Here is a 144,179-nt window from a genome sequence, read left to right on the forward strand (position 1 = left end):
TTGACTCCATATTTCCCTCCTACAGCCTACTACACACATACATTCACACACACTGGTTTTCATTCCTCCTTCCTCCATGTAAGCACACACACACACACACACACACACACACACACACACACAAGAATGTACTACAGACGGGCAATAATTCTCAAAGCCAAGAATCTATGTCGCTTTCTTCTAGTGTGGGAAAAGCCATAAACTGTCCTGGGGACCTCTGTGGACATTCTCTCCCTTCCTGGCTAGATTCCTGCAGCCTGAGCTAAAAGCTAAAAGGAGGCATTTTCCTTCTTCCTACTTTATCTAGAGTAATTTCTTGATGAAGCTGTGTTGGGTCCTCCCCTGAGGCCTCTGAATTTTATCTACTTGCATTTTTCTCCGAGTGACTGCATAGTTTATGAGTCCTAGCATGAACATGAACACGTGGGTTCCTGTCGAAAACAACAGGGAAGGTTTTTCTCCTGCTGGGGTTCCCTCTTCGGCGTATGAAGGTATTGTTTGTTTTATCTTGGGAGCATTGGGGAACTCCAAATGGAAACCCTCATAGGTGTCTGGGCCCTCACCCAGCAATATGGGGACACAGTCTGAACCTCACACTGTCCCGCACCTACTCCCATGCCCCCAGGAGAGGCAGACGATAGAGCAGAGAGGGAGGCAGCGCACCCACACGATAGTGGTAACAGGATTGAGAACACAGTGGGTCAAGGTTGCAACTCTTGTGTCCAGCCTCTCTTCCCACCAGACTCACTACATAACATAAACTCCAGAATGGCAACCACAGCACATTAGACCTCAATATGAAGCCCATTTCAAAGCCCAGGGGATGGGGGAGGCTTGCACAGCTAAAACTGGTGGCCCTGTGTAATATTAGTTTTGTTTCCCTCTACTGCAGAATTTATTTGAGCATAAAAATCAGAACATTTGAATGACTCAGCTGGCAAAGGTACTTGCTGTTAGCTATGAGAATCTGGACTTGATCCCCTGGACTCACATGGTGGAAGGAACCAACTCCTACAAGCTGTCCTCTGACCTGCACACATTGTCATTGCCTGCACATGTGCATACATGCATAATACAAACACAATGAATAAATGCTTAAGAATACATGGGTTTTCTCAAAAACATGTATAGGTTTAGCGAAACAGATGGACATGCGTAAGAACAGTTTGCTGTGCGTAACTAGATCTTGTGTTGTTAGGCTCCTTGTTCAGATGAAGGACTACTGGGGCAAAGGTAGAAACATCCTCGGGACTCTTGATGGATGCTAACAGATTGCTTTCTCAACGACATGACTTCCATAGCCACTAGGAAATCCCAACAAGACACATAGAGCACAGCTCTGTAATTCCTGCTGCTCCTCACAGCTTATTGCTATACCCATAGATCAGAGCATTGCTCAGCCCACATCAGAGAAGTTCCTTCTTGCAGTAGAGGATGGAGATCCACAACAGGACAACGTAACAGGCAGAGAGTGGGACTATCACACCTCTTTCCCCGGGCGCAGGGATCTATGCCAAAGAAGAGGCGGAAAGATTAGAGCCAGGGATGCTGGACAACTCCCGGGAAGCAGCATCTTCCAAACACGGGCTGGTGCACACGTGAGCTCCCAGAGACTGTGACAGCCGGGACAGGACCTGCACTAATCCAATCCAGACAAAATCTCAGCCCGGAGAAAGGCAGGTGGGCACACGCTCCCACCCCTTGTCCCACCCCTAATCAAGAAGCTATTTGCAATTGGTAACTGCTGGAAAATAACTGCAATGGGTATAGCGGTCACACTTCAGGGCGAACCCTCACACTCAGAATTAATGGCCAACAAACAGAGTCCATGGGATTTTGTTAACGTTGTGTGCTTTTCTGGTGTTTGTTTGGTTGGCTTTGTTTGTTTACTTGTCTTTTTGAGAGAGAGAAAGAAGTGAAGTTGGAAGAGTATCTGGAAAAAATTCAGGAGAGGGGAAATAGTGTTATCAAAATGTATTATATAAAATGTTTTAAAAAATAAAGAGGGAAAGTTTTCCGTATTTTATCTGAAAATAAGCATCTAAAATGAAAAATTATTTTACTTTAGGCTAAAATATTACTTTATATACTTTTTGTATGTCTGAAATACTTTGCAGCTTATAAAGAATTTCTAAAATGTTAGGTATGTTGTTTAATAGTGTCATGCATGGGGCAGTTTTTTAAAATGTGACCTTTGGAGTTGATCTTAATGGAAAGGTCCATATTCACAAAGAAAAAAGAGAGAATGATAGTTTTCAACTTGGCAAATATAGATTTAAAGTATGCAGCATATTATATGTTCACAAATATGAAATAGTGCAAAATTAATAACACCTATATTAAATTTTTTAATTGAATGCAATTTACTTCCTTTTTCTTTTAGCGGTCACTTTAAATTTTTTATTTTTTCTTCTTTTTTGACGGGGTCTCTTACTTTGAACTCCTTGTGTAACCAAGGATGACCTTGTACTGACCCTCAGGCTCCACCTCCTGAGTTCTGACATTATGGGCAAATATCACCAGCCCCAGTTTATGCAGTGCTGGGAATATAACCCAGGGCTTTGCCCATGCTAGACAAATACTCTACCAACTGAGCCGCGACCCTAGTCCCAAGACTGACTTTAATATGACCCATCATACCCTCCTGCCAGGTGTGTCATATCCTTGAACTTATTAGCACATGAGACAGCATTCTGAAGAGAACACCATTAGCACATGCTGTACAATCAGCAATTAATGAATAGAATCTCATGAAACTCAGAATTTTCTGCACAGCAAAAGACACCATCATTCTGACAAAGCAGCAGCCTACAGAATGGGAAAAGATTTTTAGCAGCTACACATCTGATAGGGGGCTATTATCTAATACATTTACAGAACTCAAGAAACTGGGTTTCAAATAATCCAATTTAAAAAATGAGGTACAGATATAAAGAGAATTCTCAATAGAGAAATCTCAAACGGCAGAGAAACCCGTAAAGAAATGCTCAGCATTCTTAGCCATCAGGGAGAGGCGAATGAAAACTACTTTGAGATCCCATCTTATACCTGTCAGAATGGTTGAGATCAGTAACGCAAGTGACACCTCATGTTGGTGTGGATATGGAGTAAGGGGAATGCTCTTCCATTGCTGCTGGGAGTGGAAACTTGTCCAGCCGCTTTGGAAACCTAACTACGTTTTCATTCAGAGGTGGTTACCAATCAGAGACAGCTTCTGAGTTAGGGGTGGGGGCATGTGTCCACTTCTCTTCTCTGCTCTAGGGCTGGATCTGGTGAGGTCCTGTGCATGCTGCCCCGGTCTGTGTGAGTTCCCTGGGAACTGGTCCTGTTGTGCTTAGAAGCTTGCCTCCTTGGTGTTCTCCATCCCTCTGTACGTTCAGTCTTAATCAGATTCGATCTCTTTGCAGTTAAAGCCAGCAAAGGCAGAGAGGCATGGCTGCTCTCGATACTGCAAATTAGTGTCAGTCAAGGACCCAGTAGTATCTTCATACCACTGTCTCCAAGGCTCCAAGAACAATGAGCAGGATGGGGTGGGAAGAATGGAAGAGCCTGCAGATACAAAGAAGAGCTGCGAGATGCTATCCTTTGGCATGGCGTAACCAGGGCAATCATGGTGTCATGACAACGGTGACTGCCAGCAGCCCCTGCACAAGACTGGTCCTGTTGATAGCCAACAAGGAGTTGATCAAGGAGCAGCCCAGTGGCCCCTACTCCTTCCTACTAAAATGCAAACCATTGATGGAGTCCGTGGGAGGGGCAGATGTTCGCAGAAGCCACGGATGAACTCATCGAGTTCTAACAAACAGTAGCGCATGGGCACACACAAGCCCTGGCGAAGCACAGAGCGTCACAAAGCAAAGCAGAGAAGTGAATGTGGGAGGAGTTCTTGTGGAAGGGAGTCGTGGGGGTGAAGAAAATAGGAAAGGATGACGGTCATGATAATCCGAATGAGGGTCTGTGTGTGCACGCATCTGTCCGAGAACATTTCCCTTTAAAAGAAAAGCTTCCTAGAGTGTTGATGAAACCGGGTAGACAGTGAGATTCTGTTTTGTGATGCGAGCTGGAAACGGTTGGCAGGCAGAAGAGAACCAAACTAAATCTGTGAGTTTAGTCTTGCTTCTTTCCCCTTCTGCTCTACAAGTGTTATCAGGCAGCTTTCAAAATGGACAAAGTGGCATGGGCTACACTCTCACATTCAAGTAGCTGACTGCCTCTGCACCCTCTGGTTGTCTTGAAGGTCATCCCACCCTTGGGACACACCTTGCTGGAACTGTTCTATGGACACAAGCTTTGCTGACATCAGTCTAACTTCCTTGTGAGCTCATCCCTTTGTGGGATAATAGTGGCGTCAGTCCTCAGCCTCTGAACTTGCAAATCTTCTATAAAACATCGTGATAGTGTTGATGGATATTGCTTAATGTGTCTGTAGGAAATTCAGGAGGAAATCTGTAAAAGTTCATGCAATCATTCTCAAGAAAGTGCAGGTGCTGACAGATATTTTGTGTGTGGATGTACTACAGGAACCTCATTCTACTGAACTTAAAATTTTATTTTTGTAATTAAGAAAAAAGACACTAGTGTTGATGTCTATAGACTCTTAGGTTAAAATATTCACAAGGAATATTAAATTGTCATGTGAAGTTGGAAGGCATAGGGGACGATGCCATCAATGACGTGATGAATCTGCACACTCAGAAGGAGATGTTGGCTCCTTGTCCCTCTCTCCCTCCAACCACAGCTTTGCTCTCCTCTGAAAAGACTTCATTCCCAGGCAGAATGAAGAAGCCAATGACATCACAACACTGCAAATTCTCCTGGTGCTCAAAAGGTCAGGAATAGACAGTTGCTCCACCAACATTCACATTGTTCTTCATTACCCCAAAGAGCCCCAGGGCCCCTCTAATACCTGTGGACCATCTCTCTATCCAGAAAGTGGGACACTTTGCTTATCCACTAATAGCAGGGGGAGCATGATCCTTTCATCTGTCCCATCTAATATAGACGCAAGGAGAAAGTAGACGGTCCCTAAAGTGATATCAGATAGCCCAGGCTAGCCTTGAACTTGAAGCTTGAATCATCTTGCCTCAGCCTTGAGACTCATCATTTATTTAAAAAAATATTTTAATCTATGCATTTATATTTTACATGTATGATTATCTGTCTGCACGCAGGCACATACATCACATATGTATCTGGTGCCCTCAGAGACCAGAAAAGGGCATCTGATACCTTAAAACAGCAGTTGTAGATGGTTGTGAGCCTCCATAGGGGGCTAGGAACTGAATCTGGGTCCTCTGCAAGAGCAGCAAGTACTCTCAACAGTGGCTCCAACCCTCCAGTCCCAGAAGACCATGTGGTCCTGCACACATGGCACTGAAGATCACTGGAAACCTACGGTTTGCCACTGAAGTTTTTCCTAATGGGAACTTCAGAGACTGAGTACAATACAGCACAGGGTGGACGTTCTTACAGAGGCATCACTAAACGTCAGTGCACACTGGAAATGTTTGGAGGGCTTGCTAAAGGACACATTGCCGGCCTAGTAAGTTTGCACAGGGCACTAAAGATGCATGTTTCTTGCAAGTTTCTCGGACAATGCTGATGTTGTAGGGATCATAATTTGAGAACTAATATCAAAGGGATTCATGACAGCTCATTAGATAATATCACTAAAGTGACTACTAGGAATTTGAGTCTCAATTCAGTACCTTTATTTCATGATGGAGTCTATTCCATTTGTACGTTGTAGCCAGTGGTATTCCCAAGTATAAGCTACCTGAAGTCTATCAATATATCCTGATTAGTTATCAAGGATTTGTTGTTCAAAGAGACTTAACCAATGGCCACGAGGAGAACAGTGAGCTTCAGTGTCAAAGACGTGTTCTCTAACCGAGGCAGAAGTCAGCAGCAAGTGACTCATCCTGACCTGGCCTCACTGTCCTCCCATCTTCTGCAAAACAGTGCAATTCACAGCCAAGTCAAGTGCGCCCCTATTAGAAAGAAGCCAGCAAAGCAGACAGAAAAGACATCAACTTTAAACTCACTCTGCTTTCATCTCCCAAACAACATGTTCTTTTTCTCTGGTTCTTTTGGTGTTTCTAACGGAAGTGAAATTCTTCTCTGGCGTCCAAGAAAGATTTATGACTGAAACAGAACAGATTTTACCTGGCAGTGAGCGCAGACGGGACTTGTTCTCTCATACGAGGCCCAATTGCTCTTTATTTTGCAGATACTAATATTAGGCCCGGTTAATTATCACACATTCCTTTTATTAGGTGAGGAGCTACATTCTTGAAACCACTCTCAGGAAAATAATCCTTTCCTTCCAGACCACCCTGAGCTGTAGACTTGGGGTTTCGGCAGTGGTAACATTGCTGGGCCATGTGGCAGATGTTTGGGCAGCCTGAAGACATCTGCTGAGCCGTAGACTTGGGGTTTCGGCAGTGGTAACATGGTTGAGCCATGTGGCAGACTTTTGGACAGCCGAAAGACATCTGCTCTTCAGCCTCAAGCCCTTGGAAGTGGTTGGGGAACTTCCTCTTGTTTTGTTCAGTTGGCCCAAGGTCATTCCCACTACAAACACCATGAAAGTGTTGGTACCACCAGAGTACCAGTCTTCATTGCTTCTCTCCCTCTGCACAGAGCCACCTGGGAGGGCAAAGCTGACAAAATAGGATGCATTCAATAAATTTTACTGGAAGGCACTGATTCAGGCAAGTTAAAGCCAGCTGAGTTTTGTACAAAATACTAAATTGTTATAATACACTAAATTTCATTCAAAATGTATCTCATTTTAATAGATATTCTATAGGTTGATTGCTAGCAAATTAATAACTAATTTGCCATAGAAACATTGTGGTCATATTGTGAGCCTGTTCCCCAATGCCTTTTTAACTCCCACTGTGCCTGGAAGATAGTACTACACCAAGAACAACAGGAAACCTCTCAGTTTTTCTACTTTGCTTTTAGAACAAAGTCACCCAAGTTACAGATCCGAACTTCAGAGTGTAGTGGCTCAGGCCTCTGTTCATTGATTCTCATCCAGCCATGGTGGGCGTTTGGCAGGACTCCCAACAAAAAGAAAGGGGGGGGGAGAGGGTACCAGAGGTAGCATGGAGACTCCAGGGGAGACGGCAAGTGAGGGAATGGCAGAAAGCCAGGTCTCCGGTGACTGTGGGAAATAGTGTCAGGTGCTCACACATTCCATGATGGTTCCAGTCCCTGCTGGGTGACAATGGTGGACAAGGACGAGGTGAGGAGACAGGAGGAAGCACAGGAGGTCTGCCTTCAGAAGCAGTGGTGCTGGTGGCGATGAGCAAAGCCTCTGGCTTGGTCCCGATCCACCAAAAGAAAAAAGAACAACTTGAGACTCTTAAAATAGCAAGTGGGAAAAGGGCAATTGGGGTTCTAGCCCTCCTAGGAGCTCAGGCCCATGTGCTCCCTTGGAAGTGAATTCTTCATTAGGAAATTCCCTCTGCTTCTATTATGGATTCAGAAAGGGAAAGAGGAAAACGAAGAGAAGAGAGGAAAGGAGGGAAGGAAAGGGGAGAGAAGAGGGAAGGGGAGGAGAGGAGAGGAGAGGAGAGGAGAGGAGAGGAGAGGTGAGGAGAGGAGAGGAGAGAAGAGGAGAAGGGAGGAGGAGAGGAAGAGAGGAAAAGAGGAGACAGGAGAAGGGGAGAGAAGGGGAAAGGAGGAAAGGAGAGAAAAGGAGAGGAAAGGAAAGGAGAGAAGGGGACAGGGGAGGAGGGAGAGGTGAGGGGAAGGGAGGGAAAAGAGACAGAAAGTTTCCCACATCATGATCACAGTAAAACAGAAAGACAAATAATATATGGCCAACAAATCCCTACAGGATCAGTTTCACCAAAGAAACTGAGCCAATCTGTACATCAGTCTGAGACCTAAAAGATGGCACCATGTTTGAAAACCACCCGAGTCTAGTGCCTGATACTCTGCCAACCCTAGACTCTAACTAAACCACAACTAGCAACTGTTTAATCAGCTCCTACTTTATGCCGTGCCCAAACTTAGGTGTGTAATATTGGTGCAACCTACAGATCGTGAACAGTGTAGATCAGAAAGAAAACTCCTTCCCCTGCATGGAGCCTCTGGGAGCTCACTTTCCTCTTACTCATCGAACCTAGCTAAGATGTGCTTCAGCTGATCAGGCCTCAGAAGGAGCTCCTGAGTGCTGAACTCTTGGAATCCCCCTCTCATCCTCACCCCCAAACCAGGCAGAGAGCTCTCCTGCTCTAGAACGCCATGCCAGTCTCAGCCTCAGGCTGAGAACAGGACTGAGATGCCTGTCCCTAACTGACTTCTGACCTCCAAAGAGAAGAAGAAAAGGAAGATGAGAGAGAGGAGGGAGAGAGAGGGGGAGGGATTCTAATTCAAATTGCTTCCCTCCCTCCTTCCATTCGTCCTTCCCTCCCCTCCCTTCCTCCCTCGCTTTCATCTCTTTCTTTTCTTTCCCCTTTTTTCTTCATTTTCATTCTTTCGTCCTTTGCTTTCCTTTCTCCTCGGTTTTCCTTCCTTCCCTCCTTCAAAAATGTCTGAAAATCATGTGCATTCTCTCAAGCAGCTCAGAGAGGGACACTATACGCAGCAATCCCAGCATGCAGAGGGTCGCATACTCTCAGCTTGCAGACACTGGAAGTCTGGCATTCCCGGCATACTACTTGGGAAGGAATCCTTACAGACAGTGGTGGATGGCTCCGGCTCCGACTCCGGCCTCTTAAGCTCCGTTTACATTTCATAGTTTTTACTGAATTTTCTTCAACTGCATCTCCAAACATACTTCTCTGGTCCATAAACTGTTTCGGTGAAACTTGGATCACATTTGATTTGATTCCTGTAACTGCGAGAATCTGAGACAGCCATTCATTTCGAAGCAAGCCTCTCTATTTGAAAACCTTCCTATGCCAAGTCTCTGTCAGGGTCCTCAATCACAGCACCCTGGTGCCCTCTGCTAATCATGGTGGCCTGCATCTTCCAAAAATAGCAACTGCTGAGACCCTGCTTGCGGCTTCTTGGTTTCATTACTCCTTAATAAACCCTTGTTCATTGAACAAGCCAACATGAATCTCCTACAGCTGAATCTGAGATGAAGGCTAGTATCACTGGAGAGTCCCAGCCTTCCCTGACTATTCTTTTTAATAATGCTTTCCTCATTTTTTAATATTATTTGGGAAGTTATAATCACACCATTTCTACCTTCCCTTTTCTCCCTCTAAACCCTTCCATGTCCCTTCCCCCTCCCCATCGTGATCTTGCACATTTGTGGTCTCTTTATGTTGTTACATTTGTGTGTATGCATGCACGCGTGTGCGTGCGTTCGTGCGTGCGTGCGTGTGTGTGTGTGTATGTGTGTGTGTGTGTGTGTGTGTGTGTGTGGTCCTAAATATGTAAATACAACCTGCTTAGTTTGTATAATGGTACTTTTATGTGTGTTTTCAGGGCTAACCATTTGGTATTGGATAACCGATTGGTGTGCTCTCCCCTAGAGAAGATTATGTCTCCTGTTCTCAGCATTTCTTAGTTGCCTGTAGCTCTTCATGTAGACCTGAGGCCTCTCGAGCTTCCCCGATCCATGCAAGCCTGCTTTTGGCAACAACTTTGTTCAGCCCGTGTTTAGGCAGCCATGTTGGTGGGACTTCCTGGGTGTAGCTTCTAAGAGATACAATGTCACAGCTAACCCAAAGTTCTTCTGGTGCTTACTAGACTTAGCAATAACATCGTGTGTGTGTGTGTGTGTGTGTGTGTGTGTGTGTGTGTGTGTGTGTAGCTGTACGCACATACAGTGCGTGTAAAGATCAAAGTACACCCTCAAATGTTGGTCCTGCTTCCGCTGCTTTGTACCCCCATCTTGCCATTGCTAGAATTATTTGTGCAGGCCGCTGTACCCAGGCTTTTGTGGGGGTTGTAAAACCAAATTTAGGTTGTATGCTTGCAAGCCAACTGCTTTACAAACCCCCAACCTTGACGTTTACTTGGTGCTGAGTGAGTGTGGAATTTCATGAAGGGAGCATCAAGGCTATGTTCGAATGCTCTTGTCTTGTAGTATTATGCCATCTGCTAACGATTTTGAGCCCGGCCACTCTCAGAATCCTGAGGAATTGCTCACAGGCCCACTGCTTCCTAGAGTTCCACTTCAGAAATGATGGAGATGTAACCAGGATGCAGTTGCACCTGTGGGAACACCTAACACAGGGTGTTGCCCCAGGAGGAAAGGAAATGGCTACTTTGTCTCCTTCAGAGTAAGGAGGCATACAAAAGCCCTGGGAGCTACCTTCAAGATGCAGTCTTTCTCTTAGGCATGGAGCCAAGGTGAAGAACATTCTGTGAATCATTACTCCTTGTCAGCTTGGCCAAAGCACGGCTGTGGGCTAGAGGACTGTTTTCTGTTTTTTTGGTTTGTATCTGGGTGGGCACAGGCTCCGCAAATCTCATGACACTAGCAACCAGTTTGCGATCCTGGGTGGTTTCTCTGGAGCAGAAACTCTCTAACCTGTCCGTACAAACTTCCAGCAAAGTCTGTTTCTTCTCAAACTTAATCAGTCGGCCTTTGTAACCAGCCTCTCAGTTGGTTGAAAAAGAATTCTCTATATCTCTCTTCAGAACTCATAAGGTGGCTGCGGTGAGCAGATTTTTCATGAGCGCCTTGGGCCAAATTGTAATCGTTCGTCAGTGAGCGAGTGCGGGTGAATTCCTCTGAGCTCTCCCCTCCTGCCCTGGACTCAGGAGTCCAACAGTGACATTAGTGCCTCCTGCTTCTCTTCCGGAAGATAACATCTTCAAACAGTAACCTTGTTTAACTTAAACAAGCCTTCTGCCCTCAGCAAAGGGAAAAGTTCAGTAGGAAATCCGCATTTGCTGTTGGGCCGGGCAGATAGGGACTACGGATGACTCTAATTCTCAAGGCTGCTTACAAAGCCAGAGCCAAGTTTTCACAGAGGTGGAGTAATCGCTAACAACTCCATTCCCTTGGGTCAGTAACGAGTGTTGGTGTTTTGTTTCCTGTGACGACTTGGAAAATATGAACAGCTTTCGCTCCTCTCTAACAGAGCCCTCCAGCAAGCTGGACTAGTGGGGACTACCTTGATTCAAAAAAAAAAAAAACTTGAAACCAAATCATTCTACAACACTTTTCAGGTATTTGTCTGGCTAATCCACATCAAAAAATGCTCATATATAAAATAAGATAAACATATATAATATAAACGATATAGGTATAATATATATTGCATACATCACCCAAGCACGAGTATTTGCCTGAACCAACTCACCCTTACTATATGCTATTAATTTTGGTTTATTTATCCCATTCCATCCTATTAAATCATAGTCCTGTCCTATAAAGGCATCAGTGTTGAGTTAGGGGTGTGTGGTTCGGTGGTTGAAAGCCTGTCTGACATGTGCCAGGCCCTGAATTCAGCCAGAACAACCACAACAAAAGCCACAGCTTGTGACTCACAGAATTCATGTTCTTATCCATGACCTAACATACAAAAAACACTCTGGAGGGGGAAAAGGGTATATGTATCACAGATCCTACAAATCACCCACTTCTGGGAAATCAAATACAACTAAGGATGTCATTTTTGTCAAAAAAAAAATTCTCATTAAGTAAACTCTATTTATGAGGTAAAAATTTATGAGTGCCTGCATGGTGCATTATGTTGCGTCTGGCATGTCGTATATTCCTCCCAGGGCAGACAGGAGAAGAGAGTGGATGCAGGAAGGGGGATGAACTCGGGAAAGCTCTCAGGAAAGGGTGGTCAATGCCTCCATGTCTGAGGCTTTGGTCCCATTCCCATATGGAAGTGGGGCACGTCCAGGCTGAAGGTTTCCTCGGCCCACCCAGGGATCCTAGCTGTCCCTTTCCATTCCTTGTGGCCAAGGCAGGAACAGAAATTGCTCTGGACAAGTGAAAAAGGCTAAGTCAGAACCTTTGGGCGGCCAGTGTGGATGAGGCCCCACCTCCTTCCCTCTGTGACCCTACTCCACATGCTGGAATGTTCTTCACATTTCTCTTCTGCTTTCCCTCTACTTGAGCGCCCCCCCCCCCCCCGCCCCGGGACTATAGAAGAGGAGAGCCCTTACCAGGACTCCCATCAGAATTCTCACATAGATCTTTCCGGTTGTTTCTGAAATAGACAGCCTCTCTCCAGCCAGAAACAAACATCACAGAGGAAAGCAGCTGAGGGCCGTGACCATGAGCTGTGCAGACAATAGTCTGGAGTAAGAGATTAAAACCCTGAGAGAGAAGGACCACCCAGAGAGACGCTGGTGAGACTGGGGATGGAGTGGAGAAACCCTAGGCAGGGCTGTTGTGTCTTTTGTCCCACTTATCCCTAAACCTCAGTGGATTCCCTTCCCTTCCCTCGGACTAGTTGTTCTTGCATTCAGAGAGCCAGTAAATTCCCTTTTTGCCTTTTGCTTAATTCCAGCTGGGTTTCTGTAAATTGGAAAAAAAAAAACCAAAAAACTCATGACTAATACAACCCTTAATTGTTCCTAAACCAGATAGTCATGTCCTATAAATTTACATGTTTTGTTTTATAACTCAAAGGTGGGGTCTTACATTTGCTGCTGGGGAATAGGTCTTGTTTATCCTGACTCCTGGTTCTAGAGTGCCTGGTCACCGATTTGCACACACCGTTGTCAGTCGTGGGGAGAAAACATGACTTTAGTCAATTTTTGGAAACAGCTAGTTTCTCCATGGCAAGGAAGAGAATTGCAGTGACCAGATCTCATTCAGAAAAAAAATAGATTTTTAAATTTTAAGAAACTGACTCACATTCTTTTGAGTAAATTACCAATCCTTTGGAGAACTTCAGGCCTTCTTCTCCAGAATATGAACTGACTAAAAGAGGGACTGATTGAGACCTCAGGAAGAGCAAAAGACAGCTCCAAATCTAAGTGACATTGTCTGGTTAATCCTGGCCCATTCCCTGGGGCTATATCCCTGATGTCAACAGGGCTATAGGTGCCTCTTCTGAAAACAAGCAGGTTTCGCACTGTCAGCCACGGCTGGGCTCAAGAATCCAGCCATTAGCCTCAGCACAAACTCACTGCACGCTGTCAGGAAACCAAAACAAATCCGGCCTGAGTAACTATTCAAAATATTCTTGTAAAAGAGGAAAGAAACACGCCAATGATCAGAATGCTGGCATAGACCTCCTGCACAGTTCAGAACTTAGGCCAAGGGTTTTCTTCTATAAAGAGAAATGAACAAGGCTGAAAAGACTTGGGGATGTGGAAGGGCGGTGGGGGTCGAGTCGGGTGGTAGCTAAGATGATCAGAGCATGCTCATCCAGCAGCCAGATGATTGGGGGGGGGGCGGGGACTGACTTTTCATGCTTCTTCTGACTGAAGCAGGTCAAAGTTCAGAAACCTGGGGCTCAGAGAGAACTCTCAGGATGATGATCAAGTGTCATGCTCTAATTCATCAGAGAACACACAGGTTGGTTCATTATGGCCAAAGAGAGCTTGGAGCGTCTGTCTGTGTCCCCGTTCTCAGCGAACAGACAGCATGCACGACTCTTAACCTAAGCCATAAGGGGCAGGGTGCTCCTTACCCAAGAACTTCTTCACAGTACAGAAGAGGGGCAGGCTTGTTGTAAATCGGAGCGGCGGGCTGCGTTCCCAGCACCCGGCTAGATTGACCCAAAATAATTACACGGAAACTGTATTCATTTAAACACTGCCTGGCCCATTAGTTCTAGCCTCTTATTGGCTAACTCTCACATCTGCTTTTAACCCGTTTCTAATCATCTGGATCGCCACTTGTCTGTGGCTTACCGACATGAGTTTAACCAGCGTCCGTCTCGGAGAGGAGTTTCCTGGCGTTTGCCTGACTCTGCTTCTTTCTCCCAGCATTCCGTTCCGTCTACTCCACCTATCTAAATCCTGCCCTATCAAAAAGCCAAGGCAGTTTCTTTATTAACCAATGAAAATAACACATAGACAGATGACCCTCCTACATCACAGACTCCTAAAACAACCTTGTTTTTTGAAATCACAGGGCTCTCCAAACCTCGCTTGTGGCTCCAGGAGCTGTCCGCATCTGTGTGCCTCCCTGGGTCGCATGGGAATTCCCAGGTTGGAGAGCCTTGAGGTCACACGGATAGTAGGAATGGCACCTTGTACTCTTGATCTGCCTCCCTGGGAGTGACACGCCATGTTGGAAACTGCAGATGCATTCAGTGTCGAAACGCATCCTTGACATTTGCTAGTTACTCCCAGCTCCATGCAAAGAAACAAGTCCATCAGTTCAAGTGCAGCCGTCTGGATAGTGCTGCAGCCTTAAAATTTTATCTCAGTGGGGTCTCTAAATCTCAGTCCCATATCCTGCTCTGACTTCTTCCTCCTTTCCACTGCCCATTGGCATTTCAGTGGTAAGCTTCCCTTCCTTGGCACAGGTCTCTGTGTATCATAACTAAGTTCTCTTTTCCTTATTACCTGTAACATGAGGGGGCCGGCTTGTTTGTGTTTTTCTGTCCTGCCCTGTCCACCAGCTGTTTAGTCCCAGAAAAGAATCACACTGAGATCTCTATAAATTATAAAGCTGATTGGCCCATTAGGTCAGGCTACTTATTAGCTAACTCTCACATCTTGATTAACCCATTTTTTCTGATCTATTTTAGCCATGTGGCACAGTACCTTTTTCAGTGGGGCAGCTGACATCCTGCTGCTTTGGTGGTCTGGGCAGGAGTGGGAGGAATCAACTTCCTCTTCCCCAGAATTCTCCTGCTCTCCTTGCATCATTTCCACTTCCTATCTGGTTTTCCCGCCTATACCTCCTGCCTGGCCAATCAGCGTTTATTTAAAACATGATTGACAGAATAGAGACAATTCTCCCGCACCAGTTACCTATACTGAAACTCTGTCATTTAAATGGTATTGATAAACAGGTACTTATATCACCTCCTCCAAGGCTTCGAGAACATTTTGAAAGAGGGAACCAAAAGCATGTAAGAGCCAGATGACAGGGAGCAAGACTATGAAACACCACCTTCTGCACGGCACAGCCTCCTCATTCATAGCTCCCAGCAGCTGCAATAGGCTGCACCTGACCTGCAGAGACCTCCTCTCAATAATCAGTAATGGATTGGGGGGGGGCTCAAGCAGCTGTGCCCCTCCCTATGGGAACTATCGGCTATCGGAGCATATCCAGGGAGGGGAATCGTCTTGCACTGTGTACTCACTGAAGAGTCCACCAGACTCCAGGAAATAGTTCCACACCCTGGTCATATAGACTATCCTGGTTAAACTCAGTGGGACACACACATAGACACACAGACACACACACAAAGGCATGAACATACATAGCAAAGGGAGTTGTAGAAAGGGAGAGAGATCATAAGGGTGGAAGTAAGATAAAAAGAAGGATGGCTGGGAATAATCAGAATGTATTTTATAACTATATACAGCTTTGAAAAAATTAACATATATTTTAATTTTTTTAAATTTTGAAATCATAATAATTACATCATTCCCCCCTTTTCGTTTCCTCCTCCAGATCCCCCCATGTACCTCCACCCAGTTGTCTTTGAAACTTATGATTTGTGACATTCTTTTCTTTCATTGTTGTTATGTACATGTTTATGTAAACATATATTCTCAAATACATAAATATGACTTTCTCAGTCCATATAACATTACTTGTATGTCTGTTTTCAGGGCTAACCACTGATATTGAATAGCTGGCTGGCGGGTTCTTCCCTGGGGAAGACGATTTCTCTAGCATTCCTTTTAAGTGCCTCTAATTCTTTGCCTAGAGTTAAACGCATTCGGCTAGAACATGTTTATGCACAAAAGTCTAAAGAACAGGAAAAAAACTCTCAGAGTAAAAAAGTGCAACGCAAAAGTAAAGACAAATAAACAAAAAACAAACAAAGACTAGTCCTGAAGGACTGAGGATGAAGCTCAAAGGCGTTCATGCCAGTTTGGACTAGCGGAGGGAGGCAAGCAGGGGCTGAAAGGTTAGAGAATCAATTCTCTCACCAAACTCTATTTTTTGGTAAAAATATTGTTAAATCTATAAACACAAAAGTTTCCATTTAGAATATAAAAGTCAATCATTGCTTTTTTGCATTTCTAGTCTAATAATGCTTTCCTCTTTTCTGCTTTCCTCTAAAAACGAATGAATCCTTTGGGCTCAACAGAAGATATTCACACAGAGAAGTTCAACTACAAAATCACCTTGCTGTATTTCAGAATTTCTATCCCCTTCACATTAGTACTGAAATAAAAACTGAAGCTAACTGAGTGCCCAAATGACTTGCTAATACTCTGATTATATGTATTCAAAAATGTGAACTATTTGCTGGTATAAAGTCACTAAGGATGGAAGACAGAGTTCTAAAAGACAGCACCAGGAATATACTTTCAACCTAACAGGACCCACAGTGAAAATATCACCTGCCTGGAACTTACTTCTGTGAGAGAATTTAGTCCTTTGCCGGGGCCCCATGGACAGATCCTAAAGCAACTGCCCATGAGCCTCATCTTTTAGCATCTGTATCCTTGCATCCCCTTTCCTCCTTAGATTTTGGTGTTGCCTAAACCCAGCTTCTATGGAGCGTTGCTGTGTCTCTCCCGTAGTTAAGTTGGGAAAGACTCTGTCTCCCCAAGGACTTGCTCCCTCTCTGACTCTGAAGAAGGAAGTGGGCATGTTATAAAATCTAGATGGCAAGGACGTGAAGGTAACCTCTGGTCAACAGCAAGGATGAAGCTAAGGGCACTCAGTTTCACAGTCACTGGGAAATACTCTCTGCCAACAACGTGAGTAAGCCTGGAAGAGGATCCTCTCCCATCAAGATGAGAGTGCAGCCCAGCTGCTACACTGATTGTTGTATCCTGAATCCAGAGTCTGTGGACAAGTTTTGATCAGACTTCTACACCTCCGAAATCACGAGATACAAACATATGTTGTTTTAAGACACCGTGTTTGTGGCAATTTTTGCATAGTAATGAGTACTAATGCATATCGTAAAAGAACACACTGTCCAGACATGTGTGCTTGTTCTTATCCCTGTGACGTAGTATGCTGGATCAGGTCTCAGCCGAGCCAATTGCTCAGCTGAACTGAGATCCAGGCAAATCCCATGGAGCAGTTGCGTGTCCAGTGATGCCCTTGGCTTCTCTGCACCTAAGTTTCCTCACCTGTTAAATGAGGGGTTTGTGACTGGAAATACCAAGGAACTTGTCTGGTCAAGAGGACTTGGGTTCTCTGCTTCCAAAGAAAAATGATACCCTTGATAGCGAGAGGGAATTAGCCTGCAAGTGACAGAGGAGAAATGAACACGTACTGAAGATTCACACAAACTTCTGTCCTGGAGAGAGAGTAGAGGCCACACATGGGAACAGCCCTTAGAATCCAGTGAAACAGCCACAGGTCTCTATTTGCCTATCATCCACGTGATCAAGGGGATACCAGCACTTCCAAGCTTCTTTTGTAGACAACATTCTCAAAAAACCTTTTGTTGGAGGAGGTCTAACTCAAGTTTTGGGGTTTTGGGGTTTTTTTTTTCTAGTGAAATTTTTAAAAAGCTACCCTCAGTCCAATTCTGAGAAAATGAGCATGGAATCCCACTTCACACACACACCCCTTCCCTAATGACAGGCATGGCTTCATTATTAGACCGCTGTCCTGACTTCTGGCTGGCAGGAAGAGCAGAGCCAATGTTCTTAGAAGTAAGACGGAGCAGCACACTCCTGTGAAGTAGCTTTGTGGGTCTCCTTTTCCTGATGCTACATAAAGAAAGGCTTTCAATGGAGCTGTGGTAAGAAGGTTGTAAGATTTCAAAGTCGGTGGGAGACATAAATGACAGCATAAATTCTCAAACCATAGTGCGCTGAATGTTGGAAATAGAGACGTGTTCTTTGCAGTGTGAGAGAGAAAAAAACTCCTGCTCATTAGGGCCTTAGAATGAATCTACTCTTACAAGCCTAATCCATGAATAAACTAAGAAACAGAACTTTGCTGAAAAATTCCTCATGGATTTACAAGTTGCTATAAGTCCCTGAGGAGCAGGATTTGACCTATAAAGCCGCCTGGGGTACACAGGTCTGTACAGTGCAGAGTGAATTTGGGACCTGACATCTCTCCACAACAAAGAGTCTACTGATACCAAATCTGGCTTTCTGTCCCCTGTGTTAAATAGCACTTAGTGTGGATTTAAGAGTAACTTGATGGCTGATGGCTTAAGAAAAGGAAATTTTAAGAGACTGCTGGAAATGAAGAAACAGGAAAGGCAATCTCAAGTTCTTAAAACCCTGGGACTTACAAATCATTGAACTGAATTTCTCCTCATCTTAAATTTATAATTATTCGTAACTACTCTACAAATATCCAAATTATTAATTACTTAGAAATACAAACACAAAAGATATATATATATATATATATATATATATATATATATATGCCTTTTTTCCTCTTGTCAAATAAAAGAAAAAGTGTCAAAACGGCCAGTCAATAAAAGAGTTTAGCAAATGTGCATTTAATGTCATCTCCCATTCTCTTCTTCAGTAGGAAGCCTGGGTCAACTCTTTGTCAACTCTTGGATTTTGTGATTAACTCAATTAAACGCTGAATGCATTGTTTAGGTTCAACTTGTCAAAGCACAATAGCAAAACTTAGCTTCCTTCCACCTTTAAAAAGGTCAGGATTGGGTTCATTATCATTTTGGTCATAGCGAAAAATATTTTCCCTATCAACACTGTATTGAACTGTTATCTAAAGTGCTTTTGTTTTATGCTTTAATTACAGTGGGATATTTTTTCAAGCAGTTCTCAAATGCGAGCACATAACATTCACAGGTTCAGCTGCCTCAATGGGGTGCATAATTTAGAGAACAGCTTCCCTCCCCACGTGACCAAGAAGTGTCACAGCCCCATACTAATTTATTTTCAGAAGACAGCAAGTTTCAAGATCAGAAGCATTTGGCTGGACTTGACTGAACTATTTGCTTGTTTTAGTCAAACGTGTATGACCCACTGTGACGCCTGAGAGCTCTCTCCCAATAAAATAAAATTACCATCGATCATGTGTCTACATTCACCCTGTCCTTTCTGTGTTGATCAGAAGGTAGTGAGAAAATAGAGGAGCGTACTAAAAGTCTGATTGTTGTGGTTTAGAGCTGCACAGAGGAAAAGCACATGGAACTGACTGGAAACGCCAGACAACCAGAGGCATGTCCCACTCTCCTTCCTTAGGAATTCCACAATGCTGACAGGAACACGAAGTCGCCAAACTAAACATACCACATTTTGATTCGATGTCAAATGCAAACAAAATCAGATAAGCAAGAAAGTTATTTGAGATGAAAAGGTTTGTGGTCATTCCTTAAGGACCCTAAAAATGGCCTTTGTGTACCCCAAACTAAGCTAGCCACCCGAGCAAGTGGAGTGATGAGCACAGGGGACCGGGAAAGACTCAGCGACTGTAGCTCTAGTCCAACCTAGGGAGATGAAAACCGAGGCACATGATTCTACAGAGGACTTGGAGATGAAGTGGGCTTCCCCTCGCTGGGGATGCTAATAAGAGGCGTGTAAGGACACCTCAACAGCTTATGCAATGAAACCAGGCGGAATTCAGTGATGAATGTTAGCTGAGTGGCAGTGTTGGGAGAGAACCAAGCATGAATATTCTGCATGCTTTCTGCTCCTGAGCAGAAAAATTTTAATTTGCCAAAATGCCTTTGCAACCTGAGTACGATTTGAACCTCACACTGCCTTTCAAAGTAGAACAGGGCTGCCCACGGGTGACTAATTGGATTCCTTGCACACAGCCTTAATTCCAGGGATTATGTGGAGACATGTGAGAATGCTCTCACTACCTCCCACTCACTAAGATGCCCACCTTTGAGACAATCATAGAAGCAACAAGCAGTAAGAACATGGAAAACCCGGAGTTCCTGTGTGTTGTTTGAGAGACTGAGAAAGGTTCAGCCTCTACAGACCACAGAGTGGAGTTGTCCTGAAAATGTCTGAAGTAGAATTGCACTGTGACCCTACAGCAATCCTATTGTTGAGAATATATCCCGAGAACTAAAGCGAAAGAGTCTGAGAGCTGTGAGTGCACCTGTCTTCACAATAGCATCATTCATGGCAACCCAGAGACGGACTAGCTCAGATACCAAGCAAAAGATAGCGTGAGAAGAATTGGGGGTTTATATGTGTACATATATGTATTTGTATATATGTGAGGATTAATCACTTTGGAAAGAGTACAGTCTGTCAGTTACTGCAACATGGATTAATTTTGTGAGCATTGTGGTAGTTTAAGTCGGGCATAAAAGAACAGTGCAGCATGATTCCACTTAGGTAGATATTTAAAGGAGAGAAAATTGGCCGGGATATCTCTTGTGGGTGACTCAAGATGACATCTTGCTTCCTGCTGAGAAGCAGCCCCAGATTTCTATCACTAATGAAGGAAATACAGTGGGATTACCTTGATGCTTTTTCTAGCCACTTTTCTGTTTTGGAAAGCGTGGCTCATTTAAGCCACAGGGACACCCTCTAGAGACCACTGGTGCCCTCCAGCATTGGCAGCATCTGTTGACCTACAGATATTCATATCTCCTCATCTGGTCCAGACCCAGAAAGTTTAAAAGTAAATCTTCTGCTCTACTTGCCAATCCCAAATTATTCTAGATTCTAAAATCAATAGAATCTACTTTGCAAAAAAAAGAAGCTTCCTGTCAAGTCTTGGATGTTCCTTCTGAAATATCACTCAGTTCTTCCTTTTAGAAGGAAGGAGGTGGTCTTTTGTTGAAACAAACTATGATTTCTTTCTTCCAAGAAATCTCAAGAGTGGTAGTTTGGGTCGTGATCGTGTCAAGCCTGGGGCCAGCAAGCTGGAAGAATTGGAAGTCTCATGAAATGACAGCAAACCATTGCTAAGTCAGGAAACTGGTACACGTGCAAGGGGAAAAGAGCCCATGCTAAGTGTAAAAACAGAGTTCCTTATCCATGGCATTCATCCTCCTGAAGCAAAGAATTCCATGTTTCCCTGAGAGGGTAAAGAGGAGAAGGGCAGTTGGACCGAGGTGACTCACCGCAATGCCCTCAGAGGCTCCTCTGCGTTCACCGGAAGACCCTCGCTGACATTCGTGGCTGTGAATTATGGTCATTCCTCAAAGGTAACAAGAGAGGGTCTGTCAGCTGTGCAGTTCCTTTGCTTTGGCAGGACACTTTGGAGTCAAGAAAACATTGGCTGGAGTTCAAGGCCAAGATTTTGGACCAGCTGCCACCGTAATTTTTCAGAAATGTGATGACTTTTCCTCAAGAAATAGTTTCCTAAGGAGGCTGCAGGAATGCCCCCTAGATATACTTGGCTGCAGGAATACCCTCCCAAACATGCCTGGCTTCTGGAATGCCCCTCAAACATGCCCAGCTGCAGGAATGCCCCCCTGAACATGACTGGCTGCAGGAATGCTCCCCCAACATGCCCGGCCGCAGAAACGCCCCCCAGATATGCTAGGCTGTAGGAATACCCCCCTGAACATGCCTGGCTGCGGGAATGCCCGCCAAACACACACGGCTGCGGGAATGCCCCCGAACATGCCTGAGGGGGACTTAAAGAATGAAGCCCTTGCAGACCTCCAAGCTAAAGGGGAGAGAGCTCTAGGTCATGTGTGGCATCTGCCTCATCAAACAAAGTGATTGTTTCGAGACACAGGCATGTGCTCTTCATCTTCTAAAGGACAGATGTGCACAGCTGTGTAAAACCCTCCCTATGTTATCTGTATAGGCCTTCTCTTAAAGACAAGTTATGTGCTAAGTGTAACAAGCTAAGTTTCCTATACAGTCCAGTAAGGTGTGTATGCAAGGCTAGGGGAAGCGTGTGAACGTGTGAATGGCAAGCCAAAGTACATCCAGGGTGGAGTCTTCTCACTTTCTTAACTAATCCTGGACTTGCATGTGTATACCGAAAAGCATTTTCATACTTTATAATTTGGGGAAATCATTGAAATTTGAACGCCTGCGTCTATGGCTTGGCAAACAGCACAATCTAGGTCCTTTTTTTTAAAATGCAGTGTAACACAGTATCTAGATAAACACCAAAGCAGTGTCAGGGTTGTCGAAAGAAAGCTTTACAGTGTGCCTGAGTTGCTTAAGCAGAGAAGATAGGGTTTGAGGGGCAAGAAGATGGGTTTTAAATACAGTGTACTGAGTCAGAAATACCATCACAGAGGCACATATGGAGCACAGTGTCTGTGACTTGTAGGGAAGATCAACCATCTACAGAAGGCAGTGGGGCGACTATGAGTTAGGTGCAGACTACATGTGAATGAAGAGAGACAAGACAGCCCTGTTTTGCTCACTGAAAAGGTGTGGAAGGACCATTCGCCTACATCTCTTCAGTAATACTAACAAAAATGCCAATGTTTTGAGGACATTAGCTACACTACAAGATAACACTCTAAAAATAAAAGGTAAATCATTCCTTTGTTGTCAGTTAATTTGTTAACAATTATATTCATTTTACTAATCTGATAGAAATAAAAGTAAGTATCTTAAAATCTTTCTGCTCTTTAAGAAACATTAATAGTGGCTGGTTAAGTCACAAAAGTTTCCAACTGGAGGCTAATGCTGAAGTGTTTTGTTTTAAAAGAAATCATTACCCGTAATTTCAGGGAAGCCTGTAAAAAAAATGTCCCTGTTCAACCATGCACTTATATTCATGACATATTATAAACATAATATTTAAAATATCCAACAGTAACGTTCAAGTGGTAAGGACTAAGGCTTTACTTGGAAGGCCTACTATGCCTCAATTTTTCTGAATTTTTATTTTCCTATATTTTTATCACATTTACAACCATACTTTATATGTGGGGTATTGACTATCAGATGGGAATCATTAGATTGAGGAAGAGGTAGGAGACCTGAACGATTCAACAGTGGCATTCCAATTGTCATTTTCCAGGTAAGCTCGGGTTACTCTCCTTCTTATCCAACAAAGGCTTCTGCCAAGACAAAAGTTTGGGACTCTTAACTGAGGCCATAAAAGCATTTTGGCGTTTCAAGATATCTGTTTAGAGAATCAAAATCTCTGATGTCTTGGCAAAGCCCTACAACAAAACTCCCTTTAGAGCGATTGCAGAACGAGGACATTCCTCCTGACTTTGAAGATTCTTTTCAGAGTTGGAAGGACCTCTCATTCCTCAGCTCACTGAGCAGAAGACGGACTTTGAAGCTCTGTGGCGTAGACCTGATTTACTGCTTCCCAGTTGAAAGCCTATGAACAGATCACTCGACATCAAAGTGCACAGCATTCCTCGTCTCTGAAAGATGGATGTCGTTGGTATGCAGAGTCAAGCTGGTAACAGGAGGAGGAGGATGGACAGCAGCAGTAATGCCGATCCCCCCATGGTCAGGTGTGAGGGGAAGTTATGATTTTCAATGCTGATTCCTGTGGTGTAAATATTGATATGATGGCCATTTTAGAGATAGCAAGTTGATATTGCTGGCATGGAGTTTGGGAAGGGATTTACTGTCATTTAGTATTCCTACCATAGATATTGGGAATGGGACTCTTTCATACAGTAAGTATAATAGAAAAATGGAAATTACAAAGCAATGTGTTTTGAATTTTTGTTACCTTGGCTTTTCATAAAAGTTATTTAATATAAGTATAATTTCAATACCAACCAGCACACAAAATTCCTAAGATTATAATCATTTGTACTCATAAGGCAGTATGATCCAAACCAACAAATTCTCAAATAAATTCTGAAAAAAATAGCTTGGAAACACAACTTCCTTGGATGTGAGAAGGTTGGATGAGTAGAAATGAGAAGAAAACACAAAAAGCATCCACCCTGATATGCAGGGAATTAGAATCAGGGACTTTCTTTTTGACTTTTAAGCCAAGGAGCCGAGTTTAGAAATGTGTTCATCTGTTCTGTGGTTTGAAAAAACCTGCTAAGTAGAGATTGCTGATGTATCTTAGTGCTGTCATTCAAATGAGCTCATTCATGATCTATTCTGTTATAGAACCTGCTTGGAAGTTGTGGCTAAAATGTCAGTGTTTGGGCTGGTGAGATGATTCGGTTAATGAGGACTTGCTTTGAAAGCGCAGGGACCTAAGTTCAGATCCCTAGAACACACAAAAAGCTGAGCACGGTGGCATACGTAATCCTAGCCCAGGGACAACAGAGACAGAAGGATTCCCCGGGGCTCACTGGTCAACTATTCTCGCCAAGTCAGTGAGCTCTGGGTTCAATAAGAGACTCTGCCTCAGAAACGAAGGTGGTGGGGAGGGGCTGGTGAGATGACGCAGAGGGCAAAGACTCTTGCTGCCAAGCCCAACAACCCGATATCAGTACCCTCGCCATGGAAGGAGAGAGCTGATCTCCACGAGCCGTCCTCTAGCCTCCACACGTGTCATGGCGTGTGCGTGCAGATACACCCACACACACCCAAAATAATAAGTCATGTTTTTAAAATGTGGGGAGAGATTGAGGGAAACACATGGTGTTGACCTGTGCCTCCACACTCAGGTAAAATGTGTGATGCCCAAGTCTACACGTGTGCACATGAATGCATGCACCACTCACACAGCCACACAAGGTCAATATTTTGAAAATTAACTAAGAACTTTGCATGAAAGGGGCAATGGCCTGAGATGGTTTTACCCATTCAGGGTTTGGATTGAAGGGTTACTTGTCGATCATTTGACTATAGTCAGAATGTAAGAAATTTCTCCAAAGAGGATAAAGATAAACCATTAAGAAGGATGACACAGAAACCTGGCATAAGGGAATCTTCCAGAAATCTACAAGAATGACCCCAGCTGAGACTCCTAGCAATAGCAGATACATAGCCTAAACTGGCCATCTCCTGTGACCAGGCAAGACTTCAAGTGGAGAGATTGGGACACCAACCCAGTCAGTCACATGACCTTTAGTACAGTCTGTTCTGCCTATGGGATGTTCAGAGAAAGGCTAGCCTAGAGATTGAGAAGGTAGCCTAAAGATTGAATCAAAGATGGTCTAGCCTAAAACCCATGCAATGAGAGTGAGCCACTCCCAACACTACCTGAAATTCCATAATCCAGAGACTGGATGACCCAGAGTCCTTGGATAGAGCCAAACACAACCACACGCAACCAAACACATCAATATAATGATACCTCATGATATTCTGCTATACTCATAGGTTGGTGCTTAGTCCAGTTGTCATCAGAGAGCCTTTGTCCACCAACTGATAGAAGCAGATGTAAACCCACAGCAAAACATTGGAGTTCATGGAACCCTGCAGAAGAAGGGAAGAAAGGATTGTAGGAATCAGAGGGATCAAGGACACCAAGCAAGATAGAAAGGAAGAAAGAAAGAAAGAAAGAAAGAAAGAAAGAAAGAAAGAAAGAAAGAAAGAAAGAAAGAAAGCGCGCACAGAATCATCTAACCTGGGCTCATAAGGGCTCACAGGGACTGAACTGACAACCAGGGAGCCTGCATGGGACTGACCTAGGTCTTTGCATGTATGTTACAGTTGTGTAGCTTGGGCTTCTTGTGAGACTCCTAACAGTGGGAGCAAGGGCTATCTCTAACTCTTTTGTTGGATTGTGGGACCCTTTTTCTCAAACTGGGTTGTCTTGCCCAGCCTTAATACATGGAGAGGGGTTTAGTCTTAACTGCAACCTGATGTGCCATTTTTTATTGACATCTTTGGAAGAACTGCCCTTTTCTGAACAGAACAGAAAAGGAGGGGATGGGCTGGGGGAAGGCAACAGAAATGGGATGGGGGTTAGGAGGAGAGGAGGAAGGGGAAACTGGCCAGGAAGTTAAATGAATGAATGAATGAATAAATAAATAGATAAATGAAATAAATAAATAAATAAATAAATAAATAAATAAATAAATAAATAAATAAATAAGAAAAAGAAGATGACGAAAGTTTTGTGTGGCCCTGGAAAGACTCAGCCAATGAGGCTTTGCCTTACAGGGGTCTCCAAGCTTCTGGCATAGAAAGCAAGAAGGTGTATACAGAATGGCCGGCGTGTAAGCTCCCAAGCCCACTCTTCACTGGCCTATCCTGGCTCTCATTTCACTGTCACCTGGCCAGGATGAGTTGTCCTGTCACCCTGTGTGTCAGAGGTAGCCACAGTTCCTGCCTTTCAAGACGGAAGTGAGTACTCTGTGCAGAACTTAAGGCAGCACAGAGCAGAAGAGCTGAGTCCAGTCTGCGGGTGCCTGGTGTCCCCATCTGAAGAAGAACTGAGACCAATCTGTGTGTGCCTGGTGTCCCCAGGGAAGAAGAGATGAGTCCAATCTGCGAGTGCCTGGTGTCCCCACCTGAAGAAGAGCTGAGTCCAGTCTGCATGTGCCTGGTGTCCCCAACTGACAAATGAAACTAGAAATTGGGAAAGAGGCCTCCCTGCTCCAAGGTCACACACTAACAAGGTTCCAGTGCCCCAATTATGAACCAGTCTCAAAGCTGGGAGTCCAAGAACTTGAGGAACAGTGAGTAAGATTTACCCAATGAAAATGCGAGCCCATCTATTCACTGCACTTTGGGCACAGTGCTTCCAAGCCTTACAACATCCTCATTCCCTATTTGATTGCACAAAGAGGGAAACTGAGGATCTGAAATATGCTATGTTTGTGAGGCCACCTCCTAGTAAATAGAAGGAGGAGAGTTAGAACTCACAAGCCCATCTTGAGGGACTGGGTTCACAAAACAAAAACATTATTGGATGTGGGTGTGTGTGTTTGTGTGGTGCGTGCGTTTGAGTGTATGAGTGCGTGCACCCATGTACACAGATGCAAAGGCCAGAGAAAGATACTGATAGAATGTCTTTCTTTTTTTTTAAATCATTCTCCATCTTGGCATCATGGTTTCATTGATTTGGAAGTATATCATTTCAACCAATCTGGCTTTCCAGAGAGTTCTCAAGATCCAACTGTTTCTGTGTCCCAATGCTCCAGTCATGGCAATCACTATGGTGACTTCCCAGAGGCTGAGATAGCCCTTTTTCAGCCCAGATGAAGCTAGAGACACCAAAGGGTGGTCACTCTGCCTGGTACACTACACTAGAACCTAAGCACCATTTGGACAACAGAAATGAAGGTCTCTGTGGGTGATGGGCATATAACAGGAATCCGTGACATCAGTTGGAACACACGATGTCTCAAGGTGAGCAGGTTCAAAAAGCGTGGTTATCCTGCATGCCACCTGCTTCCTGTACCTGCAGAGACTACGTATTCATAGTCTCTATGAATGCTATCTCTGTGAGTTTCTGATGGAGGAGGGTTAACTGTCTATGTGTTACTTTCATTGGTTAATAAAGAAACTGCCTTGGCTTTTGATAGGACAGCAGCTTAGATAGGTGGAGTAAACAGAACAGAATGCCGGGAAGAAGAAGAAGGCAATGAGGCAGTCGCCATGACTCTCCTCTCTGAGACAGCCGCAGGTTAGAATCCTCCTGGTAAGCCACCACCTCGTGGTGCTATACAGATTATTAGAAATGGGTTAATCAAGATGTGAGAGTTAGCCAATAAGAGGCTGAAACTAATGGGCCAAGCAGTGTTTAAATGAATACAGTTTTCATGTAATTATTTCAGGTAAAGCTAGCCCGGCCGGCGGTGGGAAGTGGCCCACCGCTCCTTCTACAAGTTTCCTTTTGTGGGGCAGAAATTCTTGAGTCCTTTCATGAATGTCATTCAAACATTATAATTCATCATACCCATTAATTGGTCTTTTACTTCAGCTTATTCAAGAAAGCAGAAAATTTTCAGAAAACTTGTATATAAGCAATATATGTTAGTCAAATTATAGACAGGCAACTGTTTCTATAGTTGTAGAGTATATTTTTAATGAGAACATATTATTATATTTGGAATATGTGGTATTCTTGCTCAGTAGAAACATTTACAAGAACACATACACATTTATATCCAAACCCCAAATGAAGTAGATTGTTTAAATGACCAGTTTTGCACCAGAAATAAAATATATTATACAAAACAGGGCTATGTCCACAGTCATTAATTCTCACTTTCTACACAAAACAACAATAAATTAAATCACATTATATGCAGATAGTTCTACTTACATTAGATAGTAAGCTATATGTGGCTAGTGCAGCTATCTACCAGACTCATGGTAGGTTTGTATTGTTTGGTGGTCCTGTATTTAAACTAACCATGAACGACATGGCTCAAAAGACACAGGCTCCAGGATTAACCTTCTGCAATGCCTAGCTCATGACCCCCTGGTTTCAGCTATGCACAGGGAACAAAGCTCCTATTCTTAGAACCACAGCACCTCCAGCCTGTTGAGGGCACTTCCTTGCTGACTTATACACTACATCACACTGAACATTTTCAGACATACGCACCAAATCCTGAATAAGATACTTCATGTCAAAATCCACATTTTCTTCTTTCATTGCAGAAATAACTTTCTCTGCCTGATAATTGTTATATACTATGACAGTTTTGTTCTAGAAAATAAAAAATGAATCTCATAGGCTGTTATGATTCATGCTTGGTAAATAGATCCCTTTGTTCCTGTGCATATAAATTTATGTCTTTAACTATGAATCAAAGAAACGTGACATGTTTTTATTAACTCTGAGGTCTACGTGTCCAAATCCCTCTACTAAGAGCCATCTCACACCTAATACACCAAGAATTTTTGTAACATATGGATTTTCAACCTCTTAGATACAGCACTCAGTACAATCCTTTTCATTGTGTTTAAAGTGATTTAAAACATCAACACCAACATCAGCTGGTTCCGAATGCTCTAGGTTTCATATGAATTAACATTTGTGATTAATGAGAGATTTGAACAACCTCCAACCCAGCACCTTTTGAGTGACTTTCACCCCATAGGCCTGCAGGATGCATTTGAAAAGTCTGTAAGCTGAGAACCAAAGCCAGGCTCGTTAGTGTGCAGGAGAAACAGGCTTGAACTGTCCAGGGGCCAAGTTCCTGTGCGACTTCTGATTAGAAGCCGGCTACATCCTCACAGCCAGGGCTATTTTGTCTCTTTCTCTGAGTAGGTGTGGAGGTTCCCTCACCAATTCCGACCTGCAGGGGAAAGATGCTGACACATCTGTGGAGCCTTGACAGTAGGTGGGGCTCAGGGAAGAAAGACAGTAGAGACAATATCAGCAGCGACGTTCTTCCCACGGCCACCTTGGAAGAAATAAACTCCTTGTTTTTTTCACTGGGCATGCCCATCATTTCTTGTGGAGACTGGCTACTGCAGAGGGTCTAAACTGTTCATTAGTCTTCAGTTCCAAAGACCAACTGGATGGGAGACCGGTCCCTCTGGTGCCACCCACTCATTCTCGCTGTTTCTATGCTGCCCCTCAGTATCCTGGGCTTCTAGACTATTTCCTTTTATTCCACTGAATGAGAAATTCAGCTCATTGCCAGCTTCCTTCTGAAGTCCTGAACCACAGGGTGTAACTAAGCAAAACCTGTGACATGTAGGTACAGGGGCCAAATTTCTATCGCCATTTGCCTTCCTAGCTGCATCCAGCAGGGATCTGAGTCCTTTGTGTCTCAAGAAACATAGGCACTAGTATATTCCAATTTATAAACACTATTCTTTCTCTTTTATGTGTGTGTGTGTGTGTGTGTGTGTGTGTGTGTGTGTGTGTGTAAGAACTGCACAAGTAACTCAGCTTCAAGAAGGCAATGATGCCACTGGAATCGGCTTCTGAACCACTCACTGTCTGTCTCAGGTAGGCAAGGCCTCCCCTGTCACTCCCACCACCTGTCTCCATCCCTACAGCCAGTCCCAACCAGAAGAAAAGAGGTAAGCTAGGGACAGAAAGGGTGCATGTGCCTTCAGGGACAGCACAGGAAGCTGGTAAGCAGAGCGGGAAGTGACTTGGCATTCCGAGCTTTTCACTCAAGGGAGAGAGGAAACAAGGCCACCTGCTCTCCTTCCTTAGGATTCTCCCTTTCCTCCACGAGTTAGTTCTGAGGGGTAAAGAACTATTTTAAGGTCTGTGGAACTAACTATATCTGTGGTTCAGGAAAAGCCGTGCTGGTGGTTCGTAAAAACAATATAACATTGAAGGGATTCCTTGTGAAACCTCTGTTTGGGAGGAAGGCACACGACTCTTACACAGAATGCTTTACTTCTGACTCCATCTTCTCTCCCAATTCTAAGACAATAATAGCAGCCATAAAATCTGTGTTTATTTCCAACACCATAACTATATGTTTCTTTTAGCTTGTTATGAACTTATATTTGACTAGATAAGAAAAATACTAATAAGATATCCCCCTTCGACATCTTAATCATTGGATTTAGGAGCAAAGATGTATAGAATGGCTTAAGAACCCAAGTCCCGTTGAATTTATTTTATAATACTTTGCTCCTGGCGGATTACAAATGACTAAATGTCAAAGATGTGGCTTAGCAGTTAGGAATTTAAGTCCCACAATACAATCCGGAGAGTTCTTACCCCAGGGCCACCACAGAACCACATCTATATGCTGAGCAGAGGTTTACCAGCTCAGTGGTGTTTTCAAAACTTAATATCATTTGGGCAACTCATATGAAGACTTATTTTTTTTTCTGGCACAGGCTCTCACTGCGTCAACACAGCTGACCTGAAACTCATTGTGTAGATCATGCTTGCCCGAAACCACAAAGATCCACCTACTCTGCCTCCCAAGTGCCTAGCCACGTGAAGATGTTTAAGGAAGAAAAACTACATAGCAGACATGTAAATGACCTTAATCACACTAGAATTGTTTTAAAATGATGAGAAATGACACCATATTCCAGAGATGCCAAAAGTCACCCTTTTTTCAAAGGCTTACTCCCTCCTCATCTTTAACATTCCTGGGGAAATGCTATTAAACTTGGAACAATTCCTCTAGCTGAAGTAGAAATAAAAGGTATTTGCTGTAACAACACTGCCATTAAGGCACCACTATATAAATTCAAGAAAGGTCAGAAATATTTACACCAAAAAGAGTATAGCCATGTAGAGGACTTTCCCCCAACACCCCCTCTCCCATAACTAACACGCAGGTTCAAAAAAATAAACCTTAGAAAATGAATATCTCTGAAATATATGGAAAAGATTATTGAGAAAGAAAAAGAGGGAAATGAGCTCTCTGGTTCCGATAACTGAAGCAGTTGCAGTCTGTGCACTGTTTCCATGATGTGAGTTCCCAACCATCGGCCACTGCTTTCCTGAGTTCTACCTCACAAACTCTCGTCCTGCATTAGAATTTTGAAATCTACCTTTCTTGCCTACCTTTTCCACTTTTTGAATCAGCACTTTTCCTAAATACAAAGCTGCAATGGTGCCGCTCCTGTTGTTCACGGCTAATTCTTTCGTCTCGTAGTTTGTATCCCATTTCCTGAGCCATCAGAAAGAAGTGAGCCTCGCACAGAAACAGCCCGTTCACTCTGACGTGGGTCGCAACCAGCTGTGACATCGTCCTTCCTGGGGAAGCAAGCACGAGACAGCTTCCAGAACTTTGCCCCCGCTTGGCTTTCCTCTTCAGTTGACCTGAGTGAATGTGACCTCCAAGGAATTGTGCTATTTCTTCCCCCCTAAACGATGCTTGAGGAACTCAAAATGTTACCAAGAGAGGCATGATTACCAGATGGTACCCTTGCTCTCTCCTCAAACGGTAAAGTGGGAACCCCCATTTAAACCTCAGTTAGCACACAGGACTGAGTGCGAATCAGATACCCAGCAAAAGCTGGCTCAGTCCTTCCCAGGATGCACTTGGCTGTCCTACCGTGCTGTGGGTAATTTGTGGTGGCTGCAAAACTCCCTGGGGCTCAGGGAACAGAGCGGATATCAACACTCCCTCTCCAACCACGTTTCGATAAACTGCACTCCTTTTAATTTATCCTTTCTGTGCTTCGCTATCAAATTCTCGCCCCCGGTTTCTTCTGGAGTGAAAGATTGGCAAGTCTGGGTATCCTCGGCTATCCTCCACTGCCTTCCCTCTCTGGATTTTGAAATGCATCGTTTGGCCCCAATTAGAAGGGGTGCAGCCCTCCAGAATTTAAAACCATTCACAATGAAAAACGGCTTAAAAATCAATGTGTCCCTTTTAGAGTTTGCAAGCTGAACGTATTCCTAGATGTCTGTAGTCAAAGCGGCCTCAAATCGGCCATTAGCAATTAATGCTTGACCATAGCCGCGGGAAAGAGGACAGTAGAGAAAGGCCATCCCCTTGCCACCATGGGTTTGTCACACACTTTCTCCGCGCTTTTAGAGTACAAGTGAAATTTAATCTTCAAAATGAAAAAATAGACACATTTCTAATACCAAAATATAAGATTAAAATACTTAAAAATAAAATGTTAGCAGGAAGTAGGGCTTTTTTTTACATCATAAAAGAAACATTTAGACTCACTTTTCTTATATAAATCCTCCTAACTCACTAATATTCACAATTTCCAGAGTAGTTTTTTCTGAGACCCTGAAAGAGACAGGGAGGATCATCCTGGAGACACAAGGTCAGACCCGAACGTGGACACCGAATGCAGCCCTTGTCTACCACAAACCTGACCACTGGCTCCAGGGAACAGCCCTGCATTCCCAGGCTTGAGATTTTTTTTTCATTCTATTGTCCTCTTATTGGGTGTTAAATTCTTTCCAGGAATATTCTACTTGTAAAAAGTGTTTTATTCTAGCTACAAAACATTTAATTTCAGAAAAACCACATCCTTATATCCTTGTGTGAAAGGCTCCCAAAGCCATCAAGATACGGAGATGCCAGATTTTTCAAAACATAAATCTAATCCTATGCCCTTCCAGCAGTCAGAACACCTAATAGAATGGCATTATATCCTCAGATTTGTTTGCCATGAGATGAAAGGCCAGGAGGCAGATAGTGATTAATAATCATTCCTGAGTTTATAAAGGAAACGTAGAGTGAATGACTACGGCTTAAAACAAAGAATTCTCCATGAGCGTCCTTTCTGCTCCACTGATGTCTTTCCTTCCATCTATCTCTCAAGCAGACGAAAGGGGGGGATCTTCTAAGCCACCGAAAAATGAGATCTGATGGAGTCTTCGCGTAACTCTCGATGTTTCCCGATGTTCCTCTCTTCTTGCTGATTTCGCCTCTCAATGGTTATTCTGTATTTCTTCCTGTGTAAAAGCAGAATAAACGCAACAATAAAACCTCACTTGACAGCAAAATACTATGGTTCCTCTTACAAAGAATGCCTCCCAGGGACATCTGGGTTAGGTTTGATAAATTAGAAGTGACACAGTATGAAACCCTGGTCAGAGATTAAAGTAGTGTGCCCCGAGGCATCATGCATGTCCTTATTCAAGGAGGAGAATTGGCAAGCTTTCCGACATACTGTAGAACAAGCCTTCCCCTTCTTTCTTGGGACCCTGTGGGTTCAGTCTTATCTCTTCTGTCCCAGAAGCTCTGCTTGACTCCCAGGATATGTCCCCAGATAAAAATCACATTAAGTGTACTGTGACCAAGGGGACAGGGACACAATTGTTTCCACAGAGAACCACACACACCCAGACTTAAATTTCCATGTGAAAATGAAGAAATCTTAGAAGTAAGCCATGAATTCAGCCTTTGAAGATTACTAAAGAGTGGGCCACCACGACTGCAACAAACGACCAATACCTTAGGCACACGTACGTAGTACCAGTTTATGAGCCTTAAGGTTGAGCCACAGCAACAGCTAAGCACGTGACTTTTCCAAACACAGAACACATTCAGCAGCCTGAATGAGAGATCACTGCGTGCTCCCTCCAGCCCTTCGAGGTGAACATGGCCACTTATTTCTGAATTGAAGGAAGTGTGAGGATAGGTTCGTTCTTTGTCCAGATTTCCTCTTCGCGTTTAGATTTGGTAGGTAGAAGGGATTCTCATGAATGGATCTGTGGTTCAGAGATCCCAGCAACTCTCTGGCCCATGGTAGCCAGAGTACAGTAGAAATCCATAACTCAAGATGACCACCAGACCCAAGATCGCACCCAAGAATGGCTTTGATATTTTAACCACCATCCTTCTTCTCTCAAAGAAGGGTGTGGGCAAACCACAGGGAGTATGACCCAAAGACAGGAGACAAAGGTCAAACCCGCAGAGTGAGTTTTAACATCATGAATGGTCCCTACCTGAAAAAGTAGAAGGCCATTAGCAAACCAGCACCGAGTAGGGCCCCCACCACGATTCCTGTCACTGCTGATTCTTCTAGGCCACCTGCTTGAAGAAGAGACATCACTGGTCAGAGCTCATATGGGGAAATAAGTAAGAATACTTTGATTTGCGTTCATCTCCCAGTTGAAACAAATTTTCCTTTCTCTGTGAAATATATAAATATGTATATGTATATATATATATATGTGTGTGTGTGTGTGTGCATGTGTGTATAAATGTTTATATATACGAGAAATTCTGGACTTTCTTCTTTGCTTGGTATAAAGCTTAAGATAGGCTTTTCAGAAAGCACTAGACAAATGCATTGTCACGTGACAGTGAAGAGAGCAGCAGCAAAACAAGTTCTAAGTTGAGACTAGGACAAATGGCAGTCATCCTGACATTTGGGGAGATGAACGGGAGGATCGCAGGTTTGAGGCAGCCTGAACTACACAGCAAGATCTATGACAGGGAAGGAAGAGGGAGAGGAAGAAGGAGGGGGGGGAAGGAATGTTAGAAGGAATGGTGGGCAGAGAAAGCAGCACAGATTTGAGCAGGATCGGATGAGGCTGGAAGCTGGAGATTTCAGACACACCCAGGCTGTGCTTGAGCTGAAAGTCAAGGAAAGCATCCGGGACGGACAAAGGCACTGACCCAGCTCTTCTGTGTCTCGCAGGCAGATGGTGACACTCCTAAGTGCTAGAAGGTCCGGGGAACTCTACTGGGTCAGTGTTCTGTTTTTAGATGTTCTCTCACCAAAGCCAGGGTTCCATCTCCAAATGGCCTACATAGCTTTGTGAAAAAGCAAACCGTTTGGATTCCTCCATTGGGAACTCAGTTCTAGAAAAATCAGCCTCTCCTGTCCTTGCAGAGTTTAGAGTAAGCCTGCAGGTCACAGCCTCATGGGCTCCTCAGACCAAAGTTGGGTATATTTTACTTTACATGTGGGGAAAGGGAGGCTTGGTGAGTTGAAGGAACTCTCCTGGCCCAAACAGGCAAGAAGCAAAGTAAGACTTTGGATCCATGTGCGGAGGCTATGTGATCAATATACTTCTTTATTAATTCTTTCTCATAACTAGTGTATAGATATAAATTCCTCAACATTAAAAGATGGTCCTGAGACACAATGACCATTCATATAGTCACCTAAAATCACCAACTGGCCTTCAAGATTGATACCACTTGTTCTTCCTCGTCAGAAGCCCCTCACAGACAATCACTTTGAAAAATGTCCCTATCTCTGAGGAAGATACACCTGCTTCTCTTTCTGCATCCAGAAATAGGCTATAAATAATATGTTCAATGCTTATTTGCCACTTTGTAAGTTTCCAGGTATTTAAGAACATTATCTGTCCCATCTTGAAGATCTGGAGGTCAACTGTAAACTTTAAAGTCAATAATGAGATTTGGTATGGTAGATGAATAAGAGACAGTTAATAATATTATTTTTCCTCAAAGTAGAAACCTCTAATAACTAAGAGATTGTAGAAAGAGATATAAATCCAGATAGAATATACTATCATCTGGAAGAAAAGAACAAAGGGAAGAAAGATGGACACTTCTGGTAAGGGAGGAGGGGTGGCTATTTTTGAGTTGTTCCCACAGGTTTGAAGACATCAGAAAAAGACGTGGGAGCTTTCCAAACACGAGTCCTTGAGAGCAACATGTGCTGGACTCACATGACTGGAGAAGAGGAGGAAAGGTGAATTAAGTCTCTGAACTTACATGATTTGCAAGGAGAGCTATTGGCATGCTCCACAATTCTGGTTTCATCTATTCTCAGTTTCAAAGGGCCCCAAGGGTACTTGACATTGGATCGCATTTTGAACCGACCTTCTTTTCCAAAGTAATCACCAATAACCTACAGAAAGGCAAAAGTCAGACATAAAAAGGGGAAAGCCAAAGTTACCTGTTCCCTGCAAGCAGAGGCTGCTCATTTGTTTTCTGGCTGCCCAAACCCGGAAAACTATATTAATTACGGCACTCTTTGGCCAATGGCTCAAGCATATTTCTAGCTAGCTCCTAAATCTTAAATTAACCCATTGTGTATGGCCACAATGCTGTGGCTTACCAGGTAAGGTTCCAGGTGTCTGTCTCCTTCGGCAGCTACATGGTGTCTCTCTGACTCCATCTACTCTCTCTATATCCCTTCCAGCCTGGCTATATTCTGCCCTGCCATAGGCCAAAGCAGCTTTATTCATTAACCAATAAAAGCAACACATGTACAGAAGGACATTCCACTTCAGTTCCCAAAGGAGGCACAAAGCTTGTAGTCTTGCATGAACACAGCCTGATCTACACAGGCTACCTCTACACATCATCACCTGCAGGAAGTGATAGCAAGAGCTTCAAAAAAGCATGAGAACGGGAGGGGTCAGGGGCTCTCCTGCTGTGCACACAGATTATCACAGTGGCTCCTCCTGGCAGCTAAGGAATCAGGGTCACGTAGACTTGAAAATGTATGGACATGACAGAGACAGTGCCTGGTGAGGCCTGTCTACACTGGAGGCTGTACCCAACCAATGCTGTCCCTAGGTATACAGCAGCTGCTACTGCATAATGGGAAGGGTGAATTCTTTTCACTTCCCTGTGAAACAATAGTCTCCAGATTCACACCTTTACTCTGTCTCATTCCACAGGGCCCTGTCTGGCCTTTCGTCACTGAGAAATCCACACTGCCAGTCATGTGTGAGGCCCATTTTCCTTAGGGATATGTGATAGAAACCAATGTCACAGCATACCTGCTTAGGTTAAGCATGTGACAGGTACATAGCACCCCCCCACCCTTCGGTCAGATCGACAAATAATTATAATACTAAACAATATAATTTTGAGTGATAGAAAGATGGCTTCGGAGGTAAAGGCCTTTGCCAACAAGCCTTAAGACCTGAATTGGATACCCAGGACCCACATGTTGGAATGAGAAAACCAACTCCTACAAATTGCCCTCTGACCTACACACACACAATAGACAGACAGACAGACAGACAGAGAGATGTAATTTTAAAAATTGTATCTTTGAAGAACTTTTTGGTTGACGTTTTGGTCAGTACTATGTCCTATATCTCTGATGAATTCTCTTCTTGTGCTCTCCCATTATCAGACTTAACTCTGTTTCAGCTGCCACCTTACACCTCTGGATGATATAATGCAGGGTCATACTCCAGTTAAATGACTATTAGGTCAATAGTCACATGAGCTAATCTGGCAGTGCCTTCTCACACAGCTCCTAGGGGTTCTCCACTTTTTCCTGGGCACAAACTTGTGCCGTCTGGGTGGCCTGTGACATTTCTCCTCCCTCCTCACTGAGTGACGGCAGGCTCTCACAGGCTCTATCAGCTCAGGGTCAAAACCAATTCTAGGTCCTCATGAAATACGACAGTGACTGGTATGTGTCGAGCCTATCCCAAGTGCTTTGCATGCGTAGCCTCACAATGAGATGGGATGAACTATCACTCCCCACTTCTCCAGAGGAGGAAGCCATACTGCAGACAAGCTCTAGAACTGGGGCGATATAAAAATCATCCGGTGAACACAGCGAGAGGGCTCCTGCTCCCTCACGTCCCATACAAAGGCTAGGCATAGCCCACAGAGAGGAGAGGTGTCTTAGGCCAGCGCCCACCAAAGCAACAGGAGTGATGATGATCTTCAGAGTGGGAGAGCTGTGTCTGCTCCTCCGCAGCTGCAGCACTCGGGGGAGTGACCCATGCATCTTGCCTGGGCAGCACAGTAGAGCTGGCCCTGTGGTATAGGTGTGGGTAAGCCTACTGGTCTACCCTGAGTGCATGAAAGCAGGAAAACCAGTCCCGCCCCTTGCTCATTGCCACGTAGGGTGACCTAGATAGAGCAATGTCTGAGAGCCTGGTGACAAGATGGGAGGGGGAGTTGGCGGGCTGAACAAACCTGCAATCATCCAAGCCCAGAACCAGAGCTATGAGTTGACCAACCCCAACAACCACCCCATCTATGATCTGCTGGAGTACGTGAAGGGCCACATCCTGCAGATTCAAAGCTAGAGGACCTCCGGGACACAGGGCAGCAACAGGATATCCAAGAGGAGCCCCAGTGAGGTCCCAGCAATGATCGGAGCCCTCAGACCAAACCAATGGCTCTTTTCAATGAATACTGGCAAGTAAAGACATATGGACAAAGGATTTACTGTGTGACTCACTGTGTCACACTGCAGCTCCCATAACAAGATTGTTCTTCTCTCTCTTTCTCTCTCTCTCTCTTTCTCTCTCTCTCTCTCTCTCTCTCTCTCTCTCTCTCTCTCTCTCTCTCTTTCTCTCTCTCTCTCTCTCTCTCTCTCTCTCTTAAATTTTATTATGTTTCATTTTATTTTATTGGGGGGAGTACAAGGGTAGAGGGTGGATAGGAAAGGAAAGGGAGATGAATGGAATTGAGATGCATAATGTGAAAGACACAAAGGATAAAAGAAAGTTAAAATAAAGAGTGATGGTCTTGACCTTGCAAGGAAACAGGGCAATCATCATTTGCTGAAAAACTATTTTTCAGCAGAAACACTGAATATTGATTTAATACCTATTTCTTTCTCTTTATTTGTCCATTAGAGGTCATGTGTTACTTTTCTAGGTTTTATGTCATATGGTTCTAAAGCTGTCATGAGGCCAGCAAGGAAAATATTACGATTCCCATGTTATAGCTGAAGAAACTAGAGCAGAGAACCCTGCCCGGTGACTGTCACGGACTCATCTTCAGTCCAGGCAGATTTCTGTCCTGAAGTTCCATCTTTTGAAATAGTAACACCTGAAAATCCAAAACAACCACTAGGGGAAAAAAAACTCTAAACGCAGAGGCGAGCAAGTTGCACTTCCTGTGCTGATTGGTGTCTTCATTACCCAGGGCTAGGGAGTGACTCCTGACTGCTTGGAAGGTAGGGCTTCTCTACTGAGAATTCACATGGCGACGTGTCCTGCCTTCCACCTGTCCCCTCAGTGAACAGTGAGCTTTGCCTACCCGGAACGCTCATTTGTGTTTGAAGGGTGCACTGGACACAAGGACAAATGCACCCTCAGAGTCTCCACTTGCCAGAGTGACCGATGTAGAAGTGTCCTTTCCTCACCTCTTGGGTGCCAGCTTCGATGTCGGTCATGGCAACCACAGAGAAGTCCCCGTATCGGTCCCCGTTGGCATCTATGGACACCTGCCCGGCGATGCCTGCAGGAGAACAAGGACTCTGCATTAGAAACTTACGGCACCTCTGCCTGCCAAGAAAATGAATTGATGGGATTTTTTAAAACAAATTCATGCCACAGGGAATCACATCAGACTGGAAGCATTTTTGTTGGCATTTAGAAAGACATTGTAATTTCATCTGTGTCTGCATTCCTAAATTCTTAACATTTCTCCATTTAAAAAAGAAAAAGAAATGATCTTTGGGGAATACTTCTGAAAAAAAAAAAAGAACAGAAGAAAGCTAATGCTGAAGGCAGTGTGCTTACTCTAGAGTTTTGATTTTTTTATTTTCTAAAAAGTAGCTAAAAGGTAAAGATGTCTTATCACACATAGGTTTGGGGCCTCATTGGACAACTCTCATAAGGAAAATCACTCTGGCCCAGCATTCAGTAGTATGCTTCATACAGGCTGCAAGAGCGCTGGGGGTCTGGTTGCTGGGTCCCTGGGGCCAATGTCTAAAGAGCAAGTCTTCATTGCCCAATGTGTGTTCATTCATTGCTCAATGTGGGTTCATTCACTGCTTATGCAAACACTATCCAGAAGATTCCTAGGTGCTGAGTTAGCACTGCAGGGAAGGCTGAGTTAGGCTCAAGGAGGGGCCTGGAGTGAGGAGTCAGCTTTTCCTAGTAGAATCAGACAAACAGGTTGGGGCCAGAGAACTAGGTGAGTGTGCTTGACACCAAGTTGAGCATAGGTCATATAGGTTCGAACTCTGGGACCCACACAGTAGAAGGAGCAAACTGACTCCCAGAAGTTATCCTTCAACTAACACACACACACACACACACACACACACACACGCACACACGCACACACACACGCACACGCACACACGCACAAAATGAATAAATAAATGGAATTTTAAAGTGTGATTTGGGGTCGTTTTTCTTTTCTTTTTTTATTGAAGAATCAGAATACTGAATTGCCGTTTTATCTTTCCCCACCTCTGCCACCGTGGCCAAGGCATTGGTCCTCTGAATCTCAGCCTCTGCAACCAGCGTAAACAAGCATAAGATCACGTTCCTACCAGCAGCGGTAGAGCTGAAATAAAACACGTGGGGCATCGCCAACAGATGCTGAAGCAACGCCAGCTGTTTTCCTCTATCGGTCGCTACTGCTATCATTATTCCTACAGGTTGAGTAGCCCTCAGCCAAAGGATGTGGGGCCAGATGCGTTTCAGATTTCAGGTGTTTTCAAATTTCTGAATATCTGCACACGCATAATGAGACACCTTGGGGATAGGATGCAAGTCTAAGCAAAGGATTTTTTTCATCTCTATACATACTTATACACATAGCCAGAAGGTAATCTTAAAACAGTATTTTCTGTAAATTTTTTGCATGAGATAAACATCCATTATGGAGAACTTTCCATTTGTGGCGTCATTTTGACATGTAAAATGTTCCAATGTGGGGGCATTTTGAGCTCGAGATCTGGGGCTGGAGGATGCTATTATAAAGTTCTCATTATCACTACTGTGCCTGTGGTATCATAGAGAGTACTTGACCATGATCAGAACACGACTCAGCACAAGTTAAAATGCAGCTAAAAAGGAAAAAAAAAAAAGCAGGGATTATGGGATTGTAAAATCTCATACACAGGAGGAAACCTGTGATTCAAAACACAATCAAGAGTGTAAGCTACTGACCTGGTTTAATTTAAAAAGACCCTAAGGCCAAAAAGAACCAGAGAACCGTGAAGTTTCCTATGAAGTGTTTATGAACAGAGTCAGTGAGGCAGGAGGCTGGAACAGAGCAGCCAAAGCCCAGAGGACCCAGGCACTTTGACAAGCAAGGATGGGTGCTCACAGCAGCTAATCCCCAAAGGCCTCCAGAGAACAGAGGCTGATGCTAAACTGTCTGTGTTCACATCTTCGTGCACTAAGTAGCAGGACCTGTGCACCGGCCCTGTTCTGATCAGCACAAGCCATTTGTTTGCTCTGTAGGAGAATTCTGTGCTGTTCTTCCTTGGTGCTGCCATCAGACAGAGCTTCTCCCCAGACAGAGCGGCCGCCCCAGGGAAATGTCCACTGAGGAGCATCCCAAGGGAAAGTTCCATCCTCTCGTGTGGTTTGGAGAGGGCAGGCATTTGGGTTTACTGTCCTTTGGGCTGTGGTTTGAAGGCCCACTGATTTTTCCAGACTTTGGGTTACTTTGCTGGAAACAGAATGGAGTTACCATTCATCTTTGGGTTTTTTTTTTTTTGTCTTCTTAATACAGGCAGGTTACAAAGGATGCACCTATCATGAACTTGTGCATTCTTGAGAGGCTATAAAACCTCAAATTATATACATATAGTATGTATATATGTGTAAATGTGTATGTATATATACATATATGTGTATATGCATATACATATGTGTATACATATACATATTCATTCTCTAAACATTGGCTATCTGAGGTCACTTGTCAATCTGTCCAGTGGTGTTAGGGAAGTACTCTGAGTGATTTACACAGTATTGTATTTGATGCAGTGGTCCTGGGAACCCAGCACCTCATTACACCTTTAAGTGATTGCAATTCTGCCAAGAAGTGGGGTGAGAACTCTCGGGGTGGCTGCTCTGCAAAGTGAGACCTCACCTGAGAGTATCAAGCAGAAGGTGAACTTGTTAGGGTGGCAGCAGAATTTTCCGGTGTATCAGCAATGAGTCCTTCTAACCCGGTTTCTATTTGCCCAGGCCTGAGCCACACACAGTCCTGTTTACCTTGCCCCTCTAACCTCTCACACAGAGGAAACACGGCCTCTTCTTGGACCATTTATTGGAAGTCTTGAGAGTTGATCATAGGTTTCACGGCAGTAAAATCCAATTTTGTCAAATAACATCCAGGGTATTTTTTTCTCCTGACAACTTAATGGTCACTTACAGCAACCACTAAAATTAAAATTGTTTTTAATGTTAGGGAGGTTTGAGTTTTTCTTCCCTCGTCCACCTTAGAGCTCTTTGAGGGGCTGCCTTCAAATGGACTACGGCTTAGCAAATAACATGGGCTCTCTGAACCATTCAAACTCACATGGGCATCGGTCTTTACATGTTGGACACATAAGATCCTAATTTTAGACTCAACTATACAATTCTTTATACTCTTGGTACATACTGACCGCGTAGGCCTGACCCTAAAATGGAACCAGGAAGATGGCGTCTGAGAATAGTTAGCGCCTGTCTCAGCTCTAAACCAAGCTGTGTCCTAGCCATTGTGGACACCTGCCCTTCTCTCGCCAACCTCTCTCAGAGGTGCCTTTAAGCATCCCCAACTCTGGCTCCTGTCCCGCTGTCAGAAGACCAAGAACAAATGACCACACCACGCGGTGAGTAATAGCTAAGAATGGGCTGGGCCTGACCAAGGTTGTGTCCCCACACACCAGTTTCTCGGTGCATTGTGCACACATTCTGGGAAACTTGACTTTGTCCTAATATGCCCCCTGAATTACCCTGTTTGATTCCTGCCCCTCAGCTGAAGCAGGAAGAGCCAAAACAAGTTCATCCAGGGAGCTTGTTTACCCCCAAACAACTACTTGTCTAAAATGGAAGCTGTCACTCTTGTCTAGGGTAAAACATGGTGTTCACTGAAACCACCGTAGAGAAAAGAAACTTACCTGGGCTGCCATATTTACTACCCAGACAACCCTAGCTGGAGCACCACTCCTCCCTACTCTTCTTCCCTTTTAATATCTGAGGACAAGCTGAGGCCATGGAGCGTAGAGGGGACCATCCCGTACTCCTCTCTCAAAGCGAGACTCGGCTTTGTTCTTGGCATTGAGAAGTCTCACTCACGTCAACACAAGTACAGACATACTCCAGTCCGCGGATGGGCTCACAGGACAAGTTGGCACAATGAAGAACTGGAAAGTCCCTTTGCAGTTAGCTTACCCAGTCTTTTTACAGAGCAAATTGGGTACTAGAGGTCACAGGCTCCTGCTTCCCGCATCCCCAGTCTGCACTCTGTGTTAATGCTTCTCGGAAGATGCTCGCCAACATGCTACAGGTTATGTGCTACAGAACAGCCGTAAGACACACCATCTCCATGGAAACTATTTCAGCAGTTTCCAGGCCCCAGGTCTGGTCCTACTGCATCTTGAGCTTTGGGTCCTATCACACTGCTCCATATAGTCAGTTGTCAGCCACATAGACCCCCCCCCCCAGCTCCTCAGGGAGCAATCTCCTACCGCATACACCCAGAAGACAATACAATGGCTGCCTCCTCTGTGGCACAGTCTCCTAAATACAATGTCTTCTGTCACCGTCAAGTCCCAGTCAGCTGCCATGTCCAGAGGCCTTTCCCTGACTGCTCGAACACAGCAGTTCCATCCCACCACTTCCTGTCTTCCTACCCTGTTTTATTTGACACCCCCTGGAGTGGGGGAGGGGAGTTTATTGGTTCCTACGCACATCTGCACATAAGAGAACCTGATTATGGACAGCCTCTTTTGTTCTCGGCTTTATCCTCGGCTCCTTGAATGGTGCCTGGTCTATCACAGAGGCCTGGCGAATATACTGGATGGGTGAACAGAAGAGCTGGTGCCTGCTCTAGGAACCAGTCATGCCAGTATGGCATGTTGGTAAGGAAACCACCGCACTTACATACACTATTGACAAAAATGTAGATTCACAGAAATTTTTATGAGATGTTTGGCAAAGAGTCATCCCTGAAAACATACTTACAATTAACATTATACTGACTGGACAGGTTATATTTAGGAATACACATGTGTACATATATATATATATATATATATATATATATATATATATATATGCAATTAACAATTAGTGAAAAATGAGAGAGGCCACGAATGTGAAGAAGAGCAGGAAGAAGCATATATGAGGGTTTGGAGGGAAGGAAAGAAAAAGGAGAAATGGAATTATAATCCCAAAAATTTTTAAAAGAAACCATTTTGGTGGTAAATGAACCAACAAAACTTATCAAAAGAAAAAGAAGATTGATGATATTCGATGCATTGTATAAAGCACCCACATACCGAGAGACCTAAATCCCTCACCACTGGGAATGTTCTGTGAGAAATAGTCTCTGGCCTGTGACACTGTGTTGCAGAATAATAAAAACTACAACCAACTGAAGCCTCCACCAATCAAAGGTGGAATAGAAGAGGAGGATGGCGAAACCTGCAACCCAGGTACTCAGGAGGCAGAGGCAGGAGCGTCTCGTGCTTAAGTCTGGTCTGGACTGTATAAGCAAGTTTCAGGCCAGTCAGGACTACGTAGTAAGACCCTTCCTCTAAACGAATAAATGAAATTATTGAAAAGGATTAAAAGAATTAAGGAAGTTATTATACAACAGAATCACATTTAACTCTCATTTCAAAATATGTTAGATGAGTGAGTACTCATATGAAATTTTTTGGCATACAAAAAAGTGAAATATATAAATGAAACTAAAATGAAAAATGATATTTGCAATGAATCCGGCTTTCTAAAAGTTTTACATTCTTTGCTATGTATTGTGTGCTGTCAGAAAGCATCACACTCTGGAGTTATCTGGAAAATTACTGACAGTGATTGCATTGGGGAAAGGTGACGGCGGTGAGAACAAAGGTTTTATTTTTTATTTTGTACATCTTTATACTGTTTAAGCTTTCTAACCAAGAATAGTCTCATTTTTAAATGTCAGTGTCGGCTGCTGGAATGATGAGATAATATGCTTTTTGTTGACTTTTCTGTTCTCTGTTTTTGTTTTGTTTTGTTTTGTTTTAAGCAACTAATAGTCACACTCTGAAAGTCAAATAAAAGCGGAGGGCCTGGACCTGCTAAGCAGCTCTGACCACCAGATTGGATATGATGGCTCACATCTGCATTTCACTGAAACCAGCATGGTGTGGGTGTGGGAATGTACACCTGGATTAGCACACTGTTAAGCCTGCCTGCAGATCTTCCACACTGGTTGTTCTGTGGTGAATACAGCTTGTGTTTTGTGTGTGTGTGTGTGTGTGTGTGTGTGTGTGTGTGTGTTATATAAATAAGCAAGGAGCAGGATGGTTCTTAATGAAGTAGAATCTGCTCAATGGCATGTTCACATGCATTGCATTGTTTGATCTTATTTTACAAGCCAGTGAGGTGAGTTGGCTTATTCTCCATACTTTCAAACTGAAAAAATCAAGTCTATTGTTGCAGTAGATAGCAAGTACAGAAGCAATGACTCACATGGTTGCAGGGCTGCTGCCATAGAAACTGAATCCCTACCTTCAAAAGTCCTGTTCCAGGTCTGCTGGATGATTTTCCCCCCATCCTTCTTGCTGTAGCCAGCTCTGAGAACTTCGTGTAAAGCCAGAACGTAGAGGAGGATGGCATCATGGAACCCTTCAACAAACATGTTCACCTGCAAAGGAAACCCATCGAGTGAGCCTGAGAACCTGATGATTGATATTCCTCAATGGTATAAGCAAACAAAATGGTCCAACCTGGGTCTGTAGATGCGAGATCAAGGGAGGAAGTGGGCAGAATTATCAAAAGTAACTACCAAGAGTCTTATCATGTTTTCCTGGCACTAAGTAGGAAAAACACTTCCTGAGAGTTTACAGAGCAAACAAGACATTGCAGAAGTCAAAGAAACCATTCTGTTGTTCAGGTTAACTATTCCCGGAACTTTGACCCTCTTTTCATGCAATTACCCTTCTGCCCACATCTTCCATCAGCCTCAAGGCGGCATGAGTTCAACACCCCAGTGACGTCTGCTCCAGCTTCCACTGCCCATGTAATCCCTTTATATTCTGAGTGTAGGGCACACACACAGAACAGTAGTAACCGGGCAAGCTGGGGCAGAGAAGGGAAGGACTTGAGGCCAGCCTGCACCACATGGCAAGACCTTGTCTCAAAAGAGCAAAATGAAACAAAAATGTAGGTATCCATTTGTTCCTGCTCAACAAAACTGTTATCAACTGCCAACACATAACAAAGATACAAAGAATGGACACAGGGATTTCTGCCTGCCTTGGGAGGGGGCAACAGTGTTTGCTCCTATATTGGCAACAACACAGCTGTCTCTCTTTCCATCCTCTGCCAAACTCCAGGGACAGAAAGTGATTCAGTCTTGATAGGTGATGCATTTTATTTGATCTTTGGCTCAGGAAAGGTATCCTTGCTCTCCAAAACCCTAGTTTCACAAATGCACACACTGGCCACTAAACTCCAGGAAGTTGTTTCACCATGTGGAGTTTTGTTTCTTTCATCTGTACCCATGTAGGTGCTGTAGAACCTTCTTTAAGGGTAATTGCAGGAATCACATGGCAACACAGCATAAAGTGTCTAGTGCGTAGCAAGCATTCAGCAACTTGTTTTATGGGCCATATGATGCTCTTGGTACTGTCCTTGAGTCTTATTCAGATACAGTAAATAGAGCAGTTAGTGTTATAAATTGGGGGAGGATGATAAAGGGAAGCTCAAGAGTGGTGGCAAACGTTGACCTAAATTCTGAAACTGAACAGATGTTTGGAAGGGCGGAAGTCTGGAGAAAGCACTCTGGGTAGGATAACGCGGCAAAGACAGACCCTGACCACTACTGCAATAAAAACAACAGTTCTGCTCACCTGAAGCGAGAGAGACACGGCCGCATGGACAACCAGCAGAAACTTGGAAAACGTTTTGTGCCTTCGGTACAGAGTTTGTAAATTACCCAGTGTTCCAAAAATGGCATTTTCTCATTTTTTTCAAGCGTCTGAGTCGATGGCAGAAAGCCAGGGCTACAGGAAGAACTGGGGATTCCTGGGAGGATACCAGCCAGTGCTTGTGTGGCAGACAGCCTGCCCTGTCCCCCTCCAGAGGAGGAATGCCTCCACTGACCTCTGTATGGCCCGACTCAAGGGCGTATAGTGTCACAAATGGTGTCTTCCAGTTCAAAGACGCACACACAAATAGCATCACCTGTTTCAAGGGCACACTCACAGAGGGTGACAACACCCAGTTTCATTTGTCTCCATCCCAACCCTCGCTCACTGAGTCCTGTTCTGCACTATGGGTACAAGTATTTCAGATTTGCCAAAGCCGGAACCTGGGCGGCTCCAGTTCTGCCTTCTCTAGCTGTGTTCCTACCTCCTTCTGGGCCTTGGGTTCCTCATCTAGAAAATGAAGAAAATGACAGTGCCTTCCTCCTCAGGTTGCTATCGGTTTTCTCTGAACTGAGAAGTGTAAAGGACTTCACACAGCTTCTGCTACCATCACCCCTTGTCAGCTGTCATTGCTGCGACTGTTTAGAGATGGGGGGTTACAAACCCAGTGATTCTGCCTAGCTTCTAATTCTGACTAGCAACATCCAATAACCGAGCTATCTTATTGACCCACTTTATACCTGAAGGGAAGCAGAGTTCCTAGTTCACACTCTGGTGCCCCAGACAGATCTCTTACACCATCACGGTTCTAACGAAGATTAGTAGAACAGCACTGTCCAGGCTGGGCTATCCCACTAATCCTCAGGGAAAGGCGGACTATAGGACAGATTCAAGTTCACAGAGATCTTGTAGTTAGCAACTAGCTGGATCCACAGTCCACGCCTAACCCAGATACCTCACTCAGTCTCTTAGCCTTCTGAGTCCTCATTTGTGAAGACTCGCCACAGCACTGGGTCACCTCACAGAGATTTTTCTGGGGTTTAAATGAATTAGAGCATTAAAACACCAAAGAAAGTTCTGGAGACCATGAAAGCCTTGGGCAGAAGTTGGTTCTTAATTCTAGCTGTTAAACTTAAGTCTCAGAAACACTGTTTTCTTAGGCAAAGAATGCTATAGAAATAACATCTACCAGTCAAAGATAATTTTCGCCTGCCTTGAATATGCTAATTTAATTTTCCAAAGGAATACAAATTTTTCACTTAGACCATGAAGTCATCATGATTCGAGAAAGCACGCATGCTGATGAATTTTAATAAGTATACTTTAGCTGTTAAATTTAATTCTCAATACACGATCATTTTTTCCCCCCACAAGTCTATCTTCTCTTTCATAACTTTATAGAACCCATCTTGGTTTCCACTACAGTGGAAAGTCATGGAATCCTAGCTGTGACATGTGGGGGATGTAAATGACTTCAGGAAGCACCAGGGTACCCATATTTCCCAGAAGCTATTGGCAACTAATTGTTGGATTCGGGAGAAGGAGTCATTTTCTCCAATGGCATAGCCACTGTCCGGGTGCCCACGTTCCAGTAAATAATATCCTACTCATGCTCATGAAGTAACCCTAATGAAATGTAATGGCTTACAAGCTTTAAAAGATGTGGAACTAGAAAAGGAACTTACTGGGTAAAGGGGGAGTTCAGCATCCATGGGAGAGAAATAAGAGGGGGTAACAATGTAGTTGAAAGTGACCAAAATACATTAAATATATGCATGGAATTGTTGGACTGATAAACCCTGGAAAAGGGGGGGACCATTGTTTTACTCAGTCTTCCTGAATTTTGTTCTTGCATGCCATGCTCTGTAAATGCACGTTTCCTGGAGCATCCCTGCTTAAAATACAACATGAGCCCCTGGGTCTCATCCTTCTTACTCTGTGGATGTCATCTTCTTCCTCCTCCTCTTTCATCATACTTCTCTCTAAATCCTCACCCAGGGACACCATACTGATGTTAACCATTCAGAGTACTGGTCATGCTACCAAGCACCATGCCTTAACTGGCCCTTCCCCTTCCTTCCTTCTTGATGCATCCTCTCCTGTCCACAAGAGGAAGAACAATTCTCTGCCCAAGAAGGATGAACTTGGGCTGCTTTTGTCCTAACAAGTTTGGTGCCAAAACAGGTCAGACAGGCTCTAGACATAAACTCTGGCCTGAAATCTCCTACTATCTCGATTTGCAAATGAATCACAACAGTTACCTCCTTCCCTGTCAGAGTGGCCCTCTCTCCCTCTGAAGGAGGATGCTGACCCCGCTGAAGCTGTGGTACCCTGGCCTGCTGCGGAGGAGGTTTCATCACACCTACCTCATAGGCAAAACCCCAGAGACTGTCTTTTCTCAAGGAGAACATTCTCACTCTCACACATATCTTTTTTTAGTGGGAGGGAAGCCCGTTAGCACATTACAACCCCTGTAAACTGGAAGTGCAAAGTAAAGAGAAAAAAAAAAATGAGAGAGGGGGAGAACAGTATTAAGTTGTATCAGGAACACTTTTCTTTGGACCTCCAGAGAGGAGCCAGCTCACTTGGTCTGCCTCCCTGTCTCTGGACAGAACAACCATTGAACTTCCAGGCCCTGGTTGTGACACATCACACTGTGGTTACCAATCACAGGAAGTGGGACTCCCTTGCCTAAGCAACTCGTTTGGGTGTTCATCATCTGTTTTAGCTACTTAAATTCCCTGACAAAAGCAACAGGGGGGAGGAAGTTTTTATTCTGCCTCAGAGTTGGAAGGATCAGTTCATCATGGAGGCCAAGTCCTGGTAGCAGCAGCTTGAGGCTGTTAGTCACATTACAGGTCCCCAGGAAGCAGAAAGCAATGAGTGCTTGTGTTTAGCTAGCTTCTTCCTTTGGATGTAACCCAATGCCCAAGTTCGGGGAAGCTGACACTCTCATTTAGTGTGACTTCGCCCACCTCAAAGAGATAACCCTTCACGGGCATGTCCAGAGACTCGCCTAATCTAAATCATCTCTCATGGGTGTGGCCGGAAGCTTGTCTCCTCGGAGATTCCAGCTCCTCTCAAGCTGACAATCAAAACCCACCATCATGGCATCCTTTAGCCAGAAAATCCTCCCTTAGCATCACTTGCTGAGGTCTTAAATTCCTAAACGCAGCCACTCCCAGGCTAGATAATGAACAAGTTGGATTAAGAAAACATGAACGTTCACAGTCTCCACCAGACAGAATCACTGTCCCCCGCAGAGAGGCTGTACACATGGAAGTCATGACAGGGCCTCCTCTCTGCCAACGCTGCTAGCCACATTCTCTCATGGAAAAAGCCGAATGGAAATGATCAGGTTTGTCTGTTTTCAGATGAGCATAGATAGACTTGGCATTCACAGCACGACCCCCTCCATTACACTGCACAGCTTCTTCCCCGTTTCCCTCTGGGGAGGCAAATTCGTGGGCAAGTGAACTCCTGGATGCTTACGAGTAAGTAAAGCATGCCTCAAACACTATATGTATCATGAGAGAGGCCTGTAAAAACAGAGTGCCTGAGCCAGGCGGTGGTGGCACAGGCCTTTAATCTCAGCACTCAGGAGGCAGAAGCAGGCAGGTCTCTGTGAGTTTGAAACCAGCCTGGTCTATAGTGAGAGTTCCAGGACAGCCAAGGATGCTACACACAGATAAACCCTGTCTCAGAAAAAAAAAACAAAAAACAAAAAAACAAAAAACAGAGTGTCTGGACACGAAGAAAGCCTGTAAAGCTTTCAAGTAGAGACAGCTGGAAGAAGGCTCCCAAAGGGGAATGCCAACCTAGACAGTCCTGGGGTTTGGCTTGTGGCATTCGCCTGAACTCAAGCGTGCCACACGGTGGTTCTGTCTTCCTTACCACAAACCGTTGGTTCCCAATGCAAATGAGGAAAGCTGTGGGTGCTAATTTCTCTGGAAAAAGAGATGCCTTCTCACCTCTCAGTTGCTGAAGATCACATAGGGGAAAGTGGGATTTTGAAGGAGAGCAAGTAAGAGGTCAGTCATGGGCTGCTCTTTCCCCTTCATCGCCAGCAAGGACAGTATCACCTGGTCAAAAGTAAGTTCTAAGAGGGCCCTGAAAGTGGATCTTGTCCAATTCTCACATGCCACTGATGTGGCAGACATAGGGAGTGGCTTGGGAATGCTACGTGAGTAGCTCAAAGGCCAAGGATAATTCTACATTTGAGAAACACTTAACACGTCACTTCTTTATACTTTAGCTACTCTCTACATTTCAAAAATGAATTACTTAGGGCTGGGAAGACGACTCAGGGGATAAAGTGTGTGCTGTGAGATATGAGTGGTGCGAGAGAATTGTCTATATTCTGTCAATCATGTTTTAAATAAATGCTGATTGGCCAGGCAGGACGTGTAGGTGGGAAAACCAAACAGGAAGTAAAAATGATGCAAGGAGAACAGGAGAATTCTGGGAAGGAGGAAGCTGATTCCTCCCACTCCTGCCCAGATCACCCAAGCAGCAGGATGTGATCTGCCCCACTGAAAAAGGTACTGAGCCACATGGCTAACATAGATCAGAATATAAGCTACAAGAGCAAACAAGGAACATGAGCTAATGTGCCAATCAGCTTTATAACTTATAAACTTATAGCTCTGTGTGATTTTCTTTGGGGGCTAAACAGCTGTGGGAACCAGGTAGGACAGAAAACCCCAACAAGCGAGCCCTTCATGTTACAGATGAGGACTGGAGTCTGGATCTGCAGACCCCACAGGAATGCTGGGCGAGCATGGTGGCTCCCCTATGATCCTAGTGCTCAGAAACCCGAAGCAGGATCCCTGGCCAACAGGCTGCACTCGCCGTTGAGACAAGCTCTGGGTTCAATGCAGAAACTCTCCCTCCGTGAATAAAGTAGGGAGCGACTAAGGGAGACTCCTGCCATCAAGCTTGGGCCTCCATGAACATGCATAGACAAAGGCAAACACACATGTTCACCTCCCTGCAAACACGCGACACACAAATGTACTCTATGTGTTATTAATTTTCTTTCAATTTCCCTTTAAGTCATTACACTACAAGTCTACCACCCAGCAGCAGAAGAAAGTAGCATCTTCTGAGTGCCACCACACTCTGCCCCTCACTCTATTACTGGCTGATGCAATACTGTAACAATCCTGTCTTATAGAATTCACCCTTGGTCATTTGCTGACTTAGTCCATTCAAGCTTTGATCAGGAAGTTAAGCTAAACACTGCATATCTTACCTTTCATGCATTCTGAGAACTTAATGCATGTAGCTTCTTAAAGTTCAGACATCTTGCCAACAGTAAAGCTCAGGTCCCCCACCTATGTCTCTATGCAGAGCCAAAATGTTGTTGTTGCATCCAGCATGCTGGATCTCCTCCTCCCTAAACTGACGTTATGATTTCCTTGGGGTAGGATTTTCCCCTAAGCTTCCAGGACAACTGTCTCCATCCTGAGCCTAACTACACCCTCATGTCAATGCTATGGACTTGCAAGTGACTTAGATCTTGCAGCCTAGAAAGTAGCTGCCTGGAGGCAGGGGGGAGGGGAGGAGGGTTCTTCTCTCTCATCATCTCGAACAGAATGGTTTATAAAACAAATAAGTCTTTGCAAGATCATAAGGTATGTCCCCACTCATCCCTCATAATGACCGAAATGATGTAGCCTGGGAGCCACCAGAAGGGCACTGGCATTAGCAAACACTAGCAAGGAAATCTACCCAGGCTCTGCTAAAGAGAAGCCATGAATGGAACCCTAGGGTTTCACATTGGGAGCTGGTAGACAGAGACCACATGTGGCAATGACCTTTGCACGCAGTTCTGATGCTCACGTGGGGAATTACATCATTTGATATGTTCATCCTTTGAATGTACCACACACACACACACACACACACACACACGTACACGTACACACAATTTATAGATGTATCTCATCACCCATATTACTGGAAGGCTTAGCTGAAAAGAAATATCCATAGTGGCATAATTGTCACTAGCTTTCAGGTGAGTAAGTGAATGACATCTTCCCTTAGCCTTGATATCTCACCTATGTACAGGTAGCTGTCTCTAGACAGCTGGTGACCCAACCCCATATGACTGTGCAGAATCCATGTGCTCTGTGTCCTTTTCAAGGGAGGACGTTCAGATGGATGAAGGTGGGTTCAGACAACAGGTGCCATCGAGGTGGTGACAAAGACACCAGGAAAGGAAGAGAGGAGAGACCAGGGCAGAGGGAGACAGGAAGGTCAGAGAGAGATCAATGTTGAGGTGCCAGGGTCTGCTGTCCTTCAAATACCACGGAAGGCTCTTTCCAATTGCCGTAGGACTTGCAGTTTTGATGACCTCTCCCTCCTTCACCCCTTCCCGTGTAGGATTATAGCAGCTTGGCATGCTGCTTTCACTCAACCCCTCCTCCTCCATGTCCACCTCTTTGCAAACAGTGACTCTATGAACTTCTGTTATTCCTCTTAAGCGTGTCTTCTCTCTTCTCTTAGGGACGATCACAGAAGCACCTACCATCTATGATCTACTTACACTGGATCTTCCTGAGATCATCTCTGGCCAGCCAAACCCCCCTTTCTGCTGCATCTACACTAAGTGCGAATGTGTCATGTTCTGCTCATCATTCTCGTTTGCGGATTTGCAGAGCTGTGCACATGGGCACCACACAGCCACAGAGTAAAACAGCCACACCACAAGCTTGTTTCTTTTCCTAGGTCTGAGGCCCGGCATCTAATACAGAAGCTGCACTCACTTGGGTTGACATCACTGTCACCTGCCACTTCCCGCTGCTCCCACCTGTGCCTGCCTCTAGCACGCCATTTTCTTGGTCACTTGCTAATACTGCTGTTCTGTAAACTAGGGGAAGAAATCACAGTATCTGTTACAGTGGAGTTAGGCGTGAGGGTAAAGCAGGCAGTGTGCTATGCACCCATAGTCCCTGGGACTCTGGAGGCTGAAACCTAAGATTGCTGAAGTTCACAAGCTTGAGGCCAGCCTGGGCTACATAGTGAGATCCCATCTTAAAATCAAAACAGACATGGAATAAATGGTTTCGAGGTCAGAATTTGAGGGCCTCTCTTGTGATAAAAGCAATAAGTTACATTGTGTTTTAGCTGTTCAAAGGCCTTCTTTGCACGTTATTGGTTGAGATTACTGTCATGCTGGTTTCACACCTTTTGCTTAAGGGAGGGGCTTCTAGAGCAACACAGGGAGGCTTGTACTGAAAGTAGCCATCTCAATTGGTAAATGAGGGAGCTGAGTTTTTGTTAAGAGATCTTGTCCATTAAGTTTTCTACCAAAATAATAAAACTAAATAAACTATCACTGCCTTCAAAGAAAGCTCAGAATTTCATATTTTAGAAATTATGTATAAATAAAGTTAAAAAATTACTGGCATCTTTGGGGCATAGTATATATGTATATGTGTACACTGTGAGAATCGTATGAAGATAGACACAATACTTTAACAAAGTAAGTAATCTAAAATACACACACACTTACATAGCCATCTGAGTTTGACCAAGACACCTGAGCAACTCCACAGGGGTGGGGGGGAATCTTTTCAGCACATGACAGGACTTAAAAAAAAAAAAAAGAAAGAAAGAAAAACATGATGGGAAAAACTAAAACTTGACTCTCAGATCACAGCAGATAAAAAAAAACTCATTTGAGATGACTCATAGACATAAGTATGCTAGGCTTTTATCAACTCAGAAAGAAAATGGAATATCATTGTGATTTTGACAGTGGCAAATTTTTGTTAAAGCACTGAACATTGAAATATGTCTTCATGGAAAAGGTGGGACTTGGTGTTAATGTGATTGTCACACACATCTGAGGACCTGAGTTCAGATTCCCAAGAACCCATGGGACCCTGAATATGTACCTGTCCTCCCAATAGTCCTGCAGCCAGCAGGCCGAGACAGAAGAATCCTCAGGATCTATGTCGTTGGCCGGATGGCCTGGAAGACACAGCAGTGACCCAAGAAATGACCGTGCTTCAGACAAGAGGAGGACAAAGACCTACAGTGGAGGTTGTCCTCTGACCTCCACACACACACACCAGAGCACATACATACAAGGATTCACACATGAACATACCCCACACACAATGAACAGATAAATAAATAAATAAATAAATAAATAAATAAATAAATAAATGCTTAAAAATTAATACTACCAAAAAGCAAGTGGAAAACAGAGACAAAATAGCCATTAAAGAGACATCTGACTTACACCCAGAATATTTTAAAAACAGCTTTTTAAGCCAGGAACAAACAGAAACAATCTTTTTAAGCAAGCAGCCCACATGAACAGACAGGTCGCGCCTGGAAAGAGACCCCACACCTTGTCACCAGAAGAAAGAAGCCAAAACTGGTGAGGAACAGCCTTACACCCATCAGATAGTTAACGTTGAAAGGCTGGTGCTGCAGAGTGTGGATACAATGTAAAACAAACATATCTCTCCTACCCTGCTGCTAGGAATGGGAAGTGGTACTATTTTGTCCCTTTCTTACAGAGTTAAGCATGCGTCTCTGCTATTAATCCAGCAGTTTCATTCCAAGTGATTTACACAACATAAATGAAAACATAATTCACCGAAAGACTCATAGAGATGTTCATTACTGGTGCAAATAATGTCCAATTGAAAAAAAATGTCCCCTAAAAGAATAAACAAATCTATGCTATATTCATATGAGAAAATGTAACTCAGCCATTAAAAGAAGAATAAAATAGAAATACTTGTGACAGGATGAAAAACTTCACAAGCACCATATGGCACGGGGGAAGCCTACATAAAAGCATACGTGATTCCACTCATACAGTGTGTGCTATGTGAATGTAGAAACCAGCAAAATTAAATCATGAAAATAGTGGTGGGGAGAGGCAAAGAAAGGAACATGAAGGAAGTGTGTGTGTGTGTGTGTGTGTGTGTGTGTGTGTGCATATGTGTGTGTGTGCACGCGCATGCGTGGGCACACACACACATGCAAACATCCTATGTGTTCAAATAGAGTGGTAGTTGCATATGTATGTATGTATCAAAACTATATTATATGCTTATATCTGTGGATCTAGCGTCACATGAGTTTTGACAAAATAATAGCTTATATTCTAGACACAGACTAAAATATTCACAGGTGAAACACTGGCAATGCCTGAGCTTCTCAGGGGCTGAGAACGGGTTAACATCGCACATGAAAGTGCATGTCTGATCACTGTGACACATGCTAAGTGGTGAGCACACAGAATTTCATGTTAGCAGGCTCTATTTGTGGAAGAACTTTCCATTTTTTGTTTTTGTTTGTTTACTTGGGCTGTTGCTGCTGCTGCTGCTGCTGGCTGCCATTGTCATTGCTGCAATTAGAAGAAGAATGTCACTCTGTACCCAGAGCTGGCCTTGAACACACGTGTAACCTAGACTGGCTTTCAGCTATGGCAATCTTCCTTCTGCCTCAGAGTTCCTACTGCTAACACTAAAGGCACCCCTAGCCTTACAAGGTTTCTTTCCTAATCAATTCCCTAAATGGAAAAGAAAAAGGCTCAGAAACTTCTGGAAGCTTTTCTGCAGGCGAAGAGTGTGTTTAAAACATTTGAAAATCCTAACAATAAAGTCAGCACTTTTTGTTCATTTCTGTGCTTTTTCCTTATCGTTGAACTGAAACATTTTTAAAGATACCTACAGATTTCAAATATCAACTTAAAATAATAGGCCAACAGACCAGACGTCATCTGAATCCATTCTTTTGAATTATATTCAAATTCAATCCATCAATATTCATTCAAATGGATAAGTAGATCTTTGTAAAGTAGTAAAATAACTACAGAGTTCCCAATGGAGCCATATCACAGGAGCGACGTAGTAGATGAATGATATTCAGGCCCAGGTGGCAACGGGAAACTACAGGTAGAAGCCTGCCACTCAGGTAACAGGTTACAGTCAGACACAGAAATTAGGTGTCGTCCACAGAGAAGCTGTCACCTCTGCCTAGAGATGCTACACACACACACACACACACACGCACACACACACGCACGCACACACACACACACACACACACACACACACGCACTGTGTTTAGAGAGAAAAGACCCGAAGAAGAAACTTGCAAAGTAGCAACATTAGTGGAGCAAGTAATTAAAAAAAAAATCATCAAAGAAGACTTGGCACACAGATCTGGTTAGAAAACCTGCGCACAGTAGAGTTTGGGCAGCCAGGACAGAAGATAATTCCCAAACGAGAGAGCTATCTTTCCCAGTGACTCTTCTGAGGAGACCCTCCTCTAGAACTGCTATGTCATTGTACCCCAGCCATGTCTAATGCATCTCTGCCTCCAAGTTTGTGTTCCTTTTCTTTGTCTCAGTTAAAAGGCTCATGGATCCTTACTCGCCAAAAGCCACCTGCGCAGGCACCGGGCTGTCCTCAGAGGACCTAGGACAATACTTTGTCTCAAGGAGGCGTTAAGTAAGTGTTTGAGTGTGTTCACGGAGGCTCAGTCAACAAACATCTCAACTACATACTCCTGATACCACACAGGTCAAGTGGTCGGTCAGTACAAAGGTACATATGTCACTGCTGAGTATAGAAAAGGAGAAATGTCCAAAGATTAAGGTGAATGGAGTCTATACTAGTAAACAGCTCAAATTAAAATGTTAATATGATCCAGGACTTCTAAATAAATAATTCCAATCTCTTTAAGATCTTTAGGCTAGAATGGAAGTGCAGATATCTGACTTCACTCCCCATAGAGACAGCAGAGTAGAAAAGGTAATTGGTAAAGGTCTTGAATTAAAGCCAAAGTCAAATTTTTATACCAAAAAAAAAAAAAATCCCTACTTCTAAATCACAGCCATGGAGCCAACATTTTTAGATCATGATCAAATGAAACAAGCTTGCTCCGATGGGGAAGGAAGACATACAGACTAACTAATAGTAATCCTAAAGCTCAACCCAGTGTCTAATTGCAAGCTGGTTAAGAGGGTTGACTCTTCAGTAGTATGGTATTCTTTTCTTCCTGTTTAACAATTTGCTGGATCTCAGAAAAGATGTCATTGAAAATGGCCCCTATATGCTGCTTGCAGGACCCGGGGATGTCCTACTTACTTACAGCTGCTGGGCTGTTTCCTTTGGACACCCTCACTCAGTGCACTTAAAGTTATAAAATCCCTTTCCAATCATGTTTCCTAACTCCTGAGAGTAATTTATTATGATTTTATCCATTTAACAGATTAAAGTCTCTGGCACACAGGTGTCCTTATGTCATCGGTTGTGTTAATGCCATTGTCTTAATTTCATTTCTGCTGCTGTGTTAAAAAAAAAATACATGGATCTAATCTACACAGGAAGTAGAAAAAGACAAGATCTCCTGAGTAAATTGGGAGCACGGGGACCATGGGAAAAGGTAGAGAGGGGAGAGGGAGGGAGAGGAGCTGATAAAAATAAATAGCTCAATAAAATCATTTTTTTTAAAAAAAAAGAAGAAGACAAATGACTATAGGAAAAAAATACCCTAACAAAAGCAAAATAGGGAGGAGAGGACTGTTAAACTCAGAATTCCAGACTGTGGTCCATCAGTATCCAATGGTTCATGAGTATCCAATGGTCCATCAGTATCCAATGGTTCATGAGTATCAGGGATGTCACAGTGGCTGGAGCTTAAGAAAACTGGTTATGTTCCATCCACAGTCATAGGAGAGCAATAAATGCAGACACACTTGTGCTCAGCGCAACTTCCTCTCTTAGCTAGACAGTTCAGGACCTAGGGAATGGTGCTGCCCACTTTCAGGCTGGCTCTTCCCACATCAAAAGACACAGTTAAGAAAATCCCTCAGAGGCATGCCCCTAGGCCAATCCAACCTAGACAATTCCTCACTGGATTTCCCTTCTCGAGTAAGTCTACCTTGTGTCGAAATAACAATTAAAAATGGCCATCACACCCATCAACTAACTTCTCAAAGTTATTTCTTTTGTTTTTTGAGATTATAATATATTCCATCATCAAACCCTCCCGTATACCTCCTGCTCTTTTTCAATTCCAGGACTTCTGTTTTCATTAATTGTTGTTATACATGTACGAATGTATGTATGTATTTCTAAATACATAATTACAACCCAGTTGGTATGTATAATGTTACTTGTATGCATGTTTTTAGGTATGACCATTTGGTACTGAAAAGCCAATTGGTTCCCCTTAGTAGCCTATAGCTCTTTGTATAGGGTTGAGATTCCTAGATTTCCCCCAACCTCTTCCATGTTAACATGGTTCAGGGATCATTGTGGAAGAAGGGGCAGAAAGATTGTAAGAGCCAGAGACACTGGGAGTTTGCTGTGAGACTGCGTCTCCTAGGAGATACACCCATAAAGTCTCACAACCATGACGTTCTAAACAGGAGTTGAACAAGGTCAACCAACATTATTGAACCACAGCCATGGGCTCCCCCACTACATGTATCCATGCAGACATCAGCATCAATGGTTAGGCCTCATGAGCCAGCTCTTTGACCTATCGCTACAAACCCTGTGGACGCTGTCAGCTTCCAATATCAGAGTCTTCTGTTAGGCAAGTGGCCAAAGAAGCTGGGTGTGGCCTGTCAAATTCAAAGTCTGAACGTATGGCCTTCCCTTCTAGTTCCTGCCAGGTAGCTTGAGGTGCAGAGTTATTTTTGCTGTGACACTGAGTTTAAATCAAACTGTTGTGTAAGAAGGATTAAATTATAAAAATGCCACAATCCTCTTGCCACTGGGTGGCTCTATGAGTAGTTCACTCCCATAGAGGGAGAAGCCCTGACATTCAAAGAACATCACGATACCACCTCTGGATTCATTCGCCTCAGACCTTCCTTTTCCAGAGGCCCCCTTTTAAAGGCAGTCTCCTGGAGAAGATAATCTGCAACCCTGACATCTATTGTCAGGAATCCTCACCAAGTGAAGAAGGGTTACAAGACCCTGGAGTACACAAAGTCTTTAGACAAGATGGGAAATGCAGGAAAAAAAAGAAAAGAAGCTGAGCTTCATCCTCTAATATTTCTCTCCAAGTCCTTCCCACACTCAATTCTTCAGGTTGATACACTTCTTCCTACAGGTCAACTCGTCTTGGGTCTACAGAATGGGTTTGAGGTGATCAGACTTCTCTAAAAAGAATTAACATTGTATTTCAGTTGTGAGGAAGTTGTCCAGATGAGCTGGCATGCACTTCTGAAAAAAGAAACTCCTTAGCCATTCAGTCATGAACAGTTTTGCACACCACAATGCTATTTCACTTGAGCCTTTCTGTTGCAAATGGTTTTGCACACCTTGATGCTAATCCATTTCTGAATATTTGAGGGTGGTGTCACCATTGCTACAAGATGTCTCTGATGCTCAAGTTAGTTGAATCACCACCCATACTAACAACAACACAAAACAGAGATTGCCCTTCAAAGGGATGAAATAGGACTTTTGGCTTGGAAGTCCTTTTGCATAAGCCCCATGCTTCTTTACTAACCATTTTCAGAGTATGCTAGATCAATAGCTTTTTTCAGTTAGAAAGCCACCGATGTGTAATAATCACAATAAAATGAATTCTTATTTGTACTCAAAAACACTACAATCCAGATATTACAATTTCTTCAAATAGTCTATTAGTGTTATTCAATGCTATTTCAAAGCCGACCAGATAATTTAAAACAATTTTTTAAGAAAATGAAAGTGATTTTTTAAAAGTTCAATATATATTCATTTAACATCTTTGAAGGCCAACCAATATTTCTTTAGCTAGAGAGAACCCTTCACAATGCCTCCATCCTCCTGATTACATTTCCCTAATAAGACTAATCTTATTAAAATGGTGGCATGCAGACTCATCATTCTTATACTGTTAAAAAAAAAAATGAGGTTTGATTTTATTCTCCAAATAAAATTAGTAAGGCCCTCTTGTGTCTGAAAAGGCTTTTTAATTGGGACAAACTATTCCCTGACTGACTGTGGAGAAAGGGGTGAGAGCAAGGGAAGAGGGCACCCCTGCTAGGGCACCCCCTTCTATTCCGATGCAACCCTTGCAGAAAGGCTTGAGTGTGCAGAGCATTGCCAGAGTGGAGCAGATACATCTTGCATTGGCTGCGTTTTTTTTTCTCTTTCATTCGTTTGGCTGAGGACCTAACTTTTTAAATCTTCAATCTAATTAAGTGATGTGAGACAAGAGGTCAGTTTGAAATGTCTCGTCCAGATTTTTTTAACGATCTGATAAATTTTCAGCTAAGGTCACTTCCTGCACAGCTTCTGTGTAAAATCACAACTTAGGTCAAATACTACAGTGGTTAGGCCTTTCCCTCAGAGAGATTACGGTACTCTTTTTCAACATCCTGGACATCCCAATATGTCACACCTAGCCTCTTTAAATAATTATTTATTAAATTCTGCCTCTTTCAAATCCTGTGCCTACATAAGCTTCCCATTCCCTAGCCCCACATGCATTTGTGAGCACCAAAGGGAGGCTTGGGATAGGAAGCATGCCCCAGGACACCCCACCCCGCTCCACCCCACCCCAAAACACTGCCAAGCGCCAGACTCTCCTGCAGTGCTTGTTTAATTAGTCAAATTTTCAGCTTTTAAATAAGGAGAAAAAGCGAGCTATGGGTAGCCTGCTAACAATGAATGAGCAAATACCCCCGGTTATACCATCACCTCCTGGTCAGAATGTCTGGTTAGAAATAAAAATAGTATTTACCAATTCTGCCCCAAGCTGAAGACAGAGCACACTGAAAACTGTAAAGCTCAATCTGAACCCCAAAGCACTAAGGATCCATAATTGTTTTTGCTTTAAAATGGATACTACATATTCTTTTATTATTTTTTCTTTTGTTGTTTATTTGTTTGTTTGTCAGGGGACACACACAAGCCATGTTGCATGGATGGAAATCAGGACAATTTGAAAGAGTCCTTCCACACAGTGGGTTCTGGGGATTGAACTCTGGTCTCCAGAAGAAGCTGTGGCTGTACTTAATCAGAGGACTCTTGATCCAGTCTTTAAAATTAGGCTTTCATTCTACATCTGTAAGCCTTGCTGCTGTGTCTTTGCAAATTCTAACTAGACAGAGAACATGGCAATTTCTTGATACATGTGTCCAACACTGTGGTTTGCCTTTGCAGTTAATTAGTAAGGGCTGGCCAGCTTAGAGCTGAAGAAAAGCTGGTTCTGTATACTTTAAATCCAGAATAATACTTCCAAGGAGCTTTTCAGATGTACTGTTATAGACAGCAGAACACTATCATAATAAAATTCTCCTGAAGTGGTGTCTGTGGGTGTGCAAGCCTACAGTGACCTGTGCATATGGTGACTGCAATAAAAATTCTACAGCAGGGTGTGTGTGTGTGTGTGTGTGTGTGTGTGTGTGTGTGTGTTGTGCAAACCTACAATACCTGTGAGTGTAGTGACTGGGAGATGATTTTACAATGAAGAATAAACAAATTCCATACTCAGATAATGACAATGATACAGATTTTTAAACTAAGACTAGTTAGAAAGCACTTTGGGCTTTAGAGATCTGGAAATGAGAAGACCCTCTAAGGTGAATTGTACCTCCTAGAAATTATGATACTATTTTTCAATATCTTGAATATTCCACTATGTCACACCTAATCTCTGTAAACAGTTATTTATTAAACCCTGACTCTCTCAAATATTGTGCCTCGGTAACCTTCCCATTCCTCAGCCCCACATTTATCCATGAGCATCAGAGGGAGACCTGGGATAGGAAGCATGCCCCAGTACATCCCACCCCAACCCACACCCAAAACAGTGCCAAGCATCAGACTCTCTTGCAGTGTTTGTTTGGTTAGCCAAATTTTCAACTTTTAAATAAGTACATCACTCGCCTTGCAAGCATATAGACTTGGGTTTAATCCCAAGAATCCAGGTAAAAGAGCCAAGCATGACCAAGAAGCAAAGAAATCTTTAGGACTTTCTAGCTAGCCAGTCTAGTCCACTTGGCCAGTTCCAGGCCAGTGAGAAAACCTGCCTCCAAAATCCAGGTAGATGGCGCCTAAAGAATGATAGCAGGGGTTTCCTCTGACTTTGCATGCAGATGTGCATATATACTGTGCCTGCACACACACATGCACTCTCACCACACACACACACACACACACACACACACACACACACACAGTCAGATCCTCCCCCAAGCTTACACAGGGAAGAAACTGTTCCTCCCCATCCTGGCAGAAGCCAGGTGTGTCACTGATGAAGACACAGGTGTGGAAGAGTGTGCTGGAGCAGACAGAGGCTGGGGAAGGACCAAGTTGAGAATGATGCTAAAAGTTGTTCAGGCTGGGATCTTAGGTGACACTCCTTCCTGGCTCCCAGAAGGTAGTATGGCCCAATGACTTTCCAGAAGGGCTCAGCAGAGAATTCTTTTAATGAAATTGACCGACCTGAGAGAAAATATACCCAGGGTGGTAACATTTGGGATAATTCTTTGGAATAGCTAAGCTATTCCAGGGAACTACAATATACTCACAGAACTACAACACAGTCCACTGTTATACGGGTTGATAGATATTTAGAGCCCTGGGGAATGCTGAAGGAGGTACTCAGAAATAGAAGCAGAACAGCATCTAAGAAATGCTTCTGATATGAAAGATAAAAAGATAAATGTTTAATAAGATGACAACAGATAAGAACCTAAAAGAAATAGGCAATATAAGATTACTAAAACAATGAAAAGGACGGGAAGAATCCTATCTCAACAAATGTAAAACACTATCAGTTATAAGAAAGAACATCATAGCACTCAGGGAGACAGAGGCCGGTGGATCTCTGTGAGTTCTGGGGCAACCTGGTCTACAGAGTAAGCTCCAGGACAGCCAGATCTACACAGAGAAACCCTGTTTCGAAAAACCAAAAGCAAGAAAGAGTGTCATTTAATATGTTTATCTAGATTACCTAGTAAATTATGACAGACCATCAGTTACAAAATAAGCCCCATCTTTAGACAACTAAATAAATAAAACGTATGCTCTAGAATTAATGGAAGGGATACTAGGGAGATTAGCTTCGGTATACAAGAATCAAAGTCAAGGCGCTGTTTTGAATTCGAGAGTCACTCAGAAAACAAGAGAAAAGAATGAATGTTGTTGTCAGTACAACTAGGACAGGTGTTAGCCATCGATGTTTTCTCCTAGCAACCTGCCTTCTCAGCTCTCTCAAGAAACAGATGCCTGATCTCTCTATTAACTGAATGCTTCTCCACCCACACCTCCTGCTGAGTGTGAACCTACTGACTCCTGTCTCCCCCTCCCCACATAACCCCTTGTCAGCAGCAAGACGTCAAACTTGAACCCACACCCCTATACCCACCCAAGGAGTCTGGGACATTTAGTTGGAAGATCTACTGGTGTCCATATCTGTCCAAAAAGTTTGGGATCTGTGGATCTCCAGCATAGCCCATTCTGGATCCTACTCTCAGGATGCTAAGCAGTGGATCCCTCCCTGGAGTTGCCTCAATTCAGACTCTGCCCCTGAAAAAGCCCACATCAGTGGCTCCACCTTAGAGAGCATTAAAGTCCCCACCTCATGGGTTCCCCTCCTGGTTCTCTCATCTCCCCCCAGGGCCACCAAGGATGCTTTGCTCAAATTAAACCTGGATTTATTAATTCAATTTGATTGGCTTATTACATCAGCAGCAGTAGATTCCCAATAACCAGAGCTTCAATTTAACAGTTTTTCTTTGTCTTTCTTTCTTCTAATTTTTTTTTTTCTTCTTGAAGTGTATTTTACCACAGTCTTGCTTGGCCCAGAACTCACTACGTTGCCCAGGCTGACCTAGAACTTGTAGTGATCCTCCTGTTTGGTTTCTCAAGTACCAGGATCATGGACTTGCACCACCACACCCACCTAGAAAACCCTTGAAAATTAAAAATATAGCAGACATTTTAAAATCCAGTAGTTTGGACGATAAAATTTAGATAACCCCTCAGAAAAGAAAAGAAAAATGCAGAATTGGAAAATAACACTTGCTTTGACAGCTTATGTACTAGAACATGAGAGAAAATAACAGAACCAGCTAAAGATGGCTAACACTTGGTTTTATGAGGTACAGAAGGAAGGTACTAAAGGTGCAGAAGCAAGATTCTGAAATACGCACACCAAGCCCAGCATGGGCTCACACCTCTAATCCCAGCACTCAGAGAGCTAAGATGGTAAGCTAGCCACAAATTCCAAACCAGTCTAAGCTTCATAGAGAGTTCCAGCTCAGCCACGGATACAATTCCAGACTCTGTTCCCAAACAACAAAATATAAAACAACAATAGATAAACAAACAAACTCACCCCAGAACCCATCATTGTAAATTTTCAGATCACCTATCAGTACGGTTTTCTGTTTGTCTGTTCTCAAATTCACTTCCCTTCCTCCCTCTACTTCACTTTGCTCTACACCATAGAGAGATGACTCCTTGTGGCTTCATTTCACTGTCATATGACTCCAGTTACCTCAGTCAACATGGAACACAGGCAGGAGAACAGAACCAAGAGGAAGAAGAAAGCCAGGACATGTCTCCCCCACTTTCTTTGCCAGGAATAATACCTCTGTCAAAGACTGCATTTATTCCATCCTTCTAGCTTTTGTAGGCAGTCCTACCTTTGAGAACCTACTAAAAGTCTCTCTTCCTTGGTCCTTCTAGCTCTAGGGATTCTAGTGATTTTGCTATTTCTAATCTCTGACTTGCTTTACTATTCCATTTGGAAACTCAGCTCTTCTAATGCCTTAAACTCTGTTCCTTCTATTTAACTCTTGCTGAGTTGCCTGACATAGGCTCTGTTTTCGTAACTAGATCCTCACTGATACAATCAATCATTCAGAGAAAATACTAAAAGCCTCTAAGGAGAAAAGAAAATAGCATTGAAAAAATAAGAATCAGAATGGTAACAATAAGAGCTACAAAACAATGGAATTATTACATCAACGTCTTGTGCGAAGATAATCTTCAAACTATAATTTTATACCCAGCTAAACTGTCAACTGAATGATGCATCATCATCATCATCATCATTATTATTATAACACAAAACGTTTTGTGATGTGAAAAATATCAAAATTTTTTTACCATTAATGCCTTCTTTCTTCAAAACAAAAAAAAAATTTAAGAACAAAAAAGGAGATGCAATATCCAAGAAAAGGGTCACACAATGCAAGAGAGAATTGAAGAACACCTCCAAACTGATATTTTAGAAAAGAAATTATTCCAAACTGGAGCAGAAAAATAAGGTTAAAAGGGTTAATATCATTACATAAAACCTGTTACTGAAACAATAAAAATGAAATAGTGAGAACTCTATGGGAACAAATGAGAACACTATCATTAAACTCCAGAGAAGGTACTGGAAAAGTAGCAGGTACTCCTAAAACAACATATGATTATGCTGTAAGTATTTATAGGGACTTAATGAAAAAAAGCCTCTGAATAACATTTTTTTAGCTTTTCTTCAAACTTTATTTTGTGAAATCCTCTTTAACAAGAAACTGAATCATAAAACATTCGGAGTGTAGAAGGAAAAGGAAATATGAGCAGAGAAAGAGTGTGTCAAATAATTTAATCTTTTCTCCATTCCAGGAATCAAAATATAGGAAGAAAATTTTAATGTCAAGAACAACATAATCTATTTTAAAAGCACGCAGGCAACATTACAAAAACATTAACAATAATCATCTCTGTACAGTCAAAAGCACAGAAGGGAGGAACGATGGGGGAATTCATGTATGTCTGTAATTCCTATGGTATTATAAATTATCTTTAATTAAATGCAATACTTTTCATTCCTTGTATCATGTCCTATCAATTTGTAAGGCTACATGTTATTTTTATTTAAACAACAGCATCAGGGAAAGAAGGGGAAGTTCACCCAAGGAGAGAGCCTAGTGTTAAAGGGCCAGCGGATGAATAGAACTCAAAAGTGCCAAACACAATAGGAAGAATGGATTGAGGCCAGGAATGGGATTTACAGGAAGGAGAACCCAGGGATGCTGCCAGGGCCAAAGAAGTGTCTGCAACTCTGGCTCACACCATCCTAAGAAACAGTAGTGAGAGCGTCTGTCTTGGAAGGCAGCTGACTCAATAGTCCAGAATGAATGAATGAAGAGTGAATGAGGAATGAGTGACTATCTCATCTCAGAAACAAAACTAATGATTTCTCCAATAGAATACTACACAGTCCATGAACATTTTCTCCACTTTTCTCCTGGGAAAATGCTTTTTATTTCAGTGTAACCCTGCACAAACATTCTTCTTATCCATGTAAATAAACAGGACTCCGGGCAAATGGTATACTGACCAGACATAGCCACCATCTGGCCCAGTAACCTTTCACCTTTTTTCTACACTGATCCTGTAGATGAAACACTGACTCCTTGCTCCAAATGTATACCCTGTTCACTCCCAAAGTCAGATACGCAATTGCCAAAAGTTAATAAACAATAAGGCAGGAAACTGTCCGTCCCTTTAATGTGCCTGTGGAAACCTGAGAGCCTGTGATGGGGCCCCCACTATTACAGTTGTTCTTCTGAGGAAGGCTGTCCAGCCCGCTGCAAGTGCCATCACATCAGTATGTCACAGTGCTAAGGTGTATGACATTTATTGTGTACTGACACAAGGAGGTATCTCTTCTGGGAACTCCAGAGCTCAATGCTGTGGGTACTTTATTCTCACTCCTGAATTTTTAGAGGGTCAGGATTCCATCTGGGAGCACTCATTTTCCAGGATCAGGTTCACAGTTGTGCTCCCCAGAGAACTTAATAAACAGGCTCTGACGATCAAGAAGATGATGGCTTACATTTCAGGAAAAAAAAAAAAAGAGGGGGTGACTGCAGCTGAAGAGGGTACCGAATCGTAGTCACACTTCATCAAATGTGAAAGAGTAAAGAAAATTGATACGTTAAAAGTGTGTGCTTTGGATTGTGGGTGCAGAGAAAAGGAGGCAATGCTTCAGCCTGTGGACCCAGCCAGGCTCGACAGAGGGCCTGATACACTTAATCTTTGGGTCATAAGTTTGCCTCCTTATTGGGCACAGCGCTGTTAAAAGGACCAGACTGATGTAGTGGAAAAAGAAAGTCACTGGCCTGGGAGTCAGAGGACACAACTAATCTCCGCTTGGCCACCACACAGCGCATTCTAAAACCAAATACCAGCGCTCCGGAATTGGAGCCACTCCTAGGGCAGAGGCCGGGCAGCTCCATTAAAGTGCCCTTGAGTGAGAGGCACTGCACACATAGGTGACCCAAGACAAACCAATAGAAAGGCCAGGCAGGCGCTTGGCAAAACCTTGTCTGAGCAAGGCCTTGAGCTGCGAAGGCTTCTCCAATGGAACATTACTTGTTAGTCTGGGTTACTAGTGACCCCAAGGAGTCTTCAGACCCTTTGACCATCCTAACACCATCTCCTGCAGTATTAGTGAAGCTTTGTATTCCTAAGGAGGTCAATACACAGAACCGTTGCTGGTAAGCACTGCTGTTCTAATATATATAGTGGGAAAGGCTAGCACACCTCCCCGAGCCTTGGTATTGGACATTTGAATAAGAAGAGATTGGGGTTGATGTCTTCCAAGTTCAGTGATAACAAAAATGGTAAGCATAATACAGATTGAGTGTCTTTTACCTAAAATATTTAGGACCATAAGTATTTGGAGTTTCAGTTGGCTTTTTTTTTTCAGTTTTGATAAATAGATATATTTTTGCATGGTCAGCCCGTATAGAGAGGTTCTGTTGAACTTGTCCATATTTGGTTTCATAGTCTAAGTTGATGAGGACGACTGACCAGGTGTCTTCCTCAAGAGGGCACCAGATCTCATTACAAATGGTTATAAGCCAAAATATGTGGTTGCTGGGAACTGAACTTGGAAGAGCAAGCAGTGCTCTTAACACCTAAGACAAACAAACACACGTGCACACACACACACACACACACACACACACTATTTGAGAAGTGGAACCCAAGTATAATTACAAAATACAATAATTCCTACACGCCTTATACATGTGGCTTCAAGATAATTTTGTACATTATCTTGACCGCCCCTGCATTTTGATTGCAAGCCACCACAAGACGTGAGCTGTCCATTTATGATGTCATACCAGCACTCAAAGTTTCAGATTTTAAACAATTTCAGAGCTGAAAATTTTTGCATTGTGGGTGCAAAATAGCTTATACCTGTCACCTCTGTCATCTGCTTCCTGTGTGCCACACATACTGAAAGACTCCAGTGTTTTGGGGCCTATGTTTTGCATTTCAGAGCCTTGGTTCCCTGACCTGTCCTGTGGCCTCGGGCCCTAGCAGAATGGCATCAACCAATCAGCATTCAAGCCTCTCCACCCTAGAAAAGCAGCTGCCTTTGGGTTTTTCGCTCTCTCTCACTTCCTCTTTCGCTTTCTCCCTCTCTCGCCTGCTCTCCCTCTCTCTGTCCTTTTTCTCTTTTCCTTTTCCCCAATTTTCCTCAATCGAGTGCTCCAAATAAAGGCGTGATATGGGAAGGAATCTCGATTTCGTGGTCGCTTCTGCTTGCTGGACAAGGGATGCGTCCCACAGGACATGGTATGACTGTCAGGACAAACCATCCTGGGAAAGTGGCATTTGGCTTGAGATCTGAAAGGTAAGTAGAACCACTGAGGGCATGAGCCATCAGGAGCATCAAGTTAGGAATGTAAGAATGATAACAGCAGTTACCACGCACTGAATACTTACTAGATGCCTAGCGTTGTGATGGATATTACTTATATTAGTTCTTGGGTCTTTGGACAACTTTACTGGTTATTTTCTCCGTGTTCTAGTCAATAAACTAAGGCAGAGTTCATGAATATGTTCAGGATAAGAATTATTTAAAGGCAAGGCCACACCTGGGCAACTCCATGTTTTGCTTGCTTCATTTTGTTTGAGATAAGGTCTCACCATGTAACAGAGGCTGGCCTCAAATTGAAAATTCTCCTGCTTCTACCCCTAAGGGCTGATATTGCAGACAAGCACTACACCCTGGGACTCAAAGATGCATATTCAACCACTGTACCATACTGCCTTCAGTGATGGCCACCGAGACCCATTAAAGAATGACACATAGAAATGGCATAGGCTTCTACCAGGTTCACAAGTAAGAGGACAATGCGTGCTTGCAATATTATGTTAACCTAGAATACATATGGGGATCTAAGTCACATGCAGTACTAACTAGGCAACTAGCCAGGTGCTCAGCCCCCACACTCCCAGTGACAGCCCAGCCTACGCAATCCCATTTGCTGTCACACCACACATGCACCCTTCAACCACCCACCAGAGTTCGGTAGAACAGGAAGGGATGTTTGATTCAGGGGGCTCATTTCTAGGCTCCCAGTAACCTTTGAAAGGATTAGGCTTGAAAGGTTCCGCCAAGCCATTATACTTCCCCAAAGTGTGAACCAGGGAAGGAAAGACTGGAGTTACTCCAGGAGGGCAAGATTAAGATAAGAAAATTCTAGTGATGTGATTCATCACTTTTAGTCTGATTGATGCAGTCTTCAACAGAACCTAGAAGTACCTAGAGGATAAGCCTCTGAACACACTTGTAAAGGAGTCTCTCTCTAGGTTGAGTTAATTGAGGTGAAAAACACCCCAAATGTGGGCAACGCCATCCCACAGCCTGGGTTCTCCAGAACGCATAACAAAGAAAACAAATTGACCACCAGAATTTAATGATTGAGTCTTCTGTTCCCTAACTGTGGGTACCATGTGTCCAGCTGCCTCGTCATGCTCCTATAGACTCACCACGCTGCCTTGCCACACTACCTTACCATGCTCCCACAGCCTCACCATGCTCCTGCAGCCTCACCATGCTCCTGCAGCCTCACCGTGCTCCCACAGCCTCACCGTGCTCCCGCAGCCTCACGGTGCTCCCACAGCCTCACCATGCTCCTGCTGCCTCGCCATGGTCCTCCTGCCATGTTTTTTTCACTATGATGGACTGTTCCCATGAGCCAAAATAAACTTTCTTTCTTAAGTTTCTTTTGCTGGATATTTTGTGACCATGTCTTAGTCACTGTTCTATTGCTGAACATGGTGAAGAGACACCATTAACCAGTGTAAATCTTAAAAAGAAAGCATTTGATTGGGGGTTTGATTATAGTTTCAGAGGCTTAGTTCATCATCATCACAGTTGCAGGAATGATGGCAACACACACGGTACTGGAGCCATAACTCACAAAGAGTTACATCCTGATCTGCAGGCTGAGAGAGAGAGAGAGAGAGAGAGAGAGAGAGAGAGAGAGAGAGAGAATACTTTGCCTAGTGCCTAACATGAGCTTTTAAAACTATAGGCCCAACCCTAATGACACACTTTCTCCAACAAGGTCACCTCTACTTCAATAAAAGCACACCTCCCGATCCTTCTAATCCTTTCAAATGGTGCTGCTCCCCAGGGACCAAGCATTCAAATATATGAATCTATGGAGGTAATTCTTATCAAACCACCACACACAGCAATGAGAAAAGCAACTAATATATAACCTCACAATAGAATAAAGAACCTGATTGCCACAGCAGTCATAGAGCCAAGTATGGTGGACAACACCTGTAATCCCAGCACTTGCAAGGTTGAAGCAGGAATATCTGGAGCTCAAAGACATCTTTAACTACATAGTGAGTTCAAAGCTAGCTTGAGTCACATGAGATCCTGTCTCAGACATTAAAGACAAAACCAAGGAATCGGATGGAATTCAAACATGAAAATCCACACATGGGACAAAGCATAGAGCTTACCACACACAGTAGCATAAGTAAAACAAGAAATCTTGAGCATTCTGAGTGAGTTTCTCAGTATCAGAAAACTGGCTGTCATCTTGTACATAATCTCCCCAAATGTCACCATGGAGAAACCAGGCATTCTATGCAGGGATCTCTCTGTATGATATCTTACATTCCATTTATTTTTCACTGTTTTCCTTCATTTTTGTGAATTTCATACACATGCACAATGAAAAATGATCCTACCTGCATCCCGCCCACCTCTAATCTCCTCATGTCTCCAAGCATGCTTCTTCCCAACTGCATGTCTTTTTCTATAACCCACTGCATCCAGTTATGGCTGCCTACATATACATGCCCTCCAATGGATCATGGGAAACCTACTCTTGGCCACGTCCTCAATAGGAAATGACTCTCTTTCCCCTGTTTTTCTTAATTAGACTGTTAATATTTTTAAGAGGGAGCAAGCAATGGAGATGAAGACCAATTTTACAAAAACAAAGTTGTATTAGTTGGAGCTATGGAGATGACTCACTTGGTAGAGTTCTTACTGCAAAAGCTTTAGGACCTGAGTCCAACCTCCAGCACCCATATAAAAATTCAGCCACAGGTACCTCTAATCCCAGACTACAGAAGGCAGGGACAGAAAGACCCCTGGGAGCTACTGACCAGCCAGTCTAGTTGAATCAACAAGCAACAGATTCCATGATAAATGCTGTCTCGATGACATATGATGGAAAGTAAGAAAGACATCCCACATTAACCGCTGACCTCATCATACATGTATATACACAGGCACACATGCTTGAGCACACATATGCCCACACACACACATAAAAAATGAACTAACTCACCCAAATTTAGTGAAAAAATATAGAAAATCATTGTACCATTAAAATAGTCAAATCATTTTACTATTAAAAGAAATCATTGTTATTCTGTCCTTCCAATGTTGAAGTATAGCTTGTTTAAAAAAATTTAATCTCATACATTTCCATTTTTGAAAAGATCGTAACTTTGACAGGGGCTCTGGCACCACGCTAATATGAATGTGTCTCTAATAAACACAAAATTGGATCAGGGATTTTATTCAGCTTCCAATGCTGAGACAAAACTTCAAAGGCACAATCCTTTCCTCACACTGGCCAGGGCAATCCTTAATGCTTGTGCCGTTTTCCGCTTCAGCTGTCCTAAGCAAGCGAGTCATTTAAGAAAAGCAGAAAACTGCCACCAAAGGAAAATGAAAGAGAATTTCTCAGTCTAGATACCCTCTCAACCCCCAACAGTAAGAGCCTTGCTTTGTGCATCGCCGGACAAAGAGATGCCATTTGTAGCAACACAAACAGATGAAAAATCTGTTGCAGGCTCTTTTCACTATAGCTGTTCAGACAACTTCGGGCCATGTTGGGATCCTCGCCACTGCCATAGAACTTATAATTTAATATATTTTATTTTCATTCACCATACTTAATTTAATAATTCAACGAAATACAATTTTAATTACGCAGTGGACACATCAGCATAAACATTAAGAAATAGAAGGAAACAAATCAGACCCTGCTGAGAGAACACGTGATTGTCGGGGGAACACGTGACGCAGATGAGAACTAACAGGCTCACCAAACCACGAGATTGTGGGGGAAGCATGACGTAGATGAGAGCTAACGGGGCCACCAAAGCACGTGATTGTGGGCGGTGGGGGAGGAGTGGGGAGAAGCGTAGAGCAGATGACAGCTAATGGGGCCACCAAACTTGCTAGGTAAGAGATGAAGACAGAGCTGCAGCGCCCATGCTAGGCTCTATGAAGTGAGGTTCTGAATACACAGATAGCGTAGCCCATGAATGCAAATATGAGAAGCTAACGGACCTGGAGGAAAACTGAGTCTGCCTGATGCCTTCAGACCGATGAGGCGTCTCACACGGCACTAGTCTAGAGTCCTTGAGGGCCCAGGCTCCTGACTGCTTTCTTTTTGCTCTCTCCCACAACTTAATCTTAGGAGCAACTGGTACTCAAAAGCACTACATGAAAAAGCAAAGTAGAGGGATGGGTGGTGGGGCACACACACACGCACGCATACAACCCTGGGTTTGACACAGAAAAAAAAAAACAAGAAAAGAAAACTGTATCTTCAAAATTAGAGTAAATTATTATAATTATCTCAATTTCTACTTAATTATAAATTGTATTTATTTTAAAAGTTAAATACAGCATGGAGAGCCAGGACTATAATTCACAGATGCAAACCTTTTAGAAAACCCTAGAATCAGGTTTGAAAATATGAAGGATTGCTACAGTACCAACGTCTCCTTAATGAGATTTTGCTTGGACTATAATTGAAATGAGGTTTAGTTTTCTGACCAAGAGTAAGTGACAATCCGGAATATTCAAGAGGAATATTGAGAAGCCAACTGCTGTCCAATAAGTCTCATTAATGTCAGATGGCATATGATGAAATAATTGAACTTTAACAACTTCAGGGAGAAATCCAGACAAAATGACACTGTCGCTGAGTTTTCAAATCGTGAAGCTAATATGGACCATTAGGTAAAATAACACAGAGGCAAACATAAAACACCTTTATGTTTTCATTATTGGCAGGGAAGACAGAGCAGCACACACACCCTAGCCTGCTAACTCGAAAGCTTGCTATTCATCTTTTCCCAAGAAAGGAAGGGTTCGCCATTATGGCACTGTGAACAGCTCAGAAACATAGTTAAAAATGCCAAAGGCTGCCTGAACAATAGCACCCAGGGAGGGGCTTGATCCTTAGCCTAGGACTTGGCTTCTCTAAAATGAATTAGCAATAAGAGCCCTACTGGAGTGGGAAGACCTAGAACTCCCAAGTAGGAAGCAGCTTGCCACAGACGAAAAACCCCAGTGCCCTGCAAGAGACAGGAGCAGACCAAACAAGAAGAGGACACGGATTGTCAAAAGAAAGAGCCTCCAAAACCTAAAATATCTCTACCACCAAGGTTTGGACAAATTAGGCGTGCAAAACTTGGGCATGCCTTCAGCTGCCTCCTCCCAATACCCTCCTTGCTTAGTAAACGCCGGGCGTCTACAGACACCCCGTTCTGCATTACAGGTCCCCAGGAAAAGGCAGCTGTTGCAAAGGAGAAGTGTAAGTGAATGGCAGGAATGATGATGGGATGGGGGTGGGGGAGAGGAGAAGCAGCCAGGAACACACACATACACACACACACACACACACACACACGCACGAGGCAACAGTGACATTCAGACTTGAACTCGGAATTTCTGAATGGCTCAGAATGGGATACTTTGTCACCTCGGGTTTAATTAGAAGCCTGTTTTCAGGATGCTGAAGGGCGAGGCTCATAATCAAGCACTTACGTAATCCTCCTCATTGAGCCCTTGTTTCTCAACAGAACTTTTCACCTCCATGGAAAACTTCTCAAACTCAGGTTTCACGGTCCTCAGTAGGGTGACTGTCTGGAGGGATGAGTATGCCTGCTTAGCTTCAAAGTCGTGTTTGTCTCCGCGCTTCCACGAGCCATCTCCTACGGGGGAAATGAAAATATTTATAATTCCAAGCCAGTCGCCATAAAGAGACCATTCTCTCTTTTCAACGGCAATGGGTCCCTGCGTGGTACTTTTGACAGCTGAGGCAAGAGGCATTGTCATAGTTTTGCACTTAGGTCTAATGTGACAACGTCAAAATCATTAAAGGAGAAGGAGTCACTTCGGACACATGTCCCTTTGAAATGTGAGAGAGACACACAAGTTCAGTTGATGCAATTGTCTTAGAATAACCACGGAACTAGAACCACGGAACTGTAATTGTCATCGCGCCCCCGGAACTGCACTGCGGCCCTGCAGAAGCAAAGGGAAGTTCTTGTTCCTTTCCATTCATACTTCTATTCAATCCTCACACTCCACTATGGAGGTGAGTCAAGTCTATTTAGTATGATATTCGGGCCTGAAATGGCAGGTTGCAGTAAGGCATGAGGATGGACTCCGCGCAGACTAAGTTAGCATGGTTAAAAGTTGAAGGTTACTGATACTTCTTTCCTGTCTCCAGGATGAAAGTGGTTTGCATGGACTTGAGGACTTATATCTGTGTGGTATTGGCAGCAGCATCAAAATTACTCATTAAACTATGCTAAATCAGTGTGTAAAGTGTAATGAGTATTTTGAGTATAAAAAAACAAAAGATAGATGATAGATACATACATACATAAATACATAGATGGTGGATGGATAATAGATATCTTAAACACTTGTTATGCATAAACTCAACCAGCATATTATCCTTTCTATTTGACTGGTAAGGAAACTGAGGCACAGAGACACTGAGCCACCTGTTGCTTCGCAGCTCCTGCCTCACAAAGTAAATGTCAATCATCTGGGAAGGTATCATTGTCTTTTCTTGACTTCATCTTTATGGCTTGAAGACGAAGTGGACCTCTGTCTGTGATAATAAACTGTTTCAAAGGAATCTTCATTATAAACATTGGAACCCTCTGAAAACAGGATTACAGCCTGACAGAGTGCCATAAAGTTAACTGTACACCTCAAGCCCCACTCTGTAAGGATAGCTCGAACCTTACAGCTCAGTAATGAGACCGCTGGGACCTCATGGGACCTCTGGGCACATGGACAGGTATGGTACTCACTCTGCAATCCTAGAAGGTCAGTGAAGAATGAATGATTCTGGGAGCTTGAGCCATATGCATCTGAACTATGTGCACAGTACATGCACAACTCTACAATAGCCACAGAGAACACTAGAAATGTTTTCGACAGTCTAGACCAACTTTGAGAAAGAGATTTAGACCATGCAAACACCCATAGGGGTGGGGTACAGAAAAACAAAGCAGAGGAAAGAGGCAACAAACTCCAACCAGAAGCCATCTCATGTGAAGACAAGGTATTAGTGTGGTCCTAAATGTGTAAATAGGATTTTAATAGATGGAGAAGAAGGTGGAAAGGCGGATCTGGCAGAACTCACACCGCTGGGCAAAGGTGCAAACGTGTATAGCATCCAGCAGGAAGATGGATCTCAGTCTGGAAGATGAGGAAAGGCAGAAGTGGAGAATGTGTTTGTGGAAGCCATCTGTTTCATCAGAATCCTAATAATAGCAACCATTATTAATTGCTTACTATGCCCAGGGAGCTACTAAAGGTAAATAAAACAGAGCTGAGACAGTTTGTCAAAGACCAAATCTATGCTCAATGACCACAAAAATAAAATTTCAAACTACCAAACAAAATTTGACAAATGTCATCCTCCCTCTTCCTCCTCTACTTACTCCCCTTCTTTCTCTTCTGTGACCTCTCAAATCCTTAGGAGATCATAGCCTAAGAGGTGTCAGGCCTGGCTCTAGAGCCAGTGAACTGTGCTTCTGTCAAATGCTGGGAAACCCAGACGGGTTCTCAGCCCCCAAGACCCACACAGCACAGCGGTCACCAGCTGTGGGGACCCTGAAGTCCAAGAGTCCCCGTGGAAGAACCTGCTTCCTACAGACATACAAGAAGCATTTATTAAATAATTTTCTTATTTTCAGTTGTGTTTCTTTTTAATTATGGGTATGTGTACATGCACCTATGCCTGCAGAGACCAAAAGAGGGCACTGGTCTCCTCAAACTGGAGCTACAGGGGATTGTTGAACTGCCAAATATGGATGCTGGGACCCTAACTCAGATCCTCTGCAAGAGTAGTGCACACTCTTAACTGCTAAAGCTACTTCCCTACCATAACTTAGTGCCTGAATTTGATCCCCACACTAGGTTTAAGAGGGCACAAGTGGGAGTGCTTATAAGTACTGATTTTTCTAGGCAAAGAGAATTATAGCTTTTCATCAATGGATAAGAGTTCAGTTTTCTCTAGGAACTTAAGAAGGGAAATTCTTAACCTTGTGGGGCCTTACACTATGATAGAAAAGATATGTAGAACTATAACAACAATTATCACAGCAAATGAAACAGGAAGAACATGTTTCATACAGTCTAATAATGCCATCAAACAGGACCTAAAATTAATAACTTTAGAGTTTCTTTTTCTAAAACAAAGCAATAGAAATTATAATGCTGAATAAACGCAAACCAACGTAAGTAGGCATCTGTTCACAACCGTTAACTTCTTGAGTGAGCTCTTCTCCCACACCCCGAGTAAAGCAAAGGCCGATGTGGTGTGCTGTTCCATCAGTGGGGACAAATTTGATTCAGCAGACAACTAGGTGCCTCTGGAGATTTACGAGCGGAACAGAAGAACGGCAGGATGAGGACCGTGCCTTAGGAAATAGCAGCGGATTAGAGTGGGGAGACACAGCATTCGCAGCCACAGTAAACCAAGCAAGAGGGTAAGAGAGGTCATGTGTGTCAGGTCACACGCCAGAAACACAAAACTGGCCTCCAGGAGGTCAAGCTCACGAGAAGTTTCCTTTTCTTATCTCTTTTTATTTTATTTTATTGATTTTCTGGCATTTTTGATACAATAGTAACTTTTTTCAAAAATAAATATTTCTCTGCTTTTATAATCACAAAAAGAAATAGAACCCATGAGAATGAAAATGAGACAACCATACACTCATAGAACCCCAGACTCTACAGTGGTGAGGGAGAGGAGGTCAACAGAGAGGAAACTGCATCTGGAAGGATGCCAAGGGAAGAAGAGGCGCAGTGACAGGCCTTAGAAGAGAAGCTGAGTGAAGAAGAGGAGAATGGGAAGAAACGATGGTGTTCATGTCGCTGCAGATCTACACTGACTGCAGAATGCCCACGGGCTACTGCCAGGCTAAGGTTAGAAACAAGTCTGAAGCCAGAGCGAGTACCGGCTAGAAAAGGCATTGAGTGTCATTTCTACCCAGATCAGGGGTGGAGCCCAGCGGCTGTCTACCCCAAAGAAGAAGGTGTAGGAGGAAAAAGAGAGGGCTGAGCACAGCCTGTTGTTAGTGAACAGAAATAGTTAGGAAGTAGAGAGGCACTAACAGAACTAGAAAGTGAACAGTGGCCTCAAAGTCAGGAGCATAAGATTTCCAGAAAGGAGTAGTTAGAAACCATCCCGGGCTGTCCTAGAGCTACAGCATCCCACAGAGCAACCTCTGGCTGCACGTGTTACCATTTAAATCCAAATTAGCTGAAAATTCAATTTTTTCATCACATGTGCCCCATTTCAAGTGTTTAATAGTCAGCCACGTGTGGCATGTGACCAGCGACTACCCAGGCAACACAAAACAGAACATCGCGAGCCCATGAGGAGGTGCATACCTATATACCTTCTAGAAGCTGTCAAGTCTGAGGCCAATCTGGGCAGCTAAGCAACACCGTGTACCACAAAGGGGGATGGGACACAACAGGGAAGGAAAGAGGGGAAGAGAAGAAGAGCAGAGGGAGGGAAAATAGGGACAGGAGGGGAGGGAGGGGGGAAGAAGGACAGATTTTAATATTACAGAAACTCAAGCTTGCACTGAGTGAAGAAAATCCAAAACATGTATGAAAGGGAAGACAGTCTGTGTTTAGCCAGTCTGTGACATCCTGCAGCTCCCAGTACCTCCAAGGACTGAGCACATGGTAGGCCTTCAACATATGTCGCCTGACATGAAGGAATATCTGGGAACCATAATCTGCCCAAGAAACCGTGCCTGTCCTTCATCTACCCTGCCTGCCGACCGCTGTGGCTCTTCAGCTCCAGTAAGTGAAAGCAAAGCACCCATCACGCCTCGTCTTACCCAGTCTACACAGGCCCAGTGTCCCACAGTGCCAGAGGCTAGGCTCCCAGACACCCCCAGCAGTATGGCCCACAGTTCGGTATAGCCGCGTTGCCTGTAGCATTGCGCTCTCCTACTCCCACAGCAGCCCTACGGAAAACACTGAACGGTCATGTCTTCCAGATGAGGAAACCAAGGAACTAGGAGATCAGTCACAGAAACAGGAGCAAATGCAAGCCAGGCCCAGACCCCTGCCCCATCTAGGCTCGGCTCCTCAAAGCTGAGGCACTCCAAGATATAAGACTACATCTGTAGTGCACAACACATGGATTCAAAAGAAAATGGTAGCCCAGGAAAAAGAGAAGACATCCTGAGATGCTGCCAGGCAACCACTCCAGCCAAGGGATTATATGAGAATCCCTGTCTTTTTCCTCTCTGCTCCAGGTTGACTTCCACGTGCATATATCATCTTTGTGGCAAAGTGTTATAAATTCAGTCCCTCCTCTTAGGTCTGTGTTCGACTCTCTGTCCAGCCTCACCTGAATTCCTGCTGTCTGAGTTCTCAGGAAGGCGAGGTGAGTGCGGCCTCAGTTGTGGTTGAGATTGTGCAAGTAGCTTCCCACTCTACCCCTTTGGAGAGGGTGGTGAGGCGGGTAATACAACTAGAGAGAAATGCCAGTAGATGCCGAGAAAACATCTGTAAGGCAATACAACTGTCTACTCTCTAGGGTTTGTTTTTTTTTTAAAGTTCAGTTTTAAAAATCGCTTCAAACACTTTCATTAACCCATGTTGTATTCTGCACTGAACTCTTGTGGCCATAAAATTTGGGCAAGTCTGCAGATAATTCTGAGGTCTCACCAAGACTCAGAATTTAGTATTAAGAGAAGAGACATGCTGTCAACTATGTCTTCTAAAAGTACCAGCGAAAACGCATGCTGTGCCTCTAGAGGTTCTCAACATGCAGATCACAACCCCTCTGTGAGTCACATATTAGATAGACATCCTGCAAATCAGATATTTACGCTATGATTCATAAGAGTAGCAAACTTAGTTATAAAGTAGCGACGAAACAATGTTATGGTTGGAGATTTCCCTCACAGCATAAAGAACTGTATTAAAGGGTCACCGCTTAGGAAGATGGAGAACCCCTTCTCTAGAACTGGTATACAGTTTGTGTGAGGGGCTGTCTGTAAAGCCAGATGGTAGAACCTTTTGGAATTACAACTCTGATTATGGGGGTTTCAATTATCAAAGAAGACCCTCATAATGATGCTCAGGTTCAGGTGAGTCTGTTCACTGTGTTTCCATTGGTCACTCCTGCTCTGAGGAAGAAGACACTTCAGGGTCTGTGGAAGACGCAGAAAGGCACCACACAACACCCACCATCCCCCACCCCGCCTTACAGAATTTCACACCAGTTTTGATATTAGGGAGTCCAACTAGGAATACAGTTTCTGATCCGGTCTTTTTCCAAGGGTAGCCAATCCCAAACAACCAGAAGCTCAGTAGAGCTTCTGTGGTAGCCAACAAAGAGAGCAGAGTCACCTGGAAGATCTATCTGCTGTCCTTGACCTAGCTTGACTTACAGTAAGCCACGCCCCTGCAGCCCTGGCCACAATCTTCCATAATTGGAAATGGAGACAGGAAACGTATGAAGCTTGTACCAGTAATGACCTTCTTGACTCAGATCCCTAGCGTGAACCTCCCTCCTCCAGAGCTCTTTCGGGTCAAAGACACCTCTACATCTGCCCCCACTCTAGTTGAGGGACCACTCGCTTGCAGGTGTGATGCATAATGCACGCAGCCCCATAGGGTAGATCAGCTGAAAGTGGGCGACCACAGCAGCAGAAGAATCACACGAAATAAAACTAGCATCAGAGAAAAGTTCAAAACCTGTACAGTTTTTAAAGTCCCATGTGCAGTGGTCCAAGCGAACTAAGACTAACAATCAGAGTGGCAAATCTTTGTTAAATAGCTATTATGTTTCCTAAGATGGGGGTGGGGGCATTTAACATACATTCTCTCGTGTGTTGACTTGTGGCTCAGGCTGGTGTATCATTGGAACAGACTAAGGCTGCAAGGGAGGGCAGGTTAACTCACTGTTCAAAGAGCAAGTTAAGCTGTTGACTCTTCAGTCTTGGCAGAAAGACAGTATAGGGGTCAGTCTCTCAGGCTGACCGAGATCAGAACTCAAAGTCTGAGCAAATGTACGGTAAAATATAAAATAATGCAGATTTAATCAGAAACTTCGAGAATTCATTGTGATTTGTGTGAAACCATTTTGCAATTAAAGAAACAAGGGGCTGGAGAGATGGCTCAGAGGTTAAGAGCATTGCCTGCTCTTCCAAAGGTCCTGAGTTCAATTCCCAGCAACCACATGGTGGCTCACAACCATCTGTAAGGGGATCTGGTGCCCTCTTCTGGCCTGCGGGCATACACACAGACAGAATATTGTATACATAATAAATAAATAAATATAAAAAAAAAAAGAAACAAAACTGGAGGTAAAGAGATGGCTTGGCAGTTAAGAGCACTGGCTGCTCTTGCAGAGGACCTGAGCTTGACTCTCAGCACCACATGGTGGTTCACAACCTTCTTCTGCCCTCTGTGGGCACATACACACATGCCAGGCAAACACCCGCACACATAACATTAAGGACATAAATCTAAAACAAAAAAAATTTAAAGAGATAACAAAAACTTGAATCCATGGCCTAAGGTTTTAGTGTATAAAAAAATAATTTAAAGATATATGCATGAGCTCTATGGCTTTTGCAAGTTTTCTGTAAGTCTAAAAGTCACTGGTTGCTCAGCCTAAAGTAGTTAGTTTGCCCAGGCATAGTATCATATACCTTTAATGCAGCACCTGGGAGATAGGCCAGTGGATCTCTGTGGGTTCAAGGCCAGCCTGCTCTACATAGAGAGTTCCAGGATAACCAGGGATACTTAGAGAGACTCTGTCTCAAAAAAATAAGTCCCCAGAACTCACACAAAGATAGGAGAGAAACAGCTTCATAAAACTGTCTTCTGAGCTCCACATGCACACCACAGCACATGTATACACACACACCACAGCACATGTATACACACACACACACCACAGCAAGTGTACATACACACACACACCACAGCACATGTATACATACACACACACACTTAGAATAATAGATTAAAAATTAAACTACGGAAACTTTGCTTATGAACAAAAATATAAATTCTAATAATGATATATTTTGCAAAATTGATAAAGGATATACCAGTATAGAAAATTTCATCATTGTCTAAAACTATAAATTGGTAAAACCTCTGTATGAGGAAATTTGCCAATTCCTGTCAATGTTTGCATATAACAACTGAGCCAGCATTTGCACTTCTAGGAATTTATATTACATAATATATAATATATGTCTAACTGTGTGACTATAAGTATATATACATATCAGACTATTCAATGTACTGTTCTTAATAACAAGATCCTGGGAGTAGTGTTAAGAAATAGAGATTAATTAAAGATGTACTAGGTAGTTGTACCATAATATGATCATTTTATTGAAAAATTTTCTTGTGAAATAGACATACATATAATAGACAAAAATATGTATTTCCTTTTTCTTTCTTTCTAAGAAATTGCAATTTAACTTTTTATCTCAGTGGTAGAATTTTAGCTTATTTTCTTCCAGTTGTTTTTATAGATTTTCCACAGTTTCAGCAATGCTCACTTATTATAATAACAGGGGAAAGCACCACAAGCTTTATCCGGAGATGAAGGAACCCTGTAGTAGCATTTATTATTAGAACTGTGTGCATAATGCATGTAAATGTGCTTGTCTGTTTATAGCACACATTCTTACACACCACCTTAAATTCTGTTTTTCATCTTGTAAGGCGGAATAGATGTTTTCCCTTTAACCTGTTTTGACCCCTGTGTTAACTCAGTGTTGCAGTCACTGGTATTATGACATTCTGGTCTTAAGTCAATAAATGAGGACAACATCCTGCTTAATAGAAAAGAGGGACAGAAAGACTATAATGGTAGCGTGTAGCGTGAAATACTGCATTTATCCTGCAAGCACCACATGGCCAGGGCTATCCATTACAGGAAGCAGTGGTTAGTTCTGTTTCATCAACTTTCCTTTATTCCCCAGAAGTGTGTTATATTATCTGTATATACACAATGATCACTGCTTAAGTAAGCCAGGAAATCGGGGCAGGAAACCACAGTGAATGTTTAAAGGCTTGGATCCTATCTAAATAACTATACATCATCAGCAAGCTCTCGGAAGAGCTGTGTGGCCTTGAGCAGTCAGTGTATATGTTTGTAAAAAAAAAAAAAAAATCCTCAAGTGTCGACTTCCGAGACCGTCCTAACTATAGTGGGAGGAAAAGGCTTGTATTTGTGATCATAATGAGCCCCTTAAGCTTTCTTCCATTACGTGGGGGCTGGAGAGATGACTCAGTGGTTAAGAGCGCTGGCTTCTCTTCCAGAGGAGCCAGATTCAAAACCCAGCATCCACATGGCTTACAACGGTTTGTAATGCTAGTTCCCAGGGTACCCAGCGCCCTCTGTCGGCCTCTTCGGGCACTGCACACATGTGATGCACAGACATGCACGCAGGCAAAACACCAAGATGCAGATAAACACTTACTTTATTTTTAAAAAAATTAATCCTCTATTACACAGACCTTGGGAGTTTCCCTAAATCCATTATAAGGAATCCAAGATGTCTTCACCCAATATGTCAGTGGCTCATGAAATTCTACTTAAGAAAGGATTAATATGCAGTAAGCTACAAGAAGGGAGGGTTAGGAACAAAGACTTCCAAGTGCTTTTATCTCAACTTGCAGTGTTCATTATTCTATTTCCTATTGTAGCCTATAAGAAATACACACATAATATGAATAAATAATATATATTTACATATTTTATTACTAAAAGTTTTATTAAACAATAACTATGTGCTATGTGCTAACTATGGCACACCTTGGCATATTCTATCCTATAGCATATAGGATAGAATTCACATCATATAGTTCTAATCTGTTCCTGATACCTAAAATTCTATCCCAAATCACACTTAAATTATTCTGGAAATCTGTCATGACAAGAACACCTGGTGCCTACATGTATGTTCCTGTAAAGTTAGGAATGGACTATGCTGACCCACACAATTTTTTTTGACACCCTAGGTACATGGTGTCTTTTGCTCCCACTGGGTTCTTGAAAAATACGAAAAGCTTGAGAAACTATGGGGCATTGTGGAAGTACTCAGGATCATGAATTTTCAAAATCCAATATGGTTCCTAGGGTAACTGAAATCACATCTACGGTCCTCACTAAAGCTTTTGACTCTTCCTCACTCCTCTTTCTGACACTTGAGCAGAGTTGGAGGAGCTGGAAGCGGTTACCGTAGGAAGAACTGTTGAACAGCTCGATGTTGAAGAAGGCGTAGTCTCCACTCGTCATGCCGTGTCTGTGCACCGCCAACATGATACTTCGAATGGTGTCGCCACTGGCACACATGATAACCACTGGGGAGAGAAACAATGTGTGAGTCACCCAAACACAACAGGCTGACAACGGGCCAAAACAACCAGGCGACCGCAGATGCAGACTGGGTGGTTTGTAGAGTCTTGAATATCTCCTTGTAAACTACCTAATTCATGGTCGCCACTTATCCACAGGAGGTACATTCCCAGATCCCAAAGCATTCCCAAAAGTTGGATAGAAAAACATACCATTTTTTTCCCAAATATACATACTTATGATAAAACTTAACGTCTAAGTTAGACAGATGGGCAATAGCAATAATAATAAAACAGAACAATTATAACAATATACTACAACAAATGTAACTTAAAACTTAAGAACTGTTTGCCTGCAGAAATTTTCATTTAAAATTTTCAAACCATATGGCTATGGGTAGCTAAATCCCAAGATGAAACCGTGGATAAAAGGGAAAGACACAAGAATTTTAACTTAGCGAAACTTAGCAAACAACACCCCAACCAAGAGACAGGAAGCAGCATCACTTTGAGGACACAGACACAGCAGCCTCCTGATGGAACACACAGAAGGCCAGAAATATACAGACGGGCACAGTGCATCATCTGGTCAGAAGGAAGCAGTGACAGATCCAACCTAGAAGATGGTAGGATGCGTGACCCACCTACGCTCCTTAAAATACAAGTGAAAGATCTTCTATCAGGACATCAAGAGACAGGTGGTGACATTTCACTTCAAGTCTGTAGTTAGACAGCAGGATGTGTTTGCATTAAGACTCTTGTTTTCAGGACCATTACTATAGTTGTTTATATAAACACCCTTGTTCTTAAATGCTTTGAGAAAGCTGGGGAATGTGACTCGGTCTGTAGAGTCTTTGCCTAGAGTGCCCACAGTCGTGGGTTTGCTCCTCAGCTCCACACAAAAATGGGAACAGCGGTGTACACCGGTAATCTCAGCGCTGTGCGGGTCATCCTCAAAATCTGAGTCCAGACTGAGTTCAATGAGACTTTGTCTCAAAAAAAAAAGAAATGAGTTTAGTGATACAGAGCATGGTTCTGTTAAATTGTTCTCAAATGTTTCATAGCATAATCTTTGTATTGTCTTTGTAATTTTGTCCATATATCTGTTTACACAAATACATCTCAATAGTGTTCAATCCCTGACAGTCAAAGGTAGAAGAATCAAGTCTACCTTGGGCTATATAAGAGGACCTTATCTGAAAATCAAATAGATATAGATCGACAAGGGATGGATGGGTAGAAGGATGGTTTATTGATTATTAATACATGCATATGTACATACATACATCGGAAATCAGAAGAAATAGGAAAGAGAGGGGGAAAAAGTGAAATTTTAAGAGAAAAGGACAACATATCAACAATTGGTGAAATCTGAGTAAAGGCTATACAGCAGGAAGAGCTGGGCATGATGGTTTGTGCTTGTAATTCCAGTGCATGGGAGACTGAGGCAGGAGGATTGCCGTAAGTTTCAGGGCAGCCTGGGCTACATAGTGAGCTCGAGGCCTCCTGAGCTGCCTCAAAAACAGAACAAATGAAAACAGACAGGAGACAATGATGACTGCTTCTCTTTCTTAATACTACAGTAAACACCTTCTCCGGGGAAAGCAGTGGATGGGATCAGAGAGAACATTCCTCTGGCAAATCAGCCATGAGCACACACCTTCTTCTGTGTTCATTTACAAACATTATTTTGAAGGAGGCCCAACACAGAGGAACAGAGACTAAGATCCCAGCACACACACACACATTCACTTTTCACGGTCTTTCAGTTTGTAGTCACGCCGTCAAACATAAGCGACTTTACACAGCTTTAAGAGATCGTTGCCCGCAACCTAAGGGTGACACGGGCTAGAGTGGAATGGGAATTTGGCCACTGCCCAGTCAATCCGCTGGTTCTTGGCTTGCAGGCCCCCTGACCAGGAGAACTGTATTTGCCTCTTACACAGACTGTGAGGAGAACCTCAGAAGCCTGGGCACTGTAAACCGCCTTCTCGTGGTGCGTGCCAGCCCTCTGAGATATGTGTGCTCTTTGTAAAAGTAGAGGTGCTAAAAGACATAAAACAAATTGCAGGCTGTGCACAAGCAGCCTTGCCATTCTGCATGGCAGCCTGGCCTCCTGTTGATATGCCATTCACAAGGCACATTAGCTCAGGGTGTCAGGCTAGGACGGACATTTCTAACCAGAGAAAGGCTTCCTGCACAAGGTAGCAGCACCTTAGGAAACATGGTTTGGGGACAAAGCAAAATTCCTGAGCCCCATAACAGTGAGAGTAGCTGTTGCTTCTTTTGGAAATGTAATTATACATTTGGGATTTTAGAAAAATCCCAAGATGTCTCAATAAAGAAGCTCTCAAAGAAACTCCTAATTACTAACTTGAGCCCTCATTGTAGATCAAGCCCCTTCAATGGGAAAAATCACAGGCCGAGTATCTCGTAAAATAGCCAACAAGAGGCGAAGGCTGGGCACGTTTGAAGAGCATGGATTCCAAGAGTTGGTATCTTCAGGGGGGGGTCCATGAAGCTCTGATTGGCTGTCTACTGAGGATCCCTTATCAATTTGTATCAAGTATCTAGAGTACAGTGTGTCTCAGTAGCCATATGTAGACAACCAGATCCTGCTGGACCATTGGGCACCTAGCCTACAAGGTATTTCTAAACAGATAGTCAGAGCTTTGGGTGGCTTAAGTTCCATAGGTGACCAGAATGGTCACGAATACACTTGTGTCGTTATCTCCTGCATCTAGGCGTGCTAACTGGGGAACCAAATTGTAAGCAGTGGGCTGCTACAAAGGAGGAAATAAGAATCAGAGAAGCAGGGGGAGGGGGTGATTCAAGCATCCAAAGGTACTGGAGGTGGACCCGAAGCATCCTTGATAGAGCTATCCCTGCCTTAGGGTAAAACAGACTGTACCCTGAGGCCAAAAAATTAGCACCCTAAAGTCCCAGATGACCTGGTTTTCATGGTACTTATGTTTTTACATTCCTGCTTTGCCTCTTTATCCTGCCTCTCTCCCTGTTTCTATCACTGCTTCTGATTAATTTTTCCATTTGTGACTGAGCAAGTGTGTCAGAGAGCAACTGTTTAGACTTTGGTTCTTTACAATCCTGCCCATTTTGTGTCGAGCATACCGTCTACTCCCAAAAGGAAATCCTCTTGCCCAAGGTCAGGTGCAGAGCATTGTTTCTCTCAGATAATCTAAACCCACAACACACGTTGTCATCTAGTTCCAGTTTAAGTAGAAGCAAGAATTTAATACCACCAACAACGCACTCAGAATAAAGGACCCTAGCTTTTCATAGTGTTCGATCTTTTAGGGTTATCTCATTCATGCCTAAGTGAACTGTGGGTATGTTTAGCAAATTTTCCTTTATACGGTTTATCAAAGACTTGAAATGTGTCTCCTTCCTGAGATAGTTTTTCTGTTCTCACTCATATTCCATTGTTTTATACAGTAACCAAATTACACAGTTGATAAGCACAAGTGACATGCGCAGATTCAGTACAACTGTGGAGATGTATGGAAGTGTGTGTCACCCTCAGGAAAACTTACTAGCTCCCCGGACCTCCCGACAACATGTAAGATTTACAGAGAAACAGCGTCTGCCGATCCTCCTACACAAATGGACGTCAATGCAGACAGCTTTTGTGATATCAACATGCATTTCAATACATAAACATTAACTGGTTTTCTGTTTGTTTTAGACAGGGTCTCTCTGTGTGACCCTGTCCTGTCCCAGAACTCACTGTATAGAACAGGCTGGCCTGAAAACCACAGACGTCCATCTGCCTCTGCCTTCTGAGGGCTGGGATTAAAGGTGTGCCACCAAGCCTCACTTTAATACATAGATATTTATTTGAGAACAAAATATTAAACCAGAAAAAAAGGGGATAATGTTATGATGCTAGGTGTTCTTAGTAGCCGTATTTTTCACTCTACCCCCACTTTGTGACATTAGGTGTCATCCTTTCCCTTCTGGGAGCCACACTGTCCCCCCATAAATGGTTTCTCATTATTGCAGCATGTTCTTATAATCAAAGGGGTTAAGTATGCAGGAGTAGCTTCAAATGTTAATTAAGAAAGATGAACACATTCCAAGGGGCATCCCCACACACAGTAGGGGAATCTCCTTTCCCCATTCTTGGGTTTCTATCAAGACAGCTACAATGAGTTAGCATCTCCCATCCCTTGGGGGCTTTCATTTGTCCTCTCACTAGCCCCAGCAAGACGGAAAGTAGTGAATTATCTTATTGGTGAGTCTGGAAGAGCAGGAGACATGGAGGCATGTGCTGGGCTCTTTCTACTCCTCCGAGATATCTCCACTTCCACACAATACACTGTAGGCTACAGTAGACACGTGGGCAAAGAGTTGGCTGCTCCAGGAAGAGGACGATCAAGTAAGCGCCGCTCTTGACGATTTGCGGCTGTCCCTACCTACAGCTGAGGGTGGGCAGACCCTTTCAGCAGCATTTTAAATGTATGCTCTCCAACTAGTCTAAAGAGCAGTAAAATGGGTCTTTCCCACATTCCCACCTGACTCTCACACCCATGTTCCATGTAGGGCTCTCCTTAGACACAGGAGAAGGAGCTGCTGCTTGCAGGCGGAGCAGAGTACACCATGAGCTGCACACTGAGAGTGTGAGCCTAGAAAGGAAAAAGGCAATGGTACGGGCTGGAGAGCTGGCTCAGTGGGCAAGAGCATTTCTTGCTGTAAAGGATCCAGGTTTGATTCCCAGCACCCACATGAAGGCTCATCACCTCCTCGGGCACCAAGACACCAGGCACGCATGTGGTGCACAATATACATGCAGGCAAAAAAAAAAAAGCATACACATAAAATAATAGAAATAAATCTTTAAAAAATTTAAATGTGATAGTAATTTTGGAGAGCAGCAAAAAGAAATCCCCAGACAAAAGGCATCTTGGGCAAAAAAGTAGGGGACAAGATGTATAGAGAATCAGCCAGGTGGTCAAACATCAAGTTAAAAATGCACAGTAAAAATGAAGGGGATAAAATCATCAAAGAAATAGCTTAAGAAATTTTCTTAGAATTAAAAGACATGAGTTTCTGAGGAAAGGGGGCCTCCCAAGTCCCAAGGCAAAATACTGACAGCAATGTGTACGGTGATGAAATGCTAGACCACAGAGAGCAAGGAGATTCTAAGATTTTTCTGGGTGGGGAATTATAAACATTAAGTCTGGAATGTAAATCAATTCAAACAAACAGCAACTTCAGAACCCAGAAGACAATGGGGTCAGTCTATCAAATTATGAGGAGGAAGATTATGTATAGCATGGATTTTACCATCATCTATGAGGGCAAAAATGAATAAAATTTCAGGCATGAAGCATTTCAAAATGCATCTCCATCCATCCTTTGTCAGAGAGGCCTTGGAAGACGTGGTCCACTAAAAACGAGAGCATCCATCAAGAAAGGAGGGCACACAGGGACCAGGCTCAAAATGATAGGTGATGGAGCCTTGGGAAGACACTAAGTAGAGAGCTCAGAAGGATAATAGCACAGGATGCCAGGAAAATGACTAAGCTGAAAGAAGTCAGGAGCCTGGAGAATTTACAGACGATGTTAGCCGTCAGTCCATAGGAGACTAAACAAACAAAAAGGCTTTTTTTTTTTTAACATAGCCCCAAGTGGATCAACTGTGAACAACATTTAGAAGGTAATATAAATATCAGTCCTGACAACAGAGCTCAGGGAAAAATGCTGACAAGATGATATCAGAGGAAAGGACAAGGGAAACGCTTGCATGTGTAGTCAGCAGATAGTAGATGTTAGCAGAGAACTCCACCGTTCTCCACTGGCATTCCAAGAGGCAAAACCTAAAACCGAAAGAAAAAATCAAAAGTAGCTTATTATTTGGTGTCATAGCTATGAACATCCACAAGCGTCAGAAATGAGGCCTCTGGTAAGACCAAGGCAGGGAGGAAGTGACCAGAGACTTTCTCTTGATAAGACGTGTCATTTTCTGGTCTTACATAGATATGTACCTAACTTGGATAAAAATAAAAATCTAATTTCTCCCTAAGTCAGGTTTTTCTGTTTCTACATTACATAGCAAGGGATGCTGCTTACAAAAGACAGACCACACCATTATTTCTCCTGTTTGCAAAGCTGTAGCCACCCCAAGGGCTCTTGTGTTTTCTGCACTGTGGACCATCGTACTTTTCTATCCTGGTACTGTGTGCTCGGTAGCTTTATGATGGTTCTTGGCTTAAAAATTCTGCTGACAAATTATTTGGTCATTTACACCAGACTGCTAAAAATAAGTTGTTCTTGTATTCATTAACTATTTCTACCTCTGTAGCCATTATCCAGGCCCAAATAAATAACATAGCCATAACTAAAAGAATAAGACTAGTTTTCATGCAGAACCATTGTGTGTAGATTACTTCAAGTTCTGCATCTTCGAACAACATAAACAAAAGAACTATAACCTTTCATTGCTTGAAAAATTGTATTTCTCTCTGTCCTTTTTATAGTAAATGTATCATTTCATCTGATATATCGAGGTCAGAAGTCAGCTGCATAAATGAATCCAGTAATAAATAAAAAGCATCTGTCTGTTGTCTGTCTGTTTGTACGTTGGGACAGCAGGGCACATTCTATAACCCAGGTTGACCTTGAACTCACAATCCTTTTGACTCAGTTTTCTGAATGCTGGGATTACAGGCATGTACCACCACACCCATCTAAAATCTTGTGTGTGTGTGTGTGTGTTTATGCCACAGACATCTATTTCCTAAAGTGTTTTGTAGACTATTCTTAGTAGCTGGAACAGACAAATCCTGAGTGGAAAAGGCTAACAAGACTTAGCCACCTGCCTAATGTATCATCTTGTCCAGTTTCTGTTGGAATTTCTGGTGAAAAAAAAATGTCTCCTTTACACTCAAATTTTTATCTGGAATTAAACACAGAAACTTTATAAAAAGACTTAGATATTCAAAATGTACTGTCCAGTGTTCTCTGCCACCCCTCGTGTATATAGAAAATTGGTCACTATCTCGTAATAAATGCAATACATGATCAAACAGCCCCTTGGAAAATCTCATCTCCCGCTCCCTACTTCTTGAAGCTGCCTGCAGCTAGCATTGATAAACTCTCTATTGCTCTCATGCCTGAGACCTGAGATCGACTCCGTGTCATTACCTTAGCCACTAGTATAAATGAATGCTATAAGAACATTTACAATAAATCTCACTTGCCCAGGTATATCTATTTTAAGTATATTGGACTTTTTAAAGTTTTTCAATTATTGACTTAGATGGTAAACCCTAGGAGTTAATAATTATTTGGATTGGGGGAGGGTATGTTTGGTTGGTTGGTTGGTTGGTTGGTTGATTGGTTGGTTTTTTTGTTTTCCTTTCTAAAGGGCATCATGTAGCCAGAAAAAAAAATTAATTACATTACTACTGAGATGGTCACAAGTCACTTTTTAACGTTTAAGATATTCAGATATCCATAATTTGATTTTAGAGTTAAAATGTTCTTTCCAAAAAAGGAGGTGGGAAGGGCTCCCAAGGATAGAAGATGCTCTGTGGCAGAATGCTATCCGTTTCATTTTTACATTTGGGTAAATACACTCCAGACCTCAGACTATCAACTGGAAAAGCCCTGATTCTCATCCAGTTCCTGGTTTCACAGAAGAAACAAGTTCCAAATTCAGTGCCTTGCAAAGTGGAGGAGCTGGGTCCCCGAGGTGAGTGCCCCTCAGCCAGGAGTGCTTCCGAGGACGTGGCTTCCCCTTCTGGCTGAAGGCGATTGTTATCATAGAGAAAACAGTGCCTGCTACAATGAAACCACACGTTTACTGCACGGATCTGGTGTTGTTTCAAGACATTCTGGTGGCTTAGCTCGTTAAACCTTCCCAGCATCCCCCAAGATGTGGCTGTTACAGAAGCCCACTGTACTTCAAGAGCGAGCCTGGGAGTGCCTGGGATACCGTTTAACAGCCCAGGATCCTGCCAGCTAGCATGTGGCTGAGCCCCAAACTCTACTGACAGCCCTACTTAACACCTTGGCTATTGCAGTGAAGTAAAGCTTCAGATTCACAGGAAACATCCTGAGATCCTTAACTTTCTCTACAAAGAGTAGGATATTGAAAGGAGGGCAGCCTGGAAAAGAAACTATTTTTATTTATATTTTGGACAGATTTTAGAGAAAGAATCCATATGATCATAACGTTAACACCTGTAAGATGGCACACACCTGTCTAGCAAACTTTCACCTCTAAACTGGAGGGGGGGTGGGGGCGAAGAAATCTGAGTGTATTTAAAAACAATAACAGGCAGCATGCAAGCTGGAGTCCCTTTAAACCAGGACACACCAGCACCTGAGCCGGCTCTCGCTCTGGCCCTCCTGGCACCACGGTTCCAGGAGCCCAGGGCAGCTCCGGGGCCACAGGGCAGACAGACGGCTCTGCCAGGCTTCTCATCCCTCTGTGCCAAGGTCACCACCTCACTGGGCTCAACAAGGCAATGACAGGGTTTGCAAACCTGGGATCTAGCCAGGAGGGGGACACACCCCCATTCCCCCCCCCCCCCCGCCTGCCCTGGGTCGTCTCCAGGTTTTCAGTGCCAGTACCGCAAGAGGCTGCAGTGCCCTGAAGACTGAAAGTGGAAGGAAAGCAGATGTGGGTTTCTCACCTAGAAGGGACAAATCTGCCACCACGGGACAGCACTTTCTTTCCTTTTACATAACCAGTACCCTGCCGGAGCACCTAACAGTGATTCCACGCAGACAGCCTTGAGTTCTTATGGTCAAACTTGTCCTGTCCACACCGTCTACAACACCTCTTCACTCTAGGGCATGCTCACTCGAGTTCAGAGTGGCCAAGTTGGAGAGAGAGGCCGCTGTGGCGCCCTCAGGAAGCTTTTCCTGGCCACCTCACCTGTTCTGAGTCCCCAAGCTTCATGCTAAGCTGTTCCGCAACAGGCAGGCCCAGGTCCCCAGCGTCCAAACTGCGGACAAGCCTGATGCCTTGCTGGGTCGGGTCCCCCTAGGTCTTACCCGCACAGAAACCCGGAACATCGGAAGCTTTGTGGGGAGAGGGGAAATACCACGGATATTCCGAGCGCCTGCGCACCAAGAGAAAGCAGAGACGGGATTTCCCGAATGTTATGAACCTCAAACAGGACACCCCAACTCACTGCCCTATGCGGAGATCCCGGCTCCTTCAACTATCTACACAACAGAAAAGCGGGCAGCAGCGGAGGCTTTACACGCACACAGTAGCCACGATCGCAACCCCCATACTGAGCTCTCTCTCTCTCTCTTTCTCTCTCTCTCTTTCTCTCTCTCTCTCTCTAGATTAGCTATTGTTCCAAGCCCTCTGTTACTCGGGGAGAAAAGCCCGGGGAGGGGACCCGTGGGAAGGAGGCTCCGCACCGGATCCTGCGCGCGCTCGGATCAAGCCCAGCTCTGCGCTCTTTCAGAGTCTGCGAAGCCAACGCGCCCGGGGGAAGTGAGTGTCGCCGGAGGCCAGACACAGCGACGCACTTAGGTGGAAACTACAGAAGGTTGTTTATGTGAGACTAGAGGGGGCATGGAAGAGTAACACAAAGAGCCTTTAAAGGAGATCTGGTGTCTGGGGAAACAGCAGCCAGGGAAGCCAGGGGACCCCTAGGTAGTCAATAAGCTGCGCGCCACTGCTGGGAGTCGCCCTGTAAAGGGGGCGCGCAACAGCAATGGACAGAGTAACAAGTTCCTTGAACGCTTGGGACCCCGGAGCTGTCGAAGAGGGAAAGTCCTTGGTGTTTGACAACACCTGTCATACTACGGACTGCGCTAGCAGTAGGCTCAAATGTTCCCTCGGCCAGATCCACTTCCCCAGGACTCTCTAGGCACACCCCTTCCACCGCGATGGGCTACCCTCAACCCGCCCCTGGGTCAGGCAGCTCACACCTGAACAAGTCCCCGCATACACCCTCCTCGGGTCCTCGGGTTTCGGGGGAGGATGAGATCTGCAGAAAGCTGAGTTGATGGAGTTTGGGGAAAACCACCTAGAACCGCTGGGACAGAGCCAAGGACCCGGGTGGCGCTTCCTGCTCACCTCGCTCACTGCTCTGGATGTAGCGCACGATGTCGTCCAGGTCCAAGTCTTTGGTCTCGTCGAAATTGTAGGCAGATGTGTGCAAACCCTCCTCCTGGAAAACCTCGTGGACCCCCTCGAGGGTAAAGTAGCAATTCCTCTCGAGTTTGTCGTCGCTGTAGACCAGGGCAGCTCGGCTCCAGTGGTGGTGGCGGAACAGGGCGAGCATCATCTCGCCCATTTTGGCATAGGCAGGCGCCACGCGCGTGAGGTGCGAGTACTCCGTGTCCTTGTGCTGGAAGCCGGCGGCCAGCGCTCCTGCAGACAGCATTGGCAGGTCCCAGTGCGACGCCAGCCGGGCCACCGGTGCTGCCGCGTACTCGCACACCGGCCCCAGGATGAGGTCTGGCTTGGCTCCGCGCGCCGCCGCCACGCGGTCCACCAGGCTGAAGAGCGCACGATTGCCACAGTCCGAGTCTTCGTAGGCTACCTGGAAGCGAGTGCCCGGAGGCAGTAGCCTCCTCCCGGTGCCGTTGCCCTCCACGCTACGCAGAGCATACTCGATGGCCGGCTTCACCCGAGCCAGGGAGAACAAGTACGAATCGTCCCGGGGCAACAGCACAAGCACCTCGATCTTTTGAGCCGCCAGCGCCTCTCTCTGCCGGCGCCCGCTGCCTGGCCCGTTGTCCCTACCGCCACCACTCGCGCCGCCAGCCAGCCGCGCCCCGGCCAGCAGCACGCACGCCGAGAAAGTAAGCAGCAGCAGGGACTGCATCGTGTTGCCAGCAAGCCCTCGCCTTGGCTGCCCGCTCGCCCTCTGCCCCCCGCCCACCCTGCCTCTTTCCTCCCCACTCTTCTCTCTCCTCTGTCTCTACGCCCCCTTGGGCGCTCGAGAAAACAGAATACCCCCTTGAGTAAAGCGCCAAAAGAAAGAGGAAGACTCCTCTTCAGTGTCCCTAAGTTTTCAAAAAAAAAAAGGCAAAGAAAGAAAAAGATAAAAGAAAAGTTCACCGAATGTAAACCTGTGCGTCTGTAATATACATATAGACTTATTATAAATATATAGATTCTCCCTCCCTATGCACATAGACTATTTGGCTTAGAGGTGGCTTTCTATTTGGGCGTTGCTAAGGTTGCGTTTGAAGGCGTTATTTGTAAAAGAAAAAAAAAGTTAGACTTGTCCAGGTGCTTGTAATTGACGGTGCACCTCCTTCGCGTTTGATCCCATTGATTCGCGCGGGTTCCTGGATCCATAGCCGGTGTTTAAATAGCGTGGCAGCGGCGGAGCGCGTTACCACACATGGCGAGCCGAGGCCGGGCTTGTCTCTGCAGCGGGTGGGGTGGGTGGGGGTGGGGAGGGGTGGGGGTTGGGCTGGGGGAGCCTCTCATTAACATTCTTACATCAGGGCTCCTCCCCGCACCCCTGGCCTACTCGCGGTTGCCCGGTCCCTAAGCCCCACTCCTTGCCGGTGCTCAGCTTTGGCCCAAAGCCGCAGCCGCCCACGTCTACACCCGCGGGAGCCCTCGCGGCGCGGCGCGACTCTAAGGTCCCCGCCTCTCGCTGGCTCCACTCTCTCTAGCCCCCATTTAAAAAAAAAAAGTATAGATATTTGAAAGAAATGCGCGCGCACACATGCACAAACGCACACGCAGACACACACGCTGCAACAGGGGGTGGGGGTGTCTCCAAATTGGTGGCTTCGGCGCAAAATTCCATAGGTCTCACTCGCTCTCACCTCTTTTCTTGCTCCCGCCTCGTTCTGTCTGGACGCGCCCAGTCCTGTCCCGCACCTGACCTTCCAGATCCCAGGAGCAAGGTCGGAGAACAAGGAACAAGTTCCCAGTGCAAGAAGATTCATTTGCGGACCTAGAGTGCCCATCTGCCTGGGAGGTTTCCGCACCCGTCCTTCCCCCCACCCGGCGTGGCTCCCCTCCCTCCGGGCTGCTGGGCCGTGCTAGAATCACAGCGGCTGCAGTCGTCGCCTAGTCTCGGGGCACAGACCCCTCCGCAGGGTCACCGAGGCCAGGAAAGCGAAACTTGTTGCTTCCAATGGTGGGTAAATGATTCCATTCCAGGAAGTGTCACGGAGCTTGGAAAGCATCCCCCAAAAGTTCTGTTTACTAAGCCCCACCGCGGGGGAAAAAAAATCTCCAGAGAATTCCTAAGTGCCGAACAGCAGTCTGCTCCAACCCTAGTGCTGGGAGATCCAGTCGCTTCTGTTCCAGAATTCCTGAGATTCTGGGATGGCCAGAAAGGTCCTGCCTGAGAGACCCAGTTTTCCCACTAGTCACAGCTACCACAGCGATGCAGACGGAATGGAAACGCTTTGTGGGGGTGTCCGAGACCAGAGGAGCGGCGCGCAGGAAAGCGCAGCCGCGCAGGTCCAAGGGGCCTGAACCCTCTTTTCGTGGTCACTCAGCAAAACATTTGCGGTGGGAACAGGCTGTTGCACAAGGTAGTTCTGCTCACTAAAATCCCGCAAATGAAAGTACATTTTAAAATGTTTTAAAATGTTCTTTCATTTAACTGGGCGTCAGTGCGTGCACGAATTCTATCAGTCTAAAACGTACGCCCTCTTTCGGCAGAAACTTGCACACGAGTCTTCACTACCCAGGGCGCTTTTTTTTTTTTTTTTTTTTTTTTTTTTTTTTTTTGTTAGACCCCAAAATGTCTTTGCTCTCATCTGTGACTATGAAGTGGCAAATTGAGGCGTTCGGAGACATGGCAACTCCTGGCATCAGCACTCTCTCCACCGTCCTTTCTAGAAGTGAAAATGTAATTCTGGACGACTTTTCATGCCCAGAGCCATTTAGATATTAGTTCTGCACTGTGGTCCCTAAAACTTTGCTCTAAGTATGACTTTCTAAATCCTGGGTGAGATTTTGTTAATTTAATTAGAGCTGCTAACCAGTACTAAAAGAGGCTTCTATATAAAATTTAATTCTAAAGAGTTATCTTCAGATATGTGCATTGGAAACTGATATTTAGCGCTTCACAACAATTAAATCCTTCCTGAACTCTTGGGAAAGCAAACATTTGTTTATAGGCTCATAGTCATTTAAGAAAAAAAAAAGACAACAGCTAAATCCTGGATTCCAAGGGTCTTAGTGGATTTCAACTGGTTGCCAGGAGACATGAAGAACCAAGGTTTCCTCTTACCAACCGGTATGCCCTGTGTCTGGGGAACGCGGGCCAATGGCGATATGATTCTGCAGTGAGTGGTGTGGGCTCACTAGGATAGTCTGAGGTTTCAGTGGCACCCCGTGTGAGCGCCTCTGCATCTCAGGCTTCGCCCTTGGGTCAGCAGCAGGGCAGTAGGATTACGTCATGGCTAGGACCATGGCCTCTCTGTGGCCTTTGGGTAGGAGCGTTCAGCTTCCAGCCAGGAGGAAGCAGTGGAATTGCCCAGAAACAGAGGGGAGGGGTTTACAATGTTGCTGCCCTTGTGCTTCACAAATCCATGCAGATTTCAAATGAACAGAAGCTGGTATTTTAAATAGATAAATAAATAAGTCTTCAAACACAAACTATAAACAGTAACACAAGTCTACAGGACGGTTTTGTTGGCTGTCCCTCCAAGAGTTCTTTAGGCATCCAGTTGAAACTATCATGAGTGACTACTACTTAGTTTTGCCATCTTAAGCTGGAAAAGATATCTCTGCTTCTACAGTTGAAGAACCATGGCCCAAAGAGTATACATGAGATGTTCAAATACCTCTTTGTCCCCTGCGGATATTTTTTATTGGGAAAGGTCACCTGTAATATTATGTAGAACAGTAACCAAGTTGATTCCCTCCGGAAGTGATATTCTTTTTATCACACTGATAACTGGACCTGGTGACCCAGGCCTGAAAGGCCAGCTCCTCCGGAGGATATCGAATTCTAAGGCTGCCTGGGCTATAGAGTGATTCAGGGCCAACCTGGAGAATTTAATTTAATAAGGTACTGTCACCAAATAAAAGGTTTTTTAAAAAAGACAAGAAAAGAGGACTGGGGTTACAACTCAATGGGATTTGCCTAAGATAAATTCAGTGCCTAGTAACACACACACACTGTTCACACACACACACTTTCATACACACACTCACACACACAGTCTCTCTCACACACATACACAGATTCACACACACACTCACACATACACACAGAAACACAGACACACACTCATACACATACTCATACATAAAAACAAATTTTCAGGCTTTCCAGAAAAGTAAAACTTAAAATAATAGCAGTTGATATAACCTTTGTGATATTTTAACAGAAATACTAGCAAAACAAGGAAAAGAGAGAGGGAGAAAGGAAGGGGAAAAACAGAAAGAGCCTTGCATTCAGGTTTTAAATATTATTCCTTTCAGGGAGGAGGCCATGTTTTTTACATTCAGAATTCAATTATCTACTTCAATTGTCAAAGAAAACAAAGGTAAAAGATTGGCCAGTTGAAAGCCCAAACATGTCGGTGTTGAATGTAGTATTTCAGAAACTCGGAGGCTTTTATAGAATTTAGAAGTGCTTTCATCAATATCCGAGAGCTGTTTTGTTTCTAGTTCTGTCGAATGAAGTTTTTGTCCAGATGTTTTGCAGCGATCGCCAAGAAAGACTACCAGGTGGAGAAGTTACCACGATTCTTGGAAATGTAGTTTTTTTATATGTATATAAAAAAGATGCCTGGGGCTTTTTCTCTATAATCCCCCTGCCTCAGAACCCTGACTAAGACCTGAGGGTCCTTGCAGAGTTTCAAAGGTCCCTCCCTCTTGTCCAGCCAATCCTGAAGTCCCACTAAAGAATACCACAGGAAAGCCTTAACCCACAAGAACATACCTTCTGGAGGCAGAATTGTTGAAAACACACTTCCCCCTAGAGGCAGAAAAGATGAAAGGCCACCACACATAATCCAAGAACCTTCCTGTAGTTAAAAAGTACCGAGATTTTCACTTTTTTAACAGGCAGCTGGTGTTTTACAGGAAGCTATTCAAGAAGTGAGAGAGAAATCAGTGAACACAGAAATGCTTAAACTAATATTCTGCCTCTGGGTCTCAGCTCTCCTTGGGGGACTCCATTAATTGACCCCTTTCTTCTATTGTACAAATCTGTGATTTTTTGCCAGTATTACAAATAATAGCCAATATGGAACTTGTTTAAAATAATCCACTGCTACCAATGACCTAATTTATAATGGACGAAACTGTTTGGCAATATCACTTTGACACTGGCGCTGGATTCCCAACCTCAGATATTTCCTTGTAAGCTTGACAGGAGCTTTTTGTGCAGTGTCCCTGCTACAGAGCTCATCTGCCCCTCCACCATGCACAACACTCCTCAAAAATTCAGAGAACTGGAGAAAACAGGGACTAACCAAGAACAATAGACGTCGCGGGGTGGGGGCGGGGACAAGGCCCAGGATTTTGAGGATGGAAAAGAGTTCAAAAAGAAGATTACACAGATGCAAACAAGATTGTATTGGGAGGATTTACTTCGTACATCATAGACATTGCCATAAATAAGGAGAGATCTCAGTGGAGAAAGACATCTGCTGCTGAAGCCTGAAAACCTGATTCCAATGCCCAGCACACATGGCGGAGGGAAACAACTCCCGCAGATTGTCCACAGACCTACACACATGCCAAGGCGTTCCTGTGCGTACAGGCACTTACATACACACACACACACACACACACACACATACACACACACACATACACACACATACACACACACACATACACACACATACACACACACACATACATACACACACACATACACACACACATACACACACACATACACACACATACACACACACACATACACACACACATACATACACACACACATAAAATAAGTGAATGCATTTAAATCTTTAAATAACAATAATGAGAGAAGATTGGAACGTATCTCAATGTACTAAATGTCCAAACTATAAAAATTTAGGGCACCAAGCTTTTTGCTCTTATTCAATGAAACGTGCACCTTCAAGTGTTTTTTGGACATAAAAACAAAAACTGCACAGGGGAAATTTCACATGGATCCACTCTCAGATGAAGATCTATAGACAATCAGTGACTTCTAAGACAAGGAGACTCAGTCTTCTCCAGGGACGAGACCCCCATAGGTGGCTCCATCTCAAATGGTTAGCCCAAAACAAATACACATAAAAGCAATACTAAACAAAAACCTACTGAGTAAAGTGTGTGTGTGTGTGTGTGTGTGTGTGTGTGTGTGTGTAATAATAATAATAATTAAAGAAGACGAGGTCAGTAATATAAAAAGTGGGAGGGGACATGGGTGGAGTTGGATGGGCATTGGAACTGATCTAAATATAATACTCACAGGTGAAAATTCTCAAGAAATTGATTTAAAAAATAAAGAGGCATATGAACCACAGCGACTGCCTGCGCAGCACAGTAGCTCCAAGAGTGCAGTGGTGGCTTCACCTCCTGGCAGCAACCAAGAGCTTCCTAGCTGGATAGGGCCCAGAAAAAGTGAAATCCTCTCTGATAATGGAAGCCGAGTCAACTCCCCGGGGCTGAAGAACCCTTAGATCTTGGAAGAGAACCTACAGCCACCACTTTACTGACCAGCACCATCTTTAACTACATTCCAAATATTTAGCCTGATTCCCACAGATAACTGGAATCCTCACCCCTCATTAAAGGAACTTCTACTTGCAACAGAAAAATCACAGTCCATCAAAATCCAAAGAACCCTAGACCAAGAACTCCAGGTAACTAAAGAAAACAGGAAAAACAGTATTCCCCAGGGAAATTCCTCCAACTTGCTATCCCATACCAAGTAATCAGCCCTGGAACCATATGCACACACACACGCACACACACACACACACACACACACACACAACCTTCTCAGTCTGTATAATGCTACTTGTGTGTGTGTGTGTGTGTGTGTGTGTGTGTGTGTGAAAATGACTGAAGAAAAAAAGGTCATTAATTTGAGAGAAAGCAAGTAGAACATATGGGGGAGGTTGGAAGAAGGAAAGCAAAGAGGAGAAATGATATAATTATACTATAATTTCTAAAAATATAAAATTATTATTAAAATAAATAGTAATAAATGTCAAAAACTGTAGTATTCTATAGCTTTACTGTTTTTCCAGATATTTTTGCTTTTGTTTAGAGATATTATTTGACCCAAATTATATGTAAATCTGTGCGATAAGCAGTCATGTCACAGCAGTCAAATACTCCAAGGTCCAGACTAACAGTATCAGGACAAAAATTTACCAGATTTCAAAAGTACCTTATAAAAATAATTTTTCTGATATTATTGTATCATGATAGTAAACATTTTATACTCAAGACTAACCAGAATTAAGACAATAATATATAAACTCCATAGGGATAGGAATTTTTTTCTTCAATCCTGCATCTTGCCCCACTCAAGAACAATTTGGAGGCATTTAAATTTTTATTTTAACAATGATAAATCTGAGGACTTCAAAGGCCGCTACACAGAAGATTTTGGAGAGAAATAATGAAGCAATTAAAGAAAAGAAGACAATTTAGGGAGAATTTACCTCCTATAGCGCAAATTACATAGAATTTTAAAATCAAAATTTTCAGACCATTTTGACAGTATCCTGCTGGATTTCAGATTGTGCAAAGTGGTCTTAGTGTGCTGAGCCATCAGCACCTCATCATTCACATTTAGCTCTTGACCTCTCTTCACTAATGAGAAAAGTTAGCAGGCATATTTTTTTTTCTATGCACTATCTTTTATCATGCTCTGACCAGGAATTAGGGGTGATATGGAAACCATCTGTTACTAAAATGTGTATTATACTCAGATTCTTTTTTTATTTTTTTCCAGCAAGTACATTCCCCTTGGCATCAAACCACGGATAGCTGATACACGAAACTAAAATAGAACAGAACGCCATGAGGAAAACATCAGGAAAATTCTTGACCTTTGCCCTCTCATATTTTTGGTAATCATGTTGTGACATCAAATTTCGCCCTCGAGTTAGTAGAGAGAATTGCTTCACCCAGTGGCCCTGCTTTCTATTCAATTCAACATGAATCCTGTTGCCTTGCACACTCTTGGTTACCTTGAAGTCTGACGTGTAAATCGCTCTTTGCTTGGGAAGTTACTCATGATCAAGGGAATGGAAGGGCACAAATTGCCTCAGTTGCAAATAGTTCACAAACCATTCATGTTCTCGAGAACCCTTTGGGGTTCTTCTTGAATTACAGCTCCAAACTTCCTAATCAACCACACTTGCAATTACCAGCATCCTCAATTCCCACAGTTCACTGTTCACGCCTTATTGTGACTTCCTCCCTTCATTGGTCTATGTTTTCCTCATATCCCTTTCCCTTGTAAATATGCTTCATATGTGCCACAAATCAATCAATATTCTTGAGAGGGTGTGCTTCTAGTTTGCATGCATTATTCTGATATGAAAATTATATTGCAGTATTTCTTATTTTCACGCTAATGTTCAATGTAACATCTACATCTTTATTTGGAAAGCACATAACATTCTATCATAGGTTACTCATCCATTCTCCAGCAGATGACACCCACATTAGTTTTTTGCTACCAAAATCTGCCCTGATGAAGACTTCCCTGGACTCCTTTATGGACTTATGGGAACACTTTTATGGAACAAAGGTGTACCACCACCATCACCACCACCACCACCATCACCACCATCACCACCATTACAACTATCACCACCACCTCTAGCTCCAATAACCCTCTCTTGTCCCCACCTACTTCTGCCAATCCCCTTTCATTTCCCTACTAGTCCCTTTCTGTTTTCATGTCTTTCTGTTTAATGAACCTATCTGAGTTTCGTTAGGGTTGATTACAGAAGTACAGTAGAGGTTACTTACCAGAGAGCATGGCCACCTTACCAGTGGCTACACCACTAAAAAGAGAGGTCTCTTACCCCCCTGTCTACTGTTAACTGCCGGTAAGTCCTTGGGGGAAGAATGGAATCTCAAAACCTCTCCCAACTCTATGATGGGATGTTGAAGGGCCTAATCTTAATACAGCTCTTGTGTAGGTGTCATCACGGCCACTGTCAAGAGTGCAGAGGCCACATCATGCCCAGAAGACAGTGACCCACAACAGTCCACCCCATCCTTCGGCTCTCTGCATTGTTTTCATCTTCTCTCCCATAATATTCCTTGGGCTGTGAAGAGGGCCATATGGATGCCTCGTTTATGGCCAAGTACTCAACAGTCACTTATTATAGAACCAGATATGGGTCTTTGCAGCTATCTCTGTTCCCTGGAAAAGGATATTCCTCTTACCAAAGTTGACAACCACACCCATCTACCGGAATTAACATCATTGTTTAGACGAAATTTGATGGACACAACATGTCCAGTTATCAAAGCAACAGCTGGAGCTTCCTCTCTAGGCTCTATGACCTCATCGACCTTTAACCAGGTCCAAGGTCCTGGATGTGAACTCCCTCCTGTGGAGCGGGCCTTCGTTCCAATCAGAAACTGAGTGCTTTCTCCAGGGACATCTGTCTTTGTCCTGCTGAGCATAGACAGGTCCCTTTGCAGACAAACACAGCAGTTTGCACACCCAGAGCTCTCCATGACCATTTGCCACATGTTGAGTTCAGGGTCTCTCTGATTTGAGAATGTCTCCAGGATCAAAGGAAAGATAGGAACCTGTAAAAGGAATAGCAGGCCGCTTCCCACCACCCGCCCAGCTAGCTTTCCCTGAAATAATTACACGGACACTGTATTCATTTTAAACACTGCTGGACCCATTAGTTTCAGCCTCTTATTGGCTAACTCTCACATCTTGCTACAGGAACCCTTCTCCTGAGCTCCTTCCTGACCCCAGTGTCTGTATCCTGATGAAAAGAGATTTTGTGTGAGCACCACATGCTAACTGACTACACCACTGAGGCTCCAATGAAAAGAGAATTTGAACCTGAGACCTGGGCCTGACCTTTAATTGTTCTGAACTAGGTCAGCTTCCTCTCTCTGTTCATACACTGTGGCCAAAGGAATTCCATATAGCAGTTAGATAATTGATTGCCCTAAGTAGTTAAAAAGAAAAAAAAAACGAAGAAATTAATGATGAAAAACCAAAGGCTAACTGTTAAGTACAATGGTCCCTCAATAGCCACTATTAAGGCGCTGGGACTTCTCAAACTCCATAGCAAGTGGTCTAGTACTGTCACCTAACCCACACACACATCCATATACTTTAAGTCATCTCTTGTTTCCTTGTAGCATATAAAATGTAAATGCTATGAAACAGTTTTACAATGCACTGTTTAGGAGATAACTACAAGGAAAAAGTATGCATTCATTCAACCTGGATGCAGTATTTTCCTGCATGTATTTATCTGTTGTTGGTTGAATCCCCAGGTACAGAAGCAGCGGTAAAGAGTGCCAACTGTCTGTTTGTACCAACATACTTTGTACTCAGGCATATGACTAGCCCATAACCTAATCCAAACCATAACTTCTCTGAACAATATCCAACATGTCTCCATTTCCTATTTATGCATAACAAACCACCTCAACACTTAGCACCTTAAAATAGCAACAATCTGTCTACTTACAAGCCTTCGGCGGAGAAGTTCAGCTGTCCATTTTTTCTGGAGTCTCCTCTAAGATTGCTGAAATGGCTAAAGCCAATGTTCAAGAGAGCTTCATTTAACTGCCTGGAAGCTGCTAGGACTAGTAACTGAAGGGTTTCAGCTCTCAGTCAGGCAGCTGCTCCATCTGGTTACCCCTGGTTTCTGACAGAGAGGCGGCACCTCTCTAGTAAGGCCACTTACAGCGCACAAGTGCTTCTCAAGCCTCTGGGATAATACTTGCTGGTGTCTCATTGACCACAATATATCACATGGCTAAAATAGAAAGGTGTCAGGAACCTGATCCAGGGGAGAACATTATCATAACAATATGCCATGCGAGAGGACAGTGCCACAGCCCCCTGCACTGAATGGTAAGTTCCACCGTGATAGTAAATCTTGATTATTAACTTGGCAGGATCTAGAATTAGCAAGGAAATAGGCCTCCAGGTGTGTTTACCAAGAGCTGTCTATATTAGGTTAATCTAGGAAGATCAACCCTAAATGTAGTGAGCACCATTCCGTGGGCCGGGGTCCTAACTGCGTGTACAAGAGAGAGCTAGTTTAGTACCAGCATCCTTTGCTCTCTTCTTCCTGATTGTGAACACCATGTGACTAGCCACTGCTTCCTCCTGCCACCATGCTCTCCAGCTCTGGCTGACTGCACGTCAGAATAAACCCTCCCTTCTTTCCTGGAGCCACTTCTGTGGGCGTTTTGTCGTGACAATGAAACACATAATTAATCAGTCGACAGGAAGTCACCAGTGAGATTGTACAGATTTTAAGCCAATAACTGAAGACAGTAGTGGCAGTCTCAGAAAGTCATGCGGCCTTCCCGTTCTGAGACAACACATAGTATAAAAAGGGAGCCATCAAGGTAATGGTTTCTAAGGTGATGTAGCCACATAGCTACTGGCAAGAAAGTTCAAAACACAAAAGACAGCGGGTGATTTAGTTTGGGCCTGTGTTTTAGAGCTGGAGACATCTGCTTAGCAAGGCTTCTTGTAGACATGGTCTGTACTAGCAGAAATGGCTGGTTGTACATCCAGGCGATACCCATTCTCCCCTTTATTCTTGTTGAACAGAATCCCACTTTTTTAAAATTAATTAATTAAAAACAATTACATCATTTCCCCTTTTCCCTTCCCTTCCTCCATATCCGCCCATATCCCCTCCTTCTGACACTCCCCATGCCCGCCTTACTCCCTCTCAAATTCACAGCTTTTCCTTTGATTATTATTGTTGCACACATATGAACACATGGGTACATAAACACAGCCTGCTGAGTCCATTTGGTATGGCTTGTATCCATATGATTTAAGGGCTGACCACTTGGTATTGAATAACCAATTAGGGGGGCTCATCCCTGGCAAAGACTATTTTTCCCTCTCTTGGTATTGAATGACCAATTGGGGGAGGGGGGTTCATCCCTGGCAAAGACTAATTTTCCCTCTCCAAGTATTGAATAACCAATTAGGGGGCTCATCCCAGGCAAAGGCTAATTTTCTCTCTCGGCAGCCAATAATTGCTGATAGTCCTTTGTGCGGGGTCAGGGCACTATGAGATTCCCACCTTTCATGTTAGGGTATCTGTTAGTGATATTACTGTTCAGGTCTTATTTAGGCAGCCATGTTGTTGCTGTATCATGTCATTTCTAGAAGACAGTCCCACTCTTCTCAGGGCAACAATATGCTCTGCTGACAAACTTCAGCAACATGCCCTCTTGACACTAAGTATGACTAATCAAACCGATGAATGTTCGTCAGGAAAGGCCTACAGTCACCAAGGCCTTTTGGCCTTTTCACCTTCTTCCTTCCTGGAATGTGTATGTGACAGCAGTCATATTATATCCTGAAATTATTGTAGGGAAACTGCTAGTTAGTTCCCGGCACTTAGCCCCGAAATAATACACAGAAACTATATTATTTAAATCACTGCTTGGCCCATTAGTTCTAGCTTCTTATTGGTTAATTCTTACGTCTTAATTTAACCCATCTCCATTCATTTGTGCATCACCACGAGGTCGTGGTGTGGCCTACCAGCAAAGTTTCAGCATGTCTGTCTCTGGCGGCTCCATGGCTTCTTTCTCATTCCATCTCCTTTCTCCTAGCATTCAGCTTAGTTTTCCCTGCCTATCTCTGTTACCCTATAACATGACTACAAGATTGACTATTATAGATGATTATCTATTAACCTGTATTTATTAATTATAATTTAAATGAGCTGCACAAACACAATACCTTAATCAAGAGCAAAAATATACATATAACAAAATTGACCTTAAGTTTGTATCAATAAACCAAGATCCATACCAATGCAAATCTCTATAGCATATCCCCTTTAAATGTAAAAAAAAATATTTACAAACATTATTTGGGAATATGGGCATAGTTTTTTTCAAACTTCTTTCTGCTGTTTATTGTACGAAGTAATTTTTTTTTTTTTTACCTTCTTCTTTCCTGGAATGTGTATGTGATTGCTGGAACTACAGCAGTCACATTATATCCTGAAATGACCTTGAAGCTTTTGCCCCACGGTGGCTAGAGTTATATTTTAAATTGAAATTACTGTGCTTAAGAGATCTATGAAGCAGAAATGCCTCTTCCGTGTAATCGCTTGCCCGAGGACAGATGACTTCCTGGAATGCTGGGGGCTGTGGCTAATGTAAGATAATAAACCATGAGTTTTCACTTCTGTATAAAGGCTTGGCTGCCTCAACTGCGCGGGATGTACATAGGCAGGAAGTACGTCAGGATGTATGCTTAACTCTTATTCTACAAAGACAGGAAGTATATAGCCTTGTGCGTTTTGCCTTTATAAGGCCCTGGCTGATAAAATTCAGCACTGTACTCTGGGAGTCCCAGGTATGGACCTGGCCAGAATTTAATATAATTTTCTTCAAATTTGGCTCAAAAATCATGATAGTGGTCTTATTCTCACCTGGTGGGATTACAGACCTTCTGCTAGGGGTCATACAGAAGAAAAATAAGTGTTTTGATCTCATATTGATTGATCTACAGTCTTCTTTTACAATGATGAATAAATTCATAGATTTTTTTAATGCTATCCTTTGAGTTGTAAGCCAACACATCTGAACCTAACCCTGACTGATGCATGAAGACAGGATTTTACTTGTATTGTACAAACTGGGTTGTTTGTAGCTTCTTGAAACTTGGTGCTTACTTTCTTTTGTTCTTTCTTGTTACATAGAAATGTCTTTTGAAATTCTGCAATTGTTTCATGGTACCCAGGGGGTGTAAGCAGAGAGAACTTTGCCTTCACAAAGAGCTAGCTTGTCAAGGGGTCAGTGGAGGGGTGGGAATGGCGGTGGCAATAACAAAATGAGAATACATTCGAGGGAACATAACCAAGACCACAGAGTGAACTCTTCTTTTCACTCGAAGGCTCTGTGGGACAAACACTGGACATCTGATTACTAGACGTAAATGCTCTTTATAAACTCTAGGGAGCCATCAGATAAGACTTGAGCCATTTTTCAAGAGACGGACAAAGCTTGAAATGAGAAAGCACAGAAACTAGGGAACAAAACATGCTCCAAATATGGTTTTTAGCATTACATTGAGCATAACATTGAGCTTTGTATTAGTGTGGTGTGTTAGTTGGACACTGAAGAATGGAACTCATTAGGAGAAAAGGTTCCTGTTGGGAAGTCATGAGAAGCTGGTTTGTGTAAAAGAACAGAAAGGAAATAGAGAAAGCACTCGGTAGTATTTTAGAGCTTGACTCTTTCTGGAATTACAGAGAATTACAGATCCTGACAATTTCTGAACAAAAAAATAGAACTATGAAATCAATGATTTTTAAATATCAGCCTGATACTAGTGAGTTGATTGCCAAAGGAGCCTGACCATAAGGAAAAGCTTGCTTTTTAGAATATTCAAAATATAGAACAATATTTTCCTAGCTGGACTAAAGTGATGGCAACAGCGATGGTGAACAGGGGAGGAACACAAAAGAGAAAAGTCGCCAGGCCAGGGTGGCGATGGACAGGAGAAAGGGCGTCAGGGGCTTCAAACTACCCAGGAATTTTGACTCTGTTGTGACTATATGGAACTTTATTTTTAATTTTTTTTAAAGGTACTAAAAAGATACTATAGAAGTCGTTACCAAATCTGAATTTTTACATCAGGAACCACTGCTGTGGAAAATCCTTTTGTACGCTGTGAAGATTTGTCGCCGTGACTCATTTAATAAAAAGCTGACAGCAGGGAGTCAGGCAGGAAAGCCAAACAGAATGATGGGAGGAAGAAGGACAGAGTCAGAGGAGTCATCAGGCAGACAGAGAACAGATGGACATACAAGATGGGATAGAGGTAAAGGCCATGAGCCTCGGGGCAGCACACGGATTAATAGAAATGAGCTAAGTTGTAAGAGCTGGTTAGTAACAAGCCTGAGCCGTCAGCCAAGCATTTATAATTCATATTCAGGCTCAGAGTTGACCTCCAGGTGGTGGGGACAGAAGAAAATCTCTGCCTCCGTTTACATACCACAACACATATCTGAAAGCTATTCTCAGTGAAAAAGATTTAACCTGAAAATCCCTGTGTCGCCCATGTCTAACACTGTTTTATTGGTATAGAAGCTGTTCTATGGAACAAACCAAGAATAATGAAAACTGTAAGCCCTGCTAAGCTAAACGTATTATCTTGAATTGAGTCCCGAGATGAGAAAGGTGGGAAACTGTTGAAAAACAAGTAAAGTCCGGGGATGAGTTAATAGCAGTGTATCAAAGCCAACCTCACAGCTTCAGCAAATGGACCACCGTCAGACAGGATTTTAGTATTCAGAAATCTGGATATAAGTGCTCCCTGAATTATTCTTGGAACTATTCTAAAACTAAAAGGTGGGGAGAAGTATAGATGGGAGTTGTTTGATTGACTGGTTAGTTCAGTTTTAGATTTTTGTGGGGTTTGTTGTTGTTGTTGTTGTTGTTGTTGTTGATTTTGAGATAGGGCCTCACTGTGAAGCCCTGTCTGTCCCAAACTCACTGCATAAACCAAGCTGGCCTTGAACTCACCACACCTGGGCTTCAAAGGTCAGGGCCCTTGGAGTCAACCGCTCTCACCACGGTCAGTCGGCCAGTCATGTCTGTTGAATACACACCTAAAAGTACCTTGGTAGCTTTCTTCATAAATCCACAACCCAAACATAGTCACGAGAACATAAGAAAACTAGAAACTGAGGAACATTCTACAAGATAATTGATCGGTGTTTTGATCAGTCAGTCAGATAAGTAAGCATCATGTTTTTCCTGAGCCTTAAAACAGCACAAAGGAGCAATGGTGGACAGGGCCTCCTGCAGGTGGAATGGCTGGCACGTCACGTGTGATGGTTTTCAGTGGCTCTCAGCTTTGTTTCTTGGGGTGATAGCGAGACCAAAGTCCCGGTCAAAAATGACTCAAGGGTCTCAACTTTAATATATCGGAGGGGGGGGGGGGACACAATTGGAATGTGACTCATATAAACCATCTGTTTAAATGGTCACTTTCATTTTTCACAAACTCTATTTTAGCATCTTCACATATTTACAGAGAAACTACAAGTATATTACAGAATGTTTTTACAATACCCACACTTTTTCTCCTACCGTAACATCTTGCACAGGTTTGGCACATGGTACAAGAAACGGATCTATATGAAGACATTACTATTCACCAAAGAATGAATCTGTATCTATACAACGTTATTAATCTAAGTCCATACCGTACTTAGAGTTCCTTATTTTCTACCTAAGGTTTTTTTTTTTTTTCTGTTCTAAGAACTCATTCAGGATGCCACAAGGCCTTTGAAGCCCTGTCTGCTTAGGCTCCCCTTATCTGTCACCAATTCGCATTTCCTTTTTGTGATGGCCATGATGGTCTCAAAACATACTGGTCAAGTTTTGTAGAGTGCTCCTCAGCTTCTAGTTTCCTGATGTTCTCATGACTCTATTGGAGTTGTGGTTTTCTGAAGAAAGCCGCAAAGTTGCTTTCAGGTGTGCAATCAACCAACATGACTCACCTTGGGAAGCTAAGACAGTCTGCCAGGTTTCTCTGAAGGAAACTTAACTCTTTCTCTGCATCCTAGGAATTTAGCAAATGCAAGTATAGCTCCTAATCAAAAAGGTAATGACCCTGAACAATAAGAGGGAGACCTTTGTGTACAATTCACAAGAACGCAGCCTGCAGTGTCGGAAAGCAAATGTCAACTTTGTGAGGGTTGTACTGGATGATCTTTGAATTACCTTCTGTCCTGGTTAGTGTTTTGTTTTGTTTTTGACAACTTTACACAAGCTAAGGTTATCTGGAAAGAACCTCAACTTGGAAATGGCTTCCTAAGACGGCCTGCGGGCAAATCTGTGGGGCATTTTCTTGATTAATGGTTGATGGGTGAGGAGCCAGACCATTGCGGATGGTGCCACTCCTGGTCAGGTAATCTTGGGTTCTATAAAAAAGCATCTGAGCAAGCCATGGAGACCACGCAGTAGGTAACATTCATGGCCTCTGCTATGGTTCCTGCCTCCAGATTCCTGCCTTAGGTTTCTGCCTTGACTCCCTCTCAGGATGGACTAGAAGCAGTAAGCTGAAATAAACTTATTCCTCCCCCAGTTGCTTTTTATCACATCAATAAAAAACAAACTAGAACGCCTGTTAAGTCATCAAAGATACAACCCAGGAGAGATGACTCCGTGGATAAAGATTCAAATTGGATTCCCAGAATCCACATAAAAACAGCACTAACAGTTAATCCCAATACTGGGATTGGGATTATCCTGAGCGCTTCCTAGCCAGTCATGCTAGCTCCTTGGAAAACTCTAGGACAATAAGGGACACGGTCTCAAAGGAAATGAAGGTAAATCAGAACCTGAGAAACAACACCTGAGATTGCCCTCTGGCCTCCATATACACATGGACACACAGACTGGAGTATTCATACACAAAAGTAATTAATTAATTGATTACTCAAAATTAAGTAAAAGATATAACTCTAAAGTGTCAAATCGAAAGAGTGTCACCGAAATCAATAACTAGGGATAATAAAGTTGGATGCATATGACTAAGGAAACTTGTGGATCCTCTGGTCAAGGCAGGGTCTGGAGAAAGATTTCATTGTTGGAAAACAATTTCCTCTCTAATAAGCCTAAAACAAAATACCTGCTAGCCCCTCCTTTGAAACATGGAAGTTTCTGCAGTGGAGCACCATTCGCTAGCCTCTGATTTGGCAGGCAAGGCCAGAAATGGGGAGAAAGAGTGGAGGTGTTGGCTGGCCATTCCTTAGAGTTGGTAGATAGAAGAGTATTTGTTAGACCTATGCTAAAGATTTCTTCCTCAGACCCAAAACCTTGGAATTGAGACTGTGGGTCTCGAGAATGGAAGCAGGAACATGAAAACCCAAGTTTGAGGTATTTCTGGCCACCCCACCCCCCACAATAGGCTTTAAGTTTCCATTTCTTTGTCTTAACTATATAGTGAGTTCCAGGCCATCTTGGTGACAGAGGTGAGATGCTATCTTGGCAAAAAGAAAGAAAATATTCCCCCTAGAATCCCTCTTCAGCTCTATAATGACTTCCTCACCCATTCCGCATTAGCTTTCCCGTCTCTACAGCAGCCTGAGGTGCTACATTCACCCAGTTTCTGAGACGAATATAAAAATTGACCTCCTGATTCTTTCCCAAGGTCTCCACACACCCTATTCCCAAAGAGAAAACTGAGCTTAGGATATACAAATCCTCAAGCCAAGTTTCTCCTCTTCTCTACCGAAAATGGAAAACAAAGCTATGGTATTTCCCACATTCTACCCCTGCAGGTGTCTGGAATGCACAGCCAAGGCTACTGCAATTACTACATAGGCCCTCTGGGGTGTTAATTAAACCAGAAGTTATAAAAACTAATAAGTCTGTCTTCTTTCCAACCTTCCCCTCCTTAAGATTGATTTTTCCTCCATGCCCTGGTTATGTTTTGCTGCAGAAAATGGAAACACCACAGGTATTTTAAACACAATGGACTTCTATATGGATTTATGTACTTTTAAGACTGTTGGAAATTACTTTGTATTTGATTATTAAACTTCCTCAATGTCCCTCTTAGAGCCATGTGTCTGTTCTGACTTTTGCCAGTATCCTGTTGCTCGGTGCTTACCTATTGAGCCCTTGCTTTGCATCTGGCATTGGGCCAAAACTTTCCACACTAGTAAATTAGAGCAAGCAAAAGTCAGATTTCTAGACTGATGCTGTCCCAGCCCTCCTAAACAGACAAACTTTAGTTGTATTTTCCAGCCTGTGCTACATTTAGCTACTTAGAATTAGTGTGCCCACTTTGATGCCATTGAAATTATAAGTGATTGTATTGTTTAAAAGAAATTATTTCTACTCCAACTTAAGAAAACAGTAATAGTGGAGGGACTAGAGACATAGCTCAGCTTTTGGCCTGTATTTCTTTATTATCCTAAACAGTTGGAAATAATAATTTTCAAGTACTAGGAGTTTGCTCTACATTGTTAAATGAGCTGTACAGTTACAAGACTTTGAACAAGATTAGAAACGTATGTACAGTATGTTCTAACAAAATTAACCTCAAATTTGTATCAGTATATGAAATTTGTATACAATATACAAAAGTAAAACTAATGTAAAACATTTAAAACTAATAGTTGCTTTTAAAAAGTAGATTCAATAATCTCCCTTTTTATCTTATCATATCTATAGCCTCCCTTTTTCTTTTCAGTAGGCCAAGAGTTCACACCAACCACCTGAGCTGCAAGTGTTCTGACCTCTGCCCTCACTCACACCCACATCCACGTGTATACACAAACAGTAAGAGCTAAGAGCCACATGTCAGGGAGAGCAGGTGGCTTCTGTCTTCCTGAGTCTGGATCACCTTGCTTACTGTAATAATGTCCAGGCCCTTCCGTCTTCCTGAAATGTTCTTTTTTTTTTTTTCTTTACTGGTGAATAAATTCTGTTGTGTAAACATGCCACAGTTTCACTATCCTACTCATCCATTGATGGACATCGAGGCTATTTCCAATTTTTGATTATTGTGAACAGAGCAGCAATAAACAGAGATATACGTGTATTTAAAGTCGGTTTCTCACTGATAACTTCACGATATAGTCCATGCATTATGAAATCGAATCACTAAAAAAAAATAGAGAAATGATGACCTTACAAAGAACTACTGACCCAGAAACTGTTTACAGATGTCCTCTTTTAGGAGAAATGGTTAATTCGTTTCTAGTGATGGAGGAATGCACCATCTTGGACATGTGACCATTTTGTTTAGCTGTACATTATAAATGTAAGCAAAAATTGAGCTGTCAGAGTGACTGCTGCAGTGGTCAAGGCTTCCCAAACTGCATCCCAACTCTTCTTGCCCAGCTTCAGAACGACGCCAGAGAGATTGGGTGCCCCCTTCCCACTATGCACATCACATCAGAGACAATCTTCCCTGTCCTTTGCCCTGGCAGCCAGCACACAAGCTACATGATCTGTCTTCACTCGGAACCAGGAGCCTAGAGAAAGGGACGCCTCGGTGAATGAAACCATTGGGGAAATGTGGAGAGGCCAGGAGGCAGTCACCATGGGGGTCACGGACCTGGAAGTGGCGGGCCTGCCTGTAATTCCGCTATGACGTGTCTTATAGTTCTGGCTCTCCAGCACCTCAAAGCAGCTCAGGCCAACCACCGATCTCTGTTGCCAGGCAACAATCAACTGCCAGAACCTGCTTCTTTGCTGAATGGAGTCTTTGCTCAAAGCAGGAGGCTGCCCACCTAAGCTACTGGAGGCCACACAGCCTGAACAGTAGGCCAGCCAGGGAGCAGGCCTCAGCCCAGCACATGGAGAAGACACCACAGACCTGTCTGGTGTTGTTCAACTCCAGCAAGATGGGTCTCTAAGCTATGGGTCCCAACAGCGTCCCTCTTCAAAACTAACTGCAAAGGCCACAGTGAGAGCCGTGATCAGACCCTTCCAACCCTCCTCGTCACCATCTCATTTATCTGTGCTCAGAGACCCCAAAATCAACTTCAAATGATTTCTCTCTGGGAGGAACCAAACTCCCTATGGTCTCTCTGGTGGCTCAGATGCTGAAAGGAATAGAAACTGAGGAAAGCGGGCCACCCACACACACTCAGAAAGGCAAGCCTGGAGAGAAGCTGGATGAGCTCAGTCCGTGGGTCAGTGGCCTCACAGAAAAGCATCTGAGCAGCATGTTCAGGGGCAGAGTCCAAGCCACAGCCTGCCTCGGGATGTGCGTGCAATTGGAAGAGAGAAAATGACCCTCTTGGCTTCCAGGGGGATGCTGGATACCATAGCCCATCAAGATTGTGCACTGAGGAACACTTGGGTGTCAGCTGAGAGCTGTTATGAAGAAGAGTTGGACTCATGCATGAAAAAAAGGGAAAGAAAAACAGCACATACCCAAGCAGAAAATAATGTAATTAGTACCTTAGTATTTAGATGTAGATATAGAAGAAATAGTCACTGGCCCTTGTTAAAGCAGAGAAAGGCAAGGCATTGCAGAGGGTACAGGAATGCAAGACCAGAGATCAGAGTAGCGATGTGTGGACAGAATATTACTGAGGGAGTACCTTAGGGAAGGAGAGTCTGACTAAACTGGCCTAATGGTCATCTTGCTGAAAATGGGTCTAGGTGGTCAAACATTTCCTAGGGGGTGGGGGTTAGAAACTAGATCAAAAGGGACCTGAGGGATCAGCACGAAGGGGAGTCACTGACTTACCCGGGCTCTTTGCTAAAACTGGATTATCCAAGAGAGTGCACAGATGGGCACCTAGAAGCTCCAGAAGCCCAACTAAAGCCCATCCATGCCAAGAAACTTCGTCATCATGAAGAAGATAATGAAGCCATCTGGTTCTTTTCTGTTGATGCCAGCAAAATGATTCTCACAACCCCTATCCTGAGCTTAGCAAGGTGTCTGTGGTTTAAAGCTTTCAGGGAATAAAAATGCCGTGTTCTTTCTCAATATGACAGTGGTTTATGTCCTTTTTTTGAAGCCAACACTCCATCTCTGCCTTTGTAAACCCCACCATGATCTTCATTCGCACAGCAGCTCGGCTTTCCTCTTTCTTGGATCTTGCTTTTCTTTCACTCAAGTTCCCTTATCTTATTTATCAAACAGACTTTACACTTTCTTGAGTTTTTTCCTAATCCTGCAAGATTATCAGAACAGAAAGCCGAGATCTAAGGAACTAATTTGCATCTTCAGAGTACCTAAAACTTCTTGGTACTGAAACTTGTAGTGCTAGGCAGGCTCTCTGCCCTTGAGTTATACCTCCAGCCCTTGCTACTTCTTAGGAATTCCTTTACTAGTCAGAAGGTCCTGTATTCATTATCGTTCAGTTGTTACAGTTGCTTTCTGAAACAAGCGTTACTATCCACTACGGTTCAGAGATACCGTAGCCAAACATTCCGCAACCTGTATAATTTATCTGTAACCACCCAAGCAGTGTGTGGCAGGGATGGGATCTGGACCTTGTCCAACTCTAAAACCAATTACCTAAGAAAACGGTCCACAGGGTTGGGGGAGGAGGGTCAATTCATTCGAAACTAGAATAGAATTCTCCCACATCAACTGTCACTCCCGCACTGGAGAACAACTCATGCCTCCATCTGCCTGCCAAACAACGCGTTCCCTTGCTCATTACTGCTCAAGGGGGCATTTTTTCCTCGTGGTTTGGAAAATCATTGTCAAGGAGCTTTTCATTTATATTACAAAAAAACAAGTACGTGGCTCTATATTTATTAAAACTGTTAAGAACAGGGGGCTGGAGAGGTGGCTCAGCGGTTAAGAGCATGGCCTGCTCTTCCAAAGGTCCTGAGTTCAATTCCCGGCAACCACATGGTGGCTCACAACCATCTGTAGTGAGGTCTGGTACCCTCTTCTGGTCTGCAGACAGAATATTGTATACATAATAAATAAATAAATAAATATTTTTAAAAAAAACTGTTAAGAACATTGTCTGGGAGTGTAGCTCAGTGGTAGGGTGCTTGCTTAGCAGGCACCAGGCCCTGGACTTGAGACCCTGACAAGTCAAAATAAACAACAAAGGTCTCAGTCAGTGGGATTTTCTATTTGAAAACCAAAAGGGAGCCATCACAGGGGTTATATGAGGAATCCCAAATACACTATTCACAATTTAGAATGGGGAGAATTAAGCAGTCCAATCTATTCACAAATGAAGAGGGACCTGGATAGTTAAACAGACGTTCTCTGACACCAAACACGGACAAGCCAAGAACCAAGGCTCCATGGACCCATCACACTTCAACATATGAGGCTCACGGAGTTATCACTCATAACATTTTTAAGAACTTCGGGGACTTTTGTTCTTTGTCTCAAGTGTGTAGACGTTTGACATCTGAACAGCAATGACAACAAAACTCCCAAGCTCAGCGTTTTATCAAGCAAGTCAGCCTCGACAATCTACTAAAAATAATTTTCAGGAAAACAGTTTTGTAACACTTAGTCCCTTGGACTCTGATGTTTGGGGTACCCTTTGCTAGTAAATCACTCACTGTCTGAGGAATGGCGCTTGTAGCAGACACTCTTCTGTTTCTCTACGGGAGTTGTTTCTGAACTGTCAAAAAAAGTGTGAGGATCAGAGAGGCACTATTTGACACATCTTTTACACATCCAGTTACTGGGCTTTGGGGAATGACCCACATCATGTATAATTTACATGTGGGTGGCTGCAGACATAGTTTCATCATTTCAAATCCAGAGGACCTCTCATTTCAGGCAGTCATTCAAAGACAATGAAGCAAAACGATACATTGTTTTCTTCTTTTGAGCAAAGCAACTTTATACAGACCCAGTTAAAGGCTAACCAAAACAGAAATAAATCACAATACTCCAAGGATGGTCTATATTATGGAAGAAAACATTGTCCACACAGTGCACAGAACCACAGGCTGGGGTCCATCGAAGACCTCAGATGTCTACCAGCTCGGAGTGGTTACAGCTGCATGCTGGGAGACCGTGGGAAGACCTGGCAGAGGACTGCAAGGCCCTCAGAAGTCTTCATGTTTACGCTTAAGGAGAAAAACACAATGCTGTAAAATGTCCCTGGGATTTGCTTAGATTCAAAGACAAACGTGTCTGAAAGAATTCTTTACCTACATTTCCCAAGAAAAAGAGACATGCCGCACCACGCAGGCCCCCACAGTGAAGCATCAAACCAATCAGAAGCTGAAGGAACAGTGAAGAAAGCCAGCCTGAAGCATAGGCAGATAGGTAGGTAGACAGACAGATAGACAGATGGAAATATATCAAACATCTTGATCCGGGTGCCTTTAGTGATGCCTACTTCCAGAGGAACGTTCTCTGTCGGTCCGCTTTCCCACCTGTCAGCTGGCAGAAGACAGTGGTGCCGTGTGGGCAACACACAAGACTACCTCTTGCGCACAGCTAAAGACAGTAGTGTTGTTATAGTGGCCTGGGAATCATTTTCTAAATGCTGAAAAATACCAGTGAAACGCGATAAATACAATAAATATTATTAACGCAACGATCAAACAAGTGTTCTTAGGCAAGATTAACCAAAAACAAAACTTCACAGGGAAACTATCTGATTTGTCAAACCTTACAAAAAACACAGGGGGAAGTGTGTGTCAGTGGTGCATGTTATGTGTAGGTCTGTATGAGACATGAGGTGTTGATGAGTCAGCTCACTGGATGAATCACTAAATACCAGAAGGGAAACTAACTTTGGAACTTTTACACTACTATAAAGATCGAATATAGAATGTCATCGTTCTCCTCCTCCTCTACTACCCACTAAAAAGTGGGGAGGAAGACGTAATAGAACTGCTCCCTTAGGACGGCATTTACTTGGCAAGGCCACTTTTCCTTCCATCTCCACTTGTCCCTTACCGAGGTCATTGTCCGTCCTTGACTCTGGCCCACGCTGATCAGGGACTTCTTGTAAACTGAGTTCCAGCATTCTCCTCCCAGACTGGGCATTACAACTGATACCTGAGTCATCTGAGCTCTTATCATGGGCACGGAGGTGAGAAACGACACCGTCATCAGGGAACTGGCTATGACATGGAGGTGGTGAGTGGTACCAATAGCCACGAGGCAAATGCCAAGTGTCCTTGTTTAGAGGTCTTCTGGGGGAGGAGTTTGTTCCTCTGCTGACAAGAAGGTTGAGCATGTTAGCCCCAACATCCTCAGTCTTGTCCATGTCTGTGCAAATGTCCTATTCAAGGTCCCATGCTGCCTCAGTCCTAGGGTAAGAAGTCTAGCAGGTTCGAGTGTTCACTTGGTTCTCTAACTCTTCCCTTTGACTCCTCGGCTGTACCAACCCTGCAATGACAGAAGATGAAGGTATCTGGAGACCCTCTGCTTAAGGAAAGTCTCTGTGTACATTGTTAACTTTGCGTTCATAGCTTCACATGTCTCTGGTACTGTTTAGGATCACAGTAAATACAGCCAACATACATGACAAACTTGGAAGAAAATGTCTATCCAAAACCCAACACTGTGCACACTCTTTACAAAGCATTCCTATTGCTGTAATGACCAGGTTTCACCACCATGGGCTCTCCCTGTGTCCTGCCCACTCCAATACTTTACCTCTCCATTACTTGAATAATCATGATGTCACCACACGCCTAATGAGACATAGGTCCTAGTGAGGCGTCGCCACGTCACTGGACCATGTCTGCAAAGGGGATAACAAGACGTAAGGCTTTTTGTCTTTATGGCTCCGCATTCAGGAGGTGGTCAGTTATGACACACCACACATCCCAGCATTGATGTGCTACTCTTCACAGATCCGAAAGCAAAGGCCAAGGGGTGATTGCTCAGGAATGGAGGTTCTAAAGCTGTGTGTCCAAATAAATATTTTCTCTTTGTGAGTCAGTTACATTGAGTACTTATTATACTAACAGAAAACTGATTAATACAACTATACACATCTTCATGGATATGTTAAATCGTCTCTATATCATTATGTCACCTAATACAAAATAATTTTTATGTGAACAACTGTTATCAGTTAAAGAATGATGACAAGAAAAAAGTCTACACATGTTGAGTACCAATGTCATTCTTTACCTAAATATTTTCAATCTGAAGTTGCCTGAACCCAAGAACACGGAACCTGATAACATAAATGGCCAGCTGAACTCTTAGTCACCCCGATATTATGAGGAAACCAACAGCAACTGAGGTTTCAGAAGTTGATGTATCATGTTCAAAGTTATATTCCGTCACTATCAGAACCAGTTCTGTTTGATTGTTAGTCTGCGGGTTCTGAAGCTTCTTTCCACAGTGTTATGGAGAATGGTGAGATGAGAAGCCCTTCAAAGGGCTACATGGTTTCTTAAGTTCTTATGACCTTGTTTCCAAACTGTTTTATTGACTCAAAGTTCCACAGTATCCTCACTCACCCTTCCTGCAAGATGTCTTCTCTCCATGATTCAGTCACTAGTCATGTGCAATATCAATCAACCCTGGCTAAAATAATAAGAAATAAAACATTTGCTAAAAGATGAAAAGGGACGCATAGAACTAAAGCAATGGTTGGTCAGCATGCCTCAAAAAGGACGGAATCCGTGCAAAGCCAGAAAACACCATAGCAAGAGCTGCCCGGCAGGGCTCTGAGCCGCCACTGGAAGGGATCAGCGTCAACTATTTTCAGTTCTTCTGTCGCTCTCCTTCGAGCCTCGCATTCCGATGAGAGTCTGGCTGACACCACTTGGATGCCTGTCCAGCTCCTACCCTTGGACAGGACCTGGGGTGGAGGTGGAGGTGTTTGTGATTGACAGGTCACCAAGACGGCTTTCCGTAAAGGAAAACAGGGGGATTAAAAACCAAGAGGTTTTATGGGTACTGGGCACACAAACCCAAGTGTCTGTTGTCGTTGATTTAATGTGTCCATGATCTAAGAAGCCAAATTTATACTACCAAAAGCATTCAAAGGAATGCACTATAGAGACGATCCTAAAGAAGTGGCCCAAAATATGCAGAGCCCTTCACAAATGGACACTTTTAATGGAAAAATAAATAAATCTAAAGGAAAATCTCTCACAGATATCTAGTATTGTCTTAAATTACTTTTTACTGCTCTGGTATTTTAATGTGTATAAATGTGCAACCAGGTGGGAAATAATCTTGGATTTATAACACATAAAATTTAAAGCCATGATAAATTTTAAGATGCAATTCAAGCAAAGTGACAAAAACTATCACTCAAATTGCTTGCATAAACTTGATATGACAGGTGATAAAGAAACTGATGGGCTTCCATCGATATGCATAGACAGCAACATCACAAGTATTGTGGAGTTGGGCTTCACTGTGCCGTTGTGTGCAGTGATGACTCCATTTTCCCACTTGCTTACCCCATCAATCTATTTGGAGCCTTGCTAATTTCAGGGCCGGGTCATTATTTAGTTCAATTTTTTTTTCTTCTCACCAACCTCTCTCCCCTTTTCTTATTGGCCTCCAATAATTAGAATAGTATTACTTGATGTCGAACTGGAAACACAAAAGCAAATCAGGGCCTAAAAAATTCTCAGCAAGACTCAGTCAGGAAATGGTCATCCCGATAATTTACAACATGCTTACATTCCATTGTTTAGATCGACTTAGAACCGTTGGCACAAATAAGAAACATTCACAAGGAGGGTTCATCAGTGTGAACCTCTTAAGGGGAACCCTTTGAAGGGTATTAGAACCATTTAGAGCTATATTTCCTGAGACACGTGGCTGCTGTAAAAATTCTATGCCCTGGTGTTCTGCATATCGTCAGCTGTAGAGGAAACACACCTGCTCAGCTCTTGCCAGTCTCTGTTAAATGCTTGAAACTTCCTGATTCTGTGAGTGTATCCATTTGTGTTTTATTTCCACTAACACATTTGTATGTAAAATGACTTAACTTCACTGTCAAATGGTATGAAAAACCACATAATTTGACTTCATGGTACATACCCACATTCATATAACCCTTTCAGTTGTAAGATATGTAATATATAAAGATAGCCGGGCGGTGGTAGCACACACCTTTAATCCCAGCACTCGGGAGGCAGAGGCAGGCAGATCTCTGTGAGTTCTAGGCCAGCCTGGTCTACAGAGATAAGTCCCAGGACAGGCTCCAAAGCTACAGAGAAACCCTGTCTCGGGGAAAAAACAAAAAACAAAAAAACACGAGACTCTTATGAGTAAATGCACATTTGGGAGGACTATTATTTCTTAATTAAAATAGTTCTGAAGGCTTAGGAAAGGTTTTGCTTTATCTAAAAAGATGAACTCAACAAAATCAGACAGTTCATGAATTGACTTTGTAAATTAATTCAAATATTATTCTAAACTATAAGGCTGGGTTAGATGAATAACTGCAGCATCTAGTTAACCGAGACAGAAAACTTACAATTGAAAGGAAAGACTTTGTTAAAAGAAATAAATAAATATTTTCTTGTGTGAAATAAAAGTAGAAATTCTGTGAAGTTAAAATTTTCATTTTGTTCTTAGAAGAATCTCCACTGTTTTTTTTTCACCAGAATGTTATAGACTAATGGAGGTGCCTATTCATAGTATAACAATGATAACTACTTTAAAAAGTTTTTTGTGACTATATAAAATCATTGAAAATATTTTTTCAAACAGTATATTCTGATCATGTTTTCCCTCCCCCGCATCTCCTCCAGATCCTCCCCACCATCCAATCCATCCAACTCTATGATTTCCTTATTTCTTTAGAAAACAAACAGGCCAATAAAAAAACAGAAACAAACCAGAAGTAAAAGGTAACAGGTTTCCACAGGAAAGTTCTATACATATTTCATTTTGGTTGATCCCCCATCCCACTCCATCAGTTCCTTGATCCCATTTCCCTGCAATATCTTTAGCCCTCAACTGTTCCTCTTCTTCTTTACCCTCCCCTGAAAGCCTTTTTTTCCAGTCTCAAATGAGAACTATTTAAATTATTACAGGTAGATTCTTAAGTAAGTCTTGTTTATACAAACAATGGAAAAATGAACAAATAGTACCGTGCTGTGGGATAATGCTCTTGTGCGCTGTAAAGATTTATTGACACTTTGCAGTGTCAATGAAGCACTGATTAGCCAGTAGCCAGGCAAGAAGTATAGGTGGGGTGACCAGACTAAGAGAATTGTGGGAAGAGGAAAGGCAGAGATGCAGTCACCAGCCAGATAGGAAGAAGCAAGATGAGAATGCCTCACTATGAAAATGTACCAAGCTACGTGGCTAAACATAGGCAAGAATTATTGGTTAATTTAAGTTGTAAGAGTAAGTTAATAATAAGCCTGAGTTATTAGGCTTCTTTGGGACTGAATGGTTGTGGGACCGGGGGGACAGAAACTTCTGTCTATAGTACTAGGAATGTTTTAGAGAAGAATAGCTCTTATATAATCCTTGAAAAAAAAACAACCTTAAATATATTCATTCCAATACCAAGATGATTCTGATTGGATTATGTGTAGTTTTAATAAGACTCATAGATTTGAATGTTTGGTTACGGGGAATGGCACTGTCTGAAAGAATTAGGTGTGACCTTGGAGTAAGTGTATTACTGGGGGTGAGCTTCGAGGTTTCAGAACCATGTGCCAAGCCCAGAGTCTTCCTTTTCCTGCTGCCTGTGAATCTAAATGTAGATCTCTCAGCTACCACATCTGCCTGCATGCTGCCATGCTCCCCGCCATATTGATAATGAACTAAACCTCTGAATCTGTAAGCAACCCCAAACTAAATACTTTCTTTTATAAGAATTGCTATGGTCAGAGTGTCTCTTCACAGCAATAGAACACTGACTAAGAAAGATGAGTTAACAGAACCACCAGTTAAAGTATTTAGTCTACAAAGGTTGGCTTCGCAGAGAACTTTCTGCAATGTTCAATTTCATCTGAAATAAAATATAATTATCCTTAATTTCTATGGTCATAAATTTAAAGAATTTTTCTGTAATAGTAACTCATTTAGAATAAAAAGTTCTGTCAACATTTTATATCTCTGTGTGAAAACTCCCATGAAGTTGGTCATACTGAAATAATGTATGAAATAATAATATGGAGCTGGATATGTGCAAATCTGTTTGCACAGTTTAAAATGAATTAGCAATTGTGTTATAACAAAAACTACGTATTTATGCATTGTCTCTCACTTTAAAATGTCATCTTTTGTAGTACCTCATATGAGAAAGATTAAAAAATTTCAGAAACGTAAGCGAATTTATGGCTTGAGCCTCTGTTGATATTAATTTATGGGTAGAGAGTTCTGCAGAGTGCCCAGCAGGGCATGGACTTGACTATCTGAGTGCAAGGAAGTTTATGGGGACCAAGTGATGGGATGAATTAATGCTCTTTGAAACCAACCAGGTTGAGGGCTGAACAGAAGCTTTGTCATTTACTAACTGTGAGATTTTGAGTGTCATCCTTGTCCACACTGACCCTCAACTTCTCTATTGGTAAGTATTCACCAAACAGGTTATCCAGTCCTCCGCAACTTAGGATGAACCCTGACCCAATCCAATTCCCTTTGCTCTGAGCAGTATTCCTTGGCGCTGTCTGTCTTCCAGCACAAAGAAAGAGAAAACCATATTCTTCAGTTTGTGTTTGAGACTCTTGGGAGTCTCGACTTCTAGAAATAAGGACTTTCATGGTTGTAGTGTCTAGGACATGCCTGGGCATTAGTGATATAAAAACTTCCTCTGAAGGGAAGACACCAAGGTGCTTCTGCCCTCAGAAATGACCCCTGTGTATACAACTAGAGAAAACACCCAGCTCACGGTGCTCCATTCCAGAAGAGGGCCTTTCCTCCGCAGTTCAATACCAAAGGTCTCCGGTGACTGGCTTCCTGGTACAAATGGACTATCTTCCTTATAAACAAAACGTCATGCGCCTGAAAATCATATCTTCTCCAGTTTCAGTTCATCAAGCTCATCGTGGGGAAGGGCACCAGTCCAGACCACTTGCTGCAGTACGCTCAACATTCACTCATTGTCTGTTATAAACCAGAGGTGATGCCAAGCCTAAAACTTCAACAACACCAAGAGCAAACAAGCAACCCGTTAGCTGAGGAGTGAGCCTGCGTTTCTATCCAGTCAGGAGTTCCTGAGAAATTCTAGCGACAAACTTCCACTGCTACACATCTCCTTGGAAAGTCTAAGAGTCTTGGTTCCAGCAAATCCAAGTCATCCTAGGAGGCAGATTTAGAACACGGAGAACCGGATGGGAGAGCATTTAAAGGAGAAAATAAAGGGAAATTATGGAGCATTGTTACAATGAAGCCCAGAAGTATAAAGAAGCAGAGAGAAGCCTATCGCTTTGGGATTGTACAGGGGGAAGAAACTATTAGGTCCACGAGACGTTGTGTAACAGCCAGGGCTGGGTGGAGACACAGAGATGTCTTAAGAAGCTAGTGGTGAGGAATCTCCTCCAATCGATGCATTATTTCTAAGTGACTCGACCCCTATCTAGAGAGGATGGGGCTTTATCTTTAAAGAGCACAGGCAGCTCTTTTTCATCTCCTCCCCTTCTCTTTCCTCCTTGAACCACCCCTTCCTCATGCTGGAGGAGAGGCTGTGCTTACCAACATTGCTTTGAGCTTCGGGACCTGGACAGGATCACGGCTTACACTGTGTGGTGTTGCAGAGGACTAACTTACACACTTAGCAAGCGTACTGGCACAGAAGCCCCTTCTGATGTCTTTAAGGGGTCTACAGATAAAGTTTCTAGATGAACAGAGAGGCGTCAGCATCGAGGTGAATCAGAGTCGTGACAGCCCAAAACAGCGGTTCTCCTCAAACATGGTGTCCACTGGTAGGGACATCCCGCTGGCATCTAGGAGCAAGGCACTGAAGAGGAAGGAGGCACCCAGTAAGGGACTGTGGAAGCAGTAGAAAGATGTCTTGGTGGAACGTCAGCCCAGCTAGGAGTGTGCGCACCAGGAGGATGGAATATTTCTGTGGAGAAGGGATAAGAAGCTGGTTACATGCAGGAAGGTTGAACAAATGATGTAGGCACAAGGGGCAGATGCGTCATGCATGAGAGACGCACAGATGTGGAAAGGAACAAGGGAGCCTAATGGTGTTGGGTTGGACTTGGAGGAATTGCTATGGAAACCAGAGTTGTCAATAAGTAGACACAGACATGGTGATTAATGTGATTTATATGCATATATTCATATTGTGTACACACACACATATTGAGAGAGATCACAAATTTACCAAAGGCCTCCCTACTCAACAACAATGAGCCCTCTTATAGGTCGGGTACTGAATTCTAAAGAAAAGGAACTCACAGTGGTCAATGTTCTGAGCCTTGGCTGCGTTGGTGTCGGTGTCCTGGTTCTGACACTGCAATGTCATTGTGCAAGGCGTTGCCGTTGTAGGGAGCTTGGTAACATGGAACCTCTCTATTTTTTTTTTTTACAACCAAATACAAATCTACAATGACTTCCAAAAAAAATTCTCAATTTGAGGGTACCGGGGAAGGAACCAGAGCTTCAAGGAGACACCGTGGATCCAGAGATGAGGCTGGGAGGAAGGAATCCTTGAAAAAGAGAGGTCCTACCTGAAAGGGGGCCACAGCAGGACGGTATAACTACAGAGATAAAGAACAGTCATAATAGAGCACAGCCCAAGCATGTGACCTTATATTAACACTGATAAAACAATGGATGAATTAGAAGTTTAATGAAATGTAGCATATTTGCATAGCTTCAAAGCCTCAGCCCACAAAAATGCCTGTTAAATACAGAGAGAAAGAGAAGTCTGGGGGCGGGGCTTCTCCATGTTGTATTTGCAGGTTTTCTGTGTTTGCGCTTGGTTTCACATCTTACCTAAACATTAATTCTACTGATGCCAGAATCTACGATCAGGAAAAAGAAAAAAAGTAGAATTTTCCATTCCTTCCCTTCTGAATTTGCTGACACTAGCCAACTGTTGGGGGTATACAGGATAACAAAATAAATCATTTCTAACAAAGTTGTTCATGCCGTACTTTACTAAGTTTCCAATTCCAGATTTCTGGGGGCTCTGACTTGCAGGCCCCTGCGTAGACTACGTGTGACCACTGCAGAAGTGATTGGAGGCACAGCTTGGCACTTTAGCCATTTGGTTCTCGCTTACAGGTATTTGCAGGACCAGCTTACGTGTGCCACTGCATGCCGGTGCCTCGGAGCATTCTATGACTTGCCTCCCTGAGTACATGCTTGCTTCCCCAGACTCTGCTGGGGACATCGTATTGGGAGCCATTCTTTAACTGAACCCGCGGTATATATATGCGCATGGCGGAACATTATCTAGCCATGAAATCGGATGGAGTTTTCATTTGCAGACACGTGGCTCAGCCTTGAGGGGAGCAGGATGCTAAACGGAATGAACCCCACACAGAAAGACAAACCCCACAAGTTCTCACTCGTCTGTGGAGGCTCAGTAAGTTGGCCTCACAGACGCCGAGAGTAGAAGAGTGACCAGAGTCAGGAGGGAACGAAGGGGTGAGAGACACTGAAAGAGATGACCAGGTATGGAAACACACTCAAGACAGGAGAAATCATTTTGATGCTTTACACTACTACAGGAGGATTGTAGCTAATCATGATTTAATGTATATTTCAAGATACCAACCAAAGAGGATTTTGAGTATTCACAGCACACAGTGTGATTGAGAAAGATACTCTGACTACCCTTATTTGTTTGATACATTGCACATTGTATTTATGTATCAAAATATCACCATGTGCTCACACATAAGTACAATTATTATATATGAATTTCATTTTTAATGCTATTAGAACCATCGCAAAGCCATGCGTGGTTAGCACACCCAGCCAAGAGTAGTGGTGGCCCACATCTTTAATACCAGCCCTTAGGAGTCTAAGGCAGGTGGATCTCTGAGTTTGAGGACAGCCTGGTTTATATAGTGAATTCCAGCCAGAGTTACATAGTAAGACCCTGCCTGTTTGTAGGAGGCATGCCCAGTAGGGGTTATGCCAGCTCAAAGAAAGAGATAACTTGCAAATTTTGTATAGAGGAGCTATATGACCCCAACAACAACTCAGATTTATTATGAAGCTGCAGGGCGATTGGTAAAGAAAAGTTCCCAGACTATCTTGATACAAAATATACAGCTTTAATAAACAGAAGTAAGACTTACAACAGCTTACACCAGAATCCAACCGATCCGTCCGGACGCAGGAGCCAGGCGAAAAGAGAGCTAGCGGAGCGCGCTTGCTAGGTTTATAGGCAGGCTTTTGCCTGAGGGCGGCACGCCCCGAAAAGAAAATATGATTGGCTGAACTCCCCTATCACTATTATTTGTGTTGCTCTAACGTAGCTGGCATAAGAACTATTCAAGACTTTCCAAAGCCCAGTTTCACTCGATTCTACCAAGTGCTGATTTTCAGTTAGAAGTTCTCCTACCCCACAGGGCGTCAGGCGCCTCACGCTTGTTGTCTTAGGAAACTAGAAAGACTATACGTCATGATATTGAAGGGTAAGCACATGAAGTGCAGGTGCGTTGGAGTGGAAAGGGAGGCTGCATCAAATGTATACATGGCAATTAGCTTTAAAATCGCCGGCAATATTTCAAATAAGGCATAAATGCAGAACTGATGACACCAGATTCTTACATTATTTGGATATCTACTACTCGGCACTGTCATAGTGAAGGCAGAATTCTGTATGCCTCAGAAGATTCCAACAAACGTCGTTTTTTTCTGTCTAAATAGAAAATTGATGTCTGTTGCACAAGTCCCTGGGGAAATAATATGAAATGGTTGACTTTATCCTAATAAAGCGAGCTCATGCTGAAATTATCAGAGACAATTACTCAAAAAATATTTTCAATAAGAATTAGTACTGGTATAAAATTCACATCCTCTTTTCAAGAGGAATTTTACAGAAAATACAAGCAACCACTGACCAGGCCATTTAGAAAACAAGTAGGCAAGTTACTAATTTATTAATTGTGTACTAATTGAGAAGCCTGGTTTTTATGGTAAATTAGTTAGGTTGGTGGGTACGGTGCTGAAAATTGTGAGTCATGGGCTGGCTCTGTATGTGGTCCATGATGAATTTTTCAAAAGTGTTAACATCTTATTATTGTGTGGAAGCTTCATGTTACTGCAATAAATCCACGTTCTGGTTATAAAGACAAGAGGTTTATTTGGACTCACTAGCTGAAGAAATAGGTCCTTGGAGGTTATATCTTGTCCCCAACCCCGCCTCTCTTTCCCACTCTCCCTCCCTCCTTTTCAGCTGTCATGAAGTGAGCCAGTTCATTCTAGCACACTCGCTGCCATCCATGATATTCTGTCTCATCAAAGCCCATCTGTGCCGGGGCCAATGTCCCCGTGGACAACGTCCCCATGGTCAGTCCACCTAACTCTGAAACCGAGTTCAAACCTTTCTTCCTCTAAGCTGTTTTACCTCAGGTTTTTGCCGTAATGACAGAAGATCAACTAACACAGAAAACTTCAGCAAGAGCAAGTGCCTTCTAGGCCCACCCTCCCTCACAAAGAGGGAAAATAGGACCCATGAAAGACAGCCCCCATCCTAGGGGTATCTAGACAAATGCTTATTAGAAAATCTAGGACAGAGCAAAGGAAGCGCTGGGTAAATGATGTGGTACATGTCAAACGGGTGAAGCTATCTGGAGTTTAAATTAAGCATGCTAACTGTGACACTGATTAATACACTCACCTATAGACTGCCATACTCAAACCTCTGAAGCCCGTGAACCTTTCCCATGACGGAAGTCATTTCACATTGGACTAAAGACCTGGAGTTGAAGTTATTGTTCTCAATCATTCAAGGATGGGAAGCCCCATGTGGTCGGAGCACAGTCCGTGAATGAAGCAGGATGAAGACATTTTTCAGAGCTTCTGAGGCAAATCTTGTAACCTCTGTTTCTCCATCACATGAATTACTCCTGGAATGTGCTTTTGTGCCCCTCCCAGGCATAGTAGAGAGGAGTGGGTTTGCTTTGGATTACCCGTCATCTTACTCTTGTTATTCAGAGATGTTCCCGAGCACGGGTTGTCCTCGAGAGTGTACGCAGCCTAAACTCATGTGAATTTTGCTCATGGCCTCGCTTAACCCTCAGAGTATAAACTGTCTGATGTTCTGAATAAAGTTGGTTATTGCATGAGACTTTGTTTAGTTCCCCTCATTTTTAGGCTCCTACTCTCCCAGGTTCACACTGCCAACTAGCATGGTAAACACAATGCAATCACAAGGACCCTTGTAAGAAGGGACCTTGGTTATCTTCCTGTTGCTGTCGTATAATACCTTGACTAAGGCAATCTAAGGAAGGAAGGATTTGTTCTGGTTCACATTCATCACAGTCTCTCACGAGGGGGACAAATCATGGCAACAGGAGCTTGAGGCCAGTAGCCCCAAATCATCTGTTGCTCAACTAGACTTCTCTTTGTTCGGTCTAGGATCCCAGCTTAGGGAATGGCGACACCCAGTTAGGGTGATTCTCCCCACTGTAACTTAATAAAGTTAGTCCTTTATAGGCACAGGGCGGGGAACAAGCTGAGGAAGACAGCCCAAGGGGACTTTCGCAATGCTTAGTGCATGGCCCTATTACAAGATTTGAGAATTCGCTTCACTTTTGTGGGCAGTTGATAGTGACCTTGCAAATGTGGGTGCAGTTGGCAGAAGTAAATCAATGCATGTGATTGGGGGCAGACATCGTCCCTGTTTAGGAAAGGGAATTAGCTCCCCATCGAATCAATGTGGTACACATACAGCCTCCTTATGCCTGTGTCTGAAGAGTCTTCAGCCTCCCTGCTCTACATCTGACAGCTGCCCCTGACTTCCAGCCACCTGGAAACCTTCACTCCAGGCCCTGAGGGTCCCTCTGGACCTTGATTTAAATTGGACCTCTGCCTGTATGTCCCTGCGCTCTCTCATCTAGACTGGGCCTCTGAGTGTTGGCTCCTGGCCCACTCCATGTCTCTGCTTTACAACAACCGTGGCTCTCATGATCTCTTTCTCGGATTGTCTTCGCGTCTTCCAGCTTAGGCTGACTCCTCAGACCTAGGCTTTGGTGCAGCACTCAGGGTCTCATTTTACCTCTCAGACCTGCATAAAAGGTAGCACTCATAGTTCGTTCTTATGCCTGCCGGGGTTAGCTTCCCCACACCAAAAGGAAGGTCTCTATCGTCTGCAACCTGAGTAAAACAAGACACAGGTTGCTGTGCCAGGAACCATGTTTGTGGCTTTGCAAATACACATCATCTGATTGTAAAAGACCCCACAAGAAACAGTCAGACGCTGTGGGCTATAAACACAGCGTACTCCAGGGGCAGAAGCAAGTGAGTGAGACCCTGTCTCAAAAAGACAAAAACCAACCAACAAACCAAAGGGTCCCAGGGACGATTAGAGTTCATAGTACCGGCACCCTAAACCTTGTATCTTGAACACACACCTTCCTAGTTTTGGTTAACTCTTCTCCGCAGGCCGTGGCCATGCTGATGTGGTGAATGTGGCTAATCCTAAGCACAATAGTGGAGCTGATTGGTATGCTTGCCTCAACCCCAACCTGGCAACGGGCCCAAAATTCAGACACATGACCCAAGACAGGGGCTAATCATAGAGTAGCCCATTGCCTGAATGTGTTCCATAGAAGTTGGAAGAGGTGCCCTTTCCTGAAGGAGGTGAGAGAGCAAGATGAAGAAAGCCAGGTCTCTGATCTCATGAGAAAAGCTTGCCGAAGAGAATCAAGTAGACCAAGACCGAAGAGTCGCAGCAGGACAATGAGCTTTGACAGCATTTAAGTTCTATGAGAAGCCTAGTGCTTGCAGGTGTGGAGGGACGTAATGACATCTGAGTGCCCAGGTAACCATGGGGAACTTGCCTTCTCTGAAGTCGAGTTTTCTGTTTGTAAAAGAGATGGTCACAGCAGTATTAGCTCATGGAGATGTGAGGAAGAAATGGATCCATGCATATAAACCATCTTGAACAATGCCTGGTGCGTAGTCATCTCACAGCAAATAACAAGTAATAGGGCAGGCAAGAGGGCCCAGCGGGTAGAGGTGCTTGCCGCCAAGCTGAAGATCTGACTTCAATCCCCAGGACTCACATGGTGGAAGGAGATTACTGACGCCTGCAAGTTGTCCTCTGACCTCCGCAAGAGTGTCATGGCATGCATCATAGATAAACATAACAAATAAAATAGTTTATAAATATAAATTGTTCTAGTTGCCCACAAGACTGTCCCTACCCAGGTCCTGCTTTTGATTCAGTTCCCAGAGCACACAGCTTCCACATTTGGCCTGAGCTAGTAGCTGGCCTCTGTCACTTCTGACCTGAAGAGTCACAGACATAGTTGCTTCCCTGAATTCCTAAGCCCCATGAAATACTTTAATGGAAAAAAAAAAAGTTTCATACTTGGCCAAGCTCGGGCAACATTTAGCCATTTGCTGCACTTTAATTTATATATCCAATCCCGGCAGGCATAAGATTGAGTCGCATTCAATCTTAACATACAAAGGCTCTGAGAAACGCTGCAAGGCAAAGCCAGGGGAATTTTCTTCAACAGAACAACTCCAAACATATCTGACTGCAGTCGCCTTCCTTCTCGTGACCTCCTCATGTTCTACACAAGCAGCTTTTCCAGAGAGAACACCTCGTTGTCATGGATGGAGCATCCAGAAAAGGAAACAAAGGCGTGTCCTGGGCCACAGTTTGAATCCAGATCTGTTCGACTCTGGGATAGGCTTTGCTCGTTCAACAACTCTGCTCACATAAGCCCTTGAAGGGTGTGTGCTGCACACTTAGGTTCAGTTTGCCTTTCCACTCTCTGTTGGTCCCAAACTGTGTTACTGCCACAGCTTCAAGAGCTTGTCCTTGAAGATATGCATAATCAAATGGTAGAATTAAAGTGAGTTTTGTGGCAGTTTGAAATAAGTTATCTGAGACAGGTAAAGAATTACAAGAAAGCTCACTTTTATTTTCTAATAGACCAGTGGGAGAGGGGCACAATCCAGAAGGCTTTCACGCTCATTCAGAATCTCAGATAGACACCCTTGCTGCTATTTGTAGAGCAGTCAAGTCATTGCACAAGTCACCCCCCCATGGCCCCCGGGGACAAATACTAATGCCTAATTAATTATGCAAAGCTGTGTGTGTTGACCTGTAGGCCAAATCTGGGCAGTGGGCTCCTTTTTTATGGTTACTATTAATTGCAACTGATTGTTGGGCCCAAAGAATTGTCAGAGGGGACTTTTGGTCAGAGGGAGACTTAGGTCCCTCTGGCAGCCTTACCATCTAAATTAGACTGCGTTGTATAACAGCGTTAGGCATCTGATATGGGACTTGCCAAATTTCATGGCTTCAGGCTCACGGAATGTACATCCCTGTTCCAGGGAGGCTAAATATTTTTCCAAATCAGTAGATAAAACAAACTCCCTGACCTCAACTTACTTCCTGGCGCCTGGAGTCCCGAGTAGCTCCTGAGGAGTGTCTGTCTGCTATCAAGTGACAGGACACATTCAGACTGGCTCCTGCGCTCAAGACCATGTGGGACCTGATCCCGTCTCCATCTTCGGAGCGAAGATTTTGGCCACAACTTAAGTTCTGAGTCCAGAGGGCAACAGGCCAGAGTTAGATACCGTTGTACGCCATTGAACCAGGTTTGAAGGACGACTGTGGCTTCTTAGGGTGTGAGGCAATGCGCCGCAGCGAAAGGCCACCGAGGGTCAACTGTCCCAGACCCTGGCGATGACGTCACACTTGAAAGGGAAAGGAGGCTCCGAGGCTGCCCTAAGTCCATGCTAGGCCCGGGCTTTAGACCTTATAAAGCCAACCAAGAGGGGAACTAATCCATGAAAGGGAACATGAAGCTTCTCGCTCAAAAGCTCTCACCAAATGGACACCTTGACTCTGGCCGACATCTACTGACTATGTTAGACACTGTCACCTTCCAGATGACACAGGGCTAAGTGTTAACGACTCCAAGGATATCAAATGAGAGAGGGTGGTTTCCATGGGTGAGCTAAAGATGACATAAATTAATAGCAAAGGGAAATGGCAGAGATTAGAAAGCTCGCAGAGTGTGAGGGAGAACGGAAGCTAATTTCCTAATGTGGCGATGGCCCGCAGTCCTTCAGAAGACCTAGCACCATGGTAGAGCTTTCCTATAAGCCCCTAACACGTTCAGCTTGAGATTTTCCTTTTCCAGTGGATTCCACCTGCCTCTTAGATTCCCCTACACTTGTGCTGGGAAGTGCAGACGAGCTTCCCTCGCACACACATTTACCTCCCCCCGGTTCCCTGCTAATAAGCCATGTTTAACGAGGAAGCATAGATTCATTCCTCATCTTTCCTAAATCATATAAACAAAACAATTCTGCTTCTTCGCACTGAACATGGGAACCTGTGCAGCCATGTTTTTCCCATTCACATCCTACCTCAAGGGTCTGTGAATATCCCAGTAACTCACCAAACCCTCCCATATACGCTTCTCCACTCTCCTTCAGATTCATAGCCTCTCTTTAAACTAGTTCTTGACACATGCATATATGTATACGTATATACACATACATGTTCCTGATATAACCTGCTCCATCCACAGTATGCTACCTGTATTATGTTACCTGTATGTTTCAGGGCTTACCATTTGGCACTGGCTAACCAATCCGTATGCTTTTCCATGGAAAAGCCACTTTTCCTTTTCCCAAACTTCCTCGGGTGCCTGTAGTTTCTTGTGTGGAGTTGAAGCACATGGTTTCTCTTCCTCCAGTCTGGTATGCGCATTAGTGTCCTTCTTGCTAATCTCACATTTGGGCAGCCATGTTGGTAGGACTCTATGGGTATAGCTTCTGACATTACTAGGAGATACAACCTCGCAGCAAACTCCCCGATTCTTACAGTCTTTCTGCCCCCTCTCCCACAATGTTCTCTGAGCCTGGAGGTGGGAGTGTTTCACAGGTGTGTCCTTTGGTTCTGAGCTCCACCATTCTGCGTTTTGATTGGTTGTGCTTTTCTATGATGGTCTCCATCTGTTGCAGAGAAGCTTCCTAGACGAGAGGTGAGAAATACACTTTTCTTTGGCTAGAAGGACAAATGTTTGATTGCTTGGAGGAACATTGAGGAGTGTGTCTGTCTTCCTTGCCTCTTCTATCATTATCTGTGAACAAGTATAAAATAAAGCTTTCTTTTGGACACTTACCTCATCATCACAAATTCTGTAATGGTTGAACAAAGTACAGTGTATGCAGCAAATCTCCAAAGAGCAGGGGACCCTATGATCAAAAGGTGACAGTATCTGTGTGGTTTACTGGCATTTCTTTTTCCAGGAAATATCAGCATTCTGAGAAAGAATTTAGTCCCGCACTTGCAAACACCTTGGTGGTGTCCTTTACAATACTGCTCAATAAGCTAGTGTAGTTTGTAGCCTGAAATGAGTCTCAAATACCTAGCCTGTTACCTGAAACGTACTAGCCCCTGGGTCATCATTTGTCACCTTGAACAGCAGGAAGAAAATGCTAACAGCTCTATTTCTGATGCACAGCATTGGAATGGTTAAGAATGAGAATGTGGTGCCAGGTGGTAGTGGCACACGACTGTAATTCCAGCACTCAGGAGACAGAGGCAGGCGGATCTCAGTGAGTTCGAGGCCAGCCTGATCTACAAAGCAAGTTCCAGGACAGCTAGAGCTGTTACACAGAGAAAGCCTGTCTCTAAACAAAGGGGAAAAAAATGAGAATGTGGAATTTATCCCTATATGCCAAAGTATGTGCTCTTAGCTGAGGGCACACAATGCTCACTCAATAAATGTTGACTATTGCAAAGAAATTCAGACTGTTGCAATCACTGGTGAGCATTGCAAGTTCCTTTCGCATTCAGATGAAATTTGCTGATGTTTGCCTCAGTTTGACTCAAGTTTCTCAATCTGCTTTTTTTTCTCTCTAACATTCCTGGCATCATGTCAAAAAATTTGTAAAAACAACAAGTTTAAAACAGTAAGCAGAACATCTGAGTCATAACTAAGACATAATTCAGAGATTCAAAATGCAGATACACCAATTTTTTCAAACTATTTGAACTAACAAACAAATAAATTTAATATAGTGATACAAATGATATAAAAGTTCATTGACATATATAAACTTTGGATCTGACTGATTTTGGTTTGTTATGTTTTTGTTTGCGAGTTCTTTACAATACAGTTTTAATAACTATAAAAATAATAGCTAATGAACTTGAAGATATAGCAAGTTCACAGTGCTAAATTCTTAGGTTAAGGGACTTCTTTTCAGTTTGGTTGGCCTTCTTTGAAACAGGATCTCATGTAGCCCAGGATGGCCTCAAAGTCCTCTGTAGTTGGTAATAGCCTTGAACACCTGATCTTCCTGCCTCTACCTCCCCAGCGCTGGGATCACACAAATGCACCACCATGCCCTGTCTATACAGTGCCTGGAGTCTCATCTCTGCTAGACAATCTTGTGAACTGAGCTTCATCCCAGCTCGACAGCAGATCCTTCGCTGGTCGATGATCACGTGACAGTTGTCGCTGACCCACGTAAGTCAGCCCAGTGGATGGACTCGGCAATGTAGTAAAGTTCATCCTTTAATAACAATGCAGGGCTGGAGATGCTGCTCTGGAGGGCTACATGCCTCGCGTGCTCAAACCCTGGGTTTGAATCCCAGTACTGCAAGCAAAAGATGAAAACCTTTGGGTAGGTGGTTCCCTGAATTCTATACAACAGTAGGATGGATGTTTACTCATTAAGATGAGCTGTGTCCTGGAACCTACTTTCCCCTCAGCAAAGTGTCTTTCACCTCAGTATTTTCCTGTGCTGTGATTCTGAGGTTTTGCAATAAAGACTTGGGGAGCACCTGACATCTGGATGCTTTGGAGCACAAAATGATTTTGCTTTTCTGGGGTCACGGGGAAATTACTGGCTCTGACTGAGACTCCTCCATGTTGGAGGTTTCACTCTGCCATTGCTGCCTACCATTCGGAACGTCCCGGGAAGTTGACTTTGAATCTTAAAATAAGGAAATGACGTTTCTGTTGTTGATGATGTTTTGTTTTTCCCTTACCACAATGTTTTTATTTAGTCTGACCACTTCTGGAAACTCAAACCCCGACTCTGGCCTCCTGCAGCTAACATTCCTCCGACGGCCTTGCTCTTCCATGGAACTGGAATTGTTTTAGGTGAAGTCGTTTTGGTTCAAAGCAGTTTGAACTTTGGGACTCATGAACTGCCTCAGGGCTTCCCTGTGGTTAGACTGGGGGAGAAGAATTATAATTTATATATAAAATATTAGTGCCTTTAAAATGCTTTACAAATGGGAGTCTGGGGTGACGGCTCATCAAAGTGCCTGCCACAGAAGCGTGAGGACCTGAGATCGGATCCTCAGTACTCACAAAAGAAGGGTAGGCATGATCACACACATCTGTAACCCTAGCACAGGACAAACACACACACAGGATCCCCACGACTCACTGGACAGCCGTCCTAGCCAATCAGTGGGAGCCAGGTTGAGTGAGACCTTTCCTCAAAACACAAGATGGAGAGCAAGAAAGGAAGACAGCTAACATGAATCTCCGTTCTCCACAAAAACCTGCACAGGTACCCACAAGCACGTGCACAAATGAATACACACATGCACACACACACACACAACCCTCAACTGTAGCTCAGTAGCAGTCCCTGTTAGCACAAGGCACAAGTTCTTCAAGCTGCCCCACACACACACAACACACTTGGGGCCACCACTTACCTTCTTTCCATGTCTAGCTCATGGAAGCTCTTACATCTCTGACTTCTTATCTATACCAGTATATAGGCTATTGATCCAGAGAACACAATAACACCATGGCACATTAGAGTTGCTACGAAGACCTTTACTATCCAATATAGCAGCCATGGCACATTAGAGTTGCTACGAAGACCTTTACTATCCAATATAGCAGCCATGGCACATTAGAGTTACTGTGTAGACCTTTACTATCTAATGTAGTAGCCACAAGCCATGAGTGTGATGTCTATTCTCGGTTGTCAACTTGATTACATCTGGAATTCTCTATAAACCCAAGTCATTAAGCATATATGTCATGGATTTTTATTTAACTGGATCATTGACGTAGGAAGACCCACTTTAAGTCTGGATCGTTTGTACTCAGAAGACCCACCCTAAATCTGGACCACACCTTCTCGTGGCAGCCTATATTCAGCACAAGGAAGAAAGAAGCTTTTGTTCTTTGCCTGCTTGCCCTCAATCTCAAGTAGAGCCTACCTCTTCAGGATTCCGACATACAGTCAAGACCTGCTGAGACATCCAGTCGGGTGGGCAGCACAACTAACCACAGGATCCTCGGACTTTCCCACTGGAAGACAGTCATTGTTGGGCTAGTTGGACAACAGCCTGAAAGTGACCCTAGTAAATTCCCTTGTATGTATGTGCTTGTGTGTGTGTGCATGCTCATATATGTGTATGTGCATATATATGAGTGTGTGCATGTATGTGTGTGTGCATATAAGTGTGTACATATAAATGTGTGTATTTATATATTGTGTGTGCATATATGTGTGTGTGTATTTGTGTGTGTGTGTGTGTGTATTCATTTTATCAGTTCTGTTCCTTTTGAGAACTCTGACTAATACATGTGGCAACATTAACTAAGACAGTGAGGATATGGCTGATAGCATCACCCAATGAATTGATTTAGTAAGCTATTTGTCTTCCAGAGTGGCCAACTTGTGCTGGTTCAACTTCACAATGATGAGGAAACAGGATTTAATAGAAACTGTTTTTCAAGTATATAACCATTATAGTTTTCATTTTCAGTCCAGTATTCAATAACTTACATGACCTAGTCAATAGCATAGAAAATATGGTTGTGTTAGATTTTGCTTAGTCTAATGAAAGTGTTCTGAGTAAGTTATAGATTCTGTAGTAGCCACTGGGCCCTCATATTGCAATTTAAATCCAAGAGGCACGCCTTCCCATCCAAATCCTCGGGACATCCCTGCAACTCAGCTACCAAGCGTGTGCAGCTTCCTGAGTCTTCTGGTGAACGATTTTCTCCTTCCCTCCCAGGAACCCCCACTGGGTTCACACTGAGAATTCGCACACCGTTAAGTTCACAGGTGCAGAGAGGCATCCTTCATACTTGATTCTCCTTGAGACACACATCCCCATGCCAGGTGCCCTCTGCACCTCCGGGGAATTGTGCCATAGACCACAGTTTATTTGCTGAGTATTTCCATGAAATGTCCTGACTCTAAACCAGTGGGACGCCAGACACTGAAGATCTGTTGCCAGAGGAATTTGTGGAATTTTATTCTGTGGAAACTGAATCACAGAATTTTAAAACTAGTGGAAAGCTTCCAAGTTCAGTCCTGCCAACAGTCAGCAGAACTGAAGCCCTTGCTGAGGGACGCTGTAGTGGACAGCACAATAAACAATCGTCATTACTGCCTGGAGGTTATGGGCTGTACTTTATTTCTAGCATCTTAGAGAGTTCTTCTAGGCAGCACGACACCCCAGTATATCCTAGAATATAAAATAGAGTCCTTATTTGTCTTGATTAGCATCTCAAACAGAGCATGGTATATAGTTAGCTCAATTAAAAGAAGAAGAAAGCGAGGGAGGGGACATTTCACTAAGTGGGTGACAGGACGTAAAGGAATGCTGAAAATCTGAACAAGAGAGAAAATGGCATTATTTGCTTAGGTTTTTCTCATCTCTTTAGCCCCATAGTTTTCATATCAATCATAACAATCTCAGAAGAGATCATTAAACCTTAGTGTCTTATGCTGGAGAGGTTGTGAGGTAAAGGGAGCACTCCTGCATTGCTGGTGGGAGTGTAAACTAGCACAGCCCCTTTGGATATCAGTATGGCGATTCCTCAGAAAATTAGGAAACAACCTTCAAGACCCAGCAATACCACTTTTGGGTGTATACCCAAAGAATGTTCAATCATACCACAAGGACATGTGCTCAACTATGTTCATAGCAGCATTGTTTGTCATAGCCAGAACCTGGAAACAACCTAAATGTCCCTCGACCAAAAAAAAAAAAAAAATGGATAAGGAAAATGTGGTATATTTACACAATGGAGTACTACACAGCAGGAAAAAATTGACATCTTGAAATTTTCAGGCAAATGGATGGATCTAGAAAACATATTGAGTGAGGTAACCCAGACCCAGAAAGACAAATATCATATGTACTCACTCATACGAGGCTTTTAGACATGAAGCAAAGAAATCACAATCCCAGAGAACCTAGACAACAATGAGGACACTAAGAGAGACGTACATGGATCTAATCTACATGGGAAGTAGAAAAAGACAGGAACTCCCAAGTAAATTGGGAGCATGGGGGCCATGGGAGAGAGTAGAAGGGGAGGAGGAAAAAGGGAGGAGAACGGAAAACAATATATAGCACAATAAAAACAATTAAATTTAAAAAAAACCTTAGTGTCTTCCTTTTGGGAAAATAAGTTGAATGATTTGACACAAAATGGTATACCATTGTGAAAACTTACAGAACTCTAGGGATCTCTTAGTTGGCCATTAATTCCATTTTTAAGTCCATCTCTTAAATAGGAAGTACTATTGAAGGAAACTTTAACTTAATAAAGAGTCTTTGACTCTGAGTCTGACGCCCAAAGGAGAGTGGTTGGGAAACAGTTTGGAGCTGCCTATCAAAGGCCACCACTGCAGCTCTACTGTCCGTAATCAACACTGTGGACAGCTCCCATGAGCACAGGATTCCTTCCTGCTGCCTGCCCTTGTAGCACGGTTCTCATGGACTCAGTGACACCCAATTAGCAACCTGCTCCTCAAATTGGGTCTCTTCAGTGTGCTCAAGTATGGGCAGATCCTCAAAGCCAATTGCAATGGTCATGAGAAAGCCGTGTGTAAAACAGTCTGGATCCATCCCATGAATAACAATCCTCTGGAATCATGCCTGATCCTGCAATCAAGAAATCGTTATCTGGACAAAGGACAATAGCACCTAGGAGATGCACGAGCACTTGGAACATGATTCTTCAGTGAACTCTGTGGGCTGGGCCTCCCCCACTGTAATCTGAATCTGACCCGTGAGAGCTGACCTACAGCTAGAATAGGCCAATGGCAAGTCCAGATTGGCGGTGCTCACACCACTGGCTCTGCTGTTGTCAGTGGGGCATCCACCATGTACTTGGAGACCTCGTGGACTAACTAATGGACCAGAAATACATCAAGAAGTTTGAGTCTGGTGCTGAGGTAAGAGGAGGACAATAGCGGAAGGAGGAGCAGACGCTGGAGGCCCATAACTGGGTCCACCGTATTTGTCTTCCCACCAGGCCATGGCCAGCTGCCCCTGGGGTCATGGAGTACTCACCGGGGCCGGAAAAGCCCTGGGTAGTATGTCACCACCACGGCCGCTGTATGTAGTGACACATGAACTGATCTGTCACATCTAGCACCCTTGCCGATATGCACAGTACGGTGACCCTGTGAAGGAGTTGGTGGTCAGGAAGTGGGTTACATAAATGATGTCCGCAGGGGCAGGGATTCTGTGTTACAAAGAGTCAGCAGACCTAGCAGTGACACCAGGCGGGGTTTGGAGTCTCACCTGCCAGCTACAGGATTACCTCTTGAGACAAATGACCCGACAAACGAGGAGAATGCTCAACTCCACTGAAAATACTTTCCCAGATTACAAATGCTGCCCGATTGACAGTCTTGATGGACATGACTAGGTGTCATGTGCTCAGGGGAAAGTGCTCCCACTATAAATGGAAAACTAAAAATGACTTCAAATCTATCATTCAACATGCTGTGGGCCATTCTCAAGAACCTTTAGTTCATAGCTCGGGAGGGAGGGTGTTTCCTAATGAAATAGGGTGTGGCAGTGATCTGACTGTGCCAGCTGTCACTCTGCTAATCTGGCTGGCCATGCTGGTGTCCCCATCCTCCATCACCACTCCGTCCATGTGTGTACCTCCCAAACCTGCTCTCTTGGTTGGACCTTCCCCAACAGAGGAGGGGTAAAGGTATTCAGGTAGCTTTCCCTGCTGTTAGAACCTCCAAATAAACTCTCAACATGCAAAATAATTAAATAAAGTCATTTTGCTTATTTAAAAAAAAAAAGAAAAAAGTCAAAGAACCAGAGATACGGCTCAACAGGTGAAAGCACTTGTCAAGCCCTGCACTGTGGGAGAAGAGAATCAGTTTATAGAAGGAACCAGCTTCCGACCTCCACATGCTTTCTATGGTACGGGCATACATATGTTGCAGATGCTCTCTCTCTCTCTCTCTCTCTCTCTCTCTCTCTCTCTCTCTCACACACACACACACACACACACACAGAGTAAATAAATACAATAAAAACTTTAAGTCAAAAGAACTTTAATAAACTCATTTTATTGTGTATAAGAGGTAAGAATTATGCTTGTTTTATAGCCTTTATAAATAATGCTGAATTATTAAAACAGGACTTGTGAAGCTATAAAAGCAGGTGGCATACCACCGTTTGTCTAGTTTGTTTTTGGTTTTGCTTTCCTTTGGGTTTGGTTTTCCACTGAGAGCTGACACTTAAAATTTTATCCAAAGACTCACTGCAGCTCTGCTACCACCTTCTGGCAAAAAAAAAAAAAAAATTAAAAAATAATAAAATAAAAAATAAAAATAAAAAAAAACCAACCACGAACATCTTAAACTATTTGATTATACCAAGTTTTCATAATTTTGTTTAAAGTGTAGATTTACTTCACTTCCATCTACTACCACTAAAAACAAAATTCGTTAAAAGGCAAGAGAGCACAGGGAAAAGTCTTTCTCAAACACCTAAGAAAATTTAGTTTTAAACTGTTTTTAATACTCAGTGTTCAACAGTGGCAGTAGAAGAAAAGTGGTGACCACAAATAAAAGCAGGAAATTAAGAAAAAGGTTTAAGGAGACCCCCTGTGTTGGTCTGAATGAAAATGTCCCTATTTTACTCTTAGTCCCCAGTTGGTAGTGTTTGGGGTGTGTAGAATGTGCAGCCTTGCTATAGAAAGTATGTAAGGGGGGGTTGGTCAGCTTCCAGGGTAACCTCCGCTGCTTCCTGTCTGCTGTCTGTGCTACTGCTTCCTGCTTCAGGCACTGCTGAATAACCTAGTAGGAAGTCAAGCCTACTGGGAAGATGGCTGGGGGAAAGACTCTAAGAAATATATCTTAACCCCAGTCCCTTCCTCCCTGCCAGGAAGTGAGGCTGTGCTCCACCAGACCCTTCTATCAAGATGCCCTGCCCCTCCGCCCCACCCTCCACCCCCCACCCCCACTCAAAGGCAGTGGAGCCAGCCAACCAAGGACTGAAACCTTTGGAATCATGAACTAAACTCTTTCCTCCCCTTATTTCTCAGCAATTTTGTCACAGGGTAGTACACATCTCATTCTTGCTAGGCATGAAAGTGTTGCCTAAGATCCTCGAGGGCACTAGGTCAATTTGGGCAAATCAGCATAACGCCTGTGGTGGTCTGAATGAGACACAGCCCATGGCCTAGGGTGTCTGAACACTTGATCCCCAGCCAGTGGTGCAGGAGGAGATGTTTAGGAGGTGTGGCCTAGCTGGAGAAAGTATGTCACTGGGGGCAGGATTTGAGAATTTAAAGATTAAAGCCACTCCCAGTTTCCTCTCTTAATCTAAGCCTTTAGCATCCTGCCCCTGCTGCCTCTGCTTGTCCTTGTCACCATGCCTTTACTCCTCCTCCATGGAGTATAACCTTTGGAAACTCTAAGTCC

At 43.6% G+C, this 144,179-nt stretch overlaps 1 protein-coding gene across 3 annotated transcripts; it reads right to left on the reverse strand.

Annotated features, from left to right (window-relative positions):
• Nucleotides 1–27,803: 27,803 nt before the first annotated feature.
• Nucleotides 27,804–96,772, reverse strand: Npr3 (natriuretic peptide receptor 3). Of its 3 annotated transcripts, none has more exons than XM_048429598.3 (8): nucleotides 96,616–96,772; nucleotides 84,718–84,840; nucleotides 74,995–75,161; nucleotides 45,524–45,659; nucleotides 39,211–39,305; nucleotides 35,853–35,988; nucleotides 34,106–34,193; nucleotides 27,804–33,109 (listed from the first exon to the last, which is right to left on the reverse strand). In XM_048429598.3, the coding sequence occupies exons 2-8, from the start codon at nucleotides 84,830–84,832 to the stop codon at nucleotides 32,998–33,000; spliced, it is 849 nt and encodes a 282-aa protein (XP_048285555.1). In that variant the 5' UTR covers nucleotides 84,833–84,840; nucleotides 96,616–96,772; the 3' UTR covers nucleotides 27,804–32,997. The 3 variants fall into 3 exon arrangements, with proteins under 3 accessions (XP_048285555.1, XP_048285544.3, XP_048285533.3); XM_048429587.3 differs by lacking the exon at nucleotides 96,616–96,772 and adding an exon at nucleotides 94,901–96,215 and having other exon boundaries at nucleotides 34,106–34,190; XM_048429576.3 differs by lacking the exon at nucleotides 96,616–96,772 and adding an exon at nucleotides 94,901–96,215.
• Nucleotides 96,773–144,179: the final 47,407 nt, after the last annotated feature.

Source organism: Myodes glareolus, chromosome 15 (assembly GCF_982192425.1).
Source record: "Myodes glareolus chromosome 15, mMyoGla1.1, whole genome shotgun sequence".
In the NCBI taxonomy this organism is placed as follows: Eukaryota; Metazoa; Chordata; class Mammalia; order Rodentia; family Cricetidae; genus Myodes; species Myodes glareolus.

Coding starts and splice junctions, on each gene's coding strand:
- Npr3 (XM_048429576.3), bottom strand. CDS start 95,654: ATGCAGTCCCTGCTGCTGCTTACTTTCTCGGCGTGCGTGCTGCTGGCC. Junction 39,306..45,523: donor CTGGAACAGGACTTTTGAAG/GTAGGGATTCAG, acceptor GTTCTCCTGCAG/GCATCGCCGGGCAGGTGTCC. Junction 33,110..34,105: donor ATGGCCTTCTACTTTTTCAG/GTAGGGACCATT, acceptor GCTTTTACACAG/GAAGAAATACAGAATAACCA.